Below are 144,179 nucleotides of genomic sequence, written 5' to 3'. Positions count from 1 at the left end.
GTCTAAGTACAGGATATAAAACACGCAATGTTGACTTCCGCGCTCATTGGGACGTCACAATGTGCTAAATTCCTGGAATTGTTGTCTCGCGGAGCTCCTCTTTGTCCATAAAACATGTGAGAGTGCCGGCAAGGGCACCGGTATCGGGAAACCGGAAGTCCGTGAAACGTTCTATTCTTGGCTCCACAGTGCAGCACAGAGTTCTACACAAACTTCCAGCCTCAGAGGATTTATCTGTCCAGTGGATACATGTTATATATGACGGCAATGTGCCTGCTAGAGCCTGCAAATGATCACTTTTCCAAATGCTAACTGCTGTTAGCTCCCAGTAGCCTCTGTGGCTGATGTCATTTCCTGTTCCTTAACTTTCGTATTACTTTTTAAATTAACTTTTATTGATGCTGCTATGGTGCTTCATCCTTTTTGACCAAAGCATGTCACAGACAAGTTCATTAGGACATCAGGGAACTAGGTTGACTAGAAATAGGGTATAATATGACCCCTTTAAAAACACTCGGACAAATACATCGATGATCAAAATAGATTAGTTGTTGCAGCCCCTCAAAAAAAATGCACAGAAAACAACAGCAACTGTGAGGGTGAACGTTTATATGAACTGTATTATTAATAATCCAAAGGAAGCAGAGTGAGAAAGAGAGGAAAAAAGGATTAAAACAGAGAGAAATATAGAGAGAAAGAGAGAGAGAGGGAGATGAAGGCATCCCTTTAAAGAAGCTAAGCGATTATGTCCCCGGGTCACTATTGGATTTGCGGATATTGTGTTTATGAATGAAGCCAGTGACAGGCTTGGATGATGAGACGCTTGGCAGGTTTAATCTCTTCACGTCCATTGCAGAACCTATTTCAAGGGTCCGGGATAAGTGCAAGAACACAGAACATACAGTACAATAATAAAGCGTGAAATGTATCTATAGCCTCCTTTATTACTGTGCAGAGAATTTGTTATCAGCTGATGGTAGAACAGTAAAGAGCGCTTTTCCAGCAGAAGTGGTTTATTCGTGCCCAGATGGGGGCAAAGGAAACACAAACTGCCCTCGAGTGGCTTCTGCGTGAGGAGGAACGGGAGGCAGCAAAAGTGGAGAGCGGCATTAATGCACGGTCAACCTGATTCTTGTTCACACTCAACATAAGGGCTGTTTTACAAGGCAAATGGACCTAAGGTAGCCTTAGGGATATTCATATGTCAGCGTTAATCACAACAGCTGACAACACTAACACACAAACAGTGTGAGTTGAATAAATATCTCAAGAATGATTTTGTTTCTCTTTTTTTTGTGGGGGGGTTTTGTGGGCTAAAAAAATCCTTCCTATTGGGCAGGAGATTCCATTCGGGAATACACTCAAGTTAGCACACTATCTTACAAGCTCACTTTTCTTTAAAGAGTGGTGTGTTTTTTTAAATCCAGTAAGACGAACACGGTGCCCGCAGCAAGACCGTTTGAATCGCAAATGAATGCGTTTGCCTCTGGTCTGCTCGTCATGTGAGAACATCTCAGGCCCAGTGAGGCCAATCTAAACCTCAGCAAAACGTCAAGAACGTACAGCATTCACACGCTCTCAATCTCACTCGATCACCGCGCTACTCTCCTTACAACCACCACTGCAATTGTTGAGGCTCATGTGTTGTGAAAATACCTGTCCACCACATTTACTCTCTGTAGTCGGGTAGCAGAGATGACAAAACACCACGGGTGGTGTCACATTGGATGTTGGCCAAGGCCCCACAGCTGGTGGCCTGACACAGCCTGACAGGACCAGTGACGTCTTCCAGATAAAGCCCTCTAGACAAGTGGTCCAATGTCATGTTGTCAATCTGATTACACAGTCAGCATGTGTCACGAACCAGTGGCAAAACTGTATAAAAAATGCATGAAATCTAACAATATCTACATCTCCAGTACTGTCATATTTGGTCATAAATGTACAAATATTTATTTTTTTCCATCACACCTTATGTACATGAGGTCATTGGGTGAGGGTTACTGTACTTTAGACCCCTGAGGACGTGTGAGCCGAGTGAACCATGTGGCCACAGCTCTAGCTGCTGGTGGTGCTAAGCGTTACAGTACTGCAGCTGCTCTCTCGTGAGCCACGCTGGGGTTTTAAAAACAGCATCTGTTTCAAAACTACAAGAAAAATCCATCCAGTATTATCCACACATTTCAAAGAACTGCAGCCTGTACTCACTTTTACGATCCATGAGGTCAACTAGAAAACGCTCAAAAGCAGGACGGACGCATGTGAAGTGATGTTTATGTGAAGGGAATTTCCAATCAGTGACAGTGAAAAGTAGGCTATCCAAATTACTCCTGATACAGATACTGTATGTAAAGATTCTGCTCCAGTTTCCATGTTTGTTCACAACAGGTGCACTCAATAATGGTCATTGCTCTGGACCAACACACACACATTTAGAAGGTTATTACTGCATTTCCTAAGGTAAGTTGTTAGCACAATCGCTGACTTTTGGTATATTTTTTACTTTGATTTCAGGGGCTACTTGGGCGAGGTGGTTAGCACCAGTACCTCACAGCAGGAAGATTCTTGGTACGAATCCCTGTCCAATCAGGGCCTTACTGTGTGGAGTTTGTTTTGTTTTTTCTCCAAGTACTCTCATTTCCTCCCAAACTCCAGAGACATGTCCATTGAGGTTAGTTTAGTTAAGAAACTCTTAATTGGCCATAGGTGTGAATGAGTTGGCTCCATCTCCCCCCACAACCCACACTGGATAAGAGGTAAATATAATGTATGGATCATTGATTACACTTCCAGCCACAGCAGAAATTATGAATCAATTAGCCTCCTATTTGTTTCAGTAATTGTTTGGTAAATCACACAGCTTCTCAAATGTAAAGATTTTCTGGTCCAAGAACCAGTAGCAAAATAACCTTTTTTTTTTTTTCAAACACAGCACAAAACCTCGCAATCACCAAAATATGGGCTGCAATTTTCTTTTAAGAATGACCGTATTTCTTGTGTGAAACGCAACATGTCCACACCAGCAAGGTATTTTTTTTTATTTTTTTAACCCAGCCTGACTATTCCACAGGTGACTCCAATCTCAGTGAGTGTCTGAGCGTGGCAGGGGGCTGATGGGTTGACCCAGATGGGGGAGACAGCCTTAAAGTTCAACTAGGACACGTGGGACAGGTTTGACTACGGTATTGTAGTGACCACTGCTCCCCCCGCTGTACCACTTAAACACACACCCACATAATGCTGTGATAAATTTAATACCGCAAACACACCTCACCTCTTTGCTTCAACACTGTTGCTGTCACCACATACGTCTGATTTAACAGCAACATCTGTGTTGAAGTTTTGTCACAAGTCAATGTTTAAATTGATCAAAAGGAAGTCATACCAGTTACATAAGTGCATACACATCCAGCAGCAGTGCAGACAGAGCGCTATTGTATAAATGAACAGAGGTACTGTCTGCAGATGGTCACATGGAAGCTGTTTGAACATCCAGCAGGTTTGTGGATGACAAAGAGGCTAAAGATGCTGGACTGGTGGAGTGGTGCCACACTTGATAACTGAAATGATAAGCTGACATTGATGATACGGTACATCTGCTTTATCTCCACTCCAAAGCAAAGACTACATAACAAGAGTTTGTGGAAAGGAACAGAAACTGGGGGACAATTTAACATCATTCTATCATGGTTTTTTATTCAACAGGCACACGATTAGAGACAGGTTGAATTTTGTGTTGCAAAGTTAACAACAACAGTTGTTAAAGCGTTCACCTCAAGGGTCAATTACACCAGAAAGTAGAGCAGTAAAATTATATTAATGGAACACCTCTTCTTATTTTAATAACAATAGGTAATAACGATGTTAAGGATGCATAGAAACATGGGCTGTGATATCTCCATTGTTTTGAAAAGGACTAATTATCATACATGTTTGATGATCAACAGTCTGCATCGTCTTGGCTCCTGATATCGTCTTACTCGCAGGGCTCATCGGTGCAGCTGGAAGATGCTAAGATGGGTCACGACAGATCCAAGTTAAGTCTGCAGCAATGTTTTCACAAGATTGTGCATCATTTCAGAGGGGGGAACATGGTTTAACATGGTCTAAATGTTTGCTTCTTATATCGTCCAACTTCCCAAGAGGTCATCACATTATGATGGGGACTTACGTTTGATTTAAGGCACCAACATTTGTGTCAGATCTTCGATAAAATGAAAAAATGTGCATATTTTTATCCCACAAATTAACTGAAAGACAGAAAACGTTCATTTGAAATGTCAGTGATGGTTTATTGGTTTGATGATTGGTGTAATAAACCATCCGTGATGGTTGGTTATTGGTGACACAATGACATTGAATAGGCTACTGTATAATTTTATGCAAGGAAATCAATCAACGTGTAATTGAATCGATAAAAATATATTTAAAATTGACGCGAGAGTACTTTTGCCACAGTAGCACACATACTCACTCACATACACCAACCGATTGCAGGGTGCTTGGATTCCCATTTGCAATTACCAAGCAGCTTGATCCTCTCAGAAGATTGGATTGATCCCATTTATGTCATTTAGGTCCCTGGACAGCAAGTATTTAATGAGGAGTTACTGCCACTCATTATGAAATGAGCACACGCATCATACTTCAAGGTCAAAGATGTAATTGTATATTAAGAATCAAAGCTTCGGTATAATCTGGAATATTCCTGATTGAAATTACAATATTAAGAATTGGGCAAACCATTTAAATAGTTTGAAGTCATTTAAGTAAGTAAGTGTTTATAAACTAACTTTCAGTCATGTGCCAGACATGACAAACTTTCCAGCTGTGAAATTGGTCAAATTATTTTCATCCTTAAAGTATGTTTTTCTCACGACTGTTGTGAAGGGAAATATCTTCATGCACCGGTGGATCTTTGTTTTACATTTCATATCTGGCCATTGATTTAAAGAATAAGATGGTGGATATAGGACATGACTATGCTGAGCCCTTTCAAATGTTATCAATGAATCAATTAATTTGGTTGAGGAATCCAATGTATTTATATGATTCTATGTCTCATCTGGTCTCTGAGCACTCTGTTTTGTATATTAGGTTTATTAATCCATATGTTAGACCAGTCTTGGCTGACCCTACACTGGCTCCCTATAACATTTATTTAAAGTTGACTTTAAGCTCCTCCTCTTTGTATACAAAGCACTTCATGGGGACCAAGCTACATTGCCAACTCCCTTGTTTGCTATATACGGCAAACAACACTGTGATCATCCACTGCTGGTTTATTTGGGGATGCCGCCTTTGTTACTTACGCCGCTAAACTTTGGAACGCACAACCCTTATATCAGGGAAGGCAGCTTATTTATTCCACCCTGTGTAGGGTTTCATTTGCATTTTTTTTTTTTTTTTTTAATTTAAAAAGGGTTTTAACCTCTTGACTTGAGCCTTTTATTGTGAGGCACTTTGAGCTGCAAAACATATCTCGATAGTTTTTGCTTGAATGGCGATATACGATATCATAATGGTATTTTTTGAACAAACTGATTCTGATTGGTCGATTTGTTGCCATGTTAATTTCATACAGTCTATGGTTAAATTCATCAGGAGGATGTAGCACCGGTAACAGCGTGTCTTCAGAGAACACCCCCCTTGTTTTCACTATTTTGGATTAACCCAACCCACTAGAGACATACATGGATAGAAGAGGCGCACACAGGAAGAAACATCTTAATCTTAAGTTACTGATGCCTTGGAAATTCCAGAAGAAAAGAGAGTGTCTGTTGTGTGTGACAACGTGGCTAATATGGCACCCTGTGTGGAAACGCTAACGGAGTCACATGAATGGTTAGAGACTCAGGGCGTCAGGTGCGCTGGGCACACTTTGCAGCTCTGTATTAACGCTGCGCTCAAACAAGAGCCAGTTTGTCACGCCATGGCTGCAGCACGTCATCTCGATCTGGTTTGTTTGTGTGGACTTACCTTTTGTGTTTAAGAGTAAAAGTTTGAAGTTAATAGTCTATTTGAGTCTCACTCTCTGCGAGGACATGCACAGAGCCAAATAATCTAAATTACAGTTCTTGTGCTGATATCACTAGTTGACATAGTATATTTCCGCAATCAAAACGCTGTCAGAGCCGTCAGATTCGAGACGGTCTGTCGGCGCAGTAGTACGTACATGTAAGGGGGCGGGATTGAGCAGCTGAACTCAGCTTGTCGGCTCAGAGAGAAGCACTCAGTCACACAGTCTGTCCAGTGTTTTAAATAAGGTTTGCCTTTTGAAAATGTCCATTAAAAAAATGAAAAAAAATGGATTCAGGGAACGAAAAAGTTAAGAGCTTTCACTACCGATACAGGGCATGATTGTGACTTATTAAACAAATGTAGACACACCTGATGTGTGTGCATGTAAGCTTTGTGGGCCACATAAGTCCTTAAAAAAAGCATGACTCAAAAATTGACGCACTGCTCACACGTCTAGTGCCACACGGTCTGGGCCCAAAACACACAGAAGAAGAACAGGTTACCATCTTCTGTTCTTATGAAGACCAAAACTGAGTTGGATTAGAAAATACACTTCCACTGAGTTTTGAAAGCTCCATTGATCTCTGTTTTGTAAAATACATTTTCAAATGGGTCAGTAATTTAGCACCAGAGTCACTCTGTGATTTGTGAAGACAGGACGGCAGCAGAACTGTAAAATATCCCACCGCAGAACCACATTTGGGCAATCAGCTTACTCCATCAAAGGAAGTCACATCTGGAATTCAATTTCAAATGAAATACATCAAATTTACATTGTATTAGGTAGATTAACGGTCTTATATATTTGGTGTTTATACCGTCGCAATTTATGTCCACTATGTCTCACTGGATTGTCCCTAATAAATAGCAATTCATAGAATTTAATTGATGTTTCTTCATGTCTGCTGGATGTTGCACAGACTCGTTATTTCTAATGGGTAACATGAGTCAACACAACCTGCAATTATCCTCCTATTCACTTATGGATGAGAGAAGGGAGGGGGAGCAACTGTCTTTCCAACATTTCCGTCTGCTGATTGGTTACAATGACAGTGTGTCAATCAAATCTTTTATCTCAATTTCACATATTTTAACTCAACGCACGCTTTGTATCTCTGCTTTGACTTTCTATGAAAAATTAGTTTTTGGCCAAAATAATGCACAGCATTTTCGCAACAGCTAAAGCTACACAGTAGCAGTTAAGGGTTAAAGGTCCCATATTATGCAAAATCAACTTTTTAATAATTTAGTAAAACCTTATATTTGGAACTCTGGAGGTCCCATCAGTCGGCAAAGTCTAAGTACAGGAGATAAAACACTCGATGTTGATGGGACCTCGAGGTTAACTTAAAGAAATAGGATATAATATGACCCCTTTAATGCTCAAACATATTCCATTGGCATAGTCAAGCAGTCTGTTCTTGTTATAATTTGATCCTAACACTTTCACTCCCATCTTCACTTCTTGACTTATTTGGACTTATTAGAACAGGGCCAGTCAAATGTTGACCTTCATTAATAGCTGTATTGGTCAGTCATTGGCTAATGATCGCTAATGATCTAGTGATTGCAGTAAGTGACTATTAAAATCTATGTTCTATATCTTCGCTAATGAGCTGGTTATTAAGATAATGTGCAAGAGACAAGATTGACATTTTTACAGAAAAAAATCAGTAACGAGTTGTCAAACTATGCTAAAGAGAGCTCAAGCAAACCCCTTTATATTTTGATACTTTTCCGCAGCTTGCATGGGAAATTGGGGTCAAACCATAGTTTTATTATATATGATGAGTTTGTGCAGCAGATATTTCCATCATCCCATCTGACCCCAATTGATCTGAAAGAGCTCTCTGTAATCTCCTTATACCATAGCTGGGATTCTTACTGCATTTGTTTTTTTGACATCATCGGTCTAAATTTGAACAGATGAACCATATTTTATTGCTGTGTTAAGGGCATTTTCTTAGTGTCACTAAGCATAAGCTCCTATTTACTGCATGTAACCGCTCTGCTTCAAAGTCACATTCACAATGTCACACACTCACTGATCCCTATATACAAAAACCCGATATCATGTTTTGCGTGATTAATGCAATGATAATGCAATGACCCTTGCGCCATGCACAGCCTTTACCATCATAATTACGATCAACAGTTCATTCATTCAACGCGCTGCGTGTGAGCGGTCATGTGCGTGTTGAGCGTTGTGTACATTCACACAAGCATAAGCACACCAACCATGCATCTGCGTGTGGAAAGAAGCTGCATGAGTTGACGGTAAACAAACAAAAAAAAATAAGCATCATGTGAAAACACGCAAGGCGGCTAAGACGACATCAATCTCACACTGACGCTCGCCATTCAAACGCTCTCCCGTGGCAGTCTGTGATTCTCACACTCTCACAAATACACATAATAATCCACAACTGTGACACCAACAAGCTGGTGGCAGAAAAGAGGGACCCAAGCACATTGATTCCCCTCAGCAATATATGCGTTTTTCTCCAGTGTGGCTGCATGACGATGTGTTTAGCTCGTGCTTATTTGAGGTATAGCTTTTTTAATCCTATGGGATTTGTGGAAAAAGGAAAAACAAAACAAAGTCAATCTGCAAACATAACTACAGCAGCAGTGAACAAATATTTCAAATCATCCCTTTCTAATTTTCCATTGAACAGTTTAGTCTGCGGGATGTCAAACACAGAGACAAACACCGCTCATGCAGCCCACACGGATGTCTTCAAACAGTGCAAACACTTTTTTGTTCCTTGGATCCTTTCATTTAAGCACCTGTGATTATTATGGGATGTTTATTTAATCAAATGTTTAAGCTACCCTTAATGTAAAAATATGTACATGGACAATAGCTGAAAGGGCGATGTTTTGGTAACGTTACTGTTTTGTATAATCGTCCTCATCCTGCGGCGTGTTGGAATAAGCAGGCGATTATCAGAAAAAGCTCATGCAATTTAACGCGTCTCTCCATGTTCTTTGTTGTGCAAATAAGATAAATACGGTGGCCGAGAAGTGCAAATCACAACGCAATTAAGAGAAATCACAACAACCTCAAGAGAAATCATAATGCAATTAAGAGAAATCACAACATCGTTAAGAGAAATCACAACAACATTAAGAGACATCACTACAACATTAAGATAAATAAAAAAAAAACAATTAATAGAAATCACAACAACATTAAGAGACATCACAACAGAAATAACTTCTGCACAATTTTGCCTGTACGCGCTTTGTTGCTTGTAGTTCACATGGATGCATTATAAGAGCTGGATAGAGCACTGCCCCCTGTGCCTTGAGGACAATTATGTCATGGTGGCCACTCGTGGGACTGCAACAAAAAAAATACTCACGGACATCGGCTTTGATAGTTCTTTATATTCAATATTTTTTAATTCATGGAGTTTCATATTTGTAAAACATTCCCAAAGGCTATAAAAAAGCCCAGCAAAATCTTATTTCCCAGAGTGACGTCATAGGTGAGCTCACCAAAGCGCGGTCATGTGGCGTCTCAGGAACGGCGCAACTGTCAGGGAAACGTACTATATGAACACTTAAGGTGATGGGGGGGGTTTTCATTTATTTTATTTTTTTTTTACATTTTTAGACAAAGCAGTTTTCTAGTTATTTATTAATCTAGATAAACAGGAGTTATAGAACTACTAATATGATCATGAGTGATGGGTACCGGCTCATTTGTACTGTCTCTTCCAGTATAAGTAAATGTCATTGTGCTTACTCTGAATATCTACCTGAATATTTATCTGAATGTCGTTGTGATTTATCCTAATGTTGTTGTGATTTGTCTTAATTGCATTGCGATTTGCACTTCTCAGCCACCGTAGATATAGCTTTAGCTAAACTGCAATCAAATGACTACACAACGTCATACTTTTGCCTCAAATGCAGCTACAACAGTGGTACATTTAAACAGACATATAGTGACACTGGATCCTATATCATTAGCTTATTTCTCTCTTTATAGAGAAATAAAAAAAATAAAAAAATGATTAACCCACATGAAGGGCAAGTTGATGTTCAATTTCTCATTTTTTAGTCTAACCCCAACTGTTCAGAAGTAAGAATACAGGAAAAAGTCATCACTTTCTAAAAACGTGCTTAAATTGGTCATAAAAAGGAGACAGACACACCAACCTGGCCTGGAATTACCACACAGGGAAGTAATATGGACTCTTGACAGGATGATTTAGCTTGTGCGGAATTAATGGACAGATGATGAATGAATGATCGATTTCTCTCATTTTGGATTTAATGATATTATATTTTCGGCTCTTTCTTGAACAACGGGCATCATCCTCCTGAGGAGCGACATACTGAACTCTGCTTTCACTACACTTTGATGCAGAGCTCTGCAAAAATATTTCCCACCCTCAGCAGAGAAGCTGCTCATGTCCTCAGGTTCAACATCACCCCGCCAACCCTGTGGCTATTTATCCACACCAGTCCATGTAATGATGGGCCGAAATCTGTACTGATATTAAAAATTGATGCAACTGAAATCTCCAATTTTTGGTTCGAGTCCAGTGGGTTTCTTTTAACATTAACCCCCGGAACTTCTGAAAACACCAAGTTACCTTTTTCCTGACCTTTTCCAATTTAAAACAAGGCAATCAGAGATGGCAGACTGTCACCCCATTCATGCAACAAGCCTCTGTTGGTCATATTGGCAAGTGCAAGTGTGGAAGCACAAACAAACAAACAGACAAGCAGACGACACACAGAGCCACTAAAAACAATACTTCACTCCCACTCCGTGGAGTGAAGTGACCAGTAATTCCAAAATGTGTACTTGTTCTAATACTATAATTGGAGGAGACCTGCATAGATAAAATCTATATTTCCTGCCTGCTAAAGTGACCCTGACAGACACAGTCCCATGTGTTCTCAGTGTCTTCCATTAATATCAGATTTGTGGTCTGTCTCTGTAAAGTTTTGGACAATGCACCTTAACAAGAAGAGCTGTGAATGGGAACATTTGCGAATGACATCCTTAACGAACACCATTGCAAAAAGACTGCTATTATTCCTCTTATTTAAACAGAACCAGTGATGAGAGCGGATGTACAGTAGCAAGTGTTCCCGTGTGACAAAAGGTGCAGTCTGCATCACATGATGGATAAAAAATGTCTGCATCTCCATAAGTGAAACATCATCCAGTTATTAACACACACACACACACACACACAATACTTGTATTGTAGTTAGTTACAAAACTAAACAAACTCCCCTAAATTTGTCTTATTGGTTTTGTGGCTCAGCAAACAGCAAACACTGAAGCAGAACAAGCTGCTATTGACTTGCATGCAAAGCATCTAGTTGTGACGTAAGACACAGTACAACCCTTTCACACGCTGGCGCGTTTTGCATTACCGTGGTTACGCAACAGTTTGTGCTTCCAACGGTATCTGAAAGCTGAGAAGGTGCACGTCAAAACCAACATGTCATATTTGAGTAATGTCACTGGCGATGTTTCAGGATGTGGGAGAATCAGCGTCTTTGTCGCAAGAGAGGAGAGAGTGAGTTGAACACTTGTACGTAGTTTCCATTTTTGGCTAGTTTGTGCACAGAGAGAGACTCAAAAAATGATGTTCATATTTCAAATTTAACATGCAAAATCTGTTTGTGTACAACTGTAAATTGTAAATTGTAAATAACTGCCAAATACTGGACTCTATTCTGAAAAAAATGGGCAAAAGTACTGGTCCTTAATGGTTAAAATAAGCAAAACAAAAGTCCAGATGCACCTTTTGAGGTTTAGGTGTTCAAGGGGTAAGTTGTGGCAACAGCCAGCAAATAATAGTTTAATAAATTGGTGCAAATATATGCACCAATATCAGTCATATCTACATGTATCTCCCATGTGATCGCAGTTCAATATTTCAAATGAAATATATCATTATTTCTTTACAATGCTTCGCACCACATTACATTATGCTCATACTCCCTGTTAAACTGGGGCTTAGATAGGTCACTGAGCAGCGTGAGCATCCGACTTCCTCCTGCATAATTCTCTACTGCTTTTGGATGGTGCCCAAAAAATGCTGGCATGAACCCAACTGACGTGTGAATGTGCCTGAAAGTGTGACAAAACACACTCTTTTAGACAAATAATCACAGGCAGCATGTTTATGGGGTCATAAAAGAAAAGCACCCTGTGATAAGGGAATCTCGCACACTAAGCTCCTGCTCATTACAGAGATGCGTAGGACTCGACTAATTACTTTATGAACGTGACAGGCCATGAAAGACTGTCATAATCTGTCTCTTGAGAATTACTGTACATCTCTGCACTGCTAACTGGGACTTATCATCTATACCAGAGAAGGAGTGGGAGTGTAACTTTGCAGGTACACTCTAACCAAATCCATATATCAACAAGGTCTGTCCTGACGAAGCACTGATAACTCAGACATGGAACTAAAACGTCAAGATGTGGAAGTCTGCCATATTCATTTGGCATATACTGATACTGAAAAATTGCTGTATTAATAATGCAATATTACACACAATCGTAGGTAAGTGAACCTGCAGCTGAGCAGGGAAGCATGGCTATGTGTTTACAGCCAATAGATGCCTTAAAGGGGTCATATTATACCTTATTTCTCCAAGTTGGCCTAGTTCCCTGGTGTCCTAATGAACATGTCTGTGACATGCTTTGGTCAAAATACCATAAGGATGAAGCACCACAGCAGTTCAATCACCCTGCCAAAACAGCCTTGTTCACAACGCTCGGTTGAGTAGTATATCTTTAGGTCCACCTTAAAGGTCCACCTTAAAAAAAGTAAAACAAAACTTAAGGGACAGGAAATGACATCAGCCACAGAGGCTACTGGGAGCTAACAGTAGTTAGCATTTGGTGATCATTTGCAGGCTCTAGCAGGCACAGTGCCGTCATATATAACATGTATCCACTGGACAGATAAATCCTCTGAGGTTGGAAGTTTGTGTAGGACTCTGTGCTGCACTGTGGAGCCAAGAATAGAACTTTTTGCGGACTTCCGGGATTCGGATACCGTTGCCCTCGCCAGCACTCTCGCATGTTCTACGGACAAAGCGGAGCTCCGCGAGACAACAATTCCAGGAATTTAGCGTATTGTGACGTCCCAGTGAGCGCGGAAGTCAACATCACGTGTTTTATCTCCTGTAATTAAACTGAGGAGGACCACAAAAACATGAGTGAGTCATCTTTTTTTCACACTTTACCAACTGATAGGACCTCCAGAGTCCTAAATGTAAGGATTTAAATGATTAAAAAGTTGATTTTGCATAATATGTCCCCTTTAAAGATCCAGTGTGTAAGAATTAGTGACGTCTAATAATCAATCCGCAGATTGAATCAAACACTCTCTGCTCATCTCCCCTCCCCCCCAAGTACATCAGGGAATGATAGTGGCCACAAACCATTAGGGTCTTGTAAAACTCTCCACTCCTCCACTTTACTACTCTCTCTGCCATTCCCTTCTTCTTAATTTATGCATCAGATTTTATGAGGGCAAAACCATTTGAAACACAAAAGTGGCGGTACAAGATGGAGAGAAAGGCCTTTGCTTTTTAACGTACATGAAAGTCTTATTTGAAGGCTACGAAATTAAAACAATTATACACAAATCATAACTTTCGGGATGTCACTTTTTCCAAAGATCATGCTTGAAACAATATTATGTGATACGCTATATCATCGGAGATATTCGAATTAGGGCCCACGCTTTTTTTCTTGCTCAAAATGACGTTCTCAAATGTTTTATTTGTACAATGAACCAGAAAATACTACACTTAAGAAGCTAAACTTTCAACAAAATACACATATTTATAGGTGGTTTATTCAAATTCAATAAATGTTACACTTTTGACCTTTAAAAGGTCAAAATGATTCATAAATGATTCATAAATGTATCATAAGTAATTTAATAATTTAAATCCAATATGAAGTGAATACACTTCATGATTTAGTTGAAAAGTAGAAAGCGTTTTGTTTTCCTACTGTGAAAAATGTATGGTTCGACTTGTATAATGACGAGGAAAATCCCTTCTGATAAACATACATACTGATACGTCTGTATTCTTCTCAACAATGAATCAACAGAGAACAGCCACTGGTTATCACATCACGCTAAAGTTCACAGAGGTTTCCTGAGGAGACTGAGGGTGAATTGTGTTTCGTGTGTACTAAAAGAACTAATGTGCATCTCTGCAAATGTCTCAAGAAATACAGTTTGCTTTGGTCTGACTCGTCATTTTCCCAACAGACCTGAATCTTCCTATTTTATATTTCCTGAGGAGTAAACATCCTGTTTTCTGCGTACACGTGCTCCCTATAATCTGACATCTTTGCTCTGACATTTGTTTTTTTTGTTTTTTTGCATGACAATGATGAGGCTTGAACCACATTATTCATTTCAAACAGACATCAGGCACCACAATAATCTCAGGATTATTCATAGGTCGACGCGTCCTCGCTTCTTTGCTTTGTAGTTAGTCAAATTTTTCACTCTGGCACAGTCATCTGGAGTAAGTGCGCATGACAGTGCTGTGGTTGAGTGATAAACCCACTGTGACGAACCCAGAGGCAGCTGCACCCAGAAACAGTGGTCTGATAAGGCTGAGCGGGACAGTGTTCGCACAGCGACATTAAACCGCTTGCTTGTTAGTGAACCATTCAGAACTTTTAATGATGCAGGAGGAGAAATTTGAAGGATAATGAGGTTGGTTTGTTGCGTGTTTGTCCTCTAAAAAAAACATTACATCTGAGAAGGGCTGACTGAGCCTGTGTGTTTTTCTGTTACATGTCCTGCCTTTAACAGTCATCCAATCTGACGCATTCACAGCTGGAAGCTGCCGAGTCCGACCTCTTCTTCTCTTCCACTGTTGCCCGCTGAATAAAAATGGTAGACTAAGTGCTTCATTCAAGGGCACGTTGAACTCCAAGAGGAGCACGTTCCTCGCTTTCCCTTTTGCAACTGGGATTCAAATCGACACCATTCCCATCACCAGCGAGCATCTCTAACCTTTGAGCCTCTGTGTGTGTAATCAAATAGTTACTGCTCTACAGTAAGCACTTTACAGTATGCATGTGTTATGCATAGTTCCCCTTGGATGAGCATTAGGTTTTACTTGATCTCACTGCCCTGAGCTTCCCATGTGCGTCATTCCAAGCTCCTATCGAGCAGAAGGAAGTTTCACTGTATAATATTGTAAATGATTAAAAATAGCAGTGGGAGAAGCATGGAAAGAGGAAGGGAGGGTCGCTGGAGTGGGGGATGGAATTTTAAATGGCTGCAAATATTCTGCCTTGTATGTATAAGTATTTATAGACATGATGTCTTCATTTTGAAGTGAAAACATACGCTCCTACTGAAGTGTACGAGATATGAGAAAGGACACAGACACAAGTAAGCATCCAGACGGGAGCATGACAGACAGGAGCATTAGCCGGATGCTTGTTCTGGTTGAGGTTGTCATTGAAATTATTGTTTTACAAGTTCAAATTATTTTTGCCCACTTTTTGCCATTAATCTAATAATCCACAAGGTTTTGTGTGAGATTCCCCTCTTACTGCCCGACTGTCTTCATGCATAGAACGAAAGGCAGAATCCCTCTACAGCAAAGTTTTGATACCTGAGGGCCAATTTAGGAACCCAACATTGGACTGAGGGCCTCCAAAGGAAAAAAAGAAAGAAAAAAAACAGAAAGAAATCCCATTTTTAATCATTTTAATGACCAGATTGCAGTTCTACAGTTTAGCGTTAAGTAATATAAGCGTAAATATAATGGAATTTAAGCATTAATGTAATTTAAGCATTAATATAATAACGCTTTATAATTTACTGGGTAATTACCCAGTATTTTGGCCATTGTTCTTACCTTCTAATTACAGTTTAATACCAAGTAACACATTTCTGTTACCATATATTTACTGGGTAAATAGCTAGTAATTGGGGGCTGTAGTTACCTGCTTATTACCAGCTTATAACCCAATAATACACTAAAATTCACCATATAGAAACCAGGTAAATACCCAGTACTTTTGTTTACACTTATTGGTATGTATCCAGTAATGTCCAATAAACATTTAACAAGCTTAGTTGCTCCTGGATTAAAACTATCAATTGTAATTCATTGCTGGCCGCCAGAAATGTTTCTACGGGCCGCCATTGGCCCCCGGGCCGCACTTTGAGAACCAAAGTTCTACAGGTATGTGGTCTGACAACACAACGTCCTTAGAGAACGGTGGGGGTGTTGAATCAGAGTGATGCAAACAGACAGGGAGTCATGGAATATGAAGCCTGGAAGGCTGAATTTGAATGAAAAGGGGTGGAAAAAAAGAAGAGTGCATTGTGTGTGTGTGGAGGGGTGAGTAAACTTGGGTGAAGGAAAGGGGTGCTAGAATGAGTTGTGGCACAAAACGTAGTATGAGGGATGTTAAATGACATGCAGAATGTAAAGCAGAAAAAAGAGAATGATGTTTACTCATGGAGAATGTGAAATCTGCTTATCGTACAGCAGATGCAAATCGTATGTACAGAATGGATTACTGCAGGCAGCTTTGTGTGTTAATAAATGTGACTGATATTCCGTCAAATATTAGAACATTATAGTAGCCAAGGTGCCGTGAAAGGAGTCAAAAGTCATTTTTTTTCTGTCTATCGAGACGTGGGAACAGGACAATGTGGCACCTGGCAGGCGTGAAATTGTTTGGTCAAAAAGACCAATTTTCCCCCACCATTGCTGCTATTAATGTCACGTGAAGACCCAACCCTGTCGCCAAAAAGAAACGTGACCCGCTGCATATGACAGGCAGCAGCAAAGTTGGCAACCAGGATAACGACAACATCAAGCACATGATCGGTAGAACACACAGGCCTGCTTATATCTCCCACATAAGTTGATACATCTGCCAGCTGATGTTTTAGAAGGGTTATAATCCTTCCGAGAGCCAAAAGAAAGAGAAATCTGTCAAAAGAAGAGTCTCTCTAAGCTGAGGCGTAATTATCGAAAATGTATCCGTCTTTCATGTAACACGACACTCACCACAACAGCGAAGGCAGCAATTAATGCCGACGCCAAGTTACCAGGTACAAAGCAGCCGTGGGGCACACGCGCAGCCACCTCCTTTATTCCGTGTCCAGGCTGACAAGCAGGGGCATTAACTAATCTATAGCTGGGAGTTAAGTACCTCATAAGTAAAAGATGCAGATCCTTATCCTCTCCCACTCAGTGTTCATTTATTCAGCTTGAGCAAACTATGAATTAATTGCAAGGTCATGACCTCCTGGCTGTTGTGGGTCTCCAATTAGTCCGCTTTTCACCCACTGAGCCCTTCTCTTCCAGTTCTTCTACCACTAGTCACCCCAGCACATTGTATTTGCTCCAAGACTTGTCACTGCACATGCCACAGAAAAACACTGCCCAGACGCCAGGACCGTAACGCTGTCATTGTGCTTTTCAGCAAACAAACAAAAAAAAAGCGTATATAGTGTGAGCTGAAGTTTCTAAAACTAAACTGCGTTACTTATTTACATCTCTACAGACCTGCATATCAGCAGTTCTGACACTTTTGGTGGCTATAAGGATGATGATGATAACCACTTTCCGGATGACGAAAAATAAACGTCTTTTCCCTAGGAATCTCTGAGGACTCAAATCAAGATACAAATTAACTCAATGAGCCTCAGTTGTCCTTGCTTCGCCAAATTAATTTATAATGAGGTAGATTTGTGTACAGACAGGATTCCTGGTAAAGCTCACATGCCGACAACCTTGAAGTACAACAGCAGAGTTCAAGTACCAGAGGAGATAACAGTCTACGTCAACTTACGTTATGTCTGGATGAGTGAAGACATCATCCCATGGACGGCACCTTCACCTAATGGGGAACAGTCTGGATCTAGAGCAGGGGTCTCAAACTGAAATGACCTTGGGGGGGCCACTGAGAATCTAATCTCATCAGGAGGGGGCCGGTCAAGTGAAGGGGGAAGGGGGGGGGGGGGGCAGGGCGATATGATCTTCAATTTACACAACAATATTTCCATCAATATATTGCAATAGCAGGGATTAGGTGAATTGGTCACTCTAAATTGTCCGTAGGTGTGAGAGTGTGAGTGAATTGTTGTTTGTCTCTATATGTGGCCCTGCCATGGACTGGCGAACTGTCCAGGGTGTACCCCGCCTATCGCCCAATGTCAGCTGAGATATAGGCACAGCACCCCCCGCGACCCTCTGGATAAAGCGGTAGATAATGGACGGATGGATATTGCAATAGCAATATTTGTGACAATAATCCACACAATGTCAAATTACAAGTGTGTTGTTTTAACATGCAACAATATATAGTTTATATCGTATACATAAATAAATAACTTATGACACCTGAAACCCTACCCCTAACCCTCTGATCTAGAGTATTCCATGAACCTAATTTTAGACATTAACATATTTGAATATACTATAGCAACTTAATACATATACTACACTTAAAGGTAAAGTGGAAGATCATGTTCTGGAGCATTTTTAATGTATTGTTTAAAATCCGCTTCACACCCAGATTGTAAACAATCAATTAATGCATTGTCACAAAAATGGATCATGTCAGTCACCTGTGGGACAGACAGGCCTGTAAAAACACCATCCAATAATATTGAACGGCCCGAACAAAATGATTGGATCGTGATGCATCAACCAAACCGCCAGCTGCCGCTCCTTCCCCTCTTCGTGTACTAATCGCAAGACAACGCCAGAGCTTGTGCTCGCTTGCTAAAACCAATGAGAGAGTTGCAGCAACTTTATGGCAGCAAAGATACCAACAACAGGTGTTGGTCACAAACGAAAGACAGTTTTTAGGGAAAGCTACTGCCAAGAAAAAGTCTGATGCAGAGCGATCCAAGACCAGAGTGAACATCGGTGCTGCATTTGAACGGTGGGCGACAACTGAAAGCCCAGAAAGGGCTGCAAAGTGATGCCATGGTGGCCCTGTTTCTACTGGACAGGTGGGATAACTTTATGCCTGTATGTGTTGTTTGTTGGCATTGTGTTGTCATTTGAACGTGTATCCAAAAAAGTCACTGAAAAGTACCGAAAGTTACTGATGCTGCACAGCGCTTGTGTATCTGTGTTCGTTGTGCGTTCCTGTGCTCTGGAGGTGTAGCTTCGGAGGGAAGTCTGAAGAAAGGGGCTTGGACTTTTGAATTCAAAATGTAGCCTGCTTTGTTTTTCCAGGTTCTCCAAGCCTATCTTTAAAGGTGTAACTTTTTTTTAACAGTTTTTTGTTGTTTTCTGCTCATAGAAAATACTAAACCACAACTTACAGGTTATTTATTTTTCACACACATGCAAAATCTGACTTTAATCATCTGGCATTTATGATGATAATAATAATAATACATAGAAGTTTATGAAAACTTTTGCAGGCCCTATTGTCACTGGTTATGAACATGTTTGGCTGAGGCACAGTCAGTGCACAACCAGCAGGATTTTCCTCATAATACCACAACATCACGTTACGACCCTTACCCTGGATTTCCACCGGGCGCGTTACAGCAGTGCAACGTCAGCGGCACGGTCGCCGTTGCTGATCGCTCCCAATGTGTGTTGCTGATCGTAATCAATGTGAGCATTTCCGCCGGGCGCGCTACAGCACGTCTCAGCAGCGTCCCAGAAACGCCACAGTGCTATCGATAGGTAGCAGTTCTATTTTTGCCGTTGCCGTTGCTGAGTCGTGACAAGCTCAACAGAGCAGATCGCACATGACAGCAAGTCCGACACAGAATCAAAGTAAAACACTTCCGCCATCCTTTCAAAATAAAACACAATAAGCAAGTCATATAGCCTATCGCAACTTCACATCAACATTACGTCGCAACCGGTGCTACAAGGTCAACAGTCAATTACTCAGAGCGTCTCGGAGAGTCATAATGTACGACCAATTTATGACACCAGATCAACAGTTCTTCCAGGTCGGAGCATTTAAGAAGCTGTGTTGTTGTTGTTGTTTCCTTTATACACACAGTCTATCGCGGGATCTCGCAAACTCAGAAATATCGCGTGATCTTCCGTGTCTACCACTGGCTCCCACACGCCCGGTGGAAATCCGCCTTTAATTCAATTCATTGTGGCTGTATCGCATCACCATTCAAACACTTTATTTTGTACAGAGCACACATATGTAATGTTTTCCATAGTTTGCAGAACTATACAATATCAACATTTTCTTCCTGGGAGAACGGGCTGAAATATAAACAGCTACGACTCCTGTACCTTCACATTATCTCATCGAATCAAATCACTATACCAGCCAAATTCACGTTTTAATCGAATTAAGTTGTGCGTGCAGTGTTTGCATCTACTGCTTTTCTTCAGGTTATCATGATCTGTGGAATAAATATTCAAAATCGTTTTCAGACTTAAAACTAATATTTGAATGACGTGGAAATATGTGGCTGCTCTAAATGTGGGTTTATTTTATCAGACATATTATCTGATAATGTGTTGCCAAAAATCCTAAAGTATATACAATGCAGTACTTATGCTCTCAGCACACACTCCTACCCTCTAACCTGTGGCCTCTCCATTTATGAAGGGCCTCTATGATAACAAAAGCTCTGAGGCTCACATGGACATTAATTAAATAGTGTTGATTTTTCCAGAAAATCTAAATCTGCAACATTCATATGAGAGTAACCTAAAAAACCCTCTTCCGACCTTTACGGAACATTGAAATTGTCTGCTTTCAAAAATAAATGATCAGTAATAATGGTCATTATCACTGAAAATGCGTTTTTTTTTTTTTTCTTTTTACATTACCTTGTTTATTTTCAACACCTCTCTAAGATGCATATTGGATAGTAATTATTTTGCAAAATAGCCGTCAGGTCACAAGTTCACACCTGTAATCACATTCATCTCAAATTTAAAAGTAATAATTCACAGTTTTGACAACAACAAATGATCACAAAAATTAGAGCAATAACATTTTCTTCAACGGTAATATCAAGATTGTCTAATTAAAGTCAATCTTCATTTGAGTGATTCATGAAAATCACAAAAAGTATCTTTTAAAATGTACTTAATGTTCTATGGAAAGTTTTGTGAGATCTGGCCATGAAAACTAAGAAAAACAATGAAGACAGAGGAGAGTTGAACTCAGAGACTGAAACAAATCGTGATTGTTAATCTGAATCAAATCCACTCAGGAAATCAGTGGCGATAACCAGCGCTTTTGAAAAACACAATTAACTGGTTCCTTCACTCGCAACCAAAAATCTATCTTTAATTATGTGACATGTATCGCAATAATTATCAATATTGACTAACTTAAGCCTTTTTATAGTGATAGTCTTTTTCGCCATTTTGCCCAGTTCTACCCACAGACATTCTCTATTCAGTTTTTTCATGTGCACCAGAAAGAACATTAATTAATTGTCTAATGCTTTATCGTCCACATGAGGTTCAGAGTGCTGCTCAAGCCACTCCACATTCACTCTCACATTTACACCTAGGGTCAATTTGGAGTGTCCAATTAATCTCTGCATATTTTTGGACTGTGGGAGGAAACTGGAGAACCAGGAGAAAACCCGCACACGGCAAATTCATAAGATGTGATCTTATATTAAAGGTAATAACACAAAAATAAGGTTTCTATTTAAATGTATTTACAGTGTATAGTCGCTCTCCTTTGAGAAGCACAAGCAGCTCCAAAGAAAACTTTTCTTGAGCTCAAAGAAACAGCAAGTGGTCAGAACCTTGATTACCGCTCACATCAAACATCAAAATGTAGAAGAATAAAAGAATCTTGGTGACTCTGACTCTGGCAGTACAAGCTGGTACCAGATGTGCCAGTTTGACTGTTTCTGAACCTGCAAGCATAAAACTGGGTTTCTAACACAGCAGTCTCTCAAGTTTTTACTCATAAGGGTCTGGAATAGTGCCTTCTCTTTTTATCCTAAATTTGCATCTCCATTCAAACTTGGGAAGAAGTTCAAACTCAAACATTAGCTTGAGTTCAAAATATAGAGCCTCGACGCGCATAATACTCTCCGAAATAAGTACTGTGAGCACAGCTTGGCCTTATATCCACTCTCAATAGGAACACTGATTGTCTCGTGTTATGGACCGTATTTCCCCAAAGCTGGAAAAAAGTGCTGTAGAGATCCAGTTCTTCTTTCAAATCTACATTATTGTTATTGGTTAACATGTTGCCTACTGCAGGCCACAAGGTTGTTGTAGTGGTTAGCACTTTTCTGCATGTTCTCCCCATGTAAGAGTGGATGGTTGTTTGCCTGGTGACCAACTGCAACATTGAAGCAGGTGGTTACTACAATTGAAGATCACAAATACCCTGGACTTGTCAAATTTCAATCACATTCGTGATATAGCGTTTTACGAGGACGGAGAAAAAACGGCGTTGACGGAGAAAAACAAACAGCTTTTCCACCGGCATTTTTTCTGAATGAAAATAGTAGCCATATCACCCATATATTACCCATATCACTTCATCACTTTACTTTGTGTGCACTATGCTGATATTAGTCACCTTATCACTGTTTATCACTTTCAACATTTGCTCACCATATTTAGTTGTACTTATTTTATTTCCGTGCGTACTGCTGTATATTACATATACCTACGTTGACTGTGATTCTTTTTTTATTCTTTTTTGTGGCATTGTTGCATTTAAGTTACTGTTGTAAGTTACTGTTGTATGTCTTTTTCCTTCTGTTTGGCACTTTGTTGCATTTGTCTTATTTGTTTATTTTACTTTTATTTTTGTTTTGTTTTATTTTATTTTATGTATCTTTTAACTCTTGTACATCTCCACTTTTACCTCCCAATTGTTGCACAATAATTTCCCTCGGGATAAATAAAGCATCTTGAATCTTGAATCTTGAATCTTGAATCTAGCACGCTCCACCGGTAGAATTCTCAACATGTGATGTAGGTTAGCACGTTAGTTACGTTCACTACGCTAATTTGCATGTAGTGATGTCCCAATACCACTTCCCTCAACGAGGGGAATTTATGATTGAGGGCACTCAAAACCAAGGGGAAATATTAGGAGGGAGGTATTGGGACAGAGCCATAGTGACAACAAGCAGAGTAGAGAAGGACTATTCTGTCCTTAACATTAAACATTGTACTGATTTGCTCTTGTTATGATGGGTAATGAGATTGCGGATACACAAGCAGCTGAAATGGGTTTTTCTCCGCAGGGTGCCTGGGTTTTAGCCTTAGAGATAGGACGAGGAGCTCAGACATGTGGGAGAGCATCAAGGTAGAGCCGCTGCGCCTCTGCATGGAAAGGAGCCAGGCGAGGTGGTTCAGGCATGCCTCCTGGACGACCTCCCTCGGGAATGTCCATCTGAAAGGAGACACCACGACAAACCCAGGACCCACTGGAGAGCACATCTCTCTGCTAGCCTGGGAAGGCCTTGGGATCCCCCCCAGAAGAGCTGGTGGAAGTGACCGGGGAGAGGAGTGTTTGGGCTTCTGCTTAGAATGCTGCCGAGGATGCTGAATTAATTGACACGGCTGAACATCTTGTCCGTAGTTGGCATGCGTCCACAGCTTCCGTCCCTGACAAGACCTGATTCTCTGGACACTGTCCACAGGCCTGTAGAAGAAGGTCGTTTCAGACACTGTTTGTGAAACTGTAGCGGTGCGAGCCAAAGGGAGCACAGCAGGGTTCACAGAGGGGAAGCCCTGTCATCAGAGGTGGGAACACATGATACAACCACCCGCTATTGATACTGCTGGCAGAGGATGCATTATGCAGTGTAGCCCAACAACACTTTTCCAAAGACACGTGTCTTCTCAGTGTTGCTTCACTATGCAGCTGGTCCTACAGCTGATGTAGGCAACATGTGTTTGTGACATTATTGATGAATAATTCCATCAAAATCTTTCAGCATGATTCAAATCTGATGTGAGGGAGAGCTGTGCTTCCTCTGTTTACAGCCTCGGTCAAATCTGTCTGACAGAGGATGGTAGAGAAGAATATTCATTTACTAAAATATACATTTTTGAAGGAATGTATCAATATGTAAATATTCTTCACAGGGGTTTTCTGAAAGATAGCTTTCAGGTCAATTGATTCTGCCCTCTCCTTTCACCCCTCTCACTTGATAAAGAAAATTAGCATATTGTTTATGTCTAGCCCAATATATAGCATAGTGGCACCCCTGTATCGGTACATATATCATTTGAGGCGAGAAATTAGTCATTTAGAAATAAAAATGTGGTTCATATATCAAGATATGACACTTTTCGACTTGCATGGAAAGACCATCTCTACCAGGTAGTTGCCACAGCCGTAATCATAATGCAGTTCAGAGAGAGAGAGGGTGCTCCTGCTGGCTATTATAGGCATGCACACACTTTTGCTATTCAAATCCTCAAATCAAATAAAGGAAGAAAAGTGCGCTGTTTGAGAACCACACTTAAGATGCCTGAGAAGACAAAGAACCACATAGAGCAGAACGGGTATTACATATGCAAGAGAAATATTAGACCAAAAGAAAACAGATAAAGACTAAACCCTTAAACCAACTTTTGAATTTGAACCGAAGTCAGATTTCATCTCTGCAGAGAGAAGACTTGAGTACATGTTTTTCCTGGAGCTTTGTTGAGAGCACAACCAGAGAAACTCATATGTGATCCTTTTAAAGGCACATTCTAAAACGCTTAACGCTGAAAAAGCTTAGCGTAGGTTAATGTCCGAAAACAGCAATCGATCGTTACCAAATTTCCTCTCCACTAATCAAAACAGAAACTCCAATATTATGGAAGCAGTCTGCCTTTTCCTCATTATAGAGAAAAAAGCTTAATGTAGCTTAATGTCCGAAAACAATAATCAATCATCTCCAAATTTCTCATGGACACCTCTAGTCATGTCCACGGTCACCTCTCCAAAGATCAAAGCCGAAACCCTAATATATTTGTGGATGTTTGTTTCTTACAGGCAACGACAACATCCATAATATTGGGCTTTCCATTTTGGTGAAAGTGTGCCCGTTTACAGGTATCCATGAGAAACTTGGTGATGATTGATCGCTGTTCAGCTACATTAAGCATCGTCACATTAACCGTTCAACATCCTACCCTCAAAATGTCCGTCCGAACTTTTTTGTTGCTTATTTTAACCATAAAAGGACAGTAAAATGTCCTGTGAGTAAGTGCTTGTGCCCATTTCTCGAGAATAACTTTCAATATCCGGCAGTTATTTACACTTTTCTGCATGTTAAACTACTGCTTAACAATTTAAAATTGGTTTATTGAGGAAAAAACACAAAATAAGGGTTCCAAAAGGGTCCTTCTACAAGGGGCTGAGGTTCTACCTGGAACCATTTACGTTCCAGAAGAAAGGGTTTTTCAAGGGTTCTTGGTAACACTAATGGTTCCAGTAAGAATCATTTTGATCCAGAGAACCCTTTAAAAACCCTTTCCTGAATGAAGGGTTTTAAACGGGTTCTTGTTGGAACCCTCCAAAAGGGTCCCAGGTGGAACCTTCATAAAAAGGTTCTACCTGGAGCCAAAAAGGGTTCTCCTATGAGGACAAACTGAAGAACCTTATATGGTTCTACTTAGCACTTTCATTTCTAAGAGCGTACTTGAACACCAGCTTGTGTGTCTCTAAAAGTACATGATGAAAATAAAACAGGATGCAACGAAATCAACAACAAGTGTAAAACATCTACAGACGGGGATTTGTTTTCTTTTCATAGACTCTCTCTTCATTAAGCCCCACAGTTAATTTCCGGTTTTGAGTATCCCAACAAAGCCAATGGATATTATGAGACCTAAAACATTCGTTTTAAATTGGAGACACATGCAAGTTCCACTCCATTCTGAACGAATGCCTGAAAAATCACACTAAGAGCAATATTCCTGGAGGGGACAAACAACGGGAAATAACATCCTGCCGACGAGCAGCAGGAGGAATGAAAAAAGGATAAACACTGTGTCACACTCCAACACAGACAGCCCCGGTCCTCTGTGAAGACGTTTGGTTTACTTTGCAGCAGTAAAAACATAGTACAGTGAGCGATCGGCGCACTAACGCGCGCCTCAGTCTGTCAGTTCAGACTGTGGATGGTACAGTAGGCGAGTCGCTGCTTAAACTTCCTGTGCTTTGGAAGCGGTAAAAGTTTCCTGCTTTGAGAACAAAAGGAGAAAGAGTTTGACACAAATAAAAGTTTTTCAGATATTCTGCAGCATCTGACTTTCCTTTGTAGTAGTTCACCGACTCAAGCTGACAAGCACATGAGTGGGAGAATAAAAAAAACACATCATTGTTTGCATATGAAACCTTCTTCGACAACATGTCACATTTAGTCAGGTTTTTTTTGGTCTTGGACCAATTAGGAAATCCAGTATCTAACCCTCTTTTACTGTCATAACATATGCTTAGTTTATGATGTGTTATTTTCTTTATCTGTGTGTGTGTGTGTCGATGTATTGTCTGTCTAATTCCCTTTTGAATATTATGATGTCCTCCTAAAGGAGAGCCATATTGCATTTTCGTTTCTCTTATGTGGAAAAAGTAATAACGAAACAATAAATAAATCACGGTCTGACATAGACAGAAGCAAACATGGAGGAGGGAAAAACGCAAATGTTTTTTCACATTTGAACTCCAGACATTTTCTGGAATTTGTCATTCACATATGAAATTAACAACGGCAGCAACGGTTCCAGAACATTTAGGTGACGAGGAGGAGGCACAACCGCCCGCACCGCGCTCTCTTCTCACGTAATTTGACTGGGCCAAAAGATAAGTTTTACATCATCAGAGTCTTGTTCCGCAACCTGTAGAATAAGATGTTAAAAATCATGCAGGGCCGACATCTCTGCTACTCTTGTCCTCGATAACTAAACGGCGATCTGAAAATGGCCAGTTGCGTCCAGTGCCCTGTTTGGAACCTTTCCCGCAGTGTAAAATAAGAAATAATTTAATCTTCCCATAAACAATTAATTGGATTAATTGGCACCGAGCTGAGTTTACGACGCTGATTCAGTATCCAACCGTGCAGCTCAAACAGCTCACCATGTGTTGTTGGCATCACGCTCAATTGGTCACTGGCCATTTTGTGCATTGGCAGTGGGTTCTGCAGAGACAGCAATATGTGACCACGACGCCTGCCAGGTTTTCTACTCAGTATACTTAATTACTCGTTATTTAATTTATCCCCTCCCTTGATGTTGGACCGCTGAGCAACATTTATTTTGTGCAAATAAAGCACATGCCCTTTAGTTTTACCTCGGGAAGCGATTCAATATATCCAATAACAGGAATCTGAGTGCTTTGACCACAGAATATAAACCCAACAGCGGGAAGTTTGGACTCGTGGTCATTCCGAGTCAAATCTGTGGCCCCTTCTGGAATAATCATGCGTGGCATCAAATTCCAGAAGAGTGAACACAATCAAAACATTCCGACAGTAATTAAAGTATGAATGGAAAAGTTTTCCTACCAATCAATAAGTCTGCCAATTTGCACACATTTGCTCCGGGCTTTTTGAACAGGAAATTGAAAGAGCTGCTAGTTAGACATGCACATCTTCAGCGCTCGAACGGAAAAAGAAGCCTGAAAATACGCCTCGAAGGCATGATTTTGAGGAACCACGTCATCGGCGCACGTTGGCTTTATTGGGATTCGTGGATATTTCTGCAAAATACAATTAACCTCGGTTTGCCCTCACTTCCTTTTGAATCGTCTCACGTCGCACTTCTCTTTAACATGTCGGGATTTAATGTGTCAAAAATAAATGAAGCCAATTATACACGCATGGTAAATAAATCCAGCTGGCTAATCAAGCATGTATGACATTAAAGCGGAGATGCTGGATCAGATTCCTGCTGCTTGTTGCGTTACGTCCTCCTTTTACACATAATTAATGGAACAACTTCAAAGTTCCCTAAATGCATCTTTCCTCTCGTCTCGCTCTTTGTTCTGCGACTTATTCCACGGCAATTACAAAATCACACACATTAGAGTTTCAGCTTCGCAACGACGGAGCAGAGTTGAGCGATTATCATAGAACAACATCAGCTCGCAAAAAAAGCTCAGCAAGTGGAAATACTAGTAGCATCCGTCCTGGATAACAATATTCCTTGCAGGGCTCTGCACTCTTCAGCAGAAACATGATGGAAATGCATCCTGACCTCTAACATTTCTGCAGCCGGTAAAATGGTCATGTTAGGTGTGTGTTTAGCAAATCGCCCAACTAAAGCCTCCAAATGATGACAGGCAGAATAAGTGTAGCTGCCAGTTAGGGTGTGCAGACCTGAGCTTGACAGAAGCCTCTCTGGTTCCCCCCCCCTCCCCTCCCCTCCCTCCCCCGGCAGCGCTCTGCCCTCTCACTATTAAATCATGAGCGTTTTTACCACCTTCACCGAGCAAAGACATCTTGCACAGCTTTTCCAATCTCATCCACAATTTAATCCACGGCGCATATAGTAATTCAATCCGGGGGTCAAGTGGCGTTTATAAATGAATACACACACCATCGTCGAGCCTTAACAATTGAAAAGTTTCTCCCCGTCATTATCATTATTAGATCAAAGCTCCTGGCTTCGAAGTACATCGATAGAGGGGAAAGCCTGGAAATCATTAGTCTAAGCACTGCTGGGATGGACACAGGGCTTTCCCTTCCCCATGGCTTCAGACTGTGTCTGTAATTACTTTAGCGTTTCTGTGAGCTTCACTCTCTCCTGAACCATGTGCTCGGTGCAGGTCAGTGACATTATATCCGCTTCAGAAGCAGGCTGTAGCTTGTGGAGGTCAATACTGTCCGTTACACTAAGCCTCTGTGATGAATATTTACAATAACATTAGAATCACTTTTACAGCAAGAGAGTCTATGATCTAGTTGTCAGTGGGTGCTGGGGATCAATGATTCATCTGCTGATTATGTTCCAAAACTAATCAATTAGTTGTTTCCTCCATAAAATGGTGTACTTAAAGGTCTTGTTTTGTCCAGAAACGAGATGAATTATGTTTTCTGTTATAGAAGAGCAAAAAAAAGTGATGTGGGGAATATGTCTATGAAGTTCCACCTTTAAAGTGATGGAGCATCAAGCCATGAGATTAAAAATACGCACTACTCTATATTCTGAATAACGTTATGATGTTCATAATCAACCCAGTGAAGTATAAACCATGCATCACATAAAAAATAAAACTTAAATGCAGCCTTTGCAATTTACAAATCATAATAATGTTAATATTGTGAAATAAAGTAATTGTCCAGCCCTAGAAAATGAACACATTTAACTTATTTAGTAACACGGAGACGCGTGGAAACCTGTTTTGTCAAAGTTGTTGTTGGTCACTTTTAGAACATTGTCACTTTGTGGACTTTTTTTTTTTTTTTTTTTTTTTTCCCCGTCTTCTAATCTCGCTCTTCCTGAGTCAAACTCACCTGCGTTCCTGAGCTTCTTGTTGCGGTACACGGAGAAGATGACCAGCAGGTTTCCCAGGATGTCGACGACGATGGTGAAGATGAGGAAGCAGCCCAGAGTAGTGGTGACCCACGGCGGGCGGCTGAGCACGGTGGAGTCAGTGGAGGAGCTGTTCAGTTCAGACCCATTTGTAACCATTGTACACGCTACAGTCGCTGGAAGTTTGGGAAAAAAAAAAAAAAAAAAAAAAAAAACTGAGCCAAAATTTCAAAAAGCGCCGTCACTCCCGCTGCGTGCTAACGCCTGGTGGTTGGAAACAACTACAACCGTCCGCGGAAATCATCTCCATCCTCCACGCGCCTCCTGCTCTTTCTTCTTCTTCTTCTTTCTTCTCCTCCTCCTCCTCTTCTTCTTCTTTCTTCTCCCTCCCTCCCAGCTGCCGTGGGTCAGCTCTGGTAGTCGTCTCCCCACTCCGCTGTCACCCGAACGCCCGTGTGCCATTCACTTTGTCGGTACGCATGTGTGACATGAAGCCGCAACTTCAAAACCTTCCCCCGCACGTGATCCAAACAGTCCAGCTTTGCTTTGTTTTTGTTTTGTTTCGGGGGGAAACGCTGACGCCTAGTGGCCAAGAGCAGGAAGCGCAGCTCAGCCGCCTGGAGAAAGCGTGTCCCACTTCTGTCCCCATTTACCAGCTGCGTGTTCATTCATGGCTCCACCTCTGTCCCACTTTGATTTATTACAGCCCATTCATGATTCTTTTTTTGAAGAATCATTCATGTTTATGTATATATTTTTTTTAAATATATACAGTGGCATTGTGACAAATAAAAAAACACACTTTTATCCCTCTAATAATTCAGTATTACATGTATATATGAATATAAGTTGGTTTAAAGTTAGCTGTGCTAAAGGATAACAAAAAATGCAGACTTTTATAATCATATTCTGCTGAGTAACATATTATTATTATTATTGTTATTATTGTCTTTTGGAAAAAATGAAGCACCTCCAAATTGACTTATGGCATCTTTATTCTGAGAATTATTAGAGCCGTTGTTTTCCCATCTTTAGATTGTTCATGGGTCTTTATTATTTGCTTGTTGACCTCTGGATATCCTGTTTTTGTCCGTTTTGTTTGGATAGAAACCTCTGTGGCAATAGATCCTCAACAAACTATAACACATCCAGAAGTCTCTCTCTCTCACACACACACACCGTCCTAAAAACCTCCACTGGCTCCCAGTCCAACAAAGCATTCAGTTAAAAATCCCTCTCCTGACCCACAAAGTCCTCCACAAGCAGCAATCCCTGCCCCCATGTTTTAATCATGCTATGTAGATTATTAGATTATACTAGATTATTTATTATTATTATTATTATTATTATTATTATTTTAGTATTATTATCATATGCTGGTATAACTTGTGTTTGTGTGAGCAGTCCCTGCCCCTGAGTTTCTATTTCCATGGTGTTATTGTTCATATTGTTTCGTGAATGATGTTCACAATAAATGGGTCACCTCCCCTCCTCCCCTAAACAAACACACACACACACACACACACACTGGTTTCCATGACTTCAGTGGACATTGCATTGATTTACATTCATTTCCTGGACACTTACTCTAACCGTAACCATACTTACTAGTGCCCTAACCCCAACCCTAACCTTAGCCCTTAACACAGAGCATTTTAGCTGCTTTTTTCCCATAACTATGTTTAAATGTACAGTATATACTGTACATGCGCTGTATGTGTAATATAGAGTGTTTTATATCCTTTTTTTTCAGCACAACCTAGGCAATATGATAAAAAAATATATATATAGTTCTCTGAATGAATCATAACTTTGACTCAACAACACATAAGAAGATCCCCCAGGATGTCCATATAAGGAGTTGTGTATTATTCTCACTGCAATTTATCATGGGTGCTGCATGAGTACTAAGGATTTAAAATAAAAATAATAAAAAAAAACACCTTAAAATGTAGAGGGGAGTACATTTTTGTCCTCATAAGTAAGACAAGTCCCCATCCTGTGACTGTGTTAACAGCTGTAGGTCCCCACAACATAAGGAATACCAGCACACACACACACACACACACACACACACACACACACACACACACACATAGAGCTTTTACAGCCCATTCATTAGCTGTCTCAGAAAATGACACTTTGTCATAACAACAAAGTAAAACCATTGGTTTGGGATTAGTAAAACAAACAAACAACAAATATATAAAATGATGTTAATAATAATTAGTTTTTTTAAATAAGTGACAGACTATCAGTCAATCACAACCTCAGCCATGTTGTCTTAACATCCCAACACACAGTTGCTCTGAGACAATTCATGGATTGTCAAGAAATGTTACTTTCTCCATCTTTAAAGGGAATTTCACACTTTTTCATTTCACCGCCCTATTTAATTGAGAAATGACTGATAAGGAAAATCATAATTGCACTGGTTATGGGCTATTATCAAGTCAGGCACTTTCATTATTGCAGTATGGGAGGAAAATGTGCAGGCATTCAGATTTTTTTTATTTTATTAATCAATCCTGCAGGATACATACTGGATTATATATTTCTTTATTTTATGAACTAGTAATGCAGGTCAGTCAATGACCTGAGAGGAGCAAGTATAAACTGACAGACCCACTGTCTTACTGATAGGTTAGTGATTTCTTAATCCTCCCATTTACATTAATCATTATTTTTCACCTGTCAAATTGTGTGCGTGGACTAACAACATGTACCGTACATGTACAGTTTTCAAGACCATCATTTTTGTTGTTGTGTCACCACTTTGGAATAAACATAATAATTTTTAAAAAAGCAATGTTGTTTTTAGCATAAATATGTGTTTGATGCATGAATTGAACTATAAATTGAATAGTGCAGACTTGGAATGGTCAAACATCATGCTCCAGTTCAGATATAACATTTATGTCACTTGTTACATAGCGCTTCTCAGCGGACTGTTCCATCCAGATATGAAATGAGTGGTTTCCAAGTCCTTTCAAGGTCTGTCATTAAGGACATAGCAAATCCTCTCCAAGTGCAGGGTTTTTCTAAGAATGAGTTTCTTGGCACATCAGAACATCAAACCCTAGCCAGGGTTACCAAACCCCATTCTTTGTTTGACTTGATTTCCAAGTGCAGTCTATAATTCAGCGACAAAGCCCTTCTTTTCTGCTGATGAGGCTGTTGCCCGTGTCCCTTCACTGTCCCTCGCAGTAGAGGTCATTCAGTGACAGTGTCCCAAAACTTTCACTCATAATAATCACGTGCTTTGTCTTCATTTATCATCAAATACAAACATCTCATTATAATAATGTTTTTTTTGGTGAAGTGCATTCATGCAAAAATGTCTCTTCCCATTCATCTGCGACTAAAACACACACACACACACACACATTAGAGATCACCACCTTCCATATCATTACAGGAGAGAGAGGAAGGAAGCAGCAGGGACTGATTATAAATAATTACAGCCGTTAGAAAGGCAGAGTGAATAAAGGAAAAGTCTGAATCTTTAGGTGTCGTTCAGTCATTTTCTGTTTCATGTGATAACAGAAGAAGCGATGGCAGCATCAGCTGAACAAGTGGAACATTCTGAGCTTCTTTGTCCGATTGGGAAGCCTTTGTGTTTGGGTTTAACACGTCAGTGTTATGTGAGCAAAGACTTGTCTAGTCGGCCTACAGCTGACATTACTGAAGAGGACCGTGACCCTGGATGACTGAGAAGCTTCACAAAGAGGAAAAGCAGAAGTCTGCGTGGAGCAAACTGTGAAACTCTTTATTCCTGGATCGCTCAGTGAGAATTTTATCCGATGGATCATTTATAGCGCGGTCATTTCAGTTGTAGAGACGAGCGAAGAACGTGTGAATCAGCCCGAGCAGGAACATCAGCAGTATAACAGAAGACGGATGTACAATTTGAGGCGCCGTCAAGTGCAAGGTGAATTTAAAGGGGACATATTATGCAAAATCAACTTTTTAATCATTTAAATCCTTATTTTTGGGACTCTGGAGGCCCTATCAGTCGGCAAAGTGTGAAAAAAGATGACTCGCATGTTTTTGTGGTCCTCCTCAGTCTAAGTACAGGAGCTAAAACACTCAATGCTGACATCCGCGCTCATTGTGACGTCACAATGCGCTAAATTCCTGGAATTGTTGTATCGCGGAGCTCCGCTTTGTCCGTAAAAACACACGAGAGTGATGGCGATGGCAACGGTATCCGAAAACCGGAAGTCCGCAAAGTCCTCGAAAAAGGTCTATTCTTGGCTCCACAGTGCAGCACAGAGTTCTACACAAACTTCCAGTCTCAGAGGATTTATCTGTCCAGTGGATACATGTTATATATGACTGCAATGTGCCTGCTAGAGCCTGCAAATGATCACTTTTACCAAATGCTAACAGCTGTTAGCTCCCAGTAGCCTCTGTGGCTGATGTCATTTCCTGTCCCTTAAGTTTTTTTGGGGTTTTTTTTTTTAAGAGATACTACTAAACAGAGCGTTCTGTACAGGTCTGTTTTGGCAGGTTGATTGAACTGCTTCAATCAAGTTATTTGTTTGTACAGTAAGTAAGTTTTTATTTGTTTTGAATGAATAAATGTTAACGTTTGCCTTTGTGTGATCACATTATCACATCGTCTTATACAAACGGTATTGTTTTGATGCCATAATTTGCCTTAACACTATGCATTGTATCAGTTTTTGAATCAAGAATCGTTTGAATCGAGAATCGATTTTGAATCGAAATCGTGAGCCACCCAAAGATTCACATCCCTAATGTCATGTGTCTCGTGAGGGTTATTTATTATTGTTGATGTTGATTGATTGTTGAGTTTTACCTTTCACACTAATCACACTTCCATCCAACCTCAGCACTATTATGCACATTTTCTTGTAGACTTTCTTTTCCTTTGTAGACATCTTTGCATTTACCATATTACAAAAAACTGAAATTAAAACTAAGCATTTACAAAAAATAAAAACTAATAAAAACTAGTAAACCCTCTCTGAAAACAAATTAATATGAACGTATTTCAAAAACAAATAATCAAAAGTAAAACTAATGAAAAATCTAAAACTATTATAACCTTGGACACATCATTAACATAATGCATTAGCCCTTAACCATCAAAACCAACTGAAAACTGAAACCCCTGAAAGTCTTAACCTTAAAAAAATCCCTTTAAAGTTCTGGGGCTCAGACAAAATGTCCTCACAAAGATATTTTTTTTTTGTACCTCACAAAGATATACAGTAAATACAAGTACACACACGCACACACACACACACACCTGTCAGCAAAATGAAATGTAATGTAATGAGTGCGGTCTCGACACAGCCACAGCACGTCTCTGCCGCTTCACCGGTCATCACTACATCCCACAGAGAAACGAGAGTGTTTGCTTTTATCTCCTGTTATTCCCTCCTTCACCTCCTCCTCCTCCTCCTCCTCCTCCTCCTCCTCCACCACTGGGTTGGTTGCTATGACAACAGCCAGAGCTCCACCCAGGAAAGAGATGTGAATGCTGGGAGAAAGAGGATTATTGGGGTCAGTGGTCTCTGCGTGCATGTGCACAGTTTTCTCACAGCTTGTGATGAAGCACCGACGCGAAAAACAATACAGCACCTGATTAGTGGACGAGAACACGGCCAAACAAATGATTTCCTTTTTCTGTTTGTTTGATTCATTAACCCCCTCCCAGAGAGTTAAACTGGAGTGTCGACACGCATTCATTTCACTTTGTCGCAGTTTTCTTCCGCTGTTGCACTTCCACATTAACGAAAACAGTGTCATATTGATTTATAACGGTGTTTTTCCTGACTTTACGTTTCCGCGTTTGTAATGTATTAGTACGTGCGTTATGTGGAAACATTAAATTATAGCTGGAGGCAGCGTTGATGGGAAACTAATCTTCCTGTCAAAAGCTCTGGATTACACTGCTTTCAAAGTTAATTGTTTTTTTGTTTTTTTTCCCACAATGCATGAATCGAGCACATATATGCAGAGTATATTTCTTTTGTTTTACAAGTGGGACTATTTTTGCTTCAGGGGTGAAATGAGCAGTGTTACTAAAAATGGCAGACAGAGTTGTGAGAGTGAGGGAATCTCCAGTAGCTGATTTGTGTTACTTCATCCAGCGAGAAGATCCACAGAGTTAAATCCAGAGATGTAAAGTAAAGAATTACATTTACTCTTGTTACTGTAATCGAGTAGGTTTCTTTTGTGTACTTGTACTTTTTTAAGTTGTTTTTTAAATTTGTAATTTTACTTTACTTAAGTATGTTTCTTTGGAAGTACTGTACTTCACTAGATATCATATCTGTTACTGAGTAAAATAATCAAACATAAAAATACATAAAAACATGCATACATATATGGGGGGCTGTGTAGGCCATAGTTCCTCTCACATTCACTATTTTTGGCTCTCACATACACTATTTTTGTCTCTCACATACACAATTTTACCTCTCATGTACACAATTTTGCCTCTCACATTCACTATTTTTGACTCTCACATACACAATTTTGCCTCTCACATTCACTATTTTTGGCTCTCACGTTCTCTATTTTTGGCTCTCATATACACAATTTTGCCTCTCACATTAACCATTTTTGGCTCTCACGTTCACTATTTTTGGCTCTCACATACACAATTTTGCCTCTCACATTCACTATTTTTGGCTCTCGTATACACAAAACACACCTCTCACATACACTCTTTTATTTCTTACATTCACTTTTTTTTAGCTCTCACATTCACTATTTTAAGCTCTCACATACACTTTTTTTAGCTCTTACATTCACTTTTGTTTAGCTTTCGCATACACACCCTCATTCATACCTACGTCCATACACACACTCAGCACAGTCATCTTTGTTGATTAAATCGATCACTAAATTTATCGCCAACTATTTTGATAATCGATTTGAAGCTTTTCGAAGCATTATTGAAACAAGATTTCTGATCGTTTCAGAATTTTATATGTACATATTTTCTGGGTTCTTTGCTCCATATAATAAATAAATCATTCAAACTGAATCATTTTGGTTTGAGGACAAAAACAAGACATTTGAGAATATCATAATTTCCCGGTTATTTCTCGATTAATCGAGAAAATAATCGTCAGATTAATCGACTATGAAAATAATCGTTTTTTGCAGCTCCAACTACAGGAGCTGAGTGGTGAAAGTTAAAAGGTCAACACAAGTATGGTCTAAAAATACATTTTCCAAGCTATCTCAGCTCGAGACACAGTGTTATGCACGATATGCATCATATAAGTCACATTAAGTCAACATGAAATGACATCATACATTTTTTCTTTTTCTTTTTAAAAAAAGGTACATTTTCTGACGTATCGCTGAGGACACAACCTAAAGTTTATGGGTAAAAAAATAAATATGACTATGTGGTATATGGCATAGATAACATATACAGCATCATACATAAATCATGTCATATATTGAATAGCGTTTCAGTGTTATGTAGTGCTGAATTTGGTTCCGTATTCGATTTATAACGTTCTTAATATTTCATCCCAGTCTATCCTCGTCGTTCTGAGTTATGCTGCTCACAAACAGACAAACAAGGCTGCAAACAAGGCTAAAAAAAAAACATAACCTCATTGGTGGAGGTCATTAATCTTGGCTGAGTTCCATTTCGCTTGCTCACTTCCAGCGTGCACTGGTGCAGCTGCACTGAACTCAACTCAACTGAACTGAACTCAACAGATCAGAGCAGTGGTTAATGTTTAAAAGTAGCACCTGAGTTTGTTCTGCTCATGTCACAACACAAACCGGCTGATTTACAGCTTATGCAACTTCGGACAAAACTTGAAGCTGTTGCTTTAACTAACAATGAAGTTTAGTGTTCGTTCGTCATTAGGAGCACTTTCACATTTCACATCTGGCTCATGGTGATGATGTTAAAACACTCAATGAACACAATCAGTTCACAGAGGAATGCTGATGCGCGACTTCAAAGAAAATAACTCATGACCGCCTGAAGGTGACTCGATTCGTCACATGGTCAGAAGTTTCCCGAACCAATCACAAGCGTGGGAAGGCTTCCTGATGACCTCACTATGACAATCCTAGAAAAGTCTGTAAAGCAGTTTGATATCAATGTCTCAAATGCAGGTAAACGTCAGTAATGAAGCAGTAGTGGGCTAAATTCATTTAAATCAGGGTCAATGACGTGCAAGAGTGTATACTACCAGAAATACACACAAATGAAAGAGAGAAAGAGGGAGAAGAAGACTGAAAACTGCCACAACAACATCTTTGAGTGAGTCCTCCTACCCCAAAATCAAGCTGCTGAAGTACATCATAATTATGACTTAGCCCTGTTGCTCCTGGACTCAGAGTGTGTGTAGCGACACAGGCTCACCTGAGATTCATGAGCCCTTTAATGACAATGAAAGGTCGCTGAGGGATTCATGGTCCTAGTGTCCCATTTCTACACACACACGAACATCCATCCGTCCATCATCTACCGCTTTATCCTCCACCGGAGAGGGGTTGCCAGTCCATCGCAGGGGCCACATATAGAGACAAACAACCATTCACTTTCACACTTACAGTGAATTTAGTGCAGGGGTTCTGAAAGTTTTGATACCTGAGGGCCAATTTAGGAACCCAACGTTGGACTGAGGGCCGCCAAAGGAAAAAAAAAAACCAGAAAGAAATCCCATTTGTAATCATTTTAATGACCAGATTGCAGTTCTACAGTTTACACTTCTTGGTCTGTATCCAGTAATGTACAATAAACATTTAACAGGCGTAGTAGCTCCTGGATTAAAACTATCAACTGTAATTCATTGAGAACATTAATTCACTTTGAGAACCAATGATTTAGAGCAGGGGTCTCAAACTGGCGGCCCGGGGGCCACATGCGGCCCCCCCAAACGATAACATGCGCTCCCCCCCCCACTTAATATCATGTGATAATGAAAACATGGCCCACGACCTCAACGTCTTTTAAACGTTTGCTAGCAATGTTTTTTATAACAGTAATAATAAGACATTTGGTCATAATTATCCCATTATTAAATGCATCATATACAACATTCATACACTTGTTAGGGCCCGAACCACGAATGGCAGTGGCCGAAATGTCTCCTGGTACGAATTTTAATGACAGTTGTCCACACTATTATTTATGTAATTTAAAATAAATGTCTGTTTTTGATATGAATACATTAATGTTGCATTATAAATAGTATTGAACACAATAGATTCACATTGGCCCCCAGGTCATTTGAGTGTGAGACCCCTGATTTAGAGTGACCAGTTCACCTAATCCCCAAATCTGCAGGTAGATATTGAGCCGTAACAACAACAACAACGCCTAAGCAAGTTACTCACCTCGTTCCAAACTTGTGGTTTGAGGTGTTTAATATTTGCATAATTGTCAGAAGAGCACAGGTTTGAATTTATCAACGGTTTTGTGCAAACAGTGGTCCAACACCTGCCGTTTCCAGGAATCTAAACAACGGGGATTTGTTGGTTTTCGCTCTGGAACTCTCTTCCACTGACCCTCCATCCATCCATCCATCCATCCATCTGTCATAATATGACTCAGTTTGTTTACACCACCATGTTGAAAAAACGGATGGTGCAAAATCAGAATATGACTTCGTCCCTCTCTGTCAACCTTTCTGTTCTCCCTCGGCTTTCCATGAGCAGCCCAATGCAGCCATCTTGTGGTCGACATGTCGTACTACAGACTCGCAGCCTCTCAGCTGAGACCTAATAACCACAACCCTTTAGAGCGGAACACCTCCACTGCCTCAGAACTTTGCTTACATAATATGAATAATGCATTAATTGCTGCAGAAGTCTTAATTCATTTAGTGGCAAAAAACACCCGGTGCCATTCACTCACTTAATTGGATCCGTCAAAGCGTGACATTGAGCAGCATTTCCTGGAGGTTTGATGATCCACCACAGCTCAAGTTAAGGAGATTTTTTTCGGCAAAGTGTGAAAAAAGACGACTCACTCGTGTTTTTGTGGTCCTCCTCAGTCTAAGTACAGGAGATAAAAACACGCTACGTTGACTTCCGCGCTCACAGGGACGTCACGATGCGCTAAATTCCTGGAATTGCGAGAGTGCTGGCGAGGGCAACAACAGTATCCGAAAACTGGAAGTCTGCAAAGTCCACGAAAAGTTCTATTCTTGGCTCCACAGTGCAGCACAGAGTTCTACACAAACTTCCAGCCTCAGAGGATTTATCTGTCCAGTGGATGCACGTTATATTTGACAGCAATGTGCCTGCTAGAGCCTGCAAATGATCACTTTTCCAAATGCTAACTGCTGTTAGCTCCCAGTAGCATCTGTGGCTGATGTCATTTCCTGTCCCCTTGAGTTTTGTTTTACTTTTTTTTAAGGTGGAACTAAAGAGATACTACTAAACAGAGCGTTCTGAACAGGGCTGTTTTGGCAGGGTGATGCTGTGGTGCTTCATCCTTATTGTATTTTGACCAAAGCATGTCACAGACATGTTCATTAGGACACCAGGGAACTTGGTTAACTTGGAGAAATAGGGTATAATATGACCCCTTTAACACAATATCATTTTATCAAGGTCATAATACTAAAATAACGTGGCACTGTCACTTTAAATTTGAAACGGTAGCCTTGTGAGATAAGAATTTGTGATAATTTATTAGTGACATTTATAACTGCAGCGCTATAATATGAGGAACCGGGATAATAAAGGACCTTTGTTGAAACGCCAGTTCTGCTCATATAAAAGTTCTTCAAAGACAATAAACTATTCATATCTGGCATCTGCGGCTCTTTTGCTTCTCACAGCTGCAAGTTTTATATTTGAAAATGTAGGTGAATCCCAAGAGAACCTTCAAGCCCCATTTTGTCATATTAAACAGCAAACATATGCTCTTGCATTTTTAAATCCCATGATTAAAATGCTTCCTTGGATCATCGGAGACATTTTTTCTAATAAAATGCATCACTTTTCACATCCCAAAACAGTTGATTGGCGATTTGAACACTGATGAACACATTAACCTCAGATGAGATCTCGACGGGCCAATAAAAGCAGGTTGAGGGGTTAACGCTTCTGTTCTCACACAAGGTCAAAGGGGTCGTTCGTTTTTTTTCAACAGAGCCCTCGAGGAAGAACCGTCCATCCAGAGTGGACTCACGAGCAGGTCAGCGCAATGCAGAGAGCCATAAAGCGAAAGAGAGACGGAGAATGCAGACCGACTGTAGTGGTGGACGGAGCCTGAAGGTGCAGTATCAGAGTCGTGTTGATTTTATCAGCCTCGTGTGAAACAACGAGGGTTTATTGATAGAGACAGCTGGAGGGCGGTGCTATGAAAGTGTAAGGCTCCTCAAAGGCCATGTGATGAAGAGTTCAGGATTTTAACTCTTCACTTTTTTTCATTATTTCTCAAACTACTGTGTCCACATGGATAGGATCTTTTTGTTTTTTTGGATCACTACCCCAGAATAAAAAAACACAACACTAAAGGCTGTAGTGCATATGCCAGGCCTGTATGTGGTGCTGTAACGCGGCCGCAGAAGTGCACCAACAATGGAGAAGAAGACGTGGAGCGTGCACATAGGTTGCACGCCGCATCCTAACTTTTAATAATAAAGCTTTAATTGAAGAAGTCTTATTATTACAATATATACAATTGCAAAAAAAGGGGACCAAATGAAACAAGCTAGGGGGGGCTAAAGAAAAGCGAACATAAAGCTCTCCATTTTGGGCCACGTGGTGACATAGTGGCTCGCACCGGTGCCTCGCAGCAAAAGACCTGGGTTTGCAACTCGGCCCTGTTCTTCCCCCCTGTGTGCGTGTGGTGGTGTTTCATGTAAAGAAATCAAAAACTAATAGGTAAGAGTCAGTATGAGGTCTACTTTTAGCTTATAGTCTTTGCAACATTATTATTTTAACTTGTTGGGCCAGAATCTGTCAGTTTGACTCATTCACTATGATTTAGTTAAAGGCGACAGATTATGTAAAATCAACTTTTTAATCATTTAAATCCTTACATCAGAGGCCCTATCAGTCGGCAAAGTGTGAAAAAAGATGACTCACTCATGTTTTTGTGATCCTCCTCAGTATAAGTACAGGAGATAAAACACGCCATGTTGACTTCCGCGCTCACTGGGACGTCACAATGCGCTAAATTCCTGGAATTGTTGCCTCGAGGAGCTCCGCTTTGTCCCTAAAACACGGGAGAGTGCTGGCGAGGGCAGCGGTACCCGAAAACCGGAAGTCCACAAAGTCCGTGAAAAGTTCTATTCTTGGCTCCACAGTGCAGCACAGAGTTCTACACAAACTTCCAGCCTCAGAAGATTTATCTGTCCAGTGGATACATGTTATATATGACGACCAATGTGCCTGCTAGAGCCTGCAAATGATCACTTTTCCAAATGCTAACTGCTGTTAGCTCCCAGTAGCCTCTGTGGCTGATGTCATTTCCTGTCCCTTAAGTTTGGTTTCACTTTTTTTTTAAGGTGGAACTTTAAGGTAGACCTAAATAGATACTACTAAACCGAGCGTTCTGAACAGGGTTGTTTTGGCAGGGTGATTGAACTGCTGTGGTGCTTCATCCTTATGGTATTTTGACCAAAGCATGTCACAGACATGTTCATTAGGACACCAGGGAACTAGGTTAACTTGGAGAAATAGGGTATATGTCCCCTTCAAAGCAGATTTGTTTATGTAAGTGATTATGCCACTCTAATCTGTTTGTATAAGTGTACAATCATATACTTTTCAAAGCCTGAGAACGAGACTTTTATGGAGTTAACGGGGGCTGCCATCTATGTAATTGCAAATTTGGGTATGTGAAGGCCACCGTAGATCCCTGAAGTGCTTGGAAAAGAGTCCTTGTTTTGTTGCAAAATTCTGACAAAGTGGGCCTTTGAGTATGTCAGGAGTTAAATTATGAGGTAACACATTTGCATAGTGACCCATTTACAGAGTAAAATATTACAATTGAAGATCTCTCTATTCATATATGTATATATAGACATTTTTTGATTCATTAAAAAACCCATTGCAATGAACACCAACAACATATTGTCAACATGTTTACTGCTACATCAGAGAGAACTGATCATATCTGTGAAAATTACATGAAAAATCATCATTTTCTGACCGTACATTTTTTTTTAAAATTTGGTACCATAAAGACCGAGTGTGGCACTATTGTCGTAAAGCGACTACTTAGTATCTCACCTTGGGTTTAGTCATTAGCAATACTTTGGAAATAAATGCAAAGACAGCGTCCATATTTTTTTTTTAGGAATAATTTATTGCCAGTAGGAAAGCATGAGCTTGTGGCAGTATTCAATAAAAACCTTAAACAAGACCATAGCATTGCTCACACACATGGACACCTGAAAAAGTCACGTGTCCATGGATTAACTCTGCACTATAAATATATTGGGTCCCATTTTCTTGGTGGAAAAATAAAGAGGTTCCAAAGTCAAAATTTACAAACAAACATAACAAATAAAACAACAAACACAATAATATGCAGTCGTTCACTGAAGACCCTTTTTTTTTTTTTTTTTTTTTTAAATGAGCAGGAGACGATAAACGTTTACGAGTACGCTGTGTGCGGGAAAGCCACGCTCTTCTCTCTCTTTTTTTTTTTTTTTTTTAACATTTCATTTATTTTATTGTGAATGTAAGCACAGTAAGGCTGATAATGTCACACCATTTAACTCTTTCTTGTTTGTTTGTTTTTTTGAAAATAAAAGCATAGAATTATCTACAAAACCTATTCAACTTTGAAATCAAAACTGTACATTTAAATTTACAACGACAATGAGGACTTTGTATAAAAACAATTTGCTTGGTTTTTATTTATAGAAACAAAGATATTGTGGTGAAATACTCGATTCTTTTCACGAAGTTGATTTTTTTTTTTCTCTTGTACATTGAAATGATCCTTCAGACAATCTACTTCCTGTGTGAGATGACAGTTACTTAAAGCAACAGCACCACCAGCTGGGAGGGTCAGGAGTTGGGCTGAGGAGATGCAAAGATGCTACAGAGCAGAGCCGTTTCTTGCTATATGTGGACTATGCAGCTGCATAGGGCCCCACAGCCACCAGGGGGCCCACAAACTGCAAGTTCAGACTCATATTTTATTATATTTTTGAGAATTAAAAGTACCTGTCTTTATTTGCATGTATTGGATGCATTCATTATGCATATATTTGCAAAGCGTGTAAGTGTTTGTGGGGTAATCAGAAAAAGTTAGGAATCTCTACCTCGAGTTTGAAAAAATAGGGGCCCCAAATAGTATCTCGCATAGGGCCCCCCAAACAGCTAGAAACGGCCCTGCTACAGAGTCTCTTCTGTAATATCTTCAGATTTTCTCAGTCGACTGGCCTTCAACGACCACTGTGTTTTCACCGCGTGCGTACGCGTTGTGTTTTGCATGTCCACATACTGTGCGCATTCCGTGTGTGAGGGGCTACCAGAAGGTGTAGCTGTGGTTTCAGGCACTTTTGTTTGGATCCAGTGTCAGACTTCAGTGTGCTGCTGGGAGTCCAGCGCTGGGATGGCCAGCCGCTCAAAGTGGCCCTCGTCGCCGCTTTCGTAGTCGCTTATCATCACCTCGGACTCCTCGCAGCACGCCGACATGTCCGAGCAAGAGGCTGTGGACGTGTACAGAGACAGGGACATGTTGTCCAGAGCTGAAGAGTCAAAGTCCAGACTACAACCTAAAGCATAGCCTCCCCTGTAGCCCCCGGTGCCCAAGGTAGACGCCGGGGTGGTGTTGGCTGAGGTGGAGGTCGCCCCTTGACCTTCGGTTTCACCGCCGTCACTTGGGTAGGAGTGCTGCGGTAGGTATTGGTTGAGGCTGTAGAGCTGGGGCAGAGCCGGGCGCTGTCGGACCCTGCCCGAGCCGCCTGGGCTAGACGGAGTTGGGTCTAAGTCTCTGCCCTGGGGCCGCAGTGTGTCGCAGCGGTCGGCGTACTCTGGCAGAGGCGGCGGCGGCAGGTCGTCATTGGCAGTGAAATCCTCGGGCGGCGGAGGGAAATCGCTCTCAATGTCGAAGCCGCCGGGATAGTAGTCGGTGTCAATGGCACTCGGGTCGCTGTACAGAGGGGCAGGCGACTCCACAACCTCATACTGTGGAAACTCCTGGATTCCAGGAAGTTGAACACTTGGCATCCAATCAGACGTGTCCCAGTGATATCCTGTGGGAGAAGAAACAAAGCAGATGTCAGCATCGGATCTGGTCATCGACGTGTCATAGTGTTAATGTTAAAGGCCCACACCATGCAACGGGAACACAGTACAATGTCACACCAACACCACAAGGTTTTCATTAACACACTTGTACAGACAGTAATAATCTTAGTATCCTTTCAATTGTCTTACACAATTTCAGCTCATTTATATTGTCCTGAAAGCTATGTTCATCTGATAGAGACATTTCATTATTGTTTTAAAGCTAAGCTTTTAAGAATTGTATTCAAATCTATCATTATTATGTATTAACAAAATATTAATACGACTACTGAAGATTCACTATTTCACTATTCTTCTCTCTACCACTTCAAATATATATACATATATACGTATACGTATATATATATACGTATATATATATATACACATGTATATATATATATATACACATATATGTATATATATATATATATATATATGTGTATATATATATATATGTTTGTACGTATTTATATATACACATGTATATATATATACATTTATACGTATATATATACATGTATATATATATACATATATATATACATGTATATATATATATACACATTTATACGTATATATATATACATGTACATATATATACATATATACGTATATATATATACATGTATATATATATACATATATACATGTATATATATATGTACATATATATATATATATATATAAAAATACCATATTAAGTTTCAGTAAACACTAAAAAAACAATAAGTTCTAGTATTTTTAAAGGGTTACTGCAAACAATCTTAACTGCAGTAACACAGACACAAAAGCACAAATGATTGTGAATATTTCTAGTGAGTTATTAAACAAAAATGTCGTCACACAACACTTTTTTCCCCCTAATGTTATCATCACATCAAAGGCATGCATGCAAATGTTTTGGGGGGTAATAATAAATCTTACAGAGGGAAGCTGTAACGACTTAAGGGACCACTGTTGCATAAAATTCTCAGTGTCGCACCAGCGAGGTCTATAACCCGCTCCTCATTAAGCTCTGGGGGTTAGTGATTAAGAGTTAGAGGGTGGGAGTTTGGGGGGGGGGGGGGGACACCAGTGTATGTCAGTCAAACAAAGATGAAAAAAACGGTCACCTCTTGGGTTCTTGAGATCATGAGCCAAAAAAGACTCTTTACATGAGGCAAGAAGGAGAAGAAAGAGAGAGAACAAGTCACATTAGAATCTGAGAGAGGGGAACAATGGTCTGAGAGGCACAAATGAAATGAGGGTGATGAAACACTAAAAAGACAAAATGAAGATACACACAGAGAGAGAGAGAGAGAGAGGCTGGTTAATTAATGAAAAGCAAGGTTTGCCATTTTCTTAAACAGACTTCTCGAGTTGTGTAATCAACGCTTGACAAAGATCGGTGTCTAGGCTTGAAGGCGACACTTTTGTGCGCCCGTTTAATTCCGTGTTTAATTGAATTCAACGTCGGTGCACTTTTAATTGGCAGCTTGGCGTTCGTCAGTGTAAGATAATGGCAGCTCTGCAAGCAACAATTCACATCCCAACACCAAGGACACAACTAGCGGCAGATGGAAGCAATAAAAGAGTACCTTCTCCTTCCACCGTGTCAATAACACAGTTGACAAGGTGGATTACTGTCACTATGGAGGCTTGTGAGAGGTAAGGGGAGAGGAGAGTGGGTGGAAGAGACCAAGCATTAGTTCAAAATGCTTTGAGAATTGAACAAAATAAATTAAAAACACATATGGAGTGCGTGGTGGTGGGAATATGACACATCAGACAAACTCTGCTGTCCATGTTGCCAGACACTTTTTTTTCACATTGGCACTAAATGTGCGGGGGTTTTCATGGCTGGGGGCACAACACAATGGTGGAAGTCTGTTTTTGTCGCGCAATATAACACACAACTACAACATACTGGATGCTACGAGGTGCCACTGACAGTACAGATGGAAGAATCGGTGAAATTCCCTCAGACAAAAGTCTGTGCGAGTGTAAACAATTACCTGTTCAGAATATTTCTAATTCATTTTAGGATTCTTTTTTTTCCCAAAGGTGCTGGTGCAGGTTTTGATGACTTATGAGCGGCACAACCCCCACATCATGACATCCCAGTGATGACACATGGAGATAAGTGGAGGAAATGGTTGGGGTTGGGGGGTGGGACATAACACAAATGTGTGTATATACCCGTGCGATGTGTTCTTTAAACATCTGTTTGTGGCTATGGTGTGAAGAAAAAGAACACACGAAACAAATAAAAACATGTTTGTTAATTAATAAAAAACAAAAAAAAAACCCCCGCAGATGTCTGTCAAAGCCAGTGACCTTCAGGACATAACTGCGGTGTGAGTAAGTCATCAAACTCCTTTTGCCGAACAGGTCAAATGACACCAGCTGAATGGAGAGTGCAGTCTGAATGCTGATTCGTACATAGTCATTTATAATCCCAGGAGAATTACACAGTACAAGTTGTTGTCGATTGCTTCCGTCTGTACAGGGAAGTGACTGGGGACTTACGGGATGGACCCTCCCTATTTAAAACCTTGTTCTGGACCTGTGGACTGATTTGATCCATATGGGAGCTGAAGCCCCGCAGCAAAAAGAAAGAGAAAAGAAACATGTGACCCAGAGTAACCATTCTGAGCATGCAAAGACGGCGAGTTTTAGCTTTGGAATCGACATTTCTCATCAAAAGGAGGTGAGTGCAGCACAAAGAAGAAATATAAAACAAAGTCACCACATGCAAAAATGACAATTTCTACATGTAACTATGCCGTTATTAATGTTCTTCTTTCAAGAGGAGGGAAAGAGTGACCATGCTGAATGGCAGCTTACCGTTGTCATCGCACGACTCGGACTGGAAGGAGCTGAGAGACTGCACCTCAGACATGCTGCCCCTGGTGTTATAGGGGTGACAGGCACTGTCCTCCACTGGCTTCTTGCACGGGTCTAAGTCGACCACTTTGGCTGGAAAAAGAAACAGAGATTAAGTTTAATTGTTAAAGCAAATGTCCTGGAGTACATAAACGTGGTCGAAAGAGTCAAGTTTTGAATTGTGTGATGTTTCTGGTGGGCAATTTTATGGTTGAGCAAAAAAAAAAAAAACTAGATCATATCAGACCGGCAGTGTTGTGGTAATTACTCAGAGGTCCACAGGGGGCAATAGAGGGCCCCGCACTGGAATTTAAATGCAACAGATGAACCGAAGTACAGTCACAGTAATTCTCGGAAATGAACTTGGGCAATGCTTTATTTTCAGGGTGTATCTTTTCTCAAGAATGTCCGAACGTTTACCGTTTCCTGGAGGTAACTGCACATTTCCTCAAATTTCATTAAGTATTATCATGACATGGTCCAGCTGAAAGTAATAATTCTGAAGTAGGAGGGATCACCTCCCTTAAAATATGCGCACCAACAAAAGCATGAACGAATTGCAGTGTCATAAAAAAAGTTACGTGGAACAGCGATGACACACAAGTAAATAAAACCACACGTCGCCACACGAAAGCAAAACTTACTGTCATAATCATAGTCCCAGTTCGGCTTCTGGATGGAGTCGCTGTCTGAGACCGAGTTGGAGGGCGGGGGTGGCGGCAGATTGGGTGCAACGCTGCAAACGGCCACCGTCTTGCGGTGACCGTGCACAGAGTCTGGGTTGAAGGTGGTGAACTCTGGGTGCTCTGGGATGGCCGAGCCCTCGAATGAGTTCCTGTCCAGGTTGTTTCGCGAGTCGCTCGGAATGCTGGGAGTGTAGGAGATGGGCCGCACGGGGACCTGAGGCGGGATGTCAGAGTAGATGTTCTTGTTGAGTTTGACGTCGAAGTACGGCCTCTGGAGGAAGGAGTGAGGCACGCTTGAACCTCCCAGATGCTTGTCGTCGTTGGTGGTCTTCGACTTGCGGCGGCACGCCTTTTTGCGGATGATGATGAAGAGGAGGACCAGGATGAAGATGCTCGAGACGAACACCACGATGCCAATCACTTCCTCCAGACCGATGTTCCAAGAGGTGGAGACGAATTCATTGCGGACCTCGGAGCGGAGTTCACATATCTGCCCGGTGAATCCCACTGAGCAGTTACACTTATACGAGCCATATGTGTTCTGGCACTGGCCTCCATTGGTGCAAGGGTTGTTGATGCACTCATCAATGTCACTCAGGCACCTGGAGAGTATATGAGATTTACATGAGCAATTCTCGGAAGGTGAAATACTGCTTATTACAAACTACTAAAGTTGCAAATGTTATAGGACTCATGTTATACCCTATTTCTTCAAGTTAAACTAGTTCCCTGGTGTCCTAAAGTAAAGCTAAACTTAAGGGACAGGAAATGACATCAGCCACAGAGGCTACTGGGCATTTGGAAAAGCGATCATTTGCAGGCTCTAGCAGGCACATTGCTGTCATATAAAACATGTATCCACTGGTCTTATAAATCCTCTGAGGCTGGAAGCTTGTGTAGAACTCTGTGCTGCACTGTGGAGCCAAGAATAGAACTTTTTCGCGGACTTCCGGTTTTCGGATACTGTTGCCCTTTTACGGACAAAGCGGACAATTCCAGGAATTTAGTGCATTGTGACGTCCCAATGAGTGCGGAAGTCAACATTGCGTGTTTTATCTCCTGTACTTAGACTGAGGAGGAAATATAATCCAAATATAAGGATTAAAAAAATTACAAAAGTTGATTTTGCATAATATGGGACCTTTAAAACACCCATTGAGTTTACAAATTTTAACTGAAAAACTGACGTACCTGTCACCCTGGAATCCTGCTTCACACTCACACACTGGGCCATCCAGACTGTCAATACACTTCCCACTGTTTTTACAGGGGTTGTCTCTGCAGTACGGACCCAACTGGCACCTGTATTCATAACAAGTTATTGTCAGTAACCTCGAGAAAAACTCCATGGCTGACGTGTGTAATACAATGTGAAATCTTCTCCCTTGACAACGAAGACCAGACAAGATGCATTTTCAATACCTCTGTCCAGAGTACTGCCCTCGGCACTGGCAATAGAAGTCATCGGCACGAGGGACACAGGTGCCTCCATACAGGCAGGGGTTGGAGGCGCACGGGCTTATGCCGACCTCACAGTGGGAGCCCATGAATGAGGCAGGGCACTTACAGAAATAACCTGCGGGATCACAAAGAAAAGTTAGTTCTGAATATGTGTCCATTTCTGTGCTCTGGTAAAACCACACACAAATGCTGAAGATGGTTTTTAATGCTAAAGGAATTCAGGGGGAATGAGTTAAGAAAACCATTAAAACAAACAAACACAATGTGAGATGTGCAACTCATGGTGGCAAGTCACAGAAAATAAACTATTGCTGATTTTCAGTTAGACGCAGTGATGAAGTGGGGTTGGGACTCAAAATGTCTCTCAATTTCCTCCAGAACAGCAGTACAGAATACAAAATGAGAAACTGGAAATTCAAGTTAAGCAGCTTTTAAGATAAATCTGAGTGCAATGAGCTGAGCAGAACATTATGTACCTCCATTAGGCAGCGAAGTGCAGCTCCCTCCGTTGCTGCAGGGATTGCTGGAACAACTCTCAGCAGGTGCAAGGGCACAGCCTGGGGCCACGTCCATGATGTCCTCCAGCACAGCGTGGGCACGGTGAGCCTTGGTGTTGAGAGGCAGCTCCTGGCCATTCAGGGCGATGGCCTCCATGCAGCCACGGAACCCGTTGGTGACGGGCAGGCTGCGTCCGTGGCGGGAGGAGGAATGCTGGCGTACGTGACCGCCAAAGTAAATGCTGTTGTCAAGGTTGAGGGTACGCAGGGTGCCCGGCGCTGTGCCTGAGGCGGCGTGCACTCGGTCCAACACCAGCTTGGCGTAGTTGCCGTCTACTTCCAGTGAAACCGTGTGCCACTCGCCGTCGTTAACCTGAGCACTGTGGACTGACACCAGGCCAGGGCCACTGCCACAATCAAACTTGTACTGCAGGCGGCCGTTCACAATCTATTTTAAAACACAGTAGATCAGACTTGATTAACACTGACACACTCTCATAATAAAAGGTATAGTACATAGCTAACATTCCATTGGAGAGTGGTTTGACTGTAACAGGCATTTGTTTATATTCTAAATATAGATTTATAAAGTTACACACAACTATTAATTCATTTTTCATCAAACCATCACATACCTGGAATAGAAGAATAGGAAAAAAGGAACTTAATACAACCACATACCTCCTGTTCACACCTCTGAAATAAACATACAAACTCTAGACTTAAAAGCCTTATATGGCAATCTGATAAAAGTCTGATAAACAGACACGGCCTGCGAGCCAGCCAGGTTTCAGGTCTAAAGTCTGGCATGCAGACTGCTGTACCAGACAGACTCTAAAAGGAATCTGTGGAAAACTGCTTACTGCTTTCCTCCCAGTCCTAAAATAGCTCTTGTGTGTGATTTTGTCAACCCACCACCACATTCCCATAGTCCCTCAAGTGAAAGAAGTTTAAAAATGGCTTTCCGAGCCACATAGTTTGCATTTACACGTGGGTGGTTGGTCTCGGGGGGGAAGGCTGATTGTGTCTTTAGTAAACTATTCTAATACGGAAATGTGTATTCATACATAAATACACAAGGGACGTTCACAACTGTCATGTTAGAGGAGGCAGCCATAAATGTAAGGATACAACTGGTTTACACACACTCACCTCAAGGATGCTGTAGTCTGTTCCTTTAGCGTACATGACAGTAGCGTGGCTGGAGAAGGTCCTGAGCCTCAGAGACAGCTTCATCAGCTCCTTGTTTTCAGTCTCCATCAGATGATACTTCACGTAGCCGCTGCCACTGAATGTCAGCGAGTGACCATCTAAGATGAAATGAAAGAATTTTATTAAAGGGGTCATATTATACCCTATTTCTCCAAGTTAAAGTAGTTCCCTGGTGTCCTAATGAACATGTCTGTGACATGCTTTGGTCAAAATACCATAAGAATGAAGCACCACAGCAGTTCATTCACCCTGCCAAAACAGCCCTGTTTACTAGTATCTCTTTAGGTCCACCTTAAAAAAAACTAACATGAAACTTAAGGGACAGGAAATGACATCAGCAACAGAGGCTACTGGGAGCTAACAGCAGTTAGCATTTGGAAAAGCGATCATTTGCAGGCTCTAGCAGGCACGTTGCGGTCATATATAACATGTATCCACTGGACAGATAAATCCTCTGAGGCTGGAAGTTTGTGTAGAACTCTGTGCTGCACTGTGGAGCCAAGAATAGAACTGTTTGCGGACTTCCGGTTTTTTCGGATACTGTTGACCTCTCCAGCACTCTTGCGTGTCTTATGGACAAAGCGGAGCTCCGCAAGACAACAATTCCAGGGATTTAGCACATTGTGACGTCCCAATGAGCGCGGAAGTCAACATCGCGTTTTATCTCCTGTACTTAAGACTGAGGAGGACCACAAAAACATGAGTGAGGCATCTTTTTTCACACTTTGCCGACTGATAGGACCTCCAGAGTCCCAAATATAAGGATATAAATCATTAAAAAGTTGATTTTGCATAATATGTCCCCTTTAACAAACACAAGGACAAAGATATTTGTGGGGGGAAGCATATGAAGATGGGGGAGGTCTTACCAGAGCATTGGCTATTTATGCCCTCAGGACACACACAACTGTACATGGTGGCCCTAGGATCTGCCACACACTCCATGCCCTCAGGACAGGGGTTGTTCTCACACAGGTTGTTCAGTACAGGACATTTGCCACCTAAACACCAGAGAACAAACATTCAGAATTGAGTCGAAACACACATTAAAAGTGAAAAATACAGTCAACTGTATGAGGTGCAATCAGCGTACCATCACACTGGCAGGTTGCAGTTCTCTGGTGTCGTGGGGTAACGAAGCTGAGGCGAGCTGTGCTGTAAGTGGACATGGTGGATTTATCCAGGGAGATGACCTCATTGCAGAAGCGAAGAGGGCAATCCAGCCCCGCGCACAGCTTCTGCACCACTCGTATGATCCGAACCCCTGTCATCTCCTCAATGACGGCTGCAGACGAGTTCAGCTTACGGAACACGACCTACATGGCAAAATTGAGGAGGGGGAAAACGATTAAGCGTAGCTTTGATAAAACAAGTACAATATTGATTAATTAGCTAGCCAGAGGGAGTGTTAAAAGTGTAAATCTCCACCACGGTGTCAATACACTCACCAATTTCGCAAGGTTAGCAATTATTCTGCACTCAGATCACAACCAAAAAACTTGTTACCCAAGTCTGCACTTTCCATTTTAGTTCTCAGACGGACAGACAAGCAAGGCCAAAACCACAGCCTCCTTGTCGGAGGTAATTAACAGGAAATGAATGTGCAGTTATGCTGATAACTAATGGCTGAGCTCGTTTTAAAAGAGAACAATGCCTGTCAATCTTGAGATAAGCTGAAAAAGTCGACTGGGAGAAACTACACTGATAATTGGTCTAAATTGAATGGAACTATATTTCAAGTATGAGACTACACAGGCAGGTGCACAGTGTACTGGCTGTTACCTATACAGGGACACAAAGACATGAAAAATGCTCCAAAAGTATTACAATTATATATAAAATGAACTAATACCCACTAATTACTCAGCAGATTAAGTTAACATTAGTCTTACCTCCTGGGACTGATAGGGGCTTCCAGATCTCTCTAGAGTCAGCAGTACATCCAGATCTCCTTGCCCTGATGGCTGCAGGCTCACTAACTGTACCTCACTCCTTCTCACGCCAGCGATGTTCCTCAACGCTCGCTGGAAATTGCGCCAGTAGTCTCCAATAAACTCCTCGGGAGCGATGTTTGCAAAGCGTACAGCGACAGAGTTGTCTAGGGCCTGGGAAGCTACTTGCCGAACATGCACGGTGACATCGGCAGCTGTGGTGAAGCGTCCGTCTGTCACCGTCACGTTGAGAGAGTAATGACCCACATCTAGTGGCCTTAGGGCGATCACTTTACCATCAGAGGCAGAGACTGAAAACAAAGCGCCACTCTCATCTGTGGATGAGGAGGAGGAGGAGGAAGAGGGAGCGAGGCTGTAGGTGAGAGTGTCGTAGATGTCCTGGTCAGTGGCGTGGATCTTGCCCAGAACACCACCAGAGTATTCGTCAGCAGCTGTGGAGATGAAAATGTCCAGAGGAAGAATGGCAGGAGGGTAAATGCTCTCCTCAATAATGCGTACGCTGATGAAGGCGGTGGAGAGGAGTGGAGGTTTCCCGCTGTCCGACACCTAATATGAGAAAGAAAAAGCACATGGGAAATAATGAAGAAATAATGTGCACATTTTTTTCTCTTTACAGTTTTCTTTTCCAACAGCAGAGGGCAATCAAGCCTTTCCAGAGGCGACATCCTCAGCAGAAAGCCTCTCCACATCAGGTTTTAAAGCCAAAAGAACATCACAGAACATGCACTTTAACTTTGTGTCATCAGTTCTGCAAGTAAAAGACAGCGATGACTTGAGAATGAGTGTGCATCTTGGGTATAATAAGATTTCACACTTACATCTCATGTCCCATCTGCCCACTGGTTTTTTTTTTTTTCTGCAATGGTGACACATCGACACCAAGCAACACATTTAATCTTGCCAACTCGGCGCCAATGTGTTTTATTTGGGCTTCTCGTGTGAGATGTGCGCCGATGCGGCAGCTTTGTTGTCAATTTAAAATCCGCGTCTTACATGCAGTTGTTAACACGTCCTAAAGATGCATTTAAAACATATTTACAGGGATTCAAGAATGAATATGCAGAGGCCAACACTGACTAGGTTTGGAAGCTACAGTGTAAGAGACAGTAAGGGTGACAGAAAAAGTACCACAAGGGGTGGAAAAAAAGAGAAGACAAATAGATCACATTGCTATGGCTTGACAGCGAAATCAATAAAACCTCTCAACTCCGCTTTATCCTCAGTGCTGTGACTCACCTGCGCTTGAAGTAGGTAGTGTTCTTTACTTTTCTTGTTCAGCGCCCCCACGGCTACTAGAGCTCCCTGCCGATTGATGTGGAACACGTCACCCTCGTTCCCGTCCACGATGTCAAAGGTGAAGGGTGGGCCGTTGTGGGAAGCATCCCGGTCGGTTACTGCGAGCTGAAGAACACTTGTGCCTTTGGGTCGATTTTCCTGTGGGTATACGTTCGGGGGAAGAGTTTAATATTTGCGGTGAGTGGGGGTGGCTGCCATGCCGTTATTCAGCTGTGTGATGTTCGACTACACGTTATTCTAGGAGCTTAGATTTGCAGCCACAGAACACTGCTGACAGCAGTGACAGTCTTCATCAAAGATTGCCAACACTGCAGAAACAGATGTCAATGTTGGCGCACGAGCACCAATCTACAAAGAGGAACAACCATCCTCTGCAGAGGGAGATTCCGGTTCACTCACAATCCTTTACTTTTTCCTTTCGGATCACCAGCAGGTCCACTTGTTTTCACTTCACAGATCTGATAAACTGATCAAGGCAACATCTTGCAGCGAGTTGCTTCCGGACACATAAAGCTCACAGATTTTGTTGATCCATGACTTTTGCTCTCACGCCACCAAGAGCTACTACTGTTGAACATGATAAAAGTCACTGGGGTGGACCATAGGGTGTAAAGTGGGTCATCCACAAACCGTAAGATTGTGGTTCGATCCTCTACGTCCATACGCTGAGTTGTGTTGCGCCCATTACGGCTGTGAGTGAATGATGTGTGGTAAAATTGTTCTGCATGTATTTACCCTGTTGTGAATGTGCGTGTTATGCTGCAGAGTTTAACTTTTAATGAAGTGATAGCGTCTAGTCAAGTTCTTATATGCTGTATTCCAACAAAAACTGGACATGATCTCAAACATTCACATTTTGCAGGTGATCAAAACAAACCAGTTTCAGCCATCTTGGAGTAAATGCTATAAAATAGACATTCACTTGAATAAAGTTAAAAGACGAGTAGTGCACTGGTGGTTGCCAGTGCCGTCCTTGTCCGGCATCTGGTCCACATCGCTGTGTCTGAACTTCTGACGAATGGCAATTTAAAGGGACCGTATGTCACTTTCACAGTACAGTCTTTGTGTTTTGTTTTTCCTGTGCAGCGATGAGCTTCAGATCTGTCCCTTCTGTTGACTCTTTCAAGTCGTGACTCATAACTCTCCTGGTATTCCTGCTGGTGGTGCATATGGCATGTGCAGATCCTGCATGTGTGTGTGTGCGCGCACGCGTGTGTGCGTCTATTTTCTTTTTCTATTTTTATTGTGATTTTGTGCTTCACCTTGATCAAGTTTCCATTGTCAGGACGATAAAGGCAGGCAGGACTTTCTCAGGGGCAAAGCGATGTTTCATTTTCTTTGTATCATGATTTCTGTGCCCTCTTACAGTGTCTCTTAAATGACTTGTAGTTTTCTTAACAGACAGCAAAATTGGAAATGAATCACCTTCCCTTGTTATCTCTGCAGCCTTTTTACTTTTCTCCTTTCATTTTCTAAACAGGGACACATTCATTCACATTTCATTCTTTTCATCTTTACAGATTCACTCCGGTTATCCACTCCTTATCAAACGTTAAGATAAATCATTATCTTACAGTTATACTTAATATGCAGCCTATGTCTTTCAATTATCCCCTCTTTTCCTGTCTCTCCTGTCTCCTTACCTCTGTTCTTGCTCCATCCTCCTACTTGCTTCTTGACATTCTAGTCGCACAGTCTCCCATTATTCCTCCCTGTTAATCCCTCACTCTGTGTCCACCGCAATCCCCCCTCCCAACACCTCCCCCTCTCTTTCTTTCCGACCCATCTCCCTCGTTCTCATCCTCCACACACGGATCGCTGTCCCTTCTCACCTGGATGATGAGGCTGTAGTTTGCCTGGGAGAAAAGGGGCGGGTTGTCGTTGACATCGGAGATGTCGATGTTGATCATGGCACTGCTGGAAAGAGGGGGCGCCCCGTTGTCTGAGGCAGCCACCATCAGAGTGTACCCCGAAGTCTGAGCGAAAGAGTAAGAGGAGGAATTAACATATGGGGGCAAAGCTGCTTTTCTAAGCAATAAATGCAAGCAGAGATCGGTAAACAAGCTTTCCTATTAGGCCTGACATGAATCTGATTGGATTCTGCATAGAGTGCAATTAGTTCCGCGGTGGATTTAAGTCTCTGTGTACAGTCAGCATTGAATCTGCCATTTCGCTTACCCTCTCTCTGTCCAGCTGGCGAGCAACTTTAAGCTCTCCTCTGACCGGATCGATGGTGAAAGGACTGCCTTGGTTTCCCTCGACGATGTAGAACCGCACGTGATCATAGGAAGGTCCGTCAAGATCCTCAGCCATCACCTTTGAATCCATCAGTCAAAGCAATGATCGAACAGCAACTTCTGATAGGGGCTTTGAAAAGCAATTCGCTTGTATATCTAATTCAAATTATGCATTAAGGCTTTTCTATATTTTTGTTTGTGTCTGTTTTCTTTACTATTCTGGAGTCATTGGAAAAATTTGATCTCTTTTGAGCATTAAATTCTAAATAAATAACAACTAGGGATATGTTTTATTGTATATGATATTGCTGTTTATTAATGAATCAAAGTGTGTCACACTATGACACATTTTTGTCAGGACTACTGTGCAGCCAACACCATTAGTGTATTTATCGTGATACCATCAGACAGGCAGGCAGACAGACAGACTGACATACTCGTCAATAAACCCCACTACGTGATATGCCTGTGAAGATTAACATTTAAAGCCCACCATGTGACACATATTGAAAGGATTCCCTTGGGAAATCAGCAGACAGTGAGGATTTACATGTATGAAACAATGTCGGGTATCCAATTTTATCATCATTTATATTCAGACACATCAGAGAACAGATAAAGGGGGGTTTTTATGTGGGAAAGGAGGTGAGTGGAGGTGGACAGGAAAAGATGAGTAGTAAGAATTTACATACTAAAGGAAGAAAATGCCTTATTGGAACTGGATAGGGGGCTTAATGAGTCAAATGGCTTTTAATTAAAGCTGTGTAAGTATGTGTGTCACATAATGGAAGAGAACAGAGATGCAGTGAGCATGAACAGCACTGGTCCCAATTCTGCTGTGCCACCAGATGGTGTTTTGCCACAGGTGCACACGTATGATATTGTATACCGCAAATTAACAATGCTGCGAGAATGTGAATAAAATGACAGAGCAAAAGGGAAAGACGTCGCTAACGATAGCGCACACATTCTTACCACCATCACAGTCTTTCCCAGTTCCGTGTCCTCACTGACGACGGCCGTGTAGACATCCTGGCTGAAGACAGGCCTGTTGTCGTTGACATCAGTCAGGTTGATGTTCACAGTAGCCATGTCACTGAGCGGCGGGGAGCCACCATCTGTGGCCTCTATGGTGATGTAGTATTCATGGGAGACCTCATAGTCGAGTGAGTCGATCACAAAGATGTCACCTGAGGACAAAGACACAGGAGGAATTCAGAAAAGGAGAGACTTCACAGGTTATATTACGTAGCTCAGTATGAGTCCACCTTAAAAAAAAAAGTACAACGAAACTTGAGGGACAGGAAATGACATCAGCCACAGAGGCTACTGGGAGCTAACAGCAGTTAGCATTTGGAAAAGTGATCATTTGCAGGCTCTAGCAGGCACATTGGCGTCATAACATGTATCCACTGGACAGATAAATCCTCTGAGACTGGAAGTTTGTGTAGAACTCTGTGCTGCACTGTGGAGCAAAGACTAGAACTTTTCGCGGACTTCCGGTTTTCGGATACCGTTGCCCTCGCCAGCACTGTCGCGTGTTTTACGGACAAAGCGGAGCTCCACGAGACAAAAATTCCAGGAAGTTAGCATATTGTGATGCCCCAATGAATGCGGAAGTCAACATTGCATGTTTCATCTCCTGTACTTAAGACTGAGGAGGACCACAAAAACAGGAGGGAGTCATCTTTTTTCACACTTTCACACCGACTATAGGGCCTCCAGAGTCCCAAATATAAGGATTTAAATGATTAAAAAGCTGATTTTGCATAATATGTCTAAAAATCACCATCTCTGATTCTTATTTGAAATACTAATGCGCTCGCTTCAGCTGCAAGAAGACAAAAAAACAACAACAACTGAATACAATTTGCAATTTCATCCCTACTGGCTTTTAGCATGATGCCAAGATCTATGATGAGACAGGAATGCACTCAACAACAACATTCACGGAGGTATGGCAGATGTGGCCTTAGATATTTTCCCTCACATGTAAGCCCTGTGATGATGATGGGGGAATAGAAGGTGTTAAATGTTTTATTATTTGGACTAAATGTAGTACTGCGTTAGTAATAAGCAAAGAGAGAAGCCACATGATGTAATGACATACCAGTATGAGGATCCACACTGAACATTCCATGCTCATTTCCACTGATGATGCTGTAAGAAATCTCTCCAGTGGCCTCCATGTCCCGGCTGGTGGCCTGCACTCTGAGCACCTGTGTGCCCACGGCCACATCCTCCGATACGGTGGCCGTGTATTCGCGGTGCTCAAACACCGGTGGATTGTCGTTGATGTCCAGGACTGAGATCACCACCTGACACAGCGAGGAGAGACGCGGCGAACCCTGGTCACTCGCACGGGCTTTGAGCTCGTACACCGATTGCACCTCGCGGTCCAGGAGACGCTCCAGGCTCACGACACCAGTGTGCTCGTCGATCGAGAAATGTCCGTCAGCGGAATCGGCTAATGAGTAGAGGATGTCGCTGTTGAATCCTGCAATTCGGGAAAAAGAAGGATTCAGATTTGCTGTGTAACGTGACCCCTGTCTGGCATCAAGGGTTGTTTAACCATTGGACTGATGCCATGTTGAGGTTTTGCAACAGGAAATTCACACCAGACACCTATTGGATGATACACACTCTCAATCACCCTGGTGTTCAATCGTGTGCCACACACTATCCTTTTACAACAAGTAGTCGGCCCCTTGTTGGCTATTCAATATATTCTTCCTTCCTGTTCCATGAGGTCTATGTCTTTAACCTACAACCCCCATCTAAGCAAACAGAGCCCGAAATAAAATTATGGCCACCCACAACACAAATACAGCAGTTAAACAAGCGCATTGACTATTTTATTGATTTATTGATTCAGACTTCTCTCCTCTGTTCTCATTCTGAAACATTCATCTTTCAAGCAGCCTCTCATCCATGTTGTCCTCATAACTCATGTCCTCCCACTAGCACTAACGCTCTCTCTGCAACAAGACAGAGACGGATCACAATAATAATCATAATGCCTTTCTGCAGGTGGCCCCCATTTGAAACCCGCTATTACATTCCCATTTATCAGGTAAAGTTCCCCCACCCTCCATTGCACTTGTTATCGTTTCGAGAAACTATTGCGTTGAGTCCTGAATCAGTTGATCATGCTTTCATAGAACCGTGTTTAATGTTGATGGCTTATTTTGACATGAAGGAAAATATATTAAAATGTTCTTCGTTTGCAGATTTATTCTAAAGAAAATGTATTAATGTGGATTTGATTTTGTATTTATACTTATATTTCTTTTAGGGGAATTCCAATAACGGATGAATCCAGCAAAGCACGACAGATTCACAGCAGACAAAACATTAAATTCTTCTACAGTGGAGCGACGTGGAAACTTAAATGAAGACAATATCAACACGGCAGTGCAGAGGGCAAAAGGAGACATTCGGATCGAGGAAAAGTGATAAGGGTCAAAGTACAATCAAAGGAGGAATGTGGATTCGCATAACTTAAGTTTATCACGGATCAAGGGCACAAGTCTGGGTCTGTTAGTCTGTCTGGTTCATAAACTATTCCACACTGATAAGTGCCGTCTCTCGGAGATTGTGGCAGCGAGCTGAACTGAAGAGCAGGAGCGATGTGGGTATCAAACGTCTGCAAGCAACGCGAGCCGAGAATGAGTCCACGCAGCAATATATAGAGTCAAATATCAATGGAAGATAAGGCAACTGTTCTCTCTGAGGAGAAGGTTTACGGCAGGCTTTGAATGTTGATGGTTGACTCCAAGACAGTTGAAGAAGTAAACTGGGTCAAAACTACAGCGCCTGCTTTTCTTGTATCCTCTGTGTGGGGGCTTGTCAGTTCAGTGCTTCAATCGTGTGCCTTAATGAAAAAAATATGAGATATACATACTGAAAAAAATTAAATAAAAAAAAACTCAGTGTGCCATACCCATGTATGTGAGAGAAATACTAATCAAATGCCTCTCTGCTTTCACTCAGTGTAAGTTGAAATAATTATTGCTCCTGGCTAAACTGCAGGGAGCAGCTTTTTTTTTTCCCTCCACCCTTCCTTCCGAGTATCTTTATCTCTGATTGAAGTGAAGCATTTTATGCCAGCATAACCTTTCACCGTTCGATTCTCACTCAGGGACCTCCATACTACTATCCCATTCATTCTGTCGAGCTATCAGTCCGAGCGACGAGCAGAAACAGACAGAGAGCGAGTTAATTGTAACGGTGAACGTGCAGAAATGTTGCTTCAAGCTTAAATATCCTGCTACGCAATCTAAGTGGTAAAAAAAAAAGTTGGACAGACATGTCCAGTAGCTTTGTGGATGAAGTCTCAAGTGTCTGTTAAATTGCTGGGTTTAATTTCTCCGTCTTATTCATATGTAAACCTCATAGTGGCTGGCAACGCTCGCTGAAAGGTGAAGGCAGCAGAGAAAAAAAATATGTGGCCCTGTGGCTTTGCACCAGGCAAATGGAAAATTACAATCATCCCTTTTGAGAATTCAGCATGAAGAGGGAAGAATTTCATTAAAGTGTAATGGAGCTTTTAATTTGAGGGGTTTATCATTCATGAAATTCCACTTTTGTTATCCACCCCTCGTGCAATTTAGTATCACGCATAATGGAAGGATAATAACTTGTGCTTTGTTAGTCACCACTGAACCAGAATACATATGCACACAATATATACAACGATGCTAAGAACCTATTCTTGAATTATAAGTGCATGCTATTTTATTGTGACACTGAGTAATGGGCTGGGATTGCTGTTGATTGCATTTTAATCATAATGCACAGGCCTTATTGACTCACAATTAACGTTCTACTGCCTCAGCAGAAACGAATAAAGCAGATTTTACCTGAGCTTCTACCAGTATCTCGTACGTTTATCTAAGACACGGCTGCAATTCTTTGTTATTGCTATAATGCATTTAACATTTTTAAAAAAGGTGACATTTGTATATATCTAGCATATTTACAACCCTTTAAAACAGGATTAGCAGCTGAAAATACAAACATTTGTTGAAAACGACACTTGAAATGAAGTAAGCGAGCTAACCGAAGTCTAAACCCACAAGTACAGCAGGTCCATGTTCATACAATCAGTTTTCATTTTAGATACATGAATTTAAGACTTTTTAAGACTTTTTTTAAGGATGTGCGGACACCCTGAATAGACTGATTTTGTTTCTAGTGCAAGGTCATAGGAAAAATTGTGTCCGTTGAATTCCTTACCAGTATCGATATCATTCGCCTGCAGTTTTGCCACATATGTCCCCGTCTCGGTGTTCTCGAACACTGTGATGGTATAAGGATCGGAGAAGAACTGCGGCGGGTTGTCGTTGACATCTTCTACGGCGATGCGGATGTCAGCCTCACAGAACCACCCTCCACCGTCCACTGCCCGCACTTTGAACCTGTGCTCGACTTGCTCCTCTCTGTCCAGGGGCTGTAAGGTCTTCAACTCCCCTGGAGATGAGACAAAAAAAAACATGTTGTACATTATTCAAAGAGACATCATTTCCTCTGGGAGCAGGATGACTTCATTTGACAAAAATAAAACAAATCAAAGCCATTCTTTTTGCGGGTGAAGATTAAATCTGTGTAAGCAATTTATCACAAACTTGAGTTTGTGTTTAAGAGAACAAGTCATGTATACTCTGAAGCACTGGAGCGACCTTGTCTACTAACCAAGTAAAACACATCTGAACAACAAATGGCTTTCAAGGGAGAGAAGATAGGGAAATAAATAAGTCATTGAAGCACAAGAGGAGGCAGAGAAAGGTGGGGGCGGCTTGGTGAGTATGAAGAGAGACATCAGTGCTGGCAGCTGAGATCATTTTTGAAGTGAGGCAGCCAACATTACCACAGCCCCCTCTGGAAAACTCCAGAGCCATTTTGGCGGCCCTCGTCTGCAATAATCCTACTTGCCTGGACTGAGAAAAGTATAACCCTCAAATAACACTTTGCCTTTGCTGCTTGAAACTCAACATTGACAGTTGCCAAAATACTGCTGGATGGCATCAGTGTCAGTCTTTCAGCGTCTTAAGGCTGCATCTTGCCTGTACTTTGGGATTTCATGTGATAGCAGATGTGTTGTATAGCTGTAAATCTAGTGGCTTAGTTTGTTTAGCTACTTATTGACTTTACTTTGCATTCATTTTAACATTGGTGGTGATTTAGTGGTACTATTTTTTTTTTTTTTTTTTTTTCAAAGAAGCCAGTGTCTGATTTAGAAGGTCTCCCAGAAGAACTTATTTGCAGGGAAGAAGTACATAAGCCATAAATTCAATTTAAGTGCAACTCTGTAATATTATTACTCAAGCTACCATGGGCCTATGAGTTGGCCTGCAGGGAAATGTTGTAGGCTCTTTTAGAAATTACTAAGTAAATAACAACTGGGTAAAGAAAAAAAAGAAAAAAAAATCAGCCTTCTACATGGCTGCATGTAGAATAAATAACAACTCAATCTCTCTCTTAATCTTATAGGTGCCATATGTAAGAATGTGGCCAAAACGGTTATTACATTCAAATTCAAAATACAGAGGTCTTTTAGGTTTCGTTTTCTGACATAACTGGCAACCCGTGGTTGCTCGGCAGCTGAGACTCTACTGACTGCAATGATTGGTGAACGGCGGTAGGTGGCGCCACATGCCAAAACATGATTTCAAAACATAAACATGATTTGCAGTCTGCAAAATATTTTTTTTAATGCAAATATTTTGTCTGTACTGTTGTTGTTGGTGAGTTCAGTTTGTTATATGAACATTATTCCTGAGTCTCTGTGACATATTAGGAGGATTTTATGGCCAGTTGCTTTAGATTTATTACATAATGCACCTTTAATGGTGTAAAATGTAGCAGAGGGCCATGGGTGTTTGATAAAAGACTCCAATATACTGCTCCCTACTGCCATGTGTTCAAGGGCTCACCTGGCAAATGACAAATAATACAATATGATATATGACTAATCAAAATGAAAGATAGAAATGTAGATATTGCCACAAAGCATCATGCGAGACTCACTGAAATCCCTTGTGAACGTGACACATACCTGTATCAGAGTCAATGACAAACAATTCTGATCCAAGTCCCTGGAGCTCATAGGAGATTTTGGCATTTGATCGAATGTCCGCGTCTGTGGCAGAGACCTGCAAGATGAGTCTGCCAGCAGGGGAGTCCTCTGGGACACTCTCGCTGTACAGAGACTGGAGGATGGATAGAGTAAGAGGAAAAGAGAAGAGATGATTAAATATAAGAAATACTGGGAAGAAGAGGGCAGAAAAATAGAAATTAGCTGCTATAAAAAGGAGCTGGGAAGAAAATAACTACCTTTTCGCATACTGGGCTGTTGTCATTGGCATCCAGCACTTTGACCTCCACAATGGCTTTGGCAGTGAAGACGCCATCACTGGCAGTAATGTTAAGGAGATAATTGTCCCTCTCTTCACGGTCCAAGGGCTTCCTGACAGAGACTTTCCACTCATTCTGAATATGTTCAATGGCAAACTGGCCAAGAAGGTCCCCTCCTGTTTGGTGGTAAAAGGAATACAGCACTTTTCAACAACACAGAAGCAAGAGTAGACCACGCCATTAAAGCACATAAAGAGCAAGAATATGCAGTCATTTTTAACTCCATCATCGGGCAGCGCTTAGCAAAGCAAATCCAGAGCTTTGAACAATGAACATGAATAAACAACAGTTAAGGTTTCTGATTAAACTTCATATTTCTAGACTTAGTATAGTTATTTACACTAATTCACACCAGATGAGGTATGATTCACTATCTATTTCAAAGCACTTTTCAAACAATATTATGATAACCAAAATACTTGCTGACAGCTTGGGCAGATCAGGCAATAACTCAGACTTCTAACAAATAGTAGGACTGTGCAATGTTTCAAAGATGAAATAAAGAGATGTAATCATTAGATTAAATAGCATAAATGGATAACACCCCCATCCCACCCCCTGAGCTCTGTTAATGAAAAACACAGACGCACAAAGAAGTTGAGAATTTAGCCTTTTGGCTTCCTAATTATCTACAGTATCTTGCAAAACAAAAAATTCCCACCTGTGATGAAGTAGTTCACTTGTTTATTGATGTCCTCAGAGTCATCATCTGTGGTGCTGAGAATAGCGATCACCCCACTGGGAGGGTCATCTTCACTCACTGTGCCTTTGTAGATCTCTGCAGTGAAGCGGGGCGGGTTGTCATTTACATCAGCAACCGTTACCTCCACTCTGGTGCCAGTAGTATGTTGAATCTTATCCCCTTGGTCAGTGGCCAGGACAGCAATAGTGTATTTGTTCAACTTTTCACGGTCCAACTCTTTTAGTGTGGTCACCCATCCAGTTTCACTGTTGACAGCAAACAGTTCACTGATCTCCTGCAAGTCTTGCTTGGGATTGAGGCTGTAAAGGACGTGGCCATTGGTTCCGGAGTCTTGGTCTGTGGCTTTGACTTGGATTACTTGAGTCCCACTTGGGAGGTTCTCCACAACGACAGCCTCATATGGATCTGACTCAAAGACAGGCTTGTTGTCATTGAGGTCTTTCAATTGGATGTTTACAATTACAGATGAAACGATCTCATAGTTCTCTTGTTTGGTTAGGGCGAGCAACGTGAGTTGGTACCATTTGGTAGTCTCATGGTCGAGGCTTTTTTGAAGTTTCAAGGCACCACTGTCTCTGTCTACAACAAACACTTCATCTTCGTTGCTCTCAGGAGTGTTTCCTTTCACAAGGCTGTAGACAACTGGCTGCTCACTCACTGCCTGAATCACATCGATTTCTGTGCCAATGGGCAGGTCTTCAGCAATAGTGTAACGATAATGTGGTTCAGCAAATTTGGGAATTGGAGTTTCAGGTGCAACAATCCTGATGTAAACCTGCACCACTGAATTTTTAGATGGGTTTCCAGTATCCTTTGCCCTGACGAAGAATGCATACAGCTCATTTTCAAGTCCAATGAGACTCTCTTTGGTAACAATGACGCCAGAGGTTGGATGGATTTCAAAGTTCTCCTCCACATTTTCAACATCTGCTTCAATTGAATACTGAATGTCAGCATTGCTTCCCTCATCCATGTCTGAAGCAGCAATTTTAACGACAGAGGTTCCCCTTGGAACATCCGATGAAATAGTGGCTTTATACTCAGCTGCTCTGAATTGTGGGGCATTGTCGTTGACGTCTGTGAGAATGACGTTGACAACGCAAAATCCTACTTTTCCACCACCATCTTTAGCGACGAGAGAAATCGGAATAACCTTCTCATTGTTGTTCTCACGATCAAGACTCTCCAACGAGAAAATCTCTCCATTGTCATTGACAGAGAACTTGTCTTTTGCAACGTCATTGACAATTTGGTATGTTATTTGCCCATAAATGCCTTCGTCTTCATCCGTTGCCTTTGCTTCTGCTACCAAGGTCCCGACTGGTGAGTTTTCAATGAGCTCTACCACATAGTCCATCTGAGCGAAAGTAGGGTTGTGGAAGTTGGCACCAATAATTGTGACCATGACAACACATGAGCTTCTGAAAACACCGTCAGAAACCGATACAGTGAGGTTGTAAACGGGCAGCATATGTGGCCTCCGGTGGTTGGAAATAACAATGGCTCCTGTGTGCTTGTCTATAGCAAAGTTCTGATCTTCATTTCCAGATACAATTGAGAATTCCAGGTTATTTGAATCTGAGGTGTCGGCATCCGATGCTTGGACTTGGGTGATGAAGTGTCCACGTGGGGCCAGATCACTGATAGAAGTTTTGTATGTTTTTTCTGTAAATTTTGGAGCATTATCATTCAGGTCAGTAACATCTATTGTCACGATGACATCACTGGAGAGGGCTGGAACACCTCCATCCACAACACGAACTCTCAAGTTGTGCTGCTGGATCTCTTCGTAATCAAGTACTTGAGCTACAGAGATCAATCCTGTGTCACGGTCGATAGTGAAATACTCTGAGCTTTCGCCGTTTTCCTCGACCAACTGAAAGAACACTTCTTGGTTGTTACCAGTATCAGAATCTTTGGCGTCAACATGCAAAACTGACGTACCAATGACAGCGGCCTCGGAAATATTGGCGTAGTAGGTCTTTGAAAGGAACACAGGGACGTTGTCGTTCACATCTTCCAGTATGATGTCAACAAATACCTCTGACTGTGCTCCAGTCAGAGAGTCTGTGGCTCTCACATTTAATTTATAAGCAGGGTGTGTCTCAAAGTCCAAAGGCTGAATCACGTGAATTACACCTGTGTTAAAATCAATGGAGAACTGTTTAAAAGGATCTCCTTCAGAGATAGTGTACACAATACGAGGGCTCTCCGAGTAATTGGCCTGAACATGAAGCACAGGTGTGTGCAACTGAATGTTTTCAGGGATTTCAATGCTGTAAAATGGCTTCTCAAATATAGGCATTGCTTTGTTCACCACGGTTATTGGGACGTCTACTTCAGCCGAGAGAGGCATGTCTCCATTATCTTTGGCCATGACAACAATGACAAAGTCCGTGTTGAGTGATTCCTTCTCAAATTTCTTTTTGAGGGATATTTCACCAGAGGGGCTAATTTCAAAGTGCTCCTGATGCTCCTTTAGGTAATAATGAATTTCTGCATTTGAACCCATGTCCTTATCTACTGCAGTGACTTGCCTGATGACCTGACCTTCCTCTGCATCCATCTGAACCAGGGCATGATAGGGGAGGTTCACAAACATAGGTTTGTTGTCATTCACATCTTCCACTGTTACAGTTGCCACAACATGGGCTACATCTTCAGTTTTGTCCTCTTTAGTGACCTCAACAATGATGTCGTATGTGTCCTGTACCTCACGATCAAATGGTATCCCGGTAGTTGAGATTACTCCGGATGTGTGGCTGATTTCAAACCTGCTGTTAGGGTTTAAAATCTTAAAGAACAAAGGCTCGTTCACCTGGTTCCCAACAGCAGCAATAACTGCTAGAGTTTTCTTCTCAGAGGAGTTCTCTTGGACGGTGGCTTTGTAGGACTCCCTGGTGAACTTAACCTTATTCTCCTTGTTTTCTCTGACATTTATCTTTACTGTAGCAACAGTGGCAAATCGACCATCTGACACCCTAACCTTTAATTCATATCGGCTCCTTAATTGTGTGACATTCTGAATGGAGATTATGCCTGTGATTGGATCCATCTTAAATTTATCACCAATATTACCCTCGGAGATGGAGAAAAGGAGTTTGGAGTTAGGAGCAGAGTCCGAGTCTGTAGCGTTAATTTCAATTACTTCCACCCCTTTGTATGTTGGCATTATGATAGTTGCCTCATATAACTCTTGGCTAAAAACTGGTGGGCAGTCATTAATATCAATTACTTCAATCGTCACGTTGGCTGCTGTCTCTGCAAACAGGCCTGGCGTTCCTAAATCATGGACCTGAACAGTGAACCGGAAAACATTTCTTTGTTCATAATCCAAAGATGTTGTAATTCTGATGGCTCCAGTGCTGGAATCAATAGCAAAGTAGTCGTGTGCAAAAGGTTCGACTATTTGATAGATTAGCATGGCATTCTGATCACAATCAGCATCAGATGCTCGGATGACAAAAGGAGTGTTGTCATGGGTCAGAACAACACTGTTGACGGGAGCAGACTCGCTGATAACTCCTTTGAATTCCCTCTGGAGAAAGATTGGAGCGTTGTCATTTTCGTCCTTTAGATGAATCTGCAGTGTGGCGTTGCTAGCCACTCCAGCCATGTTGGTTCCCTGTACGATGAGCGTGTAATGAGAGGTGGTCTCATAATCTAAAGCTCCCTGGGTCACAACCACTCCAGAGTTCGGGTTTATATCAAATGCATTGTTGACATTGCCACCTTTAATTTGATAGAAGACGGACGACTGGCTGGCAGCGGTGACCAAACTCACAAAACTTCCTGGATGAGCGGATTCACTGACCTCTGCGGAAAACTCCTTTTCAGTGAATCTGGGGGCTGCATTGTCAGATACTGTTACCACAATATGAACAGTGGCTGTAGTTGAGAGTGGAGGTGTTCCATTATCGGACGCTTTAATAGTAAGCTCAAAAAGGGCCTTGCTGCGGCGATCGAGCTCTTTGGCGACTGTGATTGTTCCAAGAACAGGGTCAATGGCAAATGAGTTTGCAAAATTTCCTATAAGATACAAAAGACAAAAGAGATAATAGCACTCTAAATCAATCTGCAGAACATTCAGTACAGGGCAACAAAAACTGATTCTACATGTTCAACAAGAAAGATGTTATTGATGAGGAAGTTACAGTTCAATGAAGTCATCTAGCTTTTTTTTCCAAACATGCATGTTTTTGAACAGCAAGCTATTGACTGCAAGTTTCTTGTTCTTATATAACAGCAAGAGCATTGTGGGAAATTCAGAGGGGGAATCTGTTCTTCTCCCACGTATATGGAGGACTTCTCAACAAAGTCTCCAATCTTCCATGTGTTTTGTAAAATATTCCATTCATGATCAAGATGCAGTGGGTAGCAGAACTCGAAATGACTCATGCATTTTTTACAAGCTGGTTTCTTTTGCATTCTTTTACAAACAACTTTTTTCAGCTTGGAGGGAAAACAGGGGGAATGGCTCAGCAATGCACTTTTTTTTTCTTTTTTTTTTTACCTGATTCAATGCTGTAGACGATCTCTGCGTTGTGGCCTTTGTCTTTGTCTAGAGCAGTGACCTGAAGCACAGCTGAGCCTACGGTAGCCGATTCAAACACACGGCCGGAGTACGGCGTGCCAATAAACCAGGGTGCGTTGTCGTTGGTGTCATCCACATTGACTATAACCCGCACAAGGTTCCTCTTTACTGGAATGTCCTGGTCTCTAACCTTAAGAAGAGAAATTTAGAAAGAGTCAGTCAGGTAAGAAAGGGATGAAGTATCTGTAGAAAACAAAAAAGAATCTCATAGCCCTTAGGAGATATTCTTCTTTCCTTCATAGTGTAACTGTACTATATATATATGTTGTTTTTAATACGTTTTTGTTATTCATACCATAACGGTGAGGATATGATGATGCATAGTCTCATGATCCAGTCGCTCAGCAGTGTACAGAGTGCCTGTTCCTGGATCCAGTCGGAACTTCCTCAGGCTGACTGGATCCGTGCTGCTCAGGAGGGTAAATGTCAGTTTGTTCTTCTCGTCTCTGTCCACAGCACTGATCTGCATGACCTCACTCCCTTCCGGTTTGTCTTCAGGGATGTTCACAACATACGTCTGCTGCGAGAACTGCGGCCGGTGGTTGTTTGTGTCGATGACACGAATGAGCACCTACAGGAGGAAAAAAAGGTGGACAGAGGAGCATGTTTTTAACGACCGACTTGAGTCATGCATGTGGATTTTTGCAGGGCTATACTTATAAAGCCACGTCTAAACTTGACATTGGGTACGACGGACTGTCAAGTTTTAGAGGATAACAGGGTGAATGAATGAATCAAACTTTTTTTAGTGGTACAAATTATTCTTGTTCATTGATTTCAAAATAAAAGCTTTAAGAGGGCAAGTCCAGAACAGTGATTCAAAAACTGGGTTTGATTTCAATACCAGTCAGGAAGATTTTAAAAGAAACAATTGTTTTTGAGACCTTGTTTGTGTGTTTTTACATCTATGTTGCCCATGTGCCCCCAACCTAAAAACCCTAAAAACAAGCCTTAACCCGCTAAAGGCCCTTTGAGGTGGTGAGGACGCTAAAATGCTTTCACAATGCCGTGTTGTGCACACACATGAACCAAAACACTACAAACCCGGCACATACACTCCTTGTGGAATAGTGTAGATATTGACAGATTCAATACATATGATGGCAAATGTAATACTTTAATTGAATAGGCATCCGATGGTGTTAAAACTGGAACAAGAAATCAATGTAGAACAACCACAAGTCCCCTCCGTCTACACACAAATGATTACATTGACAATACAGTAACATTTAAAATGACACGGAATTAAATACTCCGATTGAATATTCTCGTATAGGTATTGACAAGCAACTGTCAGACTCATAACACACAAGTGCTTCTTACATTGATGAGCATAAGATTGCGCTGCACTTTTCTCCCACACACACACAAAACAAAGAATTGGACGTCCCCGAACTATAAAATTCCACTGGGACATGTTTTATCAACACCAGCCATTCGTCTACTGGACTTCCGACAGAGGATTATGGAGAGCTGCTGGAATGCCAGCTCTGCTTCCCAGACCAGCGAGGAGCTTCCATCGTTGCCAAACATGGGGAACAAAGGGATCAGCCTGGATTAGACACCTGCATACCAGACACCAGGGGGTGATGTCCCATAAGGAAACAGTCAAACCCAAGCTCTTTGGTGAAGGCAGAGAAGGGGAGGAGGGGAGGAGGGGGGGGGGGGGACAGGCACAAAAACTCTGACCAGTTAACAGCTCAAAAGATGACCAGGATTTGTGAGATCTCTGGTCAACACAACTATAGTGTTTGTTAAGCTGTGAGACCTATATCAGAAACAAATATAGACCCAACCTGACAGGACTGATAACATTTACAATCTGCTGTGTGCTGTGATGTTGGCAGTGCTGCCGAGGCTCACAGATGTCATCTTGCAGGGGGAGCACTAGGCTTCATGCTGTCTATCAGTGCCGTAAAACTGGCTATTTGCCACACAAGTCATGTGTCACGAGCAGCTCGCATCACGGCGCTAATCATGAGACATAATTTAAAATAAATACGCTTTGTTTAATAAGACATTAAGCCCCCCACCCCCCCAAAAAAATGCCTCCGGTGTGTGGTGCACCCCTAGAAACAGCCTCATTCCAAGCATGTCTTCTCATGTCACTCTAGACATCATACAACACCAGATCCCTGATGTCTCACAATCTGTGTTTTACACACACATGTGCACCCATATACACGGTCTCATAAAATATGCCCTTCCACACACACATCCGCACATAGAGGCTGTCCAGTGCGTCTCAATCTGGCTGGTGTCAGATAACACATTGTGTGACTGGTGAGAAAGGTGGCAGCGCCTGATAGCGTTGTCAAGGTACGGAAATAAATACAAGCATGGAACCTGGTCAGTAGTATCCACACCTTTCCGTAACATACCATTTCATACGGTTTAGAAAGCACACAGAAAGCTATTTGGCACCTCCCGACCCAGCCCATCTCCAACATGCACACAAATCGTGGCTCTCCCTTTGCGCAGAGTCTCTTAAACACTTCAAAGGAACTTTGCCCCCAAACATCACAAAGCAGCATTATACAGCCTGACTGCAGCAGAAATGCTGGTGTGGAAGAAAAAATCTGTAGTCTCTGTATAAAGCTTCCTCTGGGAGTGTTGAGGAGGAACGAGATTCGGAGTAAAGACGCAGACGTGACAGATGGAGATACTTAAAAAAAGGAAAACAAAGTCCTGCGAGGGTGAGATGAGAGTAAGGAAGACAAATGACGGTGAAAGATCAAAAGGTAGATAGAAATGGTCAGATGTAGAAATCACAAGGTTGTCGGTGAAGATTAAAATGCTAAAAAAAAATCGGCCCAAAAAGCACCAACTCACAAGTCGGTGAGGTGAACATTTGAGCGAGGCATAAAGAGAGTCTTTGTAATGTGGACTGAGAAAACATGAGAAACGGGAGACCAGGGACAGATTGTGAGCAGAACAGCTTGAAGTACTTCTGCACAGCCAACAGAGGATGTTGTATAGGTGGATATGGGGGGAAGGGCGTCTGGGGCTGCATGATGAGACTGCCTTGTTGGCACAGCTCCTAGCTATGAGGTGCCCGAGCTGGAATGCGGCACCCCCTTGTCTACATCAGCTGATCTTTTAGAGACGCCTTCGTGGAACTAACAGTCAAATGGTGAGCAAACAACAGAGTGGCAGTGACGTTTTTCCATAGACCTCCCACAGCAGACGGCCTGTAAACCAGCTTTCACACTAAGATTAGTGGGATTTTTAGCCCAGATGAACCATGTAAAAAACACAATTCCCATTACATCACCTATTTGCAAAATGTAACATCACATCAACAATTCGAGGGTAGGACAAAACAACAACACAATGGAGCTTTGTGACAATATTACAGCCATTGCTTTTTTGCATCTTTTAGTGCTGTCCCTTGTTCAAACTCAACAGCAGTAATGATTATAAGGCACTAATACAAATGAAATAAGATGTAATAAAATAGTTATAAGGAGTAAGATTCACTAAAAACATAGATAAAGGACATGCTGTCATCAGAAATGAAGCCAAAACCACATGCATTGCAGAGTCATTTGACCTGAGAGTGAATGGCAATTAACAGGTAACGGGGAAAACAAGCATGAAGAGGAGTGTTTTGTTGTGATGCATTGAGCTCAGTTAGCTAAAACCAAACATTGATCCTAGAGAGAGCCTTTTGTGTTTCTACGGTTCCTGAGGGTCATGTAGGTTTACCAACATGCTTGAAAGCGGGATTGGTTGCAATTAGCTACTTCACCACTACATGCCAATATATTTTTTTTTACATTTAAGTACTAAAATCTGTTAAAACACTCTCTTGTTTGTGCTTTATTTTACCCAAACACAACAATCGTTGCCGGTGCATGCCTGGGCCAATAAATGCCGGGTGTTTGAAAACCAGATAAGGAGAAATCAGAAAGAAAGATAAAGACGGAGAAACAAAGAAGAAAAAGGAAAAAGGAAAATAGGAGAGCCTCTAGATAGCCTCTAGAGCTCTAACAAGGTACACTGTGTGTGTGTGTGTGTGTGTGTGTGTGTGTGTGTGTGTGTGTGTGTGTGTGTGTGTGTGTGTGTGTGTGTGTGTGTGTGTGTGTGTGTGTGTGTGTGTGTGTGTGTGTGTGTGTGTGTGTGTGTATGTGTGTGTGTGTTTGGGTAGATCTAATTTGCAATGCAACTCTGTGTGAGTGACTTAATGGTAAACAACACAGAGTGCCTGGGGAAACGAATCCATAATCAATAACAGTAAAGTAAAAGTAAATACTTTATTTATTATACATGTTTTTTTTATTGTGCACAAACAATGTGGCGTTGAACTTTTCATTGATAATCTAATCTACAAATCTGAATGCATAAAAGGTGATACATTACATCATGTATAGCTGCGGAGCATAACTTCTGGTAAATTTTTTTGCTGTCGATGTGATTATTCTGCAGGGTTTGGGTCTTTGTGAGCAAAAACAAAGCCAACATCATTTTGTACACTGCGTCCATTACCTGAAGACTGACCCTGTCCATGCATAATACCTATGAGACCCGACAGAAGGAGCATTTGTGTGTAGACACAGGCTGCGCAGGTGCAGTTGGGGGGGGGGGGGGCAAAATGCTTTGTGGAGTGGGTTTTTTTCCCCCCACTTCTTTGTGTTTTCAGTCATATCCCAGCCTCTTTGCAGCCATCTCACTTTACATGTCGCTGCTGCCTCCGTCTGTCTTAGCATAAAATAAATCACTTCTTGTGTGCAGCATCGGAATGTCACCAGGTGACAGGAGGTGTAAATACCGCTACACTGAGAAATAAAGAGAGAGTCGTGTGGAGATGATTGGCTTCGTCACCAGTGTGTGAACTCATCTGACTTTTGAATCATTTGGTGTGTATTATAAGTGACGCGCTACAGCTTTAAATGATTAATCATAATGCGTTTGAGCTGCACAGAATAATTTGTTACATGCCACTGTAACACATATGCAATTCTCAGCAGGAAGCAAGAGTTGTGTATGTTAACAGTTTGCCAAACCCCCCCTGCTAACGGAGCAAATGCTGACAATGCTGAACAATGTTTTCACATAAACAAATTAGTAGCCAAAACACTCGGATGGCTTTCCTGAAACATGTTCAGACACACTGCTCCGAATCCTCAGGACAGTTATGGTTCCCCCAGGGACATGTGCAAGCAAACCGACTGGTTCTTTATGTGATGTGCTGTATGTAGGTAATACAAAGACACACGATATTGCAACAATGATCTTCAGAACATGAAAAACAAAACAACAATAATCAACCACAGAGGCCAATACGCCAATTGTGGTTTGTGTCTTTTGTTGATGGGGAAATAATCTGTTAAAAATAACTGTTCACTTTCAGGGATTTTTTGTCAGTACACGGCAACCAAATTTTGGTCATTGCTCTAGTCTCCGTTAGTACTGTGTGCATCTTTCAGTCACCAATTGGACTCTCAGCACATCCTAGCCAGCTGGCCTACATCGCAAAGTGTGGTTTATGGAGCATACAAATTCACTAAATCCCTTCCCTCGACAGAAAACAGCTGACCTACAGTGGTGAACTGGTTGTATTATGTCTGACACTCCAGCAGTCGTGTGTGTATGAGCCACAGCACTAATAATAAATACAGAAATATATATGCAATTGAGGTCAGCAGGTGAGGAGAAACTGTCTTTGCCAATGAGCTCAATGTGATATACTGCAAAAAGTATTTTCTTACATTTCTTCATGACCAGTTGAGCTGGCCTGTAGATGCTGAGCATCCACCAGATAAAGTTATCTTAACACTGCCCTTTGAAATGTATACAGAATACTTTTTCTGCTGTTGTTTTCTGAAAATCAAACAACTCATGTTAAGTTTAACCAACACAAAACAGGCCAATGGAGACCTCATTTTCTGATGATGTGCCTTGTAATGATGCTGTCATGCGTAAGAGGCATGAAAGCTCAAAGTAACTTGAAAATCAATTAGGGCGATCCAGTATTTTTCTTTTATGATCGCCCGAGTTGAATCATTGTTTGCGAGGTGAAAGGGTTGCTAGTAAATGCGGTCCCGCCGAGAACCGAGGCCCCACTGAGAATTAACCTTTCAGTGTGATTAATTTGACCTAAAATGTCACGGCAAACAGTGCTGCTGAGATGCTTTTAAATTGTCTGTTGCCATGGCCTTTATGAAAATGCTTTATGGTGGGGAGAGAAAAAACATGGGTGAAAAAAAAGGTACACTGCATGCTTTTTTTGGGGGGAGGGGTGGTTATGCTCTAAAATAAAGGACTAGCTGCTTCCGCATGTGAACTGCAAAATGCCAGTGAAGGCGGTGCTTTATCCAAGGCTCAGTAGAGCACAGCAGCCCCGATGATGAAAGGCTTGATTCATACAGAGTGACAACAAATAGATTCTTTTCCAGCTACAGTTCTCTGAAGCTCCCCTTTGAGGACAAAGGACAAAACATTTTGAACGCTGTCATCCGATATGACCCAAACTACCATGTAAAAGTGTTCAAACTCTCACAGACGAGGCATGAATGCATGAGCAAAAAAACTTGCACAATGGCAGTTCAGCTTTGGTATCACTTGTGTAGCAGGATATACAGTATGCAAGCATGATTGTATTTTAACGGTAATATATTCAAATGCAATATGTTTAGTAGGTATGGCTCTGTATTTTCATAAACAGAAAAACAGACAGAAGGTGAATACTAAAATTCATGCAGGTAAAGTTTGTTTGCAAAAATCGTACTTCATACATTTTAAAGGGGTCATATTATACCCTATTTCTCCAAGTTAACCTTGTTCCACGGTGTCCTAATGAACGTGCTTTGGTCAAAATACCACAAGGATGGGGGAAAAAAAAAAAGTAAAACAAAACTTGGACAGGAAAGGACAGGAAATGACATCAGCCACAGAGGCTACTAGGAACTAACAGCAGTTAGCATTTGGAAAGTTGATCATTTGCTCTAGCAGGCACATTGCCGTCATATATAACATGTATCCACTGGACAGATAAATCCTCTGAGGCTGGACGTTTGTGTAGGACTCTGTGCTGCACTGTTTTACGGACAAAGCGGAGCTCCGAGAAAAACAACAATTCCAGGAATTTGTGACGTCCCAACGTCCCAGTGAGCGCGGAAGTCAACATCGCATGTTTTATCTCCTGTACTTAGACTGAGGAGGACCACAAAAACACGAGTGAGTCATCTTTTTTCAAACTTTGCCGACTGATAGGGCCTCCAGAGTCCCAAAATATAAGGATTTAAATGATTAAAAAGTTGATTTTGCATACTATGTCCCCTTTAACTGTACAGCACTGCACACACAAATTCCAGTACGACTAGTTTGGTTTAGCATGAAGGCTACAAAAAGGAGAAAGAGCTAACCTGGCTTTGCTAGAAGGTAATAAAAATGTGCCCGTCAGCACCTCTACAGTCAGAGAATATTGCTGTAAATTAACCAACTACAAACAACTCCAAGAATGTCTGCATAATTCTTGTAAAACAACTTGTCATTTTATATTTTAGCTTTTGTAAAGGTTAAACTAACAACAAGATGCTGTGTTTGCTTTAGAGGAGCTTGTTGAGCTGAAATAATCACTTGTATCTTTATAATGGACAGAGAGATGGTTCTTCTAATCTAAATCTGTTTTTGTTATGTAAAAATATTGACTATTTCAAATGAACTCGCTCCATTTGGATGATAATATCATGGAAAAACAACTCAATCACACTCAACATCCAGCGAGACAAAGCATTTCCCGTATTTCTATCATCCGTCCATTCTTTTCAAGGCAGCATAATACAGTTAGAAGCTGTGCCGTGTCAGGACGTCACGTAACAAGACTCTGAACATAGCCAGTGCCATTTGTCCCTGGTCAGCTGAGAGCAATGATCGCTTTTCAACACACGCACACATACACTGCGTCACTCATTAGCTTTCCATTTCCTCCCGGTATTCCTCACACGAGAAAACAGAACCGTGACAATGCCTCATCAGCTTTCCAGCCATTTCATTAGTGTTTCAATTACCTGGGTGCTGACAGTTCGTGTCCCATCCGTGGCATCCACCGTCAGGTTGTAATTTGATTTCTGCTCAGCATCCAGAGGCCGTGCTACAATCAAGGTTCCGCTGGCCTTGCCCACGTCAAAGCGACTGTCATAATTACCACCTGTGGAATCATTTTTTTTGTTTTTGTCCAAACAAAGGAGAGAAAAGATTAGTGACAAAAACATTGGTGCCAAGGTCACACAAATGCTAAAAAGTAGGGCTGGTGTACAAACATCAATTTTCTGCCAAGAATGAATAATGAACAGATACATAAATGTTGATGACGTTGATTATGAGTGACGATTTGTTTTGTCTGAACAAACACCATCGACATAATGGCTTTTATACAATTCACATGAAGATAAACTGAAAACATTTAGGGCGAGATGATGTAAAAATGTGCTATTTGTCAGTAATATGATTATCACAATACATGTCAGTTAACTAAACATTGATCTATGCTGTCGTGTTAATGTAACTGAGGTCAATAATATTGTGATAATCATTGTCTTTACAGCCCTAACTATCTGAAAGATAAAGCACACAGTGGATACAAAACGAGGCTGCAAAGAGAGGAGGTGTTCCTTACATTTACAACATTCTGTATTAGGTTACAGCTTTAAAGAGAACAATGTGGAACAACATCAATGCCGTGACACAACACAGTTCAACCACAGCGAACAGGCAGCAACGGCAGGCAATGTAGGTTGATCTCTTAATACACCACAGCCTATTAGGAGATCCCAGCAGCTACCTTCTGCTGTACAGTTGTGGTCGCAAGCCATCTGAAGGATGTAAAACATCTCAGAATCCTCTATGCCGTCTTGCAAAAATCCAACCAAACAGAACATTCCAGAGAAAAGAGGAAAGCAGTGGCAGAACACACAGAGAGAGAGAAGAAAAGAGAGACGTGTCAGTCAGGCATTGATTAGAAGAAGGACAGACTGGGAGGAAGGGAGAAAAGGCAGGCACTTTTGAAAGGAGTTGATCATGCACATAATACACAGCATAAAAAAAAGCAGAGACAGAGACAGGCCGAATAAGGCTTTAATACTTTGTGAGAAATATAATGTCTGTAAATTACCTCACACAGAAAAATCTGGGATAATGGCGTACTAATTCATTATAGACTCCTGTTATCTAAACTACGCAGGAAGACGGTAATTACAGCACAAGCAATACAATTAAAAACTGTTTAAAGTTTTCAGACCGGGCAGTAAAATGCATAACACATAGGATTTAATGTCTTCATTGTCTTTCTGTGTAGGTGAAATAAGAACAGCTCCCATGAAACTTGCATTTAACAAAAATAGCGAATAGCTAATCTACAGTCATTGACGTTTACGTTTAGATGACCATCTATCTTTTGTCTTTATGGAGATTGGATTAATATTTACTGTAGGTCTTATTACAGCAAAATAAAAACAGCAACTCAGTGAGGCAATATTTCTTTCTGCTGGCTTACAGTTTACACATGTCGTTCTCTCTGTTGCAAACTAAAGGGCTGTTTTCACAAGCAAAAACTTGGGAAAATACGTTAAATTACTGCACTTAGGATTTTTAAAGTAGCAAATATGACAAAAGAAGTCAGGAAAAGGTACAGTTATAGTTTTCTATGTTGCTTTTTAGTATTGTTATATTGCTACATGGCATTTCACACACAAACGCTGTTAGTCTTTAAGTGCGACAGTTGTTCCTTCTATGACACAGAGCACTTCTACAGTTTGCCTGCAAACATACAACAACAATGAGATTTTATGTGGCAGTACCTGTGATTTCAAACCACACGGGAACGTCAGATGCTTCAGTGGCGACGACGCCCACCATGTGTGCCACGGGGTCGCTTTCCATTACGGAGAAGGTGAAGGGAGACTCTTCAAACAGCAGGGGAGCTGCGTCAGCTGGCACTTCTGGTTTGGGAATCCACTCGATGTGCAGGCGACAAGTGGAGGATTTCTGAGGACGCCCGTTGTCGACGGCTTTAATCTGACAGATGCAGAGAATGGAAAAGGCTGTGTTACACTGTGTTATGGAACACAAGCAGATCCTCTGCTTTATGTGGCCCACAAGTTTACATTTATCAGAAGTAAATGTAAAAAGTTTGGCCGGGCAGTTTCACAACAATTGCTCGCAGATAAAAGATAACGGTGAATCAGAAGCATAAAGCACTGATTTGTGGCAAAAATCCACAGAGCAGACTGTGTGTCTCAGTCAGAAAAGAATTGCTGTGCCCTAAGCGGTCCACATGGTGAGAAAAACCTTGCATTGGGTATAACAGACCACCTTTTGTGTGGCGTTCTTTTGTGATTCCACCTTTTGTCAAGACTCCAATTACTGTAAACTGTGGTGGAGCAGTGTCTTCCGGCAGCAATGGAGCCACATTTCAAATACATTAATCTGGATGAAGTTCCTTTCGGCATCACAATTAAGTATATCAAGAGACAATAACATAGAAAATACATTTTGAATTTCTGCCTCAGGTAAACCCACGGTAATCCCAAGTGACTCTTTCAACTAGAATTACTGCCTTGAAATTGTATGGCACCGTAAACAAGAGAGGTCGCCGATCCGATCTGTGTCTATCAAGCATCATAGGAGACACGCAGTGAAAACTTAAATGGGTTAATTTTTTGATTCGGAGTGAATGTTTAAAACTCTGTGCTCACGAGAAAGCAACAGACAGATGGGGAGTGACAATCCAACACACAAAATACCTCTGGCAACAGCTGTCGCAGGCACAGAGGCATTAAAAACACTAATTTTCCCCTTGATAACAAAGGTACACGTTAACAGATTCAGAGCGAAACAGAAAACATACATCTTTGCAATTTATGTAGTGTGATTCATTATTGTTGGCAGGTGTCTGGAAAATGTGCCCAAGGGTTAAAAGAAGATGCTTTTACATTTGCATTTCCAAGTGAAAGAAATGAATAAAAGCAGCAAAACAAAGGGGGGGGTAGGAAATAAGGAGGATGTGATGTGTGTTTAGCTACTTACTGTGAGGATGTCGTATTCTCCAGCAGAAGAAAACTTCTTGGATGAAACGAGGCCAGTCTTGGGCTCTATAAAGAACTTGCCATGTTCGTCTCCCTCCTCAATGCTGTAGGAGATTTCAGCGTTGGGCCCATCGTCGCGGTCTGATGCGATGACCCGATACACCGGGTCCCTCTTCGTGACCCGCTCTTTCTCCGGCCTCTCGCGCTCGGGGAGTCGGATCTTGTAGATCTTCTCCAGGAACAATGGCCTGTTGTCATTCTCGTCGAGTACTTGGACAATGACGCGGACCGTCGTGGATTTGGCGGGAACGCCATGGTCAGTGATGGTGACCTGAGAAGAGCAAGAAAAGAGCAATCGAATTGAAGATCACTCACAACAAAGGTTATCTCAATCTTTAAAGCAGGTTGTGTTAGCCAGATCGCCCCAAATGTTGGTGGTGTGCATCCTTGATGATTGTTTTTTTAAGTAATTTGAATTTTCGCTGATTTATCACGCTACACCAGGCAGCGCGTCTAATGGTCACACGGTTCAACACAGACTATGATGTTATACCCGAAACGACGAAGTCGATGTCCGTTCACCAATACGCGAGCACATATTTATTTAGCGTTAGCATGCTACTATTTTGCAGCTAACTTGGCAAACCTGTTTCCAAAGATAAGTTATCGAGGCTACGATTAGCATTAGTGTGGGACTAACGTAATACAAACACTGTGCAACCTCATTAGGCAAAACGCAATTTAAAAAAAAAAATGTTGATTAGCATTAGCGTAGCTAGCTGTTTTGTGACTGTCAGCCACCTTCCTACGGGTACTGCACTAGTAATAATAATAATAATATTAATATCTCTAATTTGGTCAACTTAAATGATTTTGCGATGAATTCCACTTTGCAAAAGATGCAAGAATATAAATACACATATCTGTCAGACTGAAGAACACCAAGAGCCCTGGAAAGGTAAAGTACAGCATCAGAATTCTTTTTAGTGCTGCCCTTGTTATCCTGCTGTCAGCTAGTTAACTTCCATTCACCTCAACCCTATGTCATAAGTATAAATATCTATTTTTTGGTGCGAGCCTATTGATAACTGTATGTCACAAGTGAGGACGACGATATGCTGTCACATCTACATTTTTGTCCCCGAGATGGTAGTGAAGCACGTCAGCGATATCACTTAATATTTTATAAAAACTACCCAGAGAATTAGAGAAGATCAAGACTCTCCATTAGAAATTCATTATTCAAAAGACTTAAATTAATTAAAGGAAGGATGAAAAAAAAGGAAAGCCACGCTTTTCTCCTTCATCATCCTTTCATTCCACTTTGTTCTCCGCGAACTCAGTTAACTGGCAGCTACAATTAAAAGCAATCCCCCCTGAGACTTTCTGTCCAAGTCTTCTCTGAAACGCTCTTACAAATACCTATACAAATAAAACAAATACACATCACTAACAGGCTGCGGTTCACTGTTCCCGTTTAAACACTCCCTGCATGCAGTGCAAGAATATTGCAGAGTGACGCGAGATCTATAAAACCGCTAGAAACACGGACAGAGTCGTGTGGAGCTGACGGGTTTAATCAACTCTGTGAACTCATTTGACAATAAATAGTTTCTATATAAAAGTTTTTTTAAAATACGGTGAACTTTCAACAAAAATCTGCAGGCAGGTCTCAGTGTGTCAGATCAGTGATTATTAAATCAATTCATTTATATGAAAAAAAATGTCAGTTTTCGAATTTGCAATACAGCTGGTGTTTTCAGGTGAATATGGTTAGTTTTGTAGTTGTGTATGTCTAAGATGTTTGCCTGTGACTGGAATGAATTCTTTCTAATTAGCTGCAACTCTTCGTCCTGTTATCACCAGCTACATTGACTCTGATGTGTCAAATTAACTAAAAAAAAAGTCTTTGCGCTCCGAATATACAACAAGACATTCTGCCCTCAGCTAGAGACTGGGGGCTTTTTTCTAAAACCCCAGAAGGATTCAGTAGAGTCACACAGCTACATCATTAACGGAGCCTTAATCTAAGTCTTGACATCAAATGTTACTTACTGGCGTCTTGGCGCTTTGTATACTGTGCCATGTTTTAAAGGGGTCATATTATACCCTATTTCTCTGAGTTAACCTAGTTCCCTGGTGTCCTAATGAACATGTCTGTGACATGCATTGGTCAAAATACCATAAGGATGAAGCACCACAGCAGTTCAATCACCCTGCCAAAACAGCCCTGTTCAGAACGCTCTGTTTAGTAGTATCTCTTTAAGTCCACCTTAAAAGAAAGTAAAACAAAACTTAAGGGGACAGGAAATGACATCAGCCACAGAGGCTACTGGGAGCTAACAGTAGTTAGCATTTGGAAAAGTGATTATTTGCAGGCTCTAGCAGGCACATTGTATCCACTGGACAGATAAATCCTCTGAGGCTGGAAGTTTGTGTAGAACTCTGTGCTGCACTGTGGAGTCAAGAACTTTTAAAAACATGACTGGGTCATCTTTTTGCACACCTTGCAGAATGATATGGCCTCCAAAGTCCCAAATATAAGGATTTAAATGATTAGTTGATTTTGCATAATATAATGTCTCTCTCAATATAATTGCCTTTATAACTAGGAGTGTAAGCAAAATACTGCGCATTGACCTAAACAAACACCATTTGTGAGTGTGAGCAAGTGCAGATATTTTAGGCTTTTTAGTAGCACAATAGAATCAGAATGAAAATATAGAAGAAGGCCAGGACCAAATACCATAATCATTTAAACCATCTGCAAAGTGCTGCACTAAAAACAGTCAGGAGTCCAGGGCCAGGCACACACCATTTGGTTCCATAGTTTCAATTACAGAAATAATGTGTTTTTGTTTTCCTCACAGTGTCTGCAGCTGTCCACGCAATTCACATGAGCGGAATTAATTAAACGGGATGACAAGAAACCCTAATGTGAATGTGTCTCTCAGGGAGATTTTGGGAGGCCATCCTGTGCTTTGTGGCGAATAATTTCACATCAGCTTTTGTGTCTGTAAAGGAAGCGCAATATACAAATATGAAAGAAAAGTTGTAATCACAAATGCTGTTCATCACCACACGGCTTTCTTTGGAAGGCTTCTTTTTTTTAAAGCCTTTTGTTTGATAATTAGGTAAACTGCACAAAAGGCGAACAAGTTAAACCAGGGGGATTATGTCTCTTTGCATCAGCTGCAAACTGAGACAGTGAGACAAAGAGACAGTCCATTGTATTTGGCTTCATTGTTGCATAACTTTAAGCTTAATCTGACCAACCAAATGTAAGTAACATGGCTTTAATTTCTTCCATTTTAATCAAAATAACTCAGGATACGTTCCATAAGGTAACATAGAATTAAGCTATGTTAATACTGAGTGAATTCAGATATGCACTGAAGAGGATATTGCACAGAGTTGTTCACATAAAGAACAGAGAACTGTTCAGGTCAAACGCATTCACAACAGCAGGAACGTGTACGGAACATTCATGCATCAAGGGGGTAAGGGAGGCATGACACCGTTTCCCCGCTGTGAATTCTCCAGTTTTCTCCGTTTGTTTTCTCATAGAGGCTTCCTTGGGCATTCTCCAGAAAGTGCAGAGAAATTCTGTAGACATACACAGCCCCTTACGTACATGTTTGGAAGCAGCTTAAGATTGACATCCCTAGGATAATGATTCCCCAGCAGGAAAACTTCCAAAGGAAACGAGAATGCATGAAATGTACTTTCCGGGTTGTTTGTGGCGGAATGAACAGTTGATCAATCGACCAGCAGCGTGTTATCATTTTTAACAAGTCGAGCATTATAATAATGAGAGTTTTAATAGGAAAAAAAGAATACGAGTTTGTTTCTGCTTCTCATGTGTGAGGATGTTTCTGGTTCTTTATATTATACCAATGTAAGGTCTTTGGGTTTTTGGATGTTGGACAAAGCATCAAATCTAAAATCTATGAGGCAGATTTTCCCCTTTATTGTTTCTTGCCATTTAAAACACTGATTTCCGATGATTCAGAAAAAACTGATAACTGAACGAGGCATCTACGGCGCCATAGGCCAGGCTAGCGACCAATCCCTGGTGTAACTGCTTGCGTCTTAATTGCCAGCTGTTTGGAGCAATAGGCCCACAAGAACAGATGTGAACAACCCATTTACCTCCGCTTCAACATTCTAATGTGTTCGCTAGCATCCCAGGCTTCAACTGACAACATGTCCTGGCATGTCCCACTTTTTGCTGTTTAAACACCCCCACCCCCCTCCTCCCTGCGAAGGAGGTTTCTCATCCTGCCGCTAGAGCCTCCACAGACCACCAAGGACAGATTTTGCCTCCCCCCTCTGCCTTTCTGCCTTTAGCTCTCCCTATCTATCTCCCCTCTTTCACACACAGGCACACGACAACTACCAACCCCCACCCGCCACACCATAAAAGCCGAAGCCCCCTGTGATCCCTCCACCTCCTTTTGGCATTTGGTCCAAACAATGCTGACACAGCCCCCCACCCTAATTGCTCCACATGGTCCCACATGTTTTGTTTCTTCTCCTACAGCAAAGCGAGTACAAAAAAAAAAAAAACTTCAGCAACAAGACCGAGGGCTTCAATTTGATTTTTTCCTCTGCCCGGCACCCAGTCGACACACAAAGCCTGTGCATGCACGCAGGTATTTCTTCCCCGAGTCATGATTAACCTTTAATTAGCGGCTTCGAGGATACAGCGAGACGTGTGGGTGTGGGGAAGTCTGAAGTGAAGGGTTAGGGGGTCCGTCTCTGAGAATGTATAGCCCAATAAAGTGCTTCCTGCTGGATTCCACACATAAAAACTTCTCAAGTTACCATAGATACACGTCTTTTGCGAGCGTGATCACTCGGCCCACTTACGGCTGAATTTATATATAAACCTTATTTACTTCAAGTTATCTTTTAACTGAAATTCAAATGAAATGAAAACGTGCAAGTGAAAACCTTAATTAGTTGTTTCCCTGGAAAATTGTAATTACAGCATCTGGATAATCACAGTAAGCTTCAGTAATAAACATTAGAAAGGAAAGCAAGTATATTAGCATGAAGAGAATGGGGGTGTTGAATTTGGCGTGACATTAAAGCGTAACAGGGCTCGAGCCGAGTGTTTAATGTGGTTATTTAATGTCTGTCTGGGGGCATTTTGTCAAATGAGACAAATGGACAACAGTCATGAATGAAACTTAGGTTGGATTTTTTTTTTTTTTGTTCCATTTATTTCTAAAGAGACAAAGACTTTGCATCAGACACTAATTCAGACCAAGTAATGTAACAGCTTTCGACCACATGTTGGAAGAAGCAGTTCTACGTCTACAGAAAACCACTTGATGGAGGAGCTTTGGGTTTGAATTGGAATTTTTTTCTGACCCTGATATTCAATACTCGCCAGTTTAAAAGACAAAGAGCCAAAGATTCAACTCTTTTTTTTTCTTAACAGATTTTTTTTTTCCCAATTTCATTCATCAGCTAAACATAGTCTTTCCTTAAACCACACTTTCTTCTCTATCATTTACTCTCAGAGCCCTGTAGTGCGGTGCCATGTACAATCAGACTATGGCAGGCAACACAAGTCTGCCATGAGATACAGGGGCATTTACCGTAACAATGATCACTGAATTGTGAAACGTCTAACAATAATTAAAAGGTGTCTAATCTGCTATGCGTCAGCAGCGGAAACACAATTAAAATGCCTATTATCAGCCAGGAGCTCTGTGGTGAGAAAGAGGGAGTGAAGCATCGGGAAGGAACAGGGCTGAACTCAATTAAAACCCACAAGTTTAGACATTGACCTGTGGGTCTGACGGCAGCGTCCTGTCCCAGCTTGCTCCATCCAGGAGATGGAACAGTGAAACAGAACAAAGGAGCAGTCACCAGGATCTCCCACACAACTCCCTACTCGCCCTCCCACCGCAGCCGGAAATCAGTACAAGGAGAAATTATTCCGAAAAGGGCACTTCTTGCATATACAACAAGACTTGTTTGTTGGCAACATGTGGTGCTGAGCCAAAGCCAAAGAAACAAAGATCAGAAACAAGGAAAATAAGAAAACGGAGACGCCGACATTGACGGTTTCTAATTTTCAACGTTAGTTATTCATTCCCAGTAAATAAAGGCTCAAGTTGTAATGTCTACATTTCTTTCCGTCTCCCTGATGGAAATCAGCCAAAACATGGGCTTACCTCAAGAATGTGCTCATCCTGCTGTTCTCTGTCCAGTTTCCTTGAAGTGGTTGTAACCAGACCTGGTGGAGACAAAGTCATAACAGACATAAACAAACGATGCAGATATACAGTTCACAATTGCTTATATCAGCGATCATAAAATAACAACTGTCATCGACTATGCAACGATTGCCGTCATGAGTAAAAAGAATTACAGAACAAGAGGAAGGGACATTGTGAGAAAAACTGAATACACTGGCTCTTCAGAAGAAAGCACCACAGGGTCATTGCTTAACTTTATAAATGATATTTCATAGTAAAACATTTTTTAAGATATCCTCCCACGCACCGCATGGATGACATAAACTAAACTCTGCTGGTTATCTCATCAGTCACACATGAGTTAAGAGTCTGCATCTGGAGGAGTGCCGTCCCTGTGGGCCTTCCCCTGCTTTTGGTCAATCGAGTTGCCAGCCAGAGCAACAACAGTGCCTTACATATGTGAAATATCACAAAGGCGTGCAAATGGTGCCCAAACAGCGACGCAGTCCTCGCACTCTGCTTTCAGCTCTTCCACCAGCTGACTAAATAGACTGTCAGTCAGAAATCACTCGCAGCCCCCAGTTCCGTTTTTGTAACAGAGAAACGGAAACTACAGAGAGGATCCCACTGCTGCCTACAGTCTTTCAAGTCACTGGGGTCTTTTTGAGCTATGTTCTTTATTTAAAGTAGGAGGGTTGGTGTGTGAAATCAATCACAGAGAGTTCTTTGATAAGCCAAAAAAAAAAACAAAAAAAAAAACACTATAAATAAGACAAACAAGCTTGAGTTCCGGGCTAATTTGAATCAAATTCACAAACAAGGGAAGAGAAAAAAAAAAGGGGGATACAGAGCTACATTATAGGCAGCGTTCGGTTCTCACTCCCAGCGTAATTGCAACTTTGCAGACACTGAGTGTATGCATGCCAGCTTCAACCGCACCACAGCCCACTTCTTGCCACATTGTGAATGATTAGCATAAGGCAAAGGATTTCCGAAACCCAAACCAATCAATGGCACATATGCCTGCATCAAGAATAGCAGGCCACAACTTACAGGACCTGAAATAGGCCTTCCTCTGCACTGCAATTGTGGCGTATAAGTGATGTGCTTTTGCTCACCCCCAATTTTTTTTTTATCTCCTTCTGACGCTGATTTCCTTTAAGTGTAAATCTCCTTACCATATGATTAAATATTGATGGGACAATTAATGAAATGTTAATTTTAATTTGACATTTATATTTGTGCACTTGGCTAATGCTATTTTAGATACATGCGAAATAAATACAAAGAGAACATCTGCCTCTACTCCATTTCTCTATGCTGTTACAGAGAAAATAAATTTAACAACTTACAAAACAAATCAAAGTTGAATTTATACTTCCTGCAGGAATCCCTCTTTGTTGCATTAAGTCTGCTGAAAATGCTAGCGGAGGATCAGCACGGGTTCCATGATCTAGCAAGCTGTAAATTATTATTACCATCGAAGCTAATGGTTTCGGCTGTGTCACATCAAAACAGAGCAGGCTGACTAATTATTCATGTGCTTTAGCAAGGCTGGGGCTGATGGATGATAATGTTTTTAAGCTCCCCTGTGTGTTAGGTAACTACTCACACTCTACATGCATTATAGAGCAGAATACAGATGACAGCATTAACCGTACCAAGTCTAGGTCTCTGATTTACGATTCCTCTGCAAATCGGGTGCCTTATCAGAACTTGACAAGGGGCCCCAACATACACAGTGCTTTGAAAGTAAACTAGAGGTATAGCATTGCAACAAGTACAATACACCATTAATTAAATAGTTTAAATAATAAAACAACTTGCCTTTATTTAATTCCAACTAAAGAGAATGTTGTTGTTGTTGTTGTTTTTGGAAAGATGAATTACAAAAACTGCAGAAATAATTTACACTCCGATTCCGCCACAGTGGCTACAACAGAGGACACGTTAATGACATGAGGCAACAATGCTATTTACCTTTTGTTTCTTGGGGAACAAAATGCTTCACAGTATTTTGCTTCAAGTATAGTCTCTCTCTGTTTTTGTACATGAATTAGCAATGCCACCTCGAGTCGTAAATAAGCATGAGAATGTTTTCGTAATCAGGTTTGCTGTAGCTATAACTGAGAGGTTATTTAGTTCCTATTTCTTTTGTGGTTTGCTGGCTGAGATGAAAAATAGGCAACAGTTTCAGCTCTCAGCAGCCCTACGGCTGAGAGCAGGCTCAAATGAACTACACCCTGCTGAAATTTCAGTGTCCAGAATGACAAAGTCAGGATGATGTTTGGGAAGGACTACTTCCAGAGACTGTTGTGCCTTTAGTGGGGTGCTGACCTTCCTACCCCGGGGTGGCAAAGACTCCTGCCAACATTTGAATCTTGAATACACATCTCAAACGAAGCAGATAATCCTCTCATACAGCGAATACCCCCCTTGTAATCCATTGTCTGGTCTGTTTCCTGTTTTTTTGTCCCATGTGATTATATATATATATATATTATTTTTTTTTTATCTTCAAATTCAATAAAAAAATCAGTTTGTGGTAAAAGGGGTCATATTTTACCCTATTTCTCAGAGTTAACCTAGTTCCCTGGTGACCTAAAGAACATGTTTGTGACTAGCTTTGGTCAAAATACCATAAAATTGAAGCACCACAGCAGTTCAATCACCCTGCCAAAACAGCCTTGTTCAGAACGCTTGGTTTAGTAGTATCTCTTTAAGTCCACCTTAAAAAAAAGACACATTGCCCTCATAAATAGCATGTATCCACTGGACAGATAAATCCTCTGCGTAGGACTCTGTGCTGCACCGTGGAGCCAAGAATAGAACTTTTCGCGGACTTACGGTTTTTGGATACGATTGCCCTTGCCTGCACTCTCGCATGTTTTACGGACAAAGCGGAGCTCCGCGAGACAATAATTCCGAGAATTTAGCGCACTGTGACGTCCCAATGAGTGCGGAAGTCAACATTGCATGTTTTATCTCCTGCACTTAGGCTGAGGAGGACCACAAAAACACGAGTGAGTCGTCTTTTTTCACACTTCCGACACCTCCGGAGTCTCAAATATAAGTATTTTAATTATTAAAAAGTTGATTTTGCATCATATGTCCGCTTTAAATAATAAAAACAAAAGCAGTGCATCACTGGATTGGAGAAGCTGGTTGTACATTCTGTATAATAAAACAATCACATGTCAATTAGCTGGTTAATAATGGTCAATTCAATCAGCAACCATCACTAAGCATTATATTATGAAACCAGATGCTGTACAGATATCTAAGATGAGAATCATACATCTGACATGCAAACAATGTTGTCTGGAAAAATGCGAGTCATTTCCACCTTGCTGCCAGATGTCACCTCTCATTCTATGATCTAAGCTGATATTACTTTAAAAGAAGTTATTTGTTCCAAAAAAATATATTAAAAAAACGGAATAGTCTAGCCAAAACAAAACTATTCAAACTAATCCTGCAAGCGTACATAACTCCCGAGGAGCAGTCCTTTACTTCTGAAAGTAGACATTAGTGTTCGAGTAAATAAAGGTGCATACCTCCCTCTACCTCAACATTAAATAACTGTAAAGGGATTGGTTGGTAAGTCGGTGCTCACCAATGAAGTCTGTACTTCCAACCCATAGCTTTTGTCACAACACACTCACACACACACACATCAGCCATCCTTAGGCGTGGGCTGAGCTGGGCCAGCAGTAATTATAGCCATGCTGTTTTGAGAGGGGAAAGAAAAACAACAGCAAAAGCAGCAGTGGAACTCTCAAGCATGTCCTTGAGCGCTACAACCGCCGCTCCAAAATGGAGGCCTGGAGGGAGTTAAGGAGTCTAGGATATTGTCGGGCTTATTCATACCCGCGCATTGCTGCTGTGATTAGCAGTCTTGAGAGAGAGAGAGAGAGAGGCACACAAATTTGCGTGACAGACATTTAGCTATGACTCCAGACAATCGGGAATGTGTTTGGTGTCCGCGGTGGTTGGGCCTGCTGTGCAATTTTTGGTCCTTGAGGTATGACAGTGGGCTATGAAAACGCATTATTTAAACGCTTGTCATTTCTCTCGAGCGAAAAAAGAAGGTGGAACACAGACTGCAACTTTTCTTAATCCAAAACCCCATGTTCAACCCCATTACAACTTTAGCAATTGTGTCGTTGAAACACACAAAATCCAAGCTGTGCAAAAACCAATCGCCAAAGGACTGTGCGAGTTTATGAAATGGTAAACGGTTTTGTATTTATATAGCGCTTTTCCAGTGTTGATGACCACTCAAAGCTGCTTTACACTACAGTTTCCATTCACCCATTCACACATACTTTCATACTATTTCTATCACTCATCTTTCATACCCACTCACACGCTGCCGGCACAGCCTGGTTAAGCCCAAGGACACATCGGCTTGTAGACTACTGGAGCCAGGAATCGCACCCACAACCTTCGAGTTGAAAGGCGACTCTCTCTCCCGCTGAGCCGCCGTCGCCAAGGAATGGAATATCGCAAGTAGGAGCTGTTTGTTCCTTACTTGCCGGAGGCTCAAAAATACTGCTAAACAAGAGCTACTGACCACTCCCTTTATACACAAGAAGGAAAGCAGTGCATTAAAAGCACCTACAGCATAGTCTGTAAAGTATCCTGTACTGGCAACTACAAAAAGACAGAATTTGACACATGCCCATAAAAGCTGATGCAAAAACACACACACATATATATATATATATATATATATATACACATATATATATATATATATATATATATACACATATACACACACTTTTAGGTTACTAAGCAGGCACCAAGGTGGGGGGAGAAATCTCAACCCTTATGTTATTTACATTGGGATTGAGATATCTCAGCACCTCACAGCTGCCAGGCTTATTTGTAATCTGAAAAGACAACAACGTCATGGAAGACTCGGGGCTACAGGGGATTTGGGTTCCCAAATGCTTGGGAAAGTGAATGTTACGTGGTGTGTAAATGGATGTGTTATTTTGACGCTGCGCAGCAGCAACAGAAAAGTCAAAATTGCAAAAATTGCTTTCAGATAATCCCGGTCTAATACGCGCTGCTCCGTGTGAATTCCAATGTAGCACACAATTAAAAGTTTGGTAGTTTTAAACACGGTTTCGTTATCTGTCAAACTCATGATAAGTAAAACCAGCTAAATCCCCAGTGTTGTGCTTTGTCTTGACAATAAATCTCCAAGGCCAATTAGAAGGTTCACCTAAGATGCCAATGAAAATGGAAGGAGTTTGTGGAAAAGCAGATACAAGTTAAGGCCACATTATACTTCTCCGACTGCGTATGCGTTATCCGTCTGCGTCACCACGGAGACGCCTCGAGCATTTATACTTCTGCGTCGTGGTGACGGACACTCGCTGCAATTTCCCGCCCGATCAGTAGGGGTCGCTGCGCAAGGTTGTTGTGCTTCTGGCTACAGTGAGCAATGGCGTCCGAGAAAGAAAGAGAAAGACTGTTGTTGTTGAAACAGTGGCCGTTTCTCACTTTTCTGTGTGACGGAACGCAGTTTTAAGATAATTTGAGGCGAGAAATTGGCCATTTAGGGTCTCAACATGTGCTGTGTGTGTATAGATATGACGTATTTATAGTTCGGCAGCGGCGTTATCGGCGGGGATCAGCTCCGCCTCTGTCAGGACGCCCGGAGCGCACTGAGAGCCGGCACAGAGCAGCTAAGCTCAGCCTGTCCTGAGGACCAATCGCAGCTCTTGTCTGAATGAATTTAAGGTGACCACACCTTAACATGGAGAATGCCCTCACGACGTAAATGTTACATTGAAATTTGCCTAAGCATAAATACAGACATTTCCCGGCACGTTCACACCTTCCACCTCTTAAATGCTTGCGTGTATGGTTCACTTGAGTAGGAGAGAACATCCTAATCGCATTTTGATGCGCACCAACAGGACCGACGTGGTCCATTAAACAGAGAGGTCTCAGGGAATTTCCACATCAACCTCGGAGAGGGAACATTTTAAGTGATAAGACATTCAAATGAAGACACTGCACATTATAACTTGACTTGCGTAGTGATGGCGTAAGGTTCGAGGACATGGTTTATCAACTCAGCTGCACGTTAGCCTCAGATTACGCCTTTGTGAGAGATGTGTCAATACAGTTTGCCTTGAAAACAGTTTCTATCAACACTGCCTTTCAACCAGTCAACTTAAAATGTGTCACTTGATATATGCTCATGCGACAGATGTTTGTCAAGGGCAGTATGCCTCGTTTTGCAACTGGTAACTGGTGCATGATGGTTTGCACATTGATTTGTCTCTGAACTGAAAAAAAACACACATCTTCAGTCATTTTCTAACGAAGTGACTCTAAATTTTAGTTACGATCAGGAAAACATTTTTCTTCAAATGTATTATGAATAGAACTCGCGTGTCAAGAAAAAGTGTCACACCCAAAAAGGTCCAGTGAGTAACATTTAAAGGGGTTATTGACATATTGAATATACCACCCATATTTAAAGTATGTTTGCGTATAACTGCTTTAAAATGAAATAAATACAATTGCGTAACTGTGAATAAGCCTTTTATATATTTTCAAGATAAAGGGCTTGATTTATGTAGGCAGCCATTTTAAAACGACATGACGACTTTCATTTTGTATTTTGAAGCATGTGCTTACTACAAGGGAGGGGTGAGCAGAAGAGTCCATTGCACTGGTTGCATTCAGCAGTCTCACAATTACAAGTTAATAATGTTTGCGCGAATTCTTGCACACTGGATTTTTCATGAATGTCACGCGCGTCAAGTTCTGAATCGTATTCGATTCAAAACAAAAATCTAAGCGAACGAAGCCTCCGTGTCTTCGCTTTGTAGTTTTGAAAGGAAAATATGCCATTTCCGCATTTTCTTCACACGATCACTTTTGAAAGGCGCAAACAACTGTTCAGCCCCCAAATCACAGGAAACATCAAGTGGCTGTTGAAGGCATCTATTTTCCTATCTCACTTCTCTTGATAGTTGTTTCGGCTTTTCATAACCCACTGCTAACAACAGTGTGCGTTTCCTCTCTTAAATTGAGTAGGCGTTACTGAAAGTTGATACGAGTGTCGCAGCTGCAAATCCCAGCGGCCGTTTTCCTTTACCTTTTCATTCAACATCTGTATGACAAAAAAAATAAATCCCGTTGAAGCTATCGAAGCTCACCAAAACCTTACCTATGGCGATTCTATTCAAGGGATGAAAGTGATTTGATGGCTTGATGAAAAGAAAAAGGATAGGCTAAAACTGTTTGATATACTGCAAGGTCTCACTCGGGTGTATCTGTTGTCATGACAGTTTAACCACAGGAATTATAGCTGTCATTTAAAGGCAAACACAATCAGGTAGAGACAGCTCTATTATATTAAAGGCATGATCTCATCAGGTATAACTACATCACTGTCTGGTGACAGGCGCCGTTTGAACAGGGTGGAGTTTTCAACAGGATCTGAAATACTTTAGTAATCCCAGGGGGGATATTTGGTAAATAACGGGCAGGATTGGCTTTCAAGCAAAACATCTCGAGTCAACATCCTGCAGCAATACATTTGTGCTCAATGTTGGCCAATTATGGAATCTTCATTAAGCAGTAATATGACACATAGAAAGGTAGAATAGGTTTAGCAGGAAGAAGAGTAATGAGCTTTCAGTGAGATGTGACGGGTAGAGCTTGTGGCCCTATAGTGTGATCTTTGCTCCTGCTCTCTCTCTGTGCAGTGAGTACATGTTCTGCTTGGTTGCCCTTTCCCAACACATGCATGTGCTGGCATTAGAACACTGTACAAAGTCCACTGAAACAGAGCACAGATGATGAATTTCTAAAAAAAAAAGAGTGAGAGAGAGAATGTGTGTGTGTGTGTGTGTGTGTGTGTGTGTGTGTGTGTGTGTGTGTGTGTGTGTGTGTGTGTGTGTGTGTGTGTGTTTCACATGGTAATAAAGAGCGCTCTCGCTGCCACAGAAAAGGTGGGTAACCTGTGTCAACAACTCAAAATGATTGATCTCAGATGGCTGACAACGTCTTTACAGAGATAAAATGAAACCAGACAGTCTGTGGGCTGGCTGTCTCCAGAGCTGTAAGTGTGGACAACACCACGCTTTTCTGACATTTACACCTTGTAAAAGACAACCTTTGATTACTCTACGATACAACCAAGGGACATTTTACACAGCACAACCATGTATCCGTCTCACACCCTGCTGACCTCTTAACTATAAGATTTTCTCTTTAGCCGTCAAAGTTGCCTGAAAGAACATGGAATTACAGTGGTTTATGTCACTTACTCCAATTCAATGCACAGTCAGGTGGAGCTTTTCCTTTTACCAGTATGAAACACTAGTGGAGAATAGATTCATTGAATTAAGTGTGTCTACCTCCATTACACTAGGTGGCAATATGATCCGATTCAGATTGTAGGGGTATAGCTATTGTTTATGTTGCATTATTACATATTCTTAGACAAGCCGCTAGTTTTCCTCTCCCTGTCGTTCTAACTAAAGCCCACTTTATACTTCTGCGTAAAGTGCTCTGCGTAGGTTACGCAGAGTCCTCTGCGTCGACGCAGAGCCTGTCGAAGAGCCTCTGCGTCGACTCCGACTGCACAAAATATTTTTTAAGTGTCCGTCACTCCGTCAAGGGACAACGGAGACGGCAAGAGCTACGATTGGTCCTCAGGACAGGCTGAGCAAAGCTGCTCTGTGCCGGCTCACAGTGGCACCGAGCGTCCACAGACGCGGAGCTGATCCCTGCCGATAACGCCGCTGCCAAACTATAAATACGTCATATCTTAACACACACAGCACATGTTTAGACTCTAAATGGCCAATTTCTCGCCTCAAATGATCTTAAAACTGTGTTCCGTCACACAGAAAAGTGAGAAACAGCAACTGTTTCAACAACAGTCTTTCTCTCTCTTTCTCTCTCGGACACCATTGCTCATTGTAGCCAGAAGCACAACAACCTTGCGCAGCGACCCCTACTGATCGGGCGGGAAATTGCAGAGCGTGTCCGTCACAGTCGGATAACGCATGCAGTCGGAGAAGTATAATGTGGCCTTTACTTCAGCCTGTCCTGCTTTCTCCCAGGGTCTGAGCAGTGAGCACAACACTTCCCTCCCCCACTCACTACTCAAGTCCTGCATGTAGCGACCACATGGCGACAGACACAGACAGGGGGGTCAAGCTGCCGGTGAGGAGCTGGTTAGTAAAACAATAATAATGGCTCAATAACCTCTGTGGAACGATCGGAAAAATGTGTTCATTGTCCGACTCTCTGGTCTGAGGTCCCTCCCTCTCTCGTTGGTAGTGCTGGGCAAAATACCGATTCATACAGAACCATTGTATCTATATACTTTGAGATATACATTTTTTATATAGCGCAAGGTATATAAAAATCGAGGGTGGCGCAGCAAAACAATGTTCGACAACGAACCCTTTACACTACTGCACACATGCTAAGGGCTTAGCTGAAGAAGTGAAGGCCCTGGTATGCTTCCGCACACATGCCATTGTGCGTCACATATCACCCTGGTATACTCGGGGTGCGTCAGGGTCATTCATTCATTCATTCATTCATTCATTCATTCAACTGTGGTAGTACTTTACAGCACCATGTTAGCAGAAAACACGTCTGAGAGTGCTAAGAATGCACTTACACGCGCACTTCACTTTGCGTCACAATACTGTTGTACACTACGACCATATCTTGGTCATACCGCCCAGCACTAGGTGGAGGTGGAGCCTCACAGTAAAATCCCTGGTTGTGACGAGTCCTGCAGCACTGTTGAACATTATTTACATAAATTATCCAGCAGTGTATATGACGTTAACCAGGACAATAACATACTTTATTTTATTTATTCAAGGAACGTTTTAATTTAAAAGAGTGTTTATTTCTGGACATGTTGATACTGTGCAACCGTCTGTAATAAAAGTGCCTGTGTGACATTTCGCACGCAAGTGGCTTCGACTTGGAACTGTCATTTTTTGTCATTACTTAAACGAAAAATCGAGATAAATATTGAGATGTAACTTTTGGTCCCAGTCCTAATGTGAGGTATTTTCTGGTTAATCTATTACAACCCAGACCAAAACAGCGTTAGCTAACAGCTTGTAGTTACAAGACTTCCAACCCTTCATGAACTTGAAAGCATTCTTTGAGCTGGTATTTACTTTGTCTCCTCATCATTCCAAAAACATACCGGCTTTTTATTTCTGGGTCAAAGCCCCGGGGTAGAAGCTGTAGAGCATGCGCAAAGTGCCTAGGCCAGTATGAGTCTGATTAAATGTATATACAATGGTAAATTGACCCAAAGTCGGATCATCAGGGAGCGTCTGACTTTCCATACGAGATACAGAATGAAACGATATAATGACATTGATATTGCTTATATTGCATTAAAATCTGTTCTTAAGCCCAATTTATACTCCTGCGTAAAGTGCTCTGCGTAGGCTACGCAGAGTCCTCTGCGTCGACGCAGAACCTGTTGTAGAGCCTCTGCGTTGTCTCCGGGTGCACAGAATATTTTTTAAGTGTCTGTCACTCCGTCAAGGGACAACCGAGACGGCAAGAGCTGCGATTGGTCCTCAGGACAGGCCGAGCAAAGCTGCTCTGTGCCGGCTCACAGTGAGCACCGAGCGTTATCAGAAGGCGGAGCTAAACACCGCCGAATTCGTCGCTGCCGAACTATAAATACGTCATATCTTAACACACACAGCAAATGTGTAGACTCTAAATGGCCAATTTCTCGCCTCAAATTATCTTAAAACTGCGTTCCGGGACACAGAAAAGTGACAAACGGCCACTGTTTCAACAACAACAGTCTTTCTCCCTCGGACGCCATTGCTCACTGTAGCCAAAAGCACAACAACCTTGCGCAGCGACCCCTACTGATCGGGCGGGAAATTGCAGCGCCTATCCGTCACCACGACGCAGAAGTATAAATGCTCGAGTGGTCTACGTGGTGACACAGACGGATAACGCATTACGCAGTCGGAGAAATATAATGTGGCCTTTAGCCCCGCCGCAACCGAGTATTGAAAAATTCAGTTGGATTAACATGGTTACATGTTTTTAAGGAGGGGATTTGTGCCACCAGGCAACTATAAGAACTGGTTCATCTTGTACAATTCAAGACCTGCTAACTAACATCCTGCTGACTGGTAAAAGTTCAATCCCGCGTGGCTCTGTCTCATTTTCTCTTTCTCTTCGGAGCCCTTCTAAAGTGAGGCTATATCGAGCCATTACATTCTGAGGTCTCGAAGACATCGGGATTGTCTGCAAGATGTCTGCTGGAGAGCAGAGCTGACCATGCACTGTAATCACAAACTTGAGCCAGAACAGCCAAAACAGCAAGACTTGTTTACTTGGCAGAAAAAAAAGTAGGACGAGGTCTTTCATCCTGGGCTTTACCGAGCCACAGTGGGGCTGTGCAGGAAAAAGGGCAACCAACGCCACCCAAGGCGTCAGGCAAAGCGTTCATATGTGTTTGAAACTTGACAGGCTATTTGGAAAGCAGCACAAGGCCATTGCCCATGATGGAGGACTAGCTAGTTAGCTTGGAACACATGCCTACAAAGTTCTAAAACCCACACACAAAACATAGGCTTTAACGTCTTTTCCTATTTCCCACCCCTTTGCAGAGCTTTGTAGACATGCCAAAACAGGGCCTATGCTTCCAAAGCAATTTTAGAACATGTAATTACAGAGACTGCATGTTATAAATTTAAACATTTCAAAAAACCTGTAATATGCGGGTGAATGTCATATTGAGTTGATAATGTGGCATGATATCAGGCCTGTTTTGACCGTGTTTAATACCGCAGATTCAAATAAATATAATATGTAATATTCCCTAATCCTTGGGGAAAATCAGTTTATTCATGAGGCCTGCTGTCTACGGAACGAACCATCTTCATAAATCACTGTTTTCTCTTGCTTTCAGCTACACTTGGCTCTATTTTTCTGTCTCCACCTGCTCGTCTACCTCCGTTTGCTGCCACAGTCTTTTTAAAAAAGATGGCCCCCAATGGACTTGACCATAAGCTTTATAATCAGTGATACTAGGAGTAGGAAATATTTACTCCAGTTAGGAAGACTTGTTCAACTGCTGAATAAGTGATGTAAGCGACAGTAAGATCACCATGGGCATTTGTCATGGAAAATTCTATGAACAATTCATCAGCATAAAAGGTCCATCCTGACGTGGGAAAAGAGAGACTTACAGTCTTGCAGCACCAAGACAAAACACTTTGCCGTTCAGTTTAAGAATGGCTATATATATATATATATATATATATATATATATATATATATATATATATATATATATATATATGTATATATATACTCTTGTATCATTATAACACTGTTATATGTGACTTTACTGAAGTTCCCATCAGTTTCTCTGTTCTTGCTCCCACACTTCTTATCACATGTAAGCTGATCTTGTCAACTGTGTAGAAGAATCACTGACCTAAGCTTTTCCCTTTTCTTTATCATTCTTTTTTTTCCCCCTCCTTTCTTTTCCTGTACATGGGGGGAGAGCCCAAATTTGAGCGGAGGCTTCTTTGGGAGACGTGCTTGCATGATGAATCCTTATTTGGTCAGAAAAATTCACATTGCCACTTCCAACAAAAATAACTCCAGTTTGTTGACGTGACTACCTTGGGAAACAGGACCACACACGGCAAGGGAAGACAAATTGGAGCAACTGCTTCACAGTACCACCACTCCTCATTTCAGTTAAATGAGCACTTGCATTCAAAGCAATGAGAGGTCAGAGTGTAATCACGGCAAGGAAGGAAAACAAATTCCATAATTTGCTTCAAGAGACAAAGACAGAGTCTCTTGTCATCTGTTAGTCGGCAAAAAAGTCACTTAAATGCACACTTATTCACGTGCTTGATTTTTCTTAGAGTTAGATGACATATTTTATACTTCAAACAAGAAGTAACAAGTATAAATCTGCAAATTTACAAAATAGCTCTGTCTGTACTCGGAGTTTCACTTTGCACCTATTACAAGTATTTTTTTTTTTCCTCCGCTGCTCAACTAAACATAGCCTGAACCAAATGAAATATTAATCATCACACCATCTCCAGAGCATGCATTTGAGAACACACTTTCTGTGTTCGAGTGGAAAACACCCCGTAGGCTCAACTCACTTCTGTCCTGGGTTAAAATAATATGTTCACACTGCTCTTGCTCTACACCAGAACGGAAACAGGCATCCCGCACCTTGTCATACATACGGCATACGATGAAGCATACTTCCAAGCCTAGATCTGAATCTCAAAGCCTGACAGGATTTGTAAAAGCATGCGTTTGACCCAAAATGTAGGTGATGGATTTGGTCTTTCAGGCTTAACTAGTACAAATCAATAAGGATATCTGGATTCATTTTTAATTTGGACTTCAGATAAAGTGTAAACTGACGAAAATACATTTTCATATCTAAGCCCTATGAGCCAATTTCTATGTTAATTAAACGTTTCCTTTCCAGTCTAGCAGCTATGTTCAAGGTTGTCATTTGTCCTGCAAGCCCACGACTGCTTCAAAAATGCAATTTTCTGTGACATGAACTGCAGCGCCATTTACAGTAATCTTACCTGTCTTGGTGTTGATGGCAAAGAAACCCTGAGGATTGCCACTTGTGATCCGGTAAGTGAGTTTATCACTGGCCTTGTCATCTGGATCCACTGCATTTATCTTGATGATTGACACATCTTTAGGGGAGTTCTCCACGACAGAGGGGTAGTAGACGGGTTCCGATGTTTGCGGCGCATTATCGTTGACGTCCTGCACTTCGATGTAGACCTCGACGAAGGCCGAGAGTGGCACCACACCGCGGTCCATGGCGTAGACTGTGAGCCAGTAGTGGGGTATTGACTCATGATCCAGCGCTTCTTGCGTTCGAATGATACCTAAGAGATGAGAGAGACGTAAACAAACTCCTCAGTCTACATCATGTCAGGGAACATTTTTATGTGTCGCACATGCCTCGAGTGTCACATTACTACCTGCAGCACCAGTGATCTCTGAAATCAGAAGAGAACAGATGCTGGAATACCAGCTGCCTCTGAACAGGCAGATGTCAGGATTGGTGAAAGCACCTCCTCTGTAATGTCAAGGTGGCATATTGACAACAGCCAGTCAGCGCTCGCTTGTTTGCATTCACTGCCAGGGACATTTTTAACTGCTATGTGGGGGCTGTAACCTTCAGCTGAGAAAACAGAAAAGCTTTCAGAAACACAAAGTTTACAATGGTTAAATGGGAGAGGGGAGGATGGGGAAACTACGCAATTTGAAAAACTTAAAAAGACCGAGACCATAAAGAAGTGTGCACAGAGGATAAATAGCATTAACACATTGTGTGTTCTGATCAACGACATGCTTAAGTAATTGTGACATCTGTCAACACAGGTTTAGAAGGTTAAATGGGGAAAACTGGTAAGCAAAGTGCCTGTTCTTGGTTGTTCTTTCAGGGGAAAAGCTAACAGCAAAGTTCACAGGAGTGTGTTTGCTTTAGTGCTTTTCATCTCTGTCCGACCCCACTTCCAAACACTAGCCAGGTGATCTGTATGTATTTTCTAGGAAAGGGCAAGTATGCATGTATTTTAGTTTGGGAGAGAGGATGTGCACGCATGACAATGGCTGTTGTAGCACTTTTAGAGGACATTAACATTTGTTGACAGTTCTCGTCAAGTTTTTCGTAATCGTAATTTTTGTTTTGTTGACCTACGCCAGGAGGTATGTTTTTGCTGGGGTTTGTCTGTTTGTCTGTCTGTTAGCAACATTACTCGAAAAGTCACAGACGAATTTGGATGAAATTTTGAGGAAATGTCCACAATGGGAACTGAAATAAGTAATTAAATTCTGGGCGTGATCCATAGATGCTATCACTATTTTTTATCGCTATTTTGTGGGGGGCTGAGCTGCCTTGGCGGAGGTCTGCGCTCTCGGAGTGCTGCTAGTTTTATTTTGTATTATGCTGTTAATCGTCACATGGCTACGAACCATACTTATCTTAACATATGAATTGTTGTTACAGATGAAATGACAATATTATGTCTTCAAATCTAAGTTAGTGTTAATATTAGGTGACCTCGAGTGTCATGAAAGGCGCCTCTAAATAAAATGTGTTATAGTTATTATTACCATTATTATAGCAGTCATCTAATTATTCTCTGAACATAAAAATAAACTAAATGGAGATCTCACAATATGTTCTTATTATTTAAGGTTCTCACAGGCAAGTACTGTGTTTGAACAGTGCATTTTTGTAGAGATCCTATTATTTGACCATGCACATAAATATCCAAAATCTTCCAGATAAAGAAAACAACCTTTAAACAAGGCACTTCCACTAAGTGGTAGCCATTTTTAACATTATCAGTGACACCTGGGCCTTTTCTGGTGTGAAAATTCAAAAAAGAGGCAACAAATAATAGGCAATGTCATTCCCATGAACACGGCTGTGGTAATGTATAGTATAATTTGACTGTTTTATTATCTGAAACAAGGATCACCACAGGGATCACCATGTTGGTGACCGTGGGCACCTGGTAGCCCGCAGGCAGCAAATACGGTGCCTTCACTTCACCTCACTTGCATGTATCCATATGATCATTCAGTAAAATATCAATGATATTGTTTATAAAAACTGATAATCGTTAGGAGTAAGCAATGGCAATAATGTGAATGCAATTGAATTCATAATATTAACCATTTAAATGATTAAAAAAAATGATGCATCAAATGTTAATATGGTAGCCGTCCATATTATTCTTTACCCTTCAGGTAGCCCTCGGTCTCAAAAAGGTTGGTGACCCCAGATCTAAAATCTAACCTAAGTAAATGATGGTATGAACACAACAGTGTCATTACGAGATATGGGTGTTGCCCATTTGCTACAATCAGTCAGAATCTAGGACACACTTCAACTCACTGCTAGCCCAGATAGGAAGCCTCCACAAAACCATACACAGGACATAAAGACATATTTCCGAAGTTCAAATAGTTTACATAGAGTGTCTCTTTGCTGCTGCTGCCATTGTTCACATACTGTATGTCACTTGATGAACCGCAATGGCGTGTAACCAAGAGCAGCCAACTCTCTCGCCTTCAGGAATGAAGCTTTCTCAGGAAACAAAAAACACCCCAAATGACAAAAATCTTAAATTTAACAAAATAGGGGAGTTTGGGGATGTGACTCATTTATTCCCTTGCCCTGCTTTGCATTATCATCCCTGCATTTTCTGTCTGGGGTTCTCTCTTGTCATTAGTTATCATTACAGCTCTCTCAAACTCAGCTTGAGGCAAGTAATAAAAAGAGTAGCCAGGCATGGGAAACCAGGTAGTTCCTAAATCCAGGACTCCCATGGCAAAAACAGCACAAGTCATAAATCAAGAATGAAATGACTTAACAAACTAATGACAAAAAATCTACAAAAGAGTAAGTGTTTGCCCAAGATAATGGAGAAGAGGACAGATCAGCACACGGAGAACGTTTGATATGTAGACATATATGCTCATGTAAAAGTGCAATGAAGACAAAGCGTGTTTGAGAGAAGAGAAAAATAGGAAAGGAAGAGACATGCTCATGCTTGTGTGCACATCTATTTGACAGGCCGACGCCAGCATAGCAGACAATTCCCCTTTCACGAGGGTTGTGCTTTTTGCACTGAGCTCTTTGCCTTGTATCTATCAGCACAGATAATGCCATTACTTCAGTTGTAACAACTACGTCTTCCAGAGGAATGTGCCTGTTAACACTTTCGTCTTCTCAAACTTAATGCCAATGCCAACCAGTTTTTTTCTTCATATTTTGTGACTGAAGATACCCAAAAACAGGCCAACCTGACCTCACAGCACCTTGAATAAAAAGGTATCTGCTCAGGCATTTGGGTTAAAAGGGGTCTAACAAAGCACATGAAAGGTGAATCTGAGGAATTCAGTTGCCACACCCATCCCATATACCTAGCCTACTCAGTAAAGCAGAAGCAAAACCTGCCCTAGGGCCTCAAGAAAAAAAGAAAAACAGACCGTCTTTGCCAGATTTGCTTTCCGCTTTTTTCCCCTGTTCTTTTCTTTCCCCTCTGGCTTTGTTCTTCAAAGTTACTTAAGCACAGTGGCAGCGAGGCGCAATCCTCAGACAACCGGTGGATCTTGAGCGATCATGAGCAAGCAGGTATTTTTGCATACATAGTGTACATCAATCAAGGTCTTGTGCAGACACACAATGTGTGCATTCAACACAAACCCTGCAGTCACAGTAAAGCCAGTTTGCTACACTTTTAGGAGGATGAAATTTGCTTTGGAAAAGCTGCGTGAAACTGTTCACTGCATGTCACAACTGGTCCAGTGAAACAAAGCAGAGTGCTACATTTTACATTTGCTGACAATGCAAAACCAAAACAGTCCGGTAAGTTGCTTTGACAGTCAACCAATGACCCAAAAAGCAATGGTACTCGAACCTCATGTCTCCTTCTTAACATGATGAACTTGAGTCTTTGAACTACCTTAAGTTAATTCTACTCACCCCTACCCCACATTCCTCAGCCTTCTCAGGCCTCAAGCTCACATGCTTCCATAAACTTTCTCAGTGCAACCCCCCCTACACCTTTCTCTTTCCACAGCCCTTGCAAAATGCTTTAAATTCCACCACACTGTAGGACCTAGCCTAATAGGAAAAGTCCTACACTAAACGTTCTGTTACCCAGCGACTTAATGTCACATTATGCCAAAGTTACCAGACATATGTATCTTAGATCCATGTTTCAAAGAGAATAAGCCTCCTTGTAATTTTTTAACATTGCGTCAGGGAATATTTTTATGCGTAACACATATCAAAATCAAATGTTTGGTTGGCGGATGTTAAAAGCACTGCCTGAGGTATTGACTTTATTATTTCAGTGCAATGTGATCTTCAGCGAAGACAAACAGTCGTTTGCATTTGAATTCACAGACATATTTTCAGAGATGGAGATAGATTAACAGATAACTGCATTTCTCCAGTGACTTCTCAAAATTACTTCAGCATTTGGAATGTGTCCATAGACCTGCATTTCCCACATTATTGTAGGGGCCAGCTCCACAGTAGGAGAGTATTCCTGTGTAGATGTTTCCCCACCCCTCCTCTCTCTTTTATATTTCATCATGTTTCCTGTTGGCCTTATATAATTACCATTTTGTTGTGCTTTTGTATAATGACATGATAGAATAAAGACTTAAAAATGCTGAACCACTAAGATGAGAAAAGCCTCTGTGAAATTTAAAACCATTTGAGGGCCCAAACTCATACACTCTATGGTGAACCACTGCCTGGTTTTCATTTCATGTTTCTATCAGCTTCATTGGGTTCGGAATTTATGCTTTGGTTATACATTATCAACAACAACAACATAACAATCTCTGCACATATTTCACAGCTCCATTTCATGCAATATACTACGACACCTAAGAAAAAAAAAAAGGAAAATGCTTATGGCAGTTTATGGTTAAACATTTAAAACACATAAAATCTGATATATCTGTTGCTATAAATGCAATTAACTCATTCATCTATGTATTAGTTTGAAGGGCACACCGAGGTCATAACACATTCGTCTCAGAGATAACCATAAAGATGACACAGGATCACACAAAAACCATGTCTAGCATATCTCCTTCAGTATTCTGGACAAACAATTACAGCCTATTGAGCCGGTGAGCCATTCCCACTTCATGCATCACTGTGCACACTGTATACAGTCATTACTGGCAGAAAAATGGCTGTCAACTGCAGGCTTAGGGGAAAATGGTACTGAAGGGAAGCTCCATCATTTCACCGGCCTAACCATGAAGAACAACAATGCTCTGTGCATCAGCGTAATCCTATTGTTTTCAGTTTGTTTATTTTACAGTGGAATATGAATCGATTTCACTGCCAGTCCTAATAATACAAACGCAGCATTTCTTGAACCATGAACAACTCACCCGGTGAAAACGTGAAGTCCATTTATTTGTGAGCATTAGAAAGAAAAACTCTTGCCTTCAATTGTTACATGTATGCAATTCATAAATGAAGTGGGATTTCTTTCCACTATATTTTATTTTATTTATTTATTTTTTAAATTGCCTATTAATTCCAGTCGAGATAGCTTTGGGGACTTCATTCTAACAATACAAAGCGTCCATTGTGACTGGGAACAGTGTTATTTCTAAGGCCTTTGAAAAGGCCACAGAGCAATTCTCCTTTGGCGCTTTTCCACTAGCTCCGGGCTACACGGCACTGAGCGACACGACACGAAACGGCACGGTTTAGTTGTGTTTCCACTACAGAGAACGTACCTTCTCAACGTGGGCGTGGTTATCACAACACGGCTGCAACCCGGCTGCGCGAAACTGCTATGACGTCTTATACGCGAGACACACACGCATATAAACAATGACGGACGTGGACTCGTTCTGTTGCTCGGTCTGTGGCATTTGTTCACACACAGAAGAGAAGATCGCCAGAAAAAGCTACAGGCGGCAAGAAGAAATACTGTGGAGGAGTACAGAGAAGTTTGGGAAGTCATACATCATGAAACTGAAGATGAGATGTTACGAGACGACGAGTGAGGGTAAGCTAATATAGTTGCTATCGCTAACTAGCTCATATACAGTACTGTGCAGAAACGATGTTGTTTTTTTGAGTATGTAATACTCATGCATGTCTTGAACCAGAAACATTAATTAAGGTTCCACTCCAGTATTAACAGAGTTGTGTTATTGTTCAAGTGTAAGGGTCGATCACACTAAATACTGGACACCTGTAGAGGATGTTTTTTTTAAAACAACAAAAAACTGCATACATATATTCTGATTGTGTTCCAGTATGGTGAAATAAAAATAATGATCCTCTATTGTCATTATAGCAACAATCTAATGGTGGCCTCAGACTTCTACATAGTACTGTACAATTGTACAGCGTAGTAATGACCGAAAGCAATCTCTATTTTTGGTATTCTGGTATTAACGTAAGCATGCTGCCTGTGTGTTTCAGATGGTTCTGTCACTCCTGAAAAGGAATGACTGTGATGTCCAGCTGGTGAAATCCATGGTGGTGATGACCTGCTGTGCTCTGCATAACCTGTGTGAAAATCATGGTGAGACCTATGACACTGAATGAGATGCACACACAGCAGCTACAGTGGTTAAACCTGTGGTGGCAGTGGCACAGGGTGTAGAGGAGGGCAGAGATGTAGGTGAGGGCCTGATGTGTCACTTCTTGTGAATTTGTAAAATGCTTTATTATTGTACTGTTTTTCACTGAATTACAAATAAAAGTTTGTACTTTCTGCAGAGATGTCTCCTTTTGTCTGTATACGTTTTGTTTGTAAAGGCTGCCACAATTAAAAGAAAAGAAATACGCATGACGTAATCACATAAGTCACATTGTTGTTTATTCAAACAAAAAAACACAGCAAACCAAAGTTAAATTGCACAGCAAATCAAATAAACTGTACATAGGTGGTGGAGTCCTAGGACAGGAGGGATATAGGTCACATGCTCCTGCCACCTATTGTCTGGACAAGCTGCCCAATCACTCAAAGGAATGCGTGGTTGAACGCAGCACTCCCGTGGTGTGGCGGTTACGTTGTGTCCGGTTCCACTCCTGCTACTGAACATCTTCCACCTGAAGCTCTGCGAGGACAGCTGTGTGCTTCTTTTTCTCTTCCCTACATAACACTACAGAGAAGAAAAAAGGGGTTATTAATCAAACCATTAAGGAAATACACAAATGCTGTAAATCATGTTTATTATTTCTTACCAGTTGCACAGATCTGTGGTCTGTGGCGAAGTTGGTGCCCCCGATAACGAAGCAGCTGATGGCTCTGCTGGGGTGGATGAACACTCCTCACATATGGAATGGGATTCTTGAACAAAAGAAGTGTACACATACGCTGTAATTACACGCATAACAATATATATATATTCAGCCACAGACTGAAACACCCTAAATGAAGGAGCTTTATCATTATTATTATCCTTTATTCCTCCCTGCAGCTGTTAGCTCTCAGTAGACAACATATAACCAGGCTCCTCATCCCATGTGCAATATACTGTCTTTTTGCAAAAGTGTAATATAGACATATAATATCCGATGCTCATTCTCTGTCTATAATGTAAATATAGAACCCATACTGTATATTCTGGTCTAGTCTGTTTTAACACGCAAAGACAAAACGTTACACGGTAGTAAGTCTAATTCATGACTTGTACAAATCTGGTTTCTTTTACAGGTTTACGTAATGTTTTGTTGTAGGTTGAGCACCTAATAGCGACATTGCTAACTAGCTAGCCAACTACGTTGTCTCGTGTAAACAGACGGACAGAGATTACCGACACACATGATGTTACTTTTATAATGTCTTGTTTAAGCGAGTTTATTCTCAGCAGTAGTTAAACGTTGCTCTCAGGCTGAAAATAAAAAAACTTACCGTTGGCGTGTGCAGAGTTATTGGAGTTGCTGTGTTACGCCGTGAGCGGACATCGACTCCCGGCAAGACCTGCTCGTTACGGGCGGCTCCGTCCAGCTCTCTGTATTTTGTCGTCTCCGACTAAACACAGGACAGTCTGGACCTCGTCGTTGGACCATGGAGTGTTCTTATGCAGAGTCGCCATGTCCAAGTATTTGCGCGCTACTATTTTTTGAAAAATGGTGAAATAGACTCCTGCATCCTGTATTTTATGTCGCGCTCATGACGCACCCAGTGACGACACTTCTGGCCAATCAGTTACCGGCAGTTTTGACCAATCAGCGCATAGTACCTGCGCATAGTACCGGCACCACTGAATGGAACCTCACCACCGCAGGTACTAAAAATAGTGCCGAGTTCCAGGTACTACGCTAGTGGAAACACTCGCTAAACCGTGTCGTGTAGTGTAGTGCCGTTTAAAGTCGGGCCGGTGGAAAAGCGCCACTTGATTCAATATCTCAGAATAATTTAGAAGCATTTACTTCACCCCTTGTCCTGAGGTACTCTCTGTCTGTGCTTCTGATAACAATGAGGGAAAATGCAGGGTCATCTTCCATTCATTTCTATACACTATGGCTATTCATTCATATGTCTAGAATATATATTCCGATTGTATGCAAGAACCTATGCAAACCTAAAGATGATATATACTTTCAACTAACAACACACAATTGGTACGGGACAATATAATGCTTGGGGATATTCACACCAGCTCTCCTAGATATCACTCCACTGAGCAGGACATGATACCCTGCTGGCTTCCCACCTGTCATTTCTATTTATAGTCATACCAAAACAACAACAACAACAACAACACAGAAGGCAACAAATCATTAAAACTTTGCTCATTCTTCCAGAACAATTAAATAATTCAGCATCATCCTGCGATGAAGATCTTGTCCTCCTCATTAAACAACAAAAAAGGACGATTTTCACACTACAGGAGCTATGATCATGGCTCTGGATATACTGTTGGATGTCATTTGGAGCATCTACAGTTCTTGAGGCTCCAACTGACCAGGAACAGCATCTGGCAGCCTCTCTGATACTATACTATACTATAAAATACATGAAACTAAGTTACTAATAGAGTGCATGTTTCTTTTATTGCAAAAGGTCAGGAAAAACTAACTTGAATGAGATTTGATGAAAATGTACTAGTGCTGCTGAAAGTAGTGTCAGTGGAGGTTTAATGTCACCTACTGGTTAAAATGCAAATCAGTCTTAATTGACAGTAATAACTTGAATTTCATTTTAATTTAAATGATTGCTTGACAAATGCATTTTAAATGTAATTGTCTGTGTGTATTTCAGCAACTGAAATAGTTGCAAAAAATCGAATGAGAGGATAAAAGCATGTCGGCATCATTTATATCTCTGCCATAATTTTGCAAATAGCCTTGGGTACTGATATTTAGATGCGTCTGTTGGGAACATGCAAGGTTTTCGAAATATCACTGCTGTTTGTACAACTAAGTGGTAGTGCCAGACTAGAACTTGTTCTGGTTCACAGTGGTTACTTGAAGTGTTAAATAATATAAAGCTTTGCTGCACTGGATTTAATTAATGTAAATAACAAGACATTCTTTTCAATATTCCTTTGAACCCACTATGAAAAGACGTATAGTCTGTAAAGCCATTTGCGTCAACAGGAATAGAAAATTATAAATGTAATTCATGAGAGCATGACATGAATTAACACACAATGAGGCACATCCTCTGCATAAGGCAGCCTCAAGTTTCTTTAAAAAAGATTTAATGGACTGAGAGACCGACATACTTTTAACTAGGGAAAGTGTGTTTTTCATTTAGCAACCTACAATCAACTCTGTCCCGCTGCACATTCCTGGCCCTGTCTCCACAGTAACAGCACTCAAGCAAAGACTATTTGGAATCATGTGCCACTTTGCAGTCCCCCTTTTATCTAAGACACACAGAGACTCGATAGAAAAGCAGGTACAGCTCACGAGGTAGCAGTTTGTTAACTATGACACATCACTGATAGCGAAAAAAAAAAGAAAGTATTTTCAGTATGCTTAAGAGTTTACTTTATCAGAACAAGTGTGGAAAAGAAAGTTGCGCAGAACTGTTAACTTGCTAACAGGACTTTGTCGTTTTGAATCAAACTGCTCAATTTGCTCTCACAAAGAACACATTTGCAGCACATGCAGCAAATGGAATCAAGTTAAAAGGGCATCGCATATATTATCCAACAGAGAAGGACAATGCACACATTATACAATCAGCATCTGTGTCTCGTCTCGACTGAAGACGGTCTCTGGTCGTCTTGTTTACTGGATGGTTTCACTTCAAACTGAGAAACAATTTGCTTTGAACAGCTGTACAGTCAAATCTAGCTCCATACCATGTGATCTAAATGAAGGAGTCAATGCGTTGAGCAGACTTTAAATAAAGCCTTAAAATGACCTCCTGGGTAAGTGGCTCGTTCCCTCTGGCGTTACCGCATTACTGCTACGTGTGCTTTTGACTCATTCGGGCTCACCCACACTTGCACAATCTTTCCAGACAGAATGAAAAGACAGTTAAACATTGGCAAAAAAAAAAAAAAAAAACACCTTCTCCATTATGTTTCCGAATGTAATTTGTGTCAGGTTCAATACCAGAGAAGTGAAGAGTGGATATCATTATGACAAGCATTGTTTTATTCCAGGCTTTGTGTGTTTTACAAATGAATACCGCTGCAACAGTTAGTGGTTCATATATCATCATTTTCTTTTCATTATTTTTCAAATCTCGACAGAGATGTGTGCAAGAGTATGCGAGTGTCATGTTTTGTTATTCGAACAGGGAACTGGGTATTGTTTTAACATGTAAAACAAAATGTCATTACTACATTGGCAAATTTGCCTCACTTTGCCTCTTTGCCTTGAAAACCAACATCAGTTAAGAACCTCTAGAACCTGCAACATAGCAGCCACTTAGATCACACCGGCCCCCACAAGATAAGTTATGCTTCCTCTCTAGAACAAAATGGAGGATAGACAAAAGTGCACTGATGACATGGAAAAACCTCCTTCAAACTCTGAGCATTACATATTTTCTCAAAGTTGGCTAAAGGCTAAACGCTGATGCCAGAATTGCTTTAGACAGCATCTTGCTTTGATGCTTTGTGCTGAAGAGCCTCTAATATATCAAGGTTAGGTGTCAGTGCTTAACAGTAATTATTTGTCAAAAAAAAACAACATTGCTCTACTAATAACAAATATTTCAACTGAAGCGAGGAATGAAAAATTTGGTCTAAAGCATGGGCAGGGGCCCAGAAAAAGAGACCTGATAAGTGTAAGTTTAAATTGAGATGGCACCGAGCCAGTGACCGGAGCGCTTTTTAATAACAAAGAGAATGTCTGGGCAAACAGTTGCCATGGCCTCGCTAAGCAAGCCGACAGAAAAAGAGCCATATTTGGAAAGAAAGACGTGGCTTGCATTAAACAATTTCATTGTATTTAAATGGTGAAAATGAGTGCGGCACTACAGCAATCATGGACACCATTCTTAAATTTAGTTGTTTATGTCTCAAAAACAAAAGAAAGGCTTGTTTTTTTTCTCTCTGGCAGTCAAGTGGGTAGCAACTATGGCCTTCTACTAAATACATTCTCTGTTCACGTTTGTTAGATACACCTACTCCATGAGCATCAGTCACTGTCTACTTGCATCAGCGATCACACGGCGTAATTCTTTCCACAGCAACACTTCGTTTCACACAGAGTAATACTGTTGTTTGTGTATTGTTATGAATGCCTCAATAGGAGAACTGGCTAAGGGAAAAGTAATTTATATTGTAGTAATAGAACCAACAAAACACTGCATCACAGATTTAGACAACTGAAAATGACTGGCTGATGTATACTTAGCAAACACATGTGCAGGGGTTTAGGATTTCAAGCATAAAGTAAAACAGGAAAAGGCTCAAGCCATTTTCCCCCTCACTCCTTCCCACTCGGAAAAAGCAAATTCCATATCTGAAGGTGTGTGGCTCCTGGCATTTTTTTTTAATGCCGCATTTTCATTTGTTTTCTAATTTTAAACCATTTAAAAAAAAACTCTCTGGTTAAGATTCACAACATGCAGCTGCAGAGCACAGTATATAAGCGGGGTGTGCACCAAAGCTTACATTTTCCTTTAAGGAGCATGATATTTTAAATGCATATGGTAGCCGAACACACCACACCCTTCATCTTGTGAAATCATAGGAGGGGCATTACCACCTTGGCTGTATTTAGTCGTCTACTGACCCCCAGATGTAATCCATAATCACAAGACCAATCCAGGACAATCCTATCATTGAACCTCCTGATAATCACTTAATATGAGCCCTGTGGGATTAAGTAGACAGAGCTTTCAGAACTACACTCCACATAAGATGAGAAATATCACTTGGTTGCATGTGGTCAATGCAGTAGTGTATTAAAATCTTCACAACTCCTACTTTACCTGTACATACATTTTTAAAAAAAAAAACAGTCTCTTATTATAAACTGTGGTGAACAGAAACATAATCACTAGTTGAAGCACATCTGTTCCTTAAACAAAACCATACTGCAGACCAGGCATAGACCAGGACTGCCACAGAAAGGATCACCTCAGCCCAGAACTGACAAAAGGCCACAGAAAACAGATCGTTTAAAAAGCCTCTTCTACATCACATTAAAGGCTCAACCCTGCATGGTAAATTTACCATGTAAAAAAAAAATAAGTCCCAAAATCCTGACGTTATATTCTGTCAACTTCTTATTCAACAACCATCCAACTGAAAACAGTACAACTGTAAAAGGTATGAAGCAGACTAATATATTTTAATTTAATCTCTATCTTTTTTAATAGAGATATGAACCTTTGAGTTTGCATATGCCAATTGAAATCTATTTATTATGCATTAGGTTTCACAGCCTACTTTAGGCCTTAAACATGTAGAATGCAGAGAGAAATTCAATTTCAAATACGAAAAAACAAATCACATTAAGCCGTCTGAGAATGTTAGTTAGTTAGAAAAAGGAGGCCAGAGAGCCAGGTCCAAAACATTCAAATCAGGTGATTGCAGGGTTTTTGGGTAGGAACTCCTGAAATTCCAGACTGCTCATTTGGATGTAATTTGAGTCAGATGTTTCAGACATTCTGTGCAGCTGAGCAACTATTAACATATTTTCAGCAACCTAAAAAAAGGACCCTGCAAACAAATCCTTGCCTCCATTACAATACTGTACCCTGAGGTCAGACAGATTTCATTGAATTAGGCATATGATGACAAAAAGCCTCCTATCCTATTTTAATGTGAACATTTGAATTGTTTTGAAAGGCTAGTGTGTATCGACACAGTGAGAGGAAAAGAGGGTGAAGTCACTCGCAATCTTATAAGTACCTCAACAGTTACTCAAGAATGCCCAAACAGGTCTGAGAGACAGCTGGCCCATCTGTTCCTGTCGTCATTTCTCTCAAAGAAGAAAAATGACTGGAATCACGAACCTTAATCCGTGTCCTGGATCCTCATTGTTCCACAGCGTGACATGACTAAATAAACTTGTGCTGCATAAAACTTTCCTACTATTTTTTTTTTTCAACCTGATGCACATCTATTTCCTACATAAACAAAAGCTAGCTCTGTGAAGACATTGAGATAAGAGACTCACCTGTTTCCTCATCAATGGTAAATATCCCCAAGCCAGAGCCATCTCGTATGGAGTAGCGGATCTCTCCATCTTGTCCACTGTCATCATCCTCAGCTGTTACAGTCATTACTGAAGTCCCAACATCTGCATCCTCTTTTATAAATCCCTTTTCCACAAATGATCGGTATAAAGGCCTGTGCAGGTTCTCGTTCACATCCACCACATCCACCTCAATGAAGCAGGTTGATGACAAGGATATAGGCTTTCCTTTGTCTTTAGCCTTTGCCGTGATGTTGTGCACCTGTTTTGTCTCGTAATCTAGATTTTGCACGATCCGCACGGCTCCGCTGACTTTGTCCACTTCGAATTTCCCGCCTCCATTATCAATAAGGCTGTATCGTACCTGACCGGAAGGTCCAATATCAGGGTCATGAGCCTCCAGCCACATAATAACAGTGCCGATGGGAAGGTCTTCCCTCACCTTCACGTGGTAATTGGGGGGGACAAATGTAGGTGGATTATCATTCACATCGTCTAAGGTGATCCTAAGTTGTACAGTGGACACTAGCTGTGGCTCATTCACTGCCTGGTCACGTGCCGCAATCTTCAAAGCGTAAACTGGACTGAGCTCCCGATCCAGTGGCTTTGTCACAGTCACCACACCAGTCTCTTCGTTAATCGCGAATTGATCCGTGCCTCCCAAAATTGAATACTTAACAACGCCATTGCTTCCCTGATCCTTGTCTGTCGAGTCTACCTGGATGATTTCCGTTCCGACAGGTGTGCTCTCACTTATTTCAACTGAATAGGAATCTTGCAAAAATTGAGGGCTATTGTCATTGGCATCTAGGATCTTTACATCCAAGAGGCGAGATGATGATTTCTGCGGAATGCCAAGATCATAAACGGTGACGTTGAGGGTATAATGGTCCGTTGTTTCTCTGTCAAGAGGAGAATACACCAGAAGCCAACCAGTTTCCATATCTACTTTGAAGCGGCTTTCTGTATCTCCCCCTGAGATAACAAATACTAGTTTTCCATTGAAGCCACTATCTGAGTCTGTGGCACTTAAATGGACAATCCGGGCTCCAACAGGAAGGTCCTCTTTCACTTCAATAACACTGGGGAAAGATTCTACATACTGCGGCGAGTACCGGTTGACTGAGTGAATGTCCAAAAAGTTGTCCTCTGTCTCGGGTTGCGTGTGGATTTTGCTGCCCTGAAGCAACTTCTCAGCCAACATGGTGGCAACGCCAGTTTCAACACATTTTATCTGGACAGGCTTACGTGCCGTGATGACGGTTATGTTCATGAGCATTGGCTGGGTATCGTGCTCGCCATCGGTTGCTATGATTTGTAAGCTATGAAAGGACACTTTAGCTGCCTCTCCCTCACTCAGCGTGTGCTTCAGCGAAAGCATGCCAGAGTTCGGGTTCAGTTCGAACAGGTCAAGATCATTCCCGCCTTTAAGTTTGTACCGTACAAGCTGCAGTTCATCAGCATCTATAGCAGAGACCGTTGTTATCTGCTCTTCCACGCCATGGTCCCTTGGCACGGTCACTTCACAGTCTACATTTTCAAACAGGGGCTTATTGTCATTGAGATTATTTAATGTTATTTTGACTGATGCCTCCACCTCTCTCCGGAAAGGGGATCCCCAGTCTGATGCCCTGACTTTGAGATTGTAAATCCGGGGCATGAGCTCATAATCTAGGACTTCTGAGGTACTGATAACACCAGAGAAGTAGTCAATGACAAATGGCTGAGGGCTCATATTGGTAATGCTATAGGTCACATAGCCATTCTCACCTCTGTCTAGATCCGTGGCTTTAACCGTTACCACACTGGTCCCTACGGGTACATTCTCATCAACAGTGGCATCATAAGATGTCTGCTTGAACTCGGGTGCATTGTTGTTTACATCAATCACATCAACAATCACTTTTGTTGCCGCCTTTCTGTCACTGGTGATCACATCTAGCTCATACTGGGGGGCAATATCAGCAGTGATTCTTCCAGCAGTGCTGATTAAGCCAGTATCTGGATTGATAATAAATTTGTTTTTGTCAGATTTGTGTCTGAAAGCATATTTTATATGTGGATACTTTGGCACAGCTGTTACCATAGTGACAGGTGTATGAAAGGGGGCAAATTCACTCAGATTGACTCTGTACACTGCCTTTTCAAAAACAGAAGGGCCCACTTTGAACTGTGCTGAAGTGACATGCACCAATTTTGCAGAAGAAAATTGAGGGGGGCTGCCTTTGTCTTTAGCCTGTAAAGTAAGGTTGTATCCAAAAGGCTGGCTGTCCCAGTCAACATCTTTCACTGCTTTTATTTTATACTCTTTGCTCCCGGGGCTACTTCTAACAGCTTTAAACTGTTGTAGCGGGTCACCAGCAACAATGCTCAAAGATGCTATCTCTCCATTTGGTCCCTGGTCATTGTCTTCCACTGTCACAATAGCATAGGTGGGGTCGTGGTCTGTATCGGATGGGGCCAAGGATACTGCAGTGATGACAGGCGCATACTCATTGGCCTGCTCCACCCTGACTGCAAGCTTGGCCATGCTACTGAAGCCACTGCTACCGTACAACTTCATGCCTCTATCCACCGCGAGGATCTCTAACTCGTACAGCTTCGTCTCAGAGAAGTCCAGTTTGCCGGTCAGCGTCACCACACCGCTGGTTGGATGAACCGCAAACATGTCCGTCCACTCTCTGAAACTATAGTAGTATTCTCCATTCGTACCGATGTCGGCATCAGTGGCCATGACTTTGGCCACACTTGTGCGTATGGCTGTGTTCTCTGGCAGAGAGATACTGTAGGATGTTGGTGAGAAGAGAGGCCTCAGATCGTTGGTGTCCAGTACCTGCACCTTAACTCTAGTGCGACATTCTAAGTTGGTGCTCCTCTCTGAGGCCTTAACAGTAAGCATGTAGTGGTCCTTAACCTCCCGATTGAGAATGGCAGTGCTGCCACCTTTGGTCCTTATTCGCATAAAACTGAAATCTCCCAACAGGTAGTCCTCAGCTTTGAATAGGTTCTCGTTGTCTCCAGCAATGATTTTGTACCGTACTTCCCAGGCTGGGTCCGTGATATAGATCCCCATCTTGGTGTGACTCTCTAAATAAGTCTTAGCAGCAGAGTTCTCATAAATGGTGGCGTTGTAAACGGAGTGGGTGAATTGCATGGAGGCAGCCCTTGCCATCCTTAGGTTCCCTGCGCAACCACAGAGCAGCTGCAGGAGCAGCGCGAGCAGCGAAACCAAGCACTTCCCCATTATCGTACCGTGATCGTCACAGAACCACCTGGAAAGAGACAAAAATATATTAATTAATGACACTTACATATGCATCTAATATCAAATTTACCATAATTGCTACTGATCATGTTTAAAAAAACAACTATTTTTCTTTCTGTGTTTTCTTTTGCAGGTGTCCTGACAAGATTTAAACTGCATATGTGTTGAAATGATATGTAATGGCTGGGCTGATACATGGCTAAATAGTCTCCTATGGAAAGGATGAGGCAGAGCAGTCAGCCAGGTGACAAGATTTAATCCCACACTGCTGCCATGTCTGCACAATGCCATTTGGCAACGGTGTGCATTTAATTTATCCAAACATCAGCTTAATGAGCTCAGAAAAAAAAAAAGATCTAGCAATATGGAAACATTGTTTTTTTAATTAACAAAAACACATTCTCAACATAAAATCACACATTTTAGCGCTGCTTAATTTTATCTTCCTTGAAAGTGCTTGTTTTCCCACTTCTACTCGCCCACAGGCGATTAAACTATCTAATATGGGAGCGAGAACTTACATCTACGCTCGACTTCTCTGCCAGAAAAACCATCAGAATAAATAAATAAATAAATAAATAATCTGCCGTTTTAAATCAAAACACACTGCTGCTCTTTGCAATCTCGTCAAGCTACAATCACGATTAAAATCAAGTGGGGATGAGACCAGGGAAAAAATGCAGATTCATTCGTTTACAGCCGCTTTACAGCATCTCTGCATGCGAGTGTGTACAAAGGCAAATGAAAAAGGGGGCAATAGGTTGGTATGTTGGCAGCAAAGCTTGTATGTAAGATAACCCACATTATTTACTTTTGGCGTGTCAAACCAAAGCCGACCTAGGGTTTGGTTAGGAGTGGTTTATGTGCGGTTAATGAGTGACAAAGTCGAGCAGCTCAATCCACCTCAAATCTGAAACTATCGCCTGCAGGTACAAAAGAACCATCTGCTCTTGGAAGACCATTGTAAAAAAAAAAAAGAAAAAGTGGAAAAAGTGAGGCTTTTTTTTTTTGCAAACACACACATACACACAAAACAGATCATTCCAAACTTGTTTTAACACCGAATACACATTAAAACATTTGAATTGAATGGGGGGAAAAAATTTGAAAGTATAGTTGGCTCCTTTCAGACTATTTCACCTCCAACCCCATCCCCCAACTGGAGCCGTTCACTTCACCAGGCGAAGGAAAGCCTTTCGCTATTATAAAACGCTCCTAACGTAACACCGGGCAGCGCACAAACTGCCGTCACACCGAGTTCAACACATTTTAAAAAACGGCGACGACGTGAAACTTTTTTTTTTTTGTCGAGAATAAACTTCTTCACAGAGGGTTGAGGGGGGGAAATCTTTTTGTGGCTCTCTTTTCGCAGCCTCGCCGCTGCTTCACAATAGCCTGAACCTAACTTTTTCACTTGATGAGGCAGCAGCAGCTTCACCGCCGGCGATAGAGAAAATGTGGAGGTGGGGGAAAAAACGCACCATATTCACATACCTTTACTATTGTCGGTCTCATAGATTTGGAGGTTTAGCATGTGGTTTGTGTGGTAGTCCAAATCCCGGCATGGTAATACATGGACTTCTCTCTCCTGGCCGTTACTCCTGCCACCACCGCTAGGCAGCTTCTCCGTCTCTCTCCCACTCTCTTTCCCTTCACTGCCTCCGCTTCTCTCACACACACACACCGGAGCTGACTGGTATCTCTCCGCGCTGCGCACGTCCGGATCTACTTTACCGGGCTGGCACGCATGGTAAACCCTCTTCGCTCTGATCTGGACTTTCTAGACCCAATCTCGAATACTATTTTATATACTTGTTTTAAATCCTATTATATTCCCATTTGTTTGTGTATTATTTATATCATTTTCCTATTTTTTTTTAAGCTACTGTAACAAGATCAATAGACAAATAACGTATGGATATTAATCCTCACATCACCTCCTCTCCTCACATAATAACTGCTTCAAGGTTGCAGAAATGACTTTTCTTACAACTTCTTGTAAACCTCTTACTTACTCAATGATCATGGCTACACCTGCTATTGTTTCACACACGCGCCGTGTTATTGTGTGGCTTATTTTCATATTTAAAAATCATACATGTTTGTTCAACTTTATTTATTTATCACTGCAATAATCCAGATTCAATGTTTGGGACACGACAAAAAGCAAAAAAAAACAAAAACATGTCCAGCCCATAAGGGGACTAACCTTAATTCAATATTCACATCTGCAGATGCAGCTGCTGCTGTTGCACATAAGGTGCTTCTTTTTTTTCATTTTGTGAGGGGGGGGGGAATGCATGTAGCACCCAGCAGTTCGCACCTGGGTCTGCATTCTGGCATCCGATCATCAGGGTAACTGATGATGATGATGATGATGAAGAGAGAGAGAGAGAGAGCTCCGCAGGCGCTCAGGACTCAGGAGTGTGGGCTGCTATGTGCGATTGATGGCGCTGTCTCACTGCACTTTCCCGGACTGCAGTGATCCAGCTGGTGCGCCTGCAGGAAAGTGCACTGCTTCTGCTGCGGCTCCGAAACCACCGTATGCATCCCGCATGTCTGCGTGAGCGAGCAGCAATAGTGTGCGTAAAACACCGTGCGTAATTGTGCATTTGGTTTGTTTGGAACAAGTACAGAAACAGACGCCCTCACTTTTAAAAAACAAAATAGAATAAAGATGCTTTGACTGAAGGACCAAGTTTTAAGTTGTTTTGGGGTTTTTTTTAAAAAAAGGAAGAGAGTGTCGCTTCCTTCAGAAACAAAACCGCGCGTCCTTCCTTGTCTGCTATTTTACTCACCAGAGCAGCTTGATGACCGCCGGCGGCCGCTCCAAAACTTCCCCTCACATAAATCTCAGCAGTTTTTGTTGGCGAGTGCCGTTCGCAAAGCATCTCCGAGATCACCGCGGCTTCTGTTCCGTGTAAATCTGTCACACTTGTGTTTCCTTTCCTCCTCAGTCCCCTCACGGTGGCCGGGAGCCTCGTTGTTCTGGTGCGATCAGAGCCTCATCACGCGCGGTGGTGGGTGTTTTACGGTTTCCGCCTCGCTCGTCTCCTCCACGGCGGCTCAGGAGGAGTAAAGGTTTGCATACTCCATACTCCTGCTGCCTTCAGGCTGATAACGGGAAATACCGCCGCTCTCATAGGAGCTCACAGCTCACATTGAAGGAATGGCAAAGTCGTGATTTACTAATTTCCAGTTCTCTTGTAGGAAAAAGTGATATTGAGGGGGAGGAGTGAAACTACTCATGGACAAAGTTATATTTTTTATTTAATGTTGGCTTATGCCCTTTTTATATATATAAACAATTAGCTCACATAAATAACTCATCTAATCTAAATAAACACATTTTAATTAAAAGTCTAATTTTCAGCATATAAAGCAGGGGTATCAAACTCATTTTGGTTCACATACAACACAAGTTGATCACAAGTGGGCCGGGCAGGTAAAATAATGTATATTATTAATCTATAAACAACAAGATTGCCACATATTTCCCTTCGATTTACATATAATTAAGTATCTTTTGACAACAACCTGGAATGTGCAACATGTGCATAACAACTTACGGATCAAAAATACGGCACACAACATTTACACTGTGATCATAATGTGAAATTTAACAAATTGGACCCTTGGGTGGGCCAGTTCTGGCCCCGCGGGCCATATGTTTGACACCACCCTGATATAGAGGCTATATTTTGATCCATCTTCATCTCAGCTATTCAATCACTTCCTGACAGGGTAATGATTTTTGAAATTATCTTCAATATAAAAAAAGGCTATTAAACCCCCAGCCTTTGAAGATCCACAAAGTTTAAAAGCAGGGACATATCAAATGTCCTTGAAGGCACACGCAGGATCTGACACTGTCACTCTGTGAGGAGGCTCGTGAATTCCTCTGTCGTTCCACACATGCACAGCCCGGTGTGCCTCCTGCAGTGAGTCTACGGCTGTGTTTATTCTCTCCAAAAACCACCGAACGACACTATCAGTCAGCTTATTGATGAAGAAAAACACCACCCATAGTTTTAATCGTCATCGGACACTAAATGATCCTTGGAACATCAGAGAAGCAAATGTGTTCATTCAACTCCACCACGAACATGTGGCGAACAACTAAACTTGACACCGAGCTGTGAAGTGGCTGCCAAAAAATGCCACAGCAGAGAGGGGGAGAGAGAGAGGGAGGGAGTGAGAGAGAGAGGGGGGTCCTGGAGCTGGCAGTCCAGCGTGAGAATCTCTGCCTAATGTCCATTCAGCACTGGTTCATTAAAGTCAAATTTGCCCACAGGCTGAGTAAACGGATGAGACCTATGGGCACGGATGAGACCTATGTGTGTGTGTGTGTGTGTGTGTGTGTGTGTGCAAGAGGTATAGAAGGAGGAAGAGGGTGAGAAAGATAGAGTTTGTGTGTCACAGAGTATGCAGTGTTTCATCTCTCTCTCCCCTCTTGGTCTCCGCCTTCTTACGCTCAGTTTTGTCTTGGACAATGTTCGGTATCTGGAACAGCTTTTCTCCCACTCTTTCCTCCTCCCCCCCCCCCCCTCTGTCTCTCTCCCCCCTTCTCTCTCTTAGCTTCTCCTCTGATCTGCCTGTAAAGCTTTAATTGAATTCAGGTCAGGTGATGCCCACGGCTGGTTCCACCGCTTTGATCTCACCAAATGTTTGCAGTCATTGCTGCTGGGGGTCAGGTCCTTGTGCATGTTATAGGTCTTACTGGCTGTATAGTGTTTGAATTGGGGGGGGGGGGGGGGGGGGAGTCCTGCAGCCCCTTATCTACAAGTTCAATTAAATGCAGTGGGAGGATCAAACATGAAATTAGGAAGCAGTAAGGAATAGTTTTTGGGCAGTAACTTGTTCCATAATTAAGCAATAGCTCACAACAGGGCATGATATGGTTAAGGGGCATTTTTTTTTACTCCACAGAAAAAGAAAACGCCTCCTCCTCCTCCACAAGGAACTACATTACTTTAGAAATGCTGTGTTTGTGTTTTAGTTGTGAAAAATACAACAAATGAAGAGAAATGTGAAACCTCACACCACGGTGAAACTGTTACCCTGTCATGAGGTATGAAGAGCAGTAATTTTGCTGATTCCATTTTAATTACTTTAATTTAATTAAATTAAAAGGTGCATTATGTAATAAATCTAAAGCAACTGGCCATAAAATCCTCCTAATATGTCACAGAGACTCAGGAATAATGTTCATATAACAAACTGAACTCACCAACAACAACAGTACAGACAAAATATTTGCATTAAAAAAATATTTTGCAGACTGCAAATCATGATTATGTTTTGAAATCATGTTTTGGCATGTGGCGCCACCTACCGCTATATACCGATCATTGCAGTCAGTAGAGTCTCGGCTGCCGAGCAACCACGGGTTGCCAGTTACGTCAGAAAACGAAACCTAAAAAACCTCGGGATTTTGAATTTGAATGTAGTAACCGTTTTTGGCCACATTCTTACATATGGCACCTTTAATTGCGTCCACATTATAGAGACCTGGAAACTGAGAGGTCTGAAAATGCTGCTGGCACTCTTTTTTTTTTTTTTGACTGCAACACACATGGGGTTTTATCGGGTGTACGGTCACGTGACAGATGTTCTTGTATTACTTTTTATATATCTGGACACATATCTTTAGTCATTTGGATGTAGACTCAGATTAGATTACATCCAAACTCAAGCAGCGTTTTTCGGAGCTAAAACAGATCTATTTATTACCTCATTGTTAGATCCCACGCAGTGAGGAAGCCTAATGACAGCAAAAACTGCCTCTGCATCTTGCAATAAGCTGGAAGAAAGGCCTCATCATTCAGCATTCAGTCTACATGCTTCTTTATGATAGAGTGCGGCACATTTTCTGCCATGTCACACACAACGGGCTCAATTTCCTCTTCAAATCACACTAATCTGTCTCAGATTGTCCTCCTGTCGTTGAGAGACGCTGGTAACAGGCATGGAACCGGCATGCTGAGCGACTTACATCTCTTTACCCCGTGACTAATACCTTAACCTATAGGTTCCCTCGCAACTTAAAACTGGATAGAGATCTGGGAAAGATACAGATGATTTGTAGTTTTCGCCTGCAGCAATAGAGCAGCCAGGTATCTGTTTCTTCCACCACCCAGTCGGTGTAGAATCTGATTCCTGAGGCAGAGCTTAACTGTAACCGAGATAAGTATAATTCAATATCAACCCTAGCTGAAGTGTCCTCGGGTAAAGACACTGACCCTTTTCTGAGCCAGTGTTACTGTTTTTTGTTCTCAACAGTCATATGTTATAGCCCATTCTGGTCTTAATTCTGAATTCATGCTGTTGACAAAGCACCTGACACTATTCTGGTAAAGGCCCCTTTTTTTTTCTCCCCAGAAATTCTAAAGGAAGTAATCATAAACAACTGACGTTTCCCCTGCAGCTCGAGAGACAAACCGCTGTGCTCGGAAAATAAAGTCTTCTGCTGCTTGAAGCAAAAGCAGGAGATTATCATAGCGTATAACCCCATGGTTGTAGAAGCTTCCGTAATTACCTTAAAAAAAAAAAGGCACATGAATACACTACGCTGTGTCTGGAGCGAGCCATTCTGGAGAAATAAGATCACTGCAATATTTATAGGTGGCGTTGCATTAAAATAGGTTGCAAGTGAGGAAAAATAAAAATGTGTGAAATTGATGAAAGCACTTAAAAGCCGTCATGAAAACTTACGCCGTGTCCTCGGGGAAATCATAAACTCCATTGCTCGACTCAAACTGTGCTGCACTTTCAAGCTCTTTGTTATTCACTGATTCATAATCCAAATAAGATGGCTGCCCCTGGAGACGTCCCCAGGTGCATCACTGATGCATTCATAATGTATTGTAAACACAGGCTGTTCGCCTTATTAGCCCAGAGAACAAAGTTCATCTTGTTGCTCAAGAACAGAAAGGGCAATGACCATGATTGTAGACATGGAATCAAACGACTGCCAACTGCTTTATGAGCCTCTGTTACTCATTCAGCATTTATTTTCATCCGTTGGTGGAACAACAATGCACATGTTGTTCTGTAAACCAAAGAACACCAGGTTTAAAAGCTGAAAACGCTATTATTTAGATTCTCTTGAAGGGATTATTATAGCACCTGAAAAACTCAAGCTCTCATTAACAAAATCTACATTGTTCTTTTCAAATGATCACAATTATGTGTATAATTGTATTGTTATTATTAGATAATTTTACAGTTGCAGTTAACCCTAGCTCAGATCCGTGCCACAGGCACACCCTTGGTATATTGCCATTGGAATAATAGATAATAATAGCTCCTTATATGGACATCCTGGGGGGTGTGTTTAAAGGTCACATTTTCAGGCTTTACAAAATGCATTTTTGTATTTAAAAAAAAGTAGCGATGATTGTGCAGAAGTCACAAAATATAGTTTTAGTATAAATTAGTATAGTTTTTTTTTTTCAAGATAATAGTTTTTATAGTATTTCCAAATTTCGCTAATTCAATCCGTAACTACTAACTTGCTCAGGTGTGTTTATATAGTTGGTGAAAAATCAGATTGCCTATAGGTTGTGCTGAAAAAAAAGGATATAAGACTGTATATTGCACATTCTTAAAGCCTCTTTATCAGCAGTAAATGACGGGTGAATGAAGTGCAGAGAGGGGGTGGTGCCAAGAAAAAAAACTATGGCATATACTGTAGGCTACATTTCACAAACACATAAGCCCACACACATAAACCAGTGGGTCAACAAAACCATTATAACCTACACTCTCACCACTCTACAACAATTAAGAAAAGTAATTTTAATACCCTCGTGATGCAGAGCCTGCTCTGTATATACATTTTAACACAGTAATGGAAAAAAAGCAGCCTAAATGCTCGGTGTTCTAAGGGTAATGTGTAATTGTTTTCCTCATAGACCATTTTTGGAGAGCAACATTACACCTCTCAGTGTACAACCTGCCTGGAAATTATTATTATTATAATAAGATTTTTATTGTTCCTCCAAGGTGATCTAAATGAACCACTGCTCCTGCATGTTAGTGGATGGGAAATGAAAGATTTGTTATTTTTAGGTGGTTCTCACCACACTGAGCCATGTTCAAATGTTAAAGAGGACATTCTACGCAAAATCAACTTTTTAATCATTTAAATCCTTATATTTGGGACTATGGAGGTCGGCAAAGTGTGAAAAAAGATGACTCACTCATGTTTTTGTGGTCCTCCTCAGTCTAAGTACAGGAGATAAAACATGCGATGCTGACTTCCGCGCTAATTCGGGCATCACAATGCGCTACATTCCTGGAATTGTTGTCTCACGGGGCTCCACTTTGTCTGTAAAACACGTGCGAGAGTGCTTGCGAGGGCAACAGTGCCCGGAAGCCAGCAAAGTCCGCGAAAAGTTCTATTCTTGGCTCCACAGTGCAGCACAGAGTCCTACACAAACTTCCAGCCCCAGAGGATTTATCTGTCCAGTGGATACATGTTATATATGACAGCAATGTGCCTGCTAGAGCCTGCAAATGATCAATTTTCCAAATGCTAACTACTGTGGCTGATGTCATTTCCTGTCCCTTAAGTTTCATTTTACTTTTTTTTTAAGGTGGACCCAAAGAGATACTACTAAACAGAGCATTCTGAACAGGGCTGTTTTGACAGGGTGATTGAACTGCTGTATATAATATGACCCCTTTAATGTTCTGGTAAGGCAGGTTTTAATTTGTAATTTGATGCTGTATATGACAACACAATCGACACCTGAGATCAACCCACACGGTCAAGGTGACTGTACTGGTGGGACTCTGCTGCCACGGTTCCACTCCACTCCACTCATTCATCTTGTTCTTCCGCTTTACCCTCCACATCCTCCACTCCCGCTGGTGCCAATCGCAGCTGACACGAGGGGCACAAAATGCGGGGGTGCACCCTGGACAGGCTGGTTCCACTCCAAGATCACTGTTTTGCTGAAGATGGCATCACACCGTTTGCCATACAGTCCAGATAGAGGTTTACTACTTGGATAGGCAATACCATGCGTAACTTAAAAATAAAATCGTAAAATGTATTGTTTTATTATATGGCTCATGCACTGAAATATCACCTCAGCTCCTCTCTCCTGGAGAGTCAAGATTACTCATTGATTGGCTGCTGGAGTAGGTGGCCTGGGTAGATAATGTCTTTGAAGTGTGCCAAACATATCTCTTCCCATATGCAGTGCAGTGTGAGTGCTCTCACCACAAGCACAAAGCTCCACTGAAGCAGGATAAATTGTTATGATATAGGATAAAAGTCATTTAATCCGTGGCTCCGTACAATATATGATACTGTCACCTATAAGCAGCTACCAGCGTGGAGAATTTGGTTCAAATGCTTCTGGAGCAGACGTCGTGAGTAGCCAACTCTGATGTAATATACACTATATAAAGATGGTGGAGGAGAAAGGGTATTTTTTGATTTACTGTAACTCATTTTTTCCCCCCCTTGATAAATCCTAATCCCGCATAAATTGTGTCGGGATTATACATAAAAGGCACATTTTGGACATGGATTTGCATGGATGGATTAGTAAAGCCTTGTAATGGAGGCTTGTGTTTGCAGAGAAACCTCCACATTTTTTTGATGCTGCACATTAACACGATGCTCTGCTCCACTTTATGTCAGCACACGTTCCTCATCTCCCACCCCGGGAGCACAGATCATTTCTTTGCTGCTATAAAAGTTGCCTATTTCTATGTATCGGCAAGAAACAGATGTCCGAGTCGGAAAACATTCCGCTTTACAGCGACAGTTTTACATGTCAACAATCCAACGGAAAACAACAGACACCCATGTTCGTTTTTACGGCTCTGGGCGCTAAGACAGCGATACGGAGGGTTGGAAGTGTTGAACCCCTTGAGGAGGAGGATGCCTTTCACTGTCACCCAGCCCACATTTCTCCCTTGAACGAAACGATGCTTTCGAGACGGAGAATTGCGAATAAAATGAAACCATTAGGCACGTCACGGTGTATTCAGTCAGGCTGCACAAGACACTGCCTCAGTCATCTGTGTATAGTGTAACGACAAGCTGATCAGCAACATAAACAAGCTGGTTCTTTTGGCATTCATGTATGTATTTACAGACACATTATTGTGCTTATCTAACAGGAGCCATATCACGTCTCAGATTTGACAGCTTACCCAGTGCCCTAAGGCCCTCATGTTGCCTTCTAATCCTTGGATCTGAAGGATGTTAGATCACTCCAGGGACTAAATAAAAGGACATTTAAGGACCTGTAAGTTTCCCTTGTTCTCGCTTTCTCCCTATTTTATGTACAAAACAGTCAGCATGTGTGTGCATAAGTGCTTGAATGGTGCCTTTACATCCTTGGCAGAGTCCCAGAGAATGGGTGTTTGGTCCTTGCCTGCAGATAATATTGTGCGTAATCATATCATTGGCAAACAGACAAGTTACTGTGTTCCAACCATATCCTTTTTCACACGAGGTACAAAAACGAAAAAAAAGCATGTGAATTTTGTAATTGCCGGTGTCTCGTTGCAAGCGATCTGTGAATCACCAGTTCTTTGTCACGGGGTAACTGAGAATTGTGGATCGCTTTTTATGCTGAATTAGCCGCTCGCAAAACAAACAGCACTTACCCAGTCGTGGCTGAGCACCTGTAACATGGTCATGGCAGGCGTGACAGCTTTGGAATCGCTTCACATGCTGAGCGAGTGTGCACGAGGCTCAGCGGGAGTGACACTCAGCATCTACGCATTTTTTAAGGTTGGTTTCTTTCTTTTTTTTTACCACCAACACACCACACACAGAAAGGATTGTATTAAATACTTGTTTGTGTTTTTCCAGGGGCATTCGGGGGAATTTGGGGGCCCCAGGGCAAAAAGGCCTTAGGGGGCCTTACCTTGAAACTAAAGCAAACCCAACTCCATTGAAGGCAATAGCATCAAGACATAATCAGACGTGAATCTTTGGGAAACTTGTTGTTTGTGCTTATGACAAAAACATGAGAGACCAGTGGGCAAATGTCCAGGACATTCAGGTGAGGGGTGGAGCATGGCTTGAACAGTCGCTGTGAAATATACGCACATTTTGCTTCTGTATTCTCATACAGATCTACAGCCTAGATGCGTTCACATCATCATTTCAGTCAGTCATTTCAGTGGTCAGTCTTTTTAAAGTTTTAATTCTGTAAAATAACTGAACACCATTTTATTATCACTGAACGTTGGCTCCGCCCGTTTCCTCGCGTGAATGTTTTTTTTTCCTGGTTCTTATAATTAGTTTGAATAGGGAGCTACAGAAAATGTCTGGAGTGACTCTGATGACATTTGAGATCTCCTGTGCAGTTACTCCAGACATTTTAATTGTCTCAAAATAACTTAGAATGCCGGCAATTCACGCAGTAACAGATAAGACGGAAATGCTTCAGTCCAAACAATGCAAGAATAATTCAAATTTAATTGAGAATAATTTTTTTCCCCCCTGCTGCTACAAATTAAAACCACTGACAGAACTAATTTAGACTGTCTTGTTTTTTCGTGAATTTATTTTTTCACTCCTTGAAGATGTCATGGGAAATCAGAAATAATGACCCGAAATGCAGGTATAACGTGGCAAAAAACAAACGTCTTTAATTGGTTGCTTGACAAAGAAGTACAAAAAAAACCAAAACAACAACAGGTGAGGTGAGTGTATGGCAAAAGAGCAAAATAGCAGAATCAAATACAGCCAGAAACACGACGGGGCTGCAGAGGATCTGATGCTGGAGAACATACTCTATATGAACAGAGAGGACAATAAGAAACAGGTTAAAACAATCAGGGAGTGACAAGCACTTAGTGAGGCTGCAGTGGAGGTGGGACCGGAAATGAAACCAGCGGATCAGGTGATGACAATTTGACAAATTGCATACAAGTGGAAACAAAAACTAACTGAAAAGAGATTAGCACATGCAAAAAAAAACAAAAAACACAGGAAGTCAAGTGGGTAAAACACATGGGGAGGAAAATAGGACATGTAAATAGAAGAGAAAAACAAATCAGGATAATGACAGTCATAATGGAAAGCACTTCAATTGCATTTCCTTGTTGGGGAGGCACATTCGCGAAGGTGATCATTGACATCGAATCATTACCCCCCCGCCTTAGCTCAAGGCCCCATGTCATTGCTTATTTTGTTTGTAAGTGATGAGCAGTATCACGATATCGGCATGACTTTTCAAAACAAAGTGCCTACAGAATGATTTACACTCTGGGTTATAACAATAAAGCAATTAAATTAATATATATATATATATATATAAATAACATCATGGAATAAAAGATAACAAATAAAACAAGCAAGCAATAAGACCATGGCAGTGACAAGATTGATTAAATGCTTTTTTTTTTTTTATATATACAGCTAACTGGATTACTACATATACATCTAATGTAGCATGACGTCTGAGGCTCTTATAATTTTGTTCCCCACAGTTTCAAACATTCCAGATACGTGAAAGACGTATTCGCGTGGAACATAATGTGCATGATGCTGGGAGTTCTGCCTCCTTCCCACACAGCAGGAAAAAATCAGCAGGAAAAATAGCCGAGTGCCTCGGTGACAAATAATCTGCCCTCAGGACATGTTGAGAGAGGGCCGCGCTGGTGGCCCTAATAGTGTTAACATTGTAATAAGGCAATGTGTTGCTCTATGTGTGTTCGTGCCTCTGTGTGCATTTGAAAATGTGCACAACTCTACAGAAATGAGTTGCAGGGAGGACGTCTGCAGGGACTTGTTTAAGTCCTATCTGCAAGTCTAGAGGCAGGAAATCAGTGCCAGGACGCAGATGTAAATCAGTGGAGCGGCAGGTGGAGTGGCATTCATCAATGTTTGATGGCCTTCTTTCTTTTTTTCTAAGAGGCAATCTGGTGAACGCACAGCAACATGGAGGTAAAAACTGCACGCAGCAACGGAATCAGCACAGGTCATTATCATGTCATGTTTTCTCTCAATCTATGTTTTCCATATGTAACCATTAAGAGAACACCCAGATAATTATAAATAACTGTATTCAAAACAAAAAAAAGCTCTTTCCTTTACCTGTCAATCAGTGAAATATAATGGGGCTAAAATGTGGCTGCTTGCAGCGCTCAGGGTTATTTCTGATACATCACTTTTTGCCGTCAGCGCCGGGGAAGAAAGAAAATCACATACAATACTTGCTGACATTTTCAAATGTGTTGCAGAACAGACATGTCACTTTTCAAGAGAGTAATTCTTAAAAAAAAAAGAAAAAAAGAAGTGGGTTTAAACTGTTTGCTGCTGTTAAAATAAACTGTTTAACAGCTCACAAGATGTTTTACATACAGTAGGTCAGGGGTTTCAAACTTGAGGCCTATGGGCCAACTTGTGGTCCCCCAATCAGTGTCATGTGGCCCACCACTCTATATATATTGTTTTGTGTGTGAAGCATATATCAATTCAATGTATTTGTGTAGCGCCAAATCACAACATCGTACATCATCTCAAGGCACTGTACATAGACAACATCATGCAGAGCAGAGAAACCCAACAATTCCCACAATGAGCAAGCACTATATAAATACAAAACCATTTATCAAGAAGAAATATCTGACAGAACCAGACTCAAAGATGACCCAATCTGCCTAAACTGGTTGGGGTGAAAGAAAAGGAAAAAAAATGGGGAAGAGAAGAGGTGGGGGACAACATGAGACCCCTGCAGTTTTTGCTCTCAAATAAGGATGTAATACACCATTATATTCATTTACATTCAGGCAGATGCAGGATTTTGATTGAGACGAAGGTTTTTTTTTAAGTCCTTCACGTTATGCATCCCGATTATGATCAGATCTACTTATGACGTGAGTAGCAGTGGAATTAAAATAGAGAAAGAAGGCTTTAAATGACACTGTATTTTAAAAAGGTACACCTAGTCAGTCAAAATCACACATAATCCAAATCAAAAATTTTAATCTATAAGTTAAACTATATTAAAACCCCAGTTAAAGCTGAGGGAGGCAGGATTGCCAAAAAATGTTGCGTCTCATCCCTATAGTTATGTTTACTATCCTGAGTCTCGCCTACCAGACGACAGATCACCAATGTAATCATATGTATTCCCATTTTTTTTGTTGTCCATCTCTCTTTAAGACTCTGTTTTAGATCGTGTTGTAGTGTTGGCATTTGTTAATCCAATAGTGGACTAGTACAGCCAATAGGAATGGCTTTTGTCTCTGAACTGCTGTGTGATTGGTCATAGTCTCCGGTCATGGGCCAGATTCCCTTCAGGCTGGTAACAGAGCCTCGAGGAGGTGCACAAGACCAGTTCTCTAATGGATCACTTGATTTACAGTACGTCATTGGCTTATGGACTGATTGCTCAGTTACGCCGACCCCAGATTTAATTACATCCAAACTGAATCAAATGTTTTATTGTAACATCTAACTAACTCAACAAACATAAAGATGGTGATTTATTTGAGTGCAAACTGAACAGGACCTAAGATTCTGCCCTTCAGAGATGAACAGATGGTACCTCCACATGCCAACTATCAATTTGCAATTCATTATTTACTTGTCAGTTCACTTTGTCTTTCTTTTATGTATTTTATTTTATTTTTTTCACTGTGAAACACTTTGTGATATTTAAATAATGTTCTTGTGTTTCTCAGCTCCTGATACAAAAAAAACAATACAAAAAAGGAGGAAATTGCATGAAAATGACTTTGAACTTTTATTTATTTATTTTTATTTGATAGGGACAATGCATATTGATGAACATCTTCAACAATTGAGGATGTAAATATGCCAGATTATAGCAACAATGCTAATTTACGTCTGTAGTCCCTAGGCAGGTGACACATTTAACAGAAGAGAAAACAAAAACAAAAGGCAGAAACAACACTATGTGGACAGAAGCAAGAAAACAAAAACAAAAACAACACTATGTGGACAGAAGCAAGAAAACAAAAACAAAAACAACACTATGTGGACAGAAGCAAGAAAACAAAAACAACACTATGTGGACAGCTCTGGTTTTCCGTCATCCAGTTTTTCAGACGGAATTTGAAGGAGACATATGATTGTGAGTGTCTTATGTCGAGCGGTAAAGCATTCCGATATGTGGTTCCAATGACCGGTCCACATGAAAATGTGGACCGTCCAAAAGTAGTGCACCTGCATGGCACCTCACAGTCTTCCGCGAGCTACGGCCCTGGTGGCCATTCCATTGACAATCTGGGATTTAATAAAATTGGTCAGGGGAGGAGAGGCCAATCCACGTAAAGGCCTTTTTCAAATTAAATGAAAGTGTTACCCAATCAGCAACACAGCCATATAGACTCAGAGCCCATCACGCAGAGACTGTTGAAAGTACGTCCATTGGTTTCTGGCTGCCTTTCCTCAGACTTATTAGCTCTTTAACAGACATTAGACCTGGCCTTGTTAGCTAATGACCTGTCACACACAATCTACCACTGATTCAGCACAGCATGTCCAGCCAATGCCAAGCTGGTAAGGCTACTGTACGAAAGACAACAATATGCACAAACTGAACTGAAAAAAATAAACTTCCAGCACGGAAAAAAAAATAGAATGAAATACTGCGCTGCAATTAAATGTCATTGTTTTCCACACACTTCCAAAACTGAAAAGTTCACTGTCTGTTTTTTTGCTTATCTATTAACAATCACCTCTCAAGTACATGACCTTTTCTGAGAACAGGGATCAATACGGCTTGCCATGATGCCGCAAACAAACCACTGTTTACTTTACCTTAGCGTATCTTTCACTCATTTAAAAAAGGTCAACAGCCTTTGTTATACTGATGGGGTGAGAATACTACCCTTTCCTCTTTGGATTGATATGCAGGCTGCTGCAAAATGGACCGTCCTCGCTCCTGCTATATCCATACATGCCTGTATGCGTGTGTGTACAGGTTTTTGGTACAGTTCACATATTTGTAACTCTTCAAAGACGTGGGTCAAAACAGTTTTTTTTTAGTTTTTTTTTTTTTTATCGTCAGGCAGGTTTCAGCTTCCCTTTGAAGGTCTAACCAACGCCTCCTGTTGCTTGGCTGGACCCTCTTCAGGTTTGTGTGCAAAACATTACAAGGGCAGTCGTAGTGGGGGGAAGTGGCAACAGCGGCAGCCATTGAAGCTGAGGGAAGAATGAAGGCTGAGGATTAGAGTGTTCAAACATTAGCTGTGCCGTGCAAGCCTTGAAACGACTGCACCTGGGAACAGACTGTGCTGTGGCAGTGGTAGTTTCCCAGAGTCCAGGTGAAGCACTGTCAATGCGAAAAAAAAAAAGAAGAAAAAAAAACACCAAAACAAAACAAAAAGGATCCGAACAGTCACGCAAAACACATAAAACCCTCTCCAATATCAAGTGCAAATTACCCCATATCATATACCATGTTCTTTTAACATGGGTCCTTGGGTTGTATTCATATCTAAGATCTGAAGAGTTTTCAAATAAAAATATGTGTACCGTGCCACTGGTTTGTGTAATTAATCATGTCTTACAAATGACTTAAAATTAACTTGAAAAGCATATTTTTTTTTACAACAATGTTTTCTGCAGTCATTCATTACTTAGCTTTTAATGGTGCTACTCTGTTTCCTTCCTCAGGTATTAATGTTATGTTGTGTAAAATATCACATTTCATCTATCTGAGATAAATTTGAATAATAAACAGGGGTGAAATGAACACATTTTTATTTCAGATTAAATTATGTTAATGAATTCCCCCACTTCAGAAAATACAAAGGTTTTTTGCAATCCAATTTTATACGCAGTGTCGAAAAGCAAGCCGCCTTGTAATACCTGATTATGTTTGATTGGACTTTGTAAGATCTGTTTAAAAAGGGCTATACAAATAAAGATTATTATTGTTATTATTATTATTATTATTATAATTAATAGAGCTGAGTGGTTTTATTGTGTTACCTCACAGTGCTTTGGTATTCAAGCTCCTGTCAAACTGCAATGTTCACAGAGAAAATCTATTATTTTCACCTCCTCATAAAAAAAAGACTAGAAGCATTCCTGAGGGAAAAATAAAACGAGAAAAGTCAAGACGAGCGGTGTAAAAAATGTTGTCGCACAGCTACGTTAATTCTGCTCTCTGATCTGTTCAACATTTTCACAAGGCATCAGATTGTCCTACGTTATAATCAGCGATGAATTCCAGCTGAGAGGGAAAATGACAAGATAACGTAAGTACAATTGACGCACCACTGTGACTAATCTCAAGGAGCGCTTTCATCTACTATTTTGAGCCTTGCAGCATGTTTCAGGTGGATAACTGTAAGACGGGAAAAGCGGACTATTTTTACACCATGTCCATTTTCTACCTCAAACAATTCCCCTTAACCCTTAGAGCACAGAGCATTTCGGCTGCTTTTTTTCCATTGTAGGTTTAAACATACAGTATATACAGAGGCTATAAGAATGCGATAGCAATACAGAGTGTCTCATATCCTTTTTTTCCAGCACAACCTAGGCAATCTGATGAAAAACAAATTTCAGTTTCACCAACTATATAAATACAACTGAGCGAAAAGTACTCAAAAGGTTTAAAATAGGACTGAATTCGTGAAATTCGGAAATACGTTCACTAAGTTCACTTCTATGAACAAAAAGAAAAGAAAAACTTACTGTTTTCTGAGCTCTGTACAATTATTACTACTTTATATCACTACTAGAAATGTGATATAAAATGAACCATAACACATGAGAAGATAGAAAAAAAAAATAATAAAGCCTGAATATGTGAACTATAAACACCATATAAGGTGTTGTGTATGGGTGCTATCACACCTACAGCATTTGGTATGCACCAAACGTGTTGGGTCCCTTGGTTCGGTGCGCACCAAATCAGACCTGCCTGAAGGGGTGGTCTCAGACCGCTTTATCCGCCCTTTGGTACGGATCCTCTGGTGTGAAAGCAACCAAACCAAATGGGACGAAACGGTATAGTTTAATGCATTATGGGTATGAGATACGGGATAACCCCTGACTTCGACCGGGCGCGTCAATGCGTCACATTGATTGTGTGACCGCGACGCTGACGTTCCGCATCCGGTGGAAATCGGGGGGTTAGTCCGGTTCCGGTGCCGATGGTCTTCGCAGTCTATGCATATGTGAAAGCAAACCGTACCCACGTCTGTTTTGCCACATTGTAACATTTTGGTGCAGACTGGTGCGGACCAAAGCATAGCAGTCGAACTATAGGCGTGAAAGTGCACCTATGATGCCCATGGCAATTCACCATTCACGGCACACGCTGTATGCAATTACACACCGGTAAAGTCGCACAAACACACAAGCTAACTGAACTAAGTGCTCCCCTCAGAGTCAATAACCTGCATGTTTAGCCTGAGAATAATTGATTAAATGCTGTTATGGATGTAAGAGTTTGATATGGTGCTGCACAACGCAGCCTGCGTCAAACTGCGGATACAGTCAACTCCCTGCAGGCAAAGACCCCGCTGTGTTTCTATTAATGCAACAAAACAGCTCTTTTTTTTTGTCGTTCCGTTCTTCCTGGCCAGTAATACAAAAAGGTAATATGCCATCGCTTGTCTTATTTTCTTGATATATCCCCTTACTCTTCACTGCAGGAAAATGCCAGTATAGGACAATATTGAACCAGATAACAGGCCGATGACAGTGTTTCTTTAGCGAGGTGTCAGTGACATTACACAGGATCGCTCCTGGAAGCGGAAAATCCAATCAGACTGTGACTCTCTGTGGAGCTGAAGGTCCATAGACTGCAGAAAGATTCATTCAAATTCTTTGATCAGACCAAAGAATAGTTATCTCACAACTCCTCCGGGACCGAAGACAAACCGAGGAGATCCGGATCTCTAGGAGGGAGACAATGAGTCGTCCTTATACAGATAATGAAAAGCAAACATAATGTAGTGCAGCTGTATGACTGCAGCTATACTTTATGAAATTATTAAATGGGTCCTATTTCATCTTTATTAGTACAAAAACAGTAATATCCAGGGTACATTCTGTGCTCTTGAATAAATAATAATATGAAAACAGTGTGCATCATATGAACCCATGTCGTTAATGGCAAGATGGAAAAATAATCAGCGTGAATGTTGAAATATTAATGGGGAATAATGTGACTATTTCATCATCAGCGGTTAAAGATGCCATAAAAACTGCGGGGTCCTTTCAAAGTTTTCGAGAAATTGAAGTGAATGTTTCATTCGTTCATTTCATCACAGACTGACATTACGCAGCAAACTGGGCATGAGTGACTGGAGAGCCTTTGGACATGGCTGATAGTGGAGAATCAAAAATACATTAGATAGAGCAAAAAAATTGTTCACATAACTGCAGGGGTGACCTGGGATGTTATTATCATCATCATTCATTTAGTTCCACTTGGAGATTTGCCCTTGGCTGGTGAGACACACAGTCAACTCTTTAACCTTTTTACAATCCCTGGCATGTTTATGCCCTTAGTATTTTTATTCCATTGTGCGAATGGCTAGGACTCGGGCATCAAGGCGTGTCAGGATCATAGTCAGGACCTGCACAGAAACCTATACATTTACATTTTTACGTTTAGAAATTCTGCAGACGCTGATATTGAAAGCTACAAGTCAAGGTGCAACACTTCTGCCATGACATCGGGGGAGTTATGTTTGGCCATAATGTTACAGTGTTCCTTCTAAAAATAACATTGAGATGCTAAACAATTGGGATGTTCATCATGATTCAACCTTTCTCTTTACCGAGCAGCTCTGAGCCCAACTCCATCCAGTGTATATATATTTGAAAAATGCCAAAAAAAATGTGTTCAGGGAGAGGATGACCATAAAATATGGAGAAAAAGGGGCCGTCCACGGAAACGTGTTTAGATGAATATGCATACTTTTTGCCAGAGAGGCATTCTGTCCACATGGAGATGACATTTTAGGACCTGAAACGGTATTTTTTGAAAACTCCTCCCTCGCGTTTCCACGTAGACCAAGAATACGATACTTTAGGAAAACCATTGTCTTTCATTGTCTTGTGTTTGGAGATTGTTTGACAGTTTTACCAATGACTGAAAATGAAAAGTAAGTCCTGACTTTAAAGATTTCACGCAAAGTGTTGAATCATAAAATAAAGAGGAGAAAACAAAACATTTTTTGTGAATAAACAAAACAGATCAGCGATAATTGTTCTACACAGAGTCGGCTGCACTGAACATCCACAGCTCGTTCTAGTGACTGTTTATGTGTGATGTGTGGCTGCGCCTGTCATATGTACTACCGTGTTTTCAGTCGTTTCACGTTAGACGTTCCGTGTCGACGGAGATATTTCCTGAAACAATGCCGACTTTTTACGGCGGACTTTTTGAAAAACAAATAAATAAAAAGATCCTTTACATCTTGTGCCGTTTCTGTCTGGACGTGGCCTAAAGGCACCTATGCCAAACAATGCTCCTTTGAAACGAATGACTTTTCCCCTCCAAATCCTCTGGAGTGGACATTAGTGTAGTGTGGTTCAAGGCTGTTATCAATTTGAGCTGATGGCTACAGACCTGAGCCGAGACGACTCCAGTGAATGAGAGGATGGGGGCAGCCTCCCAGTGGTAACCTAGCATTATTTACGGCCTCTCCGTAATTTTCTCGTTCCAGGTTCCACATAGAGTTGCGTACATGCACAGACATGCCTGTGGTTCCAGTCATCCTAAACTGAGGGTCAATTTCAGTCGCGTGTTCCACAACATCTGATCCGTCATTCTACTCCTTTTCAATATATTGTCCAAGTTGGAGCAAGATAAGTCAACATGTGTGGATCTCTGCAGACTTGAGCATGTGAAAATTAGGAATTAGGCTTAAGAAGGAAAATACTAGTCTTGATGAACTCAATCAGTGTATATTTGTACGGCTTCAAAGATTTAGGCCCCGTCCCATTTCTCCCCCTCAAAATTTCCCCTTGGTTTGGAATGCTCTAAATTGGAATTGGGACACAACTATATGCAAATTAGCGTAGTGAACGTAAAGAAACGTGCTAACCTACGTCACGTGTTTACAATTCTTCCCGTGGAGGGAGCTCGTTAGCTAGCTAGCTAGATGCTTTCATAAACCGTCAATTATTTTCTGCTCAACGGTCCTCTGGATGTATATCAAACCGACATATTCCAACACATTTCGACATTGTAACGTGCTTATTTGCGAAAATATACTTACAACTAAATTGTTGTCCTCTGCAGATGTGGCCGCCATCTTTGTTGAAAAAAAAGAGCCGGCTCACTGAATTTGCAAAGCATCATGGGTAATTTCCACTTTGTTTTAAGCCCGCATCAGAGCTCACTACATTTTGAGGGTTGATTAAAAAGGGCAAAATCGCACTCCCCTTTGCATTCCCCTACACGAGAACGTGCAACATTTAGGGTTAGGTCTATCACACCTACAGCATTTGGTATGCACCAAACGTCTTTGGTCCCTTGGTTCGGTGCGCACCAAATCAACCGGTCCGAGACCTGCCTGCAAAGCATCATGGGTAATTTCATCTTCCACTTTGTTTTAAGCCCCCATCAGAGCTCACTACATTTTGAGGGTTGATTAAAAGGGCAAAATCGCACCCCCCCTTGCTCCCCCCTACACGAGAAGGTGCAAAATTTAGGGTTAGGGCAAACATTGAGGGTTAGGGGAGGTATTGGGTACGGGGCCTTAGACTTGTGATTTCATTTTTAACTCCTTTTTTTTATTACAGGTATTGTTATATGTGTGTATTTGTGTCAAATTTAACCACTAAAAATAACAAGGGCTGTGCAGAGAGATATGACAGAATCAGTTCACTGCTTCATATGTGGCTGGCTGGGCATGCTTTTAAGACTCCTGTTCTCTCGCCTTTTGACCCTTGCACCTGAGCTAATACATGTTATCAGCTCAACAAACATGAAGTAGTATCGAAGACAGAATTCTGCCAAGTCATCCTGTCTAATTCCTGTCTACTCGTGTCACCTGCATCTCATAGCTATAGTGCTCTGGACGTCATGTGACTGAGTCTTGTTTACACCACCATGTCGGCAGGAAAAACTTCAGCAAAAATGAACAGCGCCATTTTCATGCTGCACTTTAAATCCACGGAGATGGAGTGCAGAACTTCATTTTAATCATCCGTATGATTACAGAAAGTAGGAAACTCCACAGTTGAATGGTAGCATCTCAACAAGTAGCAGCTACAAGCTCATTAATCTCTCTCAAAGTGACAGATTTAGCCCAGTTAAAAGTAAGCTGTTACTTGTGTTTTGCCACTGGAGGATGTGGATGGAGGACAGGGGGTTTCGGGGGGGCACCGCTCGCATTTTACTGTGACATTCTGAAACACTTCCACAAAGCTAAAGCTGTCATGAGCTGTTGCATACACAGAGTAATACAACCACAGCATGCAGACAACTAGTCTGTCAAACTGTGAGAAACAGAAACTGAGTACAGTAATTAAACAGGAAAAATAATAAAAGGAACGGATTAGATTTTCCCAAGTAACCAAAAAACTAAATTTTCACATTTTTTACTCAGTTTATATATGTTTTTTTCCCCCAGTTATTTACAGTATTTTATTGTTCTATATATTTATATTGTTTTATAATGTGGGTTCTTTACAGTGTAATGTATTTTTTTTACTAAGTTTATATAGTTTTTTAAAAAGCTATTTACAGTATTTTATTGTTCTTTACATTTATATTTTCACATACTTTTTAATTACAAGGTTTTTCCATGTTATTTCATTCATTTTGAAAAATAAATATTTTACTCATACATTTTTTGTTGGTGTCAGATTATTTATAACATAATGGTGATGATCACTGGTTGGAAGGAAGGGCCCCCCTGGGATTTTTTGCTTAGGCCCCTACAGACTCTAGAACCGCCTCTGCTTCCAATATTGCCGAAGTTTCTCATTCAACGTAAACCGATTTTGTTTCCATTTTCTGCCATAAAATTCAGCCAAGTACACTGAAAAAACACTGGACATGGACTCAAAAGCACAACTCGGCACCATTTGAAGAGGTCTTGAAACAAAACAGGTTTCTAAAAAAAAATACAAAAGAGGCCAAAAAGGTCCAAAGGTCAAATACAAAAGAGGCTCAGGTAACTGATCCTAAATAAGGGCAAGGACGCCTACTGGTCGGCAGGCGCGACCAACTGACAACAGAGACAGGAAACATGCAGGCTAAACACACAGGTGCAGGGATAACGACACACAGGTGAAAACACATCAGGACGAGGCAGGTAATCACAGAGGAGGGAAGTTTTACAGGAAGTAGACTCTTAAATGAGAGGCAATGGCAATTATTTCAAAGTAAAACAGGAAACAGAACATAAGACTATGGAAAAGAGCAAACCTAAACATTGTACCTTAAATCCGGTTTGACTGAGCGAAAATCCATTCAGATTACAGCCGATATATAATAACAGAGGGGATCTTCTTATCCGACTTGACATTGCAGGAGAACATTATGTTATGACTAGAAATTGTCTTAAAACCACATTACATTGCCAAAAAAAAAATATTGTATGTGTTTAAACAAACTCTTCACCTTTAAAACTGGACTCCTTTGTTAAGATTTATCAAGATCAGCTAAATGGTGTCCGAGCTTTATCTACGCAGTAAAAAAAAAAAAAAAAATCAAACAGTTAGACTCCAGTTGGGCAATATAGAAGATAACAATCTGAAATTACAACATTCTATTCCCACCAGGACAAGAAGAATTGGTGCTGTCTGCTCGCACTGCACAATTGCCACAGTACAATTATACCGTCACCGACAACTTATATATTTCCCCACGTATTGACCGTATCCACGAACAAAAGGTATACAAGCTGCTCTTTTCTCCTCCAGCTCATTTATTCCTCAGCCGGTGCTTCCATCGTTAATCTTAGTCAAGCGTTTATTTTTTTATTGATCCGTTTAGGTGCTAAATAGAAGTTTGGTGCTGGGAACATTTTAGCAGTGAAAGGAGACAAATAAATTGAATTTATTTTGGGAATTGTAATTATCTTTGTAAGATACAGTTCAATATCAGCAGTATTTACTCTTGTCCTGCAGTGAACCAAACATCTGATTGCAACAAGTGATACTAGTTTTTGTATTGAATGGGTTGTTTATGTCCTTATTTTCTCCAAACTGTTGGGCAGATGGAGCAGTCGTTTCATCCATTTTGTTAAAAACTGCTGCTGGACATTGCTTGTTGAAAAGATTGGATTAGTTTGAAGAGGTGAAAAAAGATCCTTGAAGTGGTATTTATCTTTGGCTGCCACTATGGGTGACCTATATTTCACATTATCATTTGTTTTAATTTTAATTAGTATTATAACATCGAACAAACTATATTCTAGAACATCTGCAATTTGTAGATTCGCATCCACTGATGGTGCCACTTTGCATGCTTTTACCTCTGCAAGCTCACATCGAGTGGTCCTGTTGCAAATATATGTGAGTTATGGAGGTCTACTTACATACATTAACTTGTTTTTATGGTCAAAAGTTGCTAGTTGCTGTAAACGAGCCGATAGAAATCTCTCCTTACTGAAGCTCTCCTCAGCCACGGTGTTTCAGGCTGAAATCTCGCCCCCGAAGACAGAGTGTGTTGTGATTGGCCAGCCAGCGTAGAGCCTTCCCAACTGTCTTGTGATTGGCCAATACCCGGCATATGACATATTCAGCACACCCGCTCTCAGAAGCGCAGCTCCCCCCTCTGGAACGGTGGATGCACTGCTACTCATTATCAAAACATTGTTTTAACAGTGTTTAAAAATAGCTTCGTCACGACTCCCCGCCGTAGTCCCTTTTATGACTTTGACCCGAAGTCAGACCCAGAGTCAGAAGACACTGTCGCTCGTGAAACACCTCCACAACGGACGTTATTCTTCTTCTGCGGTTCAATGTACGCAACCGGATGTGCCCGGACTAGTGCCCGGAGCAGGACGATCTGCTGTTCCTGAGAACCGTTGTTTACGTAACCGGACCGGGTTTTTTCAGGGATCTCGCTGAGCCCGAGATTACAATAAAACACAGCGTTCTCAGCAGTGGCTGAACTGTTTGTTTAGAACCTTCGGGGCTTCTTAAACAAGGTAATGACGCAGATACACACTAAAAAACAGCGTTAATTTGAACTTCCGGTCTAGGTCCACTTTAACTCTTTAACCCCGAAGCCTCAAAGGCTTATTTTAACCATAAAAGAGCCAGAAAATGTCCTGTGAGTAAGTGTTTTTGCCCATTTCTCTAGAATAACTGTCAATAATCTGGCCGTTATTTACAATTAACTGCATGTTAAAATGGTGTATTAACAATTTAAAATGAAGAAAAACTCTGTAGTTGTACATGAACACCAGATTTTGCGTGTTAAATTTGAAAATCTAACAGTATAAAACATGATGGCTTTGAAGTGCAACTTCTCGGCTTAGAGAAACCGTTTAAAATGTCTCCGACAGCACAAACCATTGCGCAATTGCAGTAATGCAAATTGCACTTGCGCAAACGTGTCGTCTGCAATGCGCTCCGTCTTTAAGGGTTAAGGATGTAGGATCGGATGAAATTGCTCCTCCTGCTGCTGCATTTACTTCATTAGGCTTCCACTGCAGCAAAATGGAAATGCGGTTCAGTTGAGGCAATGGACCACCCAATCTGGCCCCTGGTGAATTTATGACAGCTCCCCCCCCCCAAATGTCTGAGCAGTTGTACCCTAAGGTGACAGGCATGTCACCATTATTTACCCTCATGCCACCACCCGCAGAATCAGCAACTGGCTCAAAGGTCAGCGGGCCATGCCTGTCTGCACCTCAGCCACCAGACGCTCACTCTTTTCTCAGCTCGCCTGCGCCTCGTCGCCGACACTCCGGGGAAATCTGATATCCTCACAGCTGCAGCTATACCAGAATCAACAAGTTCCAGAACTCTGTGCAGTCACAAAGCACATGCAGGGCAATGACAAATAGGTATAATAAATGAACAATTAATTCTAATGTGATCTTCTCTCCCTGGATCGGCTTCGATTACTTCACTATCCTTTGGAGAATATATTGTAATGAGCTCACTCAGCTTGATACTTGACATTAACAAGTGAACCATTAGAAACATGAGACATTTAGACAACAACAATACAAGGCACTGTTTAGAAGTGAAGATCAGGAAAAATACTATATATACTATACTACAGTTTGTCATCTAACAAACAGAATAAACTGCTATTTAACACCACAGTTACTGCTAGGGCTGTTGGAACGAATTTCAGGAGAATATAATTTGAATATTTAAAAAAAACAATAATAATCAAATGCTGTAATTACTGTATTGGTGTATGCATTAATTATTATACATGTGTTAAAACATAGGGACTCAAGCCTGGTCCTCATTCCTCGGCCTATCCACGTGGTTTAAAAGACTTCATCCAAGCGCTTGAGGTACACATTTCTTAGCCGTGCGACCATCACACACAGAGTTGCCACGGAGGCATATTATGTGACAGTCACCGCGAAAAGTTATATTCTTGGCTCCACAGTGCAGCGCAGAGTCCTACACAAACTTCCAGCCTCAGAGGATTTATCAGTCCGGTGGATACATGTTATGTATGACGGCAATGTGCCTGCTAGAGCCTGCAAATGATCACTTTTCCAAATGCTAACTGCTGTTAGCTCCCAGTAGCCTCCGTGGCTGTTGGACCTAAAGAGACGCTATTAAACAGAACGTTCTGAACAGGGCTGTTTTGGCAGGGTGATTGAACTGCTGTGGTGCTTCATCTTTATGGTAATTTGACCAAAGCATGTCACAGACATGTTCATTTGGACACGAAGGAACTAGGTTAACTTGGAGAAATAGGGTATAATATGTCCC

The 144,179-nt window shown here is 41.4% G+C and overlaps 2 protein-coding genes and 1 long non-coding RNA gene across 5 annotated transcripts in view; all 3 read right to left on the bottom strand.

The window, feature by feature from the left end:
• Positions 1–29,646, bottom strand: part of mtnr1aa (melatonin receptor 1A a) — a gene marked incomplete at both ends in the record, with an annotated part of 39,268 nt that extends 9,622 nt beyond the window's left edge. Inside the window, one exon of the mRNA XM_083909715.1 lies at positions 29,469–29,646. Coding sequence (XP_083765841.1) covers positions 29,469–29,646 — 178 coding nt within the window. The remainder of the gene's footprint in view (positions 1–29,468) is intronic.
• Positions 29,647–42,803: 13,157 nt separating this feature from the next.
• On the bottom strand, positions 42,804–117,307 carry fat1a (FAT atypical cadherin 1a; the record flags this gene model as incomplete). 3 transcript variants are annotated; one of them, XM_083909429.1, is made up of 29 exons in its annotated part: positions 42,804–44,675; positions 45,825–45,860; positions 46,290–46,349; positions 47,539–47,670; positions 48,222–48,865; positions 49,455–49,565; positions 49,686–49,839; positions 50,201–50,669; positions 51,374–51,531; positions 52,303–52,434; positions 52,527–52,749; positions 53,326–53,931; positions 54,622–54,819; positions 56,514–56,657; positions 56,860–56,997; positions 57,894–58,108; positions 59,029–59,415; positions 62,157–62,390; positions 63,976–64,129; positions 64,254–64,450; positions 64,996–69,066; positions 69,551–69,761; positions 69,927–70,202; positions 77,644–77,783; positions 79,432–79,648; positions 80,660–80,989; positions 86,850–86,911; positions 100,505–100,819; positions 114,046–117,217. In XM_083909429.1, the coding sequence occupies 29 exons, from the start codon at positions 117,215–117,217 to the stop codon at positions 43,996–43,998; spliced, it is 13,866 nt and encodes a 4,621-aa protein (XP_083765555.1). In that variant the 3' UTR covers positions 42,804–43,995. The 3 variants fall into 3 exon arrangements, with proteins under 3 accessions (XP_083765555.1, XP_083765554.1, XP_083765556.1); XM_083909428.1 differs by lacking the exon at positions 46,290–46,349 and having other exon boundaries at positions 114,046–117,307; XM_083909430.1 differs by lacking the exons at positions 45,825–45,860; positions 46,290–46,349.
• On the bottom strand, positions 107,508–108,474 carry LOC310943781. Its single transcript, XR_014593118.1, has 3 exons — positions 108,362–108,474; positions 107,692–107,797; positions 107,508–107,609 (listed from the first exon to the last, which is right to left on the bottom strand). It is a non-coding gene; the product is annotated as an uncharacterized lncRNA (long non-coding RNA).
• Positions 117,308–144,179: the final 26,872 nt, after the last annotated feature.

This window comes from Microchirus variegatus (genome assembly GCF_963457635.1).
Source record: "Microchirus variegatus genome assembly, chromosome: 23".
NCBI classification, from domain to species: Eukaryota; Metazoa; Chordata; class Actinopteri; order Pleuronectiformes; family Soleidae; genus Microchirus; species Microchirus variegatus.
This window is presented reverse-complemented; position numbering and strand designations above follow the sequence as displayed.